General features: G+C 49.7%; 7 protein-coding genes, 2 long non-coding RNA genes and 2 pseudogenes across 15 annotated transcripts; 8 read left to right on the top strand and 3 right to left on the bottom strand.

Moving 5' to 3' along the window:
• Positions 1-5,526: 5,526 nt before the first annotated feature.
• On the top strand, positions 5,527-6,463 carry LOC100343942 (olfactory receptor 1f45-like). The gene has a single exon (XM_089320833.1). The coding sequence runs from the start codon at positions 5,528-5,530 to the stop codon at positions 6,461-6,463; it is 936 nt and encodes a 311-aa protein (XP_089176959.1). The 5' UTR covers position 5,527.
• Positions 6,464-14,501: 8,038 nt separating this feature from the next.
• On the top strand, positions 14,502-77,236 carry LOC138846929 (olfactory receptor 1f45-like). Of its 6 annotated transcripts, XM_089321386.1 has the most exons (3): positions 14,514-14,795; positions 15,309-15,419; positions 19,983-21,055. In XM_089321386.1, exons 2-3 carry the CDS (start codon positions 15,362-15,364, stop codon positions 20,597-20,599), a joined length of 675 nt encoding a protein of 224 aa, XP_089177512.1. In that variant the 5' UTR covers positions 14,514-14,795; positions 15,309-15,361; the 3' UTR covers positions 20,600-21,055. The 6 variants fall into 6 exon arrangements, 4 of the variants coding, with proteins under 4 accessions (XP_089177512.1, XP_089177514.1, XP_089177513.1 ...); XR_016225986.1 differs by lacking the exons at positions 15,309-15,419; positions 19,983-21,055 and adding an exon at positions 77,011-77,236 and having other exon boundaries at positions 14,502-14,795; XR_016225985.1 differs by lacking the exons at positions 15,309-15,419; positions 19,983-21,055 and adding an exon at positions 77,011-77,236 and having other exon boundaries at positions 14,502-14,899.
• Positions 27,653-29,733, top strand: LOC100344446 (beclin-1 pseudogene; annotated as a pseudogene). The gene has a single exon (XR_016225983.1). The product of XR_016225983.1 is annotated as a beclin-1 pseudogene (transcript).
• LOC149120651 (proliferation-associated protein 2G4 pseudogene) lies at positions 31,124-32,788 on the bottom strand (annotated as a pseudogene).
• On the top strand, positions 37,471-38,519 carry LOC100344957 (olfactory receptor 1f45-like). Its single transcript, XM_051836266.3, has one exon. It carries the CDS (start codon positions 37,471-37,473, stop codon positions 38,410-38,412), a length of 942 nt encoding a protein of 313 aa, XP_051692226.3. The 3' UTR covers positions 38,413-38,519.
• LOC100345209 (olfactory receptor 1f45) lies at positions 46,498-47,549 on the top strand. Its single transcript, XM_089321389.1, is given in 2 exon segments — positions 46,498-47,005; positions 47,007-47,549. Coding segments are annotated over 2 exon segments (969 nt in total). The 5' UTR covers positions 46,498-46,579.
• LOC100345467 (olfactory receptor 1f45-like) lies at positions 57,490-59,064 on the top strand. The gene has a single exon (XM_089321390.1). The coding sequence runs from the start codon at positions 58,126-58,128 to the stop codon at positions 59,062-59,064; it is 939 nt and encodes a 312-aa protein (XP_089177516.1). The 5' UTR covers positions 57,490-58,125.
• Positions 69,179-83,632, bottom strand: ZNF200 (zinc finger protein 200). The gene is made up of 5 exons (XM_002722789.6): positions 79,362-83,632; positions 78,359-78,662; positions 77,666-77,754; positions 77,245-77,371; positions 69,179-70,513 (listed from the first exon to the last, which is right to left on the bottom strand). Exons 2-5 carry the CDS (start codon positions 78,603-78,605, stop codon positions 69,759-69,761), a joined length of 1,218 nt encoding a protein of 405 aa, XP_002722835.2. The 5' UTR covers positions 78,606-78,662; positions 79,362-83,632; the 3' UTR covers positions 69,179-69,758.
• Positions 79,833-86,258, top strand: LOC149120650 (uncharacterized). Its single transcript, XR_016226019.1, has 2 exons — positions 79,833-79,969; positions 85,657-86,258. It is a non-coding gene; the product is annotated as an uncharacterized LOC149120650 (long non-coding RNA).
• On the bottom strand, positions 84,126-97,572 carry MEFV (MEFV innate immunity regulator, pyrin). The gene is made up of 10 exons (XM_089321409.1): positions 96,735-97,572; positions 93,441-94,181; positions 91,685-92,025; positions 91,234-91,329; positions 88,265-88,495; positions 87,488-87,510; positions 85,829-85,944; positions 85,629-85,661; positions 85,282-85,314; positions 84,126-85,119 (listed from the first exon to the last, which is right to left on the bottom strand). Exons 1-10 carry the CDS (start codon positions 97,207-97,209, stop codon positions 84,569-84,571), a joined length of 2,640 nt encoding a protein of 879 aa, XP_089177535.1. The 5' UTR covers positions 97,210-97,572; the 3' UTR covers positions 84,126-84,568.
• Positions 97,573-106,291: 8,719 nt separating this feature from the next.
• LOC127488196 (uncharacterized) lies at positions 106,292-108,977 on the top strand. Its single transcript, XR_007915710.3, has 2 exons — positions 106,292-107,723; positions 108,742-108,977. It is a non-coding gene; the product is annotated as an uncharacterized LOC127488196 (long non-coding RNA).
• The last annotated feature ends 5,380 nt before the right edge of the window (positions 108,978-114,357 follow it).

The following is a 114,357-nucleotide window of genomic DNA, read 5'->3' as shown; positions in this document are numbered from 1 at the left end:
CATCTTACTTCTCTTTAAAAATGTTATTTATTTATTTGAAAAGCAATGGCTGGGGCTAGTCCAGGCAAAATCAGGAGCCAGGAACTCCATCCGGGTCTCCCGCGTGGATGCAGGGGTCAAGGACTGGAGCCATCGCTGCTTCCCCAGGGGCATCAGCTGGGGGCTGGACGGGAAGCGCGAAGCATCAATGTTTCAGTATGGGACATGGGCCACAGGGGGTGGCTTAGCCTTCTGTGCCACAGTGCTGGCACTCTCTCTTTGTGTGCGGTATTAGCTCTTGGTTTTTGATTGGACGTTGGGTGGTGGAGGGTGTAGAGATTCATGGACGGTGCACACTTCCCAAGATCCTGCTTTCTGGGAACACAGTGATCTTGGTCCTCTTTACATCTTTTTTCCTCTTAAGAATATTTTGATTACTCTGATTTTTTAAAAAGATTGATTGATTTATTTGAAAAGCAGAGCTGAGAGAGAGATAGAGGTCTTCCATCCACTGGTTCACTCCCCAGATGGCCGCAATGGACAGAGCTATGCCAATCTGAAGCCAGGAGCTTCCTCCAGGTCTCCCATGAGCTGGATTGGAAGTGAAGTAGCTGGGACTCGAACCGGCACCCCAGGTGGCAGCTTTACCTGCTATGCCACAGCACCAGTCCCAGTATTGAGCATTTTACTAGCTCTACATTCTTGTGACCTGAGCTTGCTCATTCTCAGACTTTCCACAACAGTTCACTTGGATGAAGTCTCTTTCCCTATGTAACAGGATCTTACTTATTTGAGAAGGAGGGAGGGAGGGAGGGAGACATTACAGCACTTCCATCTGCTGGCCCACTCCCCAAATGCTTGCAAAAGGCTGGAAACTCCATCCAGGTCTCCAAGTGTGTAGCAGGGACACAACCACTTGAGCCATCGCCTGCTGCTTCCCAAGGTACGTATAAGCAGGAAGCCGAAATCAGAAGCAGAGCCAGGACTCAAACCCAGGCACTCCAATGTGGGATGCAGAATTTTTCTTTTTTTATTTGAAAGGCAGAGTGATAGGGAGAGGAAGATACACACACACACACACACACACACACAGAGAGAGAGAGAGAGAGAGAGAGTTCAGCCAGTCCAAAGCCAGTAACCATCCAGGTCTTCCATGGAGGTACAGGGGCCCAAGCACTTGTGCCATCTTCCACTGCTTTCCCGGGTGCATTAGCAGGGACCTGGTTTGGAAGTGCAGCAGCCATATGTAGGCATCTTAACTGCTATGATAAAGGCTGCCTCAGGGTCTTACTTAAAAAACTGTTAGAACATGGAAGAAAATTAGACAACCTTGTATTGCAAAAGAATAACCTATGAAGGGGCCAGCGCTGTGGTGTACCCAGTAAAGCCACCGCCTGTGGTGCCGGCATTCCGTATGGGTGCCAGTTTGCATCCCGCCTGCTCCACTTCCCATCCAGCTCTCTGCTATGGCCTGGGAAAGCAGTAGAAGATAGTCCAAGTCCTTAGGCCCCTGCACTCACATGGGAGACACGGAAGAGGCGCCTGGCTCCTGGCTCCTGGCTCCTGGCTCCTGGCTTCAGATTGGTGCAGCTCTGGCCATTGCAGCCAATTGGGGAGTGAACCAGCGGATGGAAGACCTCTCTCTCTCTCTCTCTCTCTCTCTCTCTCTCTCTCTTTCTCTCTGCCTCTCCTTCTTTCTGTAACTCTTTCAAATAAATAAATAACTTTTTTTTTAAAAGAATAGTCTATGATGGATTTCTCTATCTCCCATTCACTATTAAAGACAAGTGATCATAAAATTAAGCTGTGCTTGTTGGGAGATAATCCACCCTGGGTCTCCTGCTTCTTGGTGTTTTGTGACACACTGATTGGTTTTGTTCTAGATTATCTCTTGAAGGACTTGGTGTAGCCACCAGCCTGGAAGATATAAAGGGTGTCTTTCCTGAGCAAAGAGCAGGATTGTAACCAAGATTTGACTCCCTCTGGGTCAAAGGTCAGAAAGACATCTTTGCAGTTATGGACGATTCCATTTCCTGAGCTTGAAATCTGCCCATGCACCGCAAGCCGCTGCATGTGTGCAGCTGCCACCTGCTCTTACGTTCTGTGAGGCTCAGGTGTAGATGTGGATACTCTGGCTACCGCTAGCGCTGTGAGTAATGCACTTTGTGTGTGTGTGTGTGTGTGTGTGTGACAGGTAGAGTTATAGACAGAGAGAGAGAGAGAGAGAGAGACAGAAAGGTCTTCCTTCCATTGGTTCACCCCCCAAATGGCTGCTATGGCCGGCGCACTGTGCTGATCCAAAGCCAGGAGCCAGGTGCTTCCTCTTGGTCTCCCATGCAGGTGCAGGGCCCAAGCACTTGGGCCATCCTCCACTGCACTCCCGGGCCACAGCAGAGAGCTGGACTGGAAGAGGAGCAACTGGGACTAGAACCCGGCGCCGCAACTGGGACTAGAACCTGGCGCCCATATGGGATGCTGGCGCTGCAGGCGGAGGATTAACCAAGTGAGCCACGGCGCCGGCCCTGTGAGCAATACACTCTTCATTTCTCTGGCCCAGGAGTCTGGTCACACTGCCGGTGTAACTGGTGGGCGCACTTACTGGCTTGTAAATAGGATAAAGTCTCAGGTCTGATGCAGTTCTTGGCAATGCTTATTGAAGAAATGTTCTGGAAAATAAAGATTCTTGTTTACTTTGAGAATTATTTTTCTACTTATTTAAGGGGGGAGGGATAGATGCGAGAGGGGAGAGAGCACTCCCGCCTTTTGGTTCACTCCCCATGAGCCAAAGCTGGGAGGCAGGAGCTCATTCAGGGGCTCCCACATGGGTGGCGAACTACCTGAGCTCTCACTGCTGCCTCCCAGGGTCTGCATTAGCAGGAGACCAGAGACAGGAAGCAGAGCCGGGGATTGAACCGAGGTGCTCTGATGTGAGATGCTGGCATCCTGATTGGCATCGTAACTGCTTGGCTAAATGCCTATCCCCGCACTTCCCCCACCCCCCGCCCCCCGCCCCCCGCCCAGGGTTTGTTTGTTTAAAGGCAGAGTTAGAGACAGAGAGAGAGATCTTCCATCTGCATGTACACTTCCCAGATAGCTGCAATGGCTGGGGCTGGGTGAAGCCAAAGCCAGGAGCCAGGAGCATCTTCTGGGTCCCCCATGTGAGTGCAGGGCCCAAGCACTTGGGCCATCTTCCAGTGCTTTCCCAGGAGCATCAGCAGGGAGCTGGATTAGAAGTGGAGCAGCCCCCATTTGGGATGCTGGTACTGCAGGTAGAGGCTTAACCTGAGCCACAGCGCTGCCCCTCCCCCGTATTTTAATCCACTTTTCCTGTGATCTTTTTGAGGTAGTGGTGGCAGTGACTCCATGACTGCTGCATGGGTTCCTCGCTGGCTGGTCCTGAGCCATGGGCGGGAGCAGTGTTACCAGCCAGCGATCTTGTGAGGGTGGCTCCTTGTAATCCAGGGAGACAGAATCAGTTTCTCTCTCCCTCTTCCCCTCTCTCCACTCCGAGATTTGTAAACTCTGGGGAATCGGCTCGTGTGAGTGTGGAGGCCTGGCAGGTCAGGAGACCCTGGGGGCAGGCTTTTTCTACCAAGGCCTTTGACCGAGTGCCCGGGGCCCATCCCACGATGGGGGGCAGTGTGCTGACTCAAGTGTGCATCTCGTGTAGAAAGCACATGCACATCTAGAACTTGGTACCCTGGCCCAGCCAAGTTGTCACGTCAAATTAACCACCCACACCCGGCTGACCTGCCTCCTGCTGATTTTTGACAGGCGCTCAATATTGTTTGTTTTTTAATTTTGTTGAAGGTCTCATCCCATAAAATGAGTCATTTTGAAGGGAATGGCTCAGTGGCATTGGGCACATTTGTGGTGCTGCACAAGCACCAGCTCTGTCCGGTTCTGAGTCACTTTCATCGGCCACCTGATGGCGGTCACTGCCCATCTCCTGCCCCCAGCCCACGGCAGCCGCCAGTCTGCGTTCTCTGTCTATGGAGTTTCCTGTCCTTCCTGTTTCATATAAAAGGATTCATACAATACATGATCTTTGTGTCACCTGTTGCTTGATGCTTTAGAAATTTATCCATGTTGTGGCATGAATCACAAGTCGATTCATTTTTATGGCCAAATAAAACACCGTGTTGGTAGAGTCAGTGTTTTATTTTAAAGAAATCCTTTTCTGCTGAAATTAGCCCTACAGGTATTGCTTCTCCTTTGTAGGGAAGAAGCAGTTGTAGTTTTTTAAAGACTTATTTATTTATTAGAAAGGCAGAGGCAGGGGCAGAGAGAGAGAGAGAGAGAGAGAGAGACTTCCATCTGCTGGTTCACTCCCCAAATGACCACAATGGCCGGAGCTGCGCCGATCCAAAGCCAGGAGCCAGGAATTTCTTCCAGGTCTCCCATGCGGGTGCAGGTACCCAAGGACTTGGGCCATCTTCCGCTGCTTTCCCAGGCCATAGCAGAGAGCTGGATCAGAAGTGGAGCAGCCGGGACTGGAACCAGCACCCATAGGGAATGCCGGCACTGCAGTGGTGGCTTACCCGCTACATCACAGCGCCAGCCCCAGTAATGTGTTCTTGACATTCCCATGTGTAAAGTGGAGAACTGCACCATCACTGATCTTCTCTCCAGGTGAGCAGAAAGGAGGAAGCGAGGGTGTCCCAGAAAGCATAGGAACACCTGCGGGCACAGCCCCACATGACCAGGGCGCTGAGGCTTGAGGTTGTGCGACAGTCAGTCGGGGATTTGTCTCTGCCAAGGTGCCTTCAAGTCTGGTCTCTTTCAGTTTTGCCCCAAGAGCCACATGGGAACTTTGGGTAATGGTCTATGTCATCACCGTTGGTCCAAAGGGGACAAAGTAGAAGAGGCAGCTACTCTCCTCTTGTCTCTAATGAGGCTCTCGGGGAATGTGTCCCAGGGGCTGAGGGGCTGCTGTAAAGGCCCCTCTGTGATTGCCCCGAGCACTTTGTGGCACGCAGAGCTGAGCGAGGAAGTCCTGCTCCTCACGGGTCAGGACCTGCCTGGGTTTCCGGGACTTCCCAATCTTTACAACAAAGAGCGGCGTGGGCCGGGTGCACGCAGGTGAACGACAGGAGCGCACCAGTGCCAGCTTCCTCCAGGCAGGCGCCAGAGTGGAGACGCCGATCTCTGCTTAGACATCGAGGTCTTCTGAGAAACTCCTGTGTGCACCTTGCTGATGCAGGGACAGCAGTAGGAGTCTCGAGCTCCCTGCTTGTCACTGGAACCCGGTAATAACCGTCAGCCGTTTCTCTTGCCTCTATAGGAGCCACTAAGGCATTGGGGGGGGGGGGAGAACAGCGATGTAAGCAGAGATACTCAGCCAGGGGCTGTGTGGTGTCCCGTGTTGAACACGGGAGGAGAATTAGGGAGCCTGGCAGGAAACACGGAACGGAGTGTAGCAAACCCCAGTGCAGCAGCTCCCTGGACTGTTCTGCAGACCTGTTCCTGCCTGCAGCCTGAACACACCTTAACCATCCTCGTCCGAGGTTCTGAATTCGCCGTTCTCTGTTCACCTGGGCTCAGACCCATGGGAGGGGCCAACGAGTCGAGCGTCTCCGAGTTCCTCCTCCTGGGACTCTCGCGGCAGCCCCAGCAGCGGCAGCTGCTGTTTGTGCTCTTCCTGAGCATGTACCTGGCCACGGTCCTGGGGAACCTGCTCATCGTCCTGGCCATCGGCACAGACTCCCGCCTGCACACCCCCATGTACTTCTTCCTCAGCAACCTGTCCTTCGTGGACGTCTGCTTCTCCTCCACCACCGTCCCCAAGATGCTGGCCAATCACGCCCTCGGGAGTCAGGCCATCTCCTACTCTGGCTGTCTCACGCAGATGTACTTTCTCTTCATGTTCGTGGACATGGACAATTTCCTCCTGGCTGTGATGGCCTATGACCGCTTTGTCGCCGTGTGCCACCCCTTACATTACACAACAAAGATGACTCGTCAGCTCTGTGTCCTGCTGGTCGTCGGGTCCTGGGTCGTTGCCAACCTGAATGTCCTGTTGCACACCCTGCTGATGGCGCGACTGTCCTTCTGTGGGGACAACGCCATCCCCCACTTCTTCTGTGATGTGACTCCTCTCCTGAAGCTCTCCTGCTCAGACACACGGCTCAATGAGGCGATGATTCTGACTGAGGGGGCCCTGGTCATGATCGCCCCGTTTGTCTGCATCCTGGCTTCCTACGCCCACATCACCTGTGCTGTGCTGAGGGTGCCATCCACGCGGGGCAGGTGGAAAGCCTTCTCCACCTGCGGCTCGCACCTGGCTGTGGTTTCCCTCTTCTATGGCACCATCATCGCTGTGTATTTCAGCCCTTCGTCCTCGCACTCGGCTGAGAAGGACACCGCGGCCACCGTGCTGTACACGGTGGTGACCCCCATGCTGAACCCCTTCATCTACAGCCTGAGGAACCGGGACTTGAAGGCGGCGCTCAGAAGAGCAGTCGTCAGCAAGACAGGTTCATAGCGATGAGAACGCCACGGGCTTATCATGCCAGACATGGACACTTTTTGCCTACGTGTGAAATGCAGCCACTGCTCTGTCAAAGCGTCTTTGAGGAACTTAGAACAAATATGCTGGTAGATCGTGATCAGTGAACTCTGAGCTCCAACCCCGCTCCCTTGAACGGCAGTGGTGTCTTGCTGATCACTACATTTTTTAAATTTTTTTGATCACTACATTTTACATTCTTCTACATAGCTGGTAGGCCTTTACTTTGCTAGCAACCCTCTTGAAAGCCTACAGTTTACCCATTCTGTGATTCTTCTGAAGATTCTCTTGGAGCCCACAGCAGTGGTTTTCAGCCCCGGCTCCCAAGCAGAGCTCAGCCAGTTAAATCAGCGTGTGGATGGGACCTGGGCACTGGGACCTTTCCCCTTGTAGTCCCTGCCGGGCTCTCATGTGCTTTCTCAGTGGACAGCCCACTGCCTGGGGCAGTGCTCGTCATGAACAGTGGGCCTCAGCGGCCATCTGAGGTCTTTCGTGGGTAAAACCAACAGAGATGAGAAACGCGATCCGTGAAGTTGTCCCTGGGCCCCGTGTTGTGCCGGGAAAGGCTGTTCCTGGGGCTGCTCCTGCTCCATGTGCCCGGGCCCCACACAGACCCTCCGAGCCCTTCCAGGTGTGCACAGCCTCTGCATCCGACGGACCGCCTTCCCTGCTGGGATCGGTGGAGTGCGAGCCGCACCTTTGGTTTTGGGGACAGAGATCACCTTTGCCCGTCTGTCTCTCCAGGACGCCTCGCTGCCCTCTCCCTGGGTGGCAAGGCCGCCCCAAGCCTTCAGGTGCTGAGTCCAGGTCCCCTGCTCTGTGGGGACCTGGAGGCCACCCCTCAGCAGAGACTGACGCTCCGTCCCCCGGGTTCCCTCCGAAATCCCCTCTTGGACTTGCTGTCCACGTGAAGCCGACTGGCAGCTCTTCGTTCCCCTCCATGAGCCCACTGCTACTTCGCCCCCAAGGCCCGAGACAGAGGTGAGATACTTCGGACTCAGATGCACACTGGGCACCACAGGGCTCCCCACACAGGTTGTGTGCGAACCCCCGTTTACTGAGTAAGTGAACAAACGGAAGTTGTCTGAATTTTCAGTTAGACACATTTAACTGGGTGAGAGGCATCACTGTGTGTTGCTTTAAGAATCACAGTATGATGCTTCCACACTGTCAAAGATTTCATGTAAGGAAATTAAAATAACCTGTAAAAACAGTTAAAATATATGGAGATAGGGGTGGGCATTTGGTGCAGTGGTTAAGTGGCCACTTGAATGTCCACACCGGAGTGCCTGGGTTCAAGTCTCTCAATTCCCTGCTAATGTGCACCCTGGGAGGCAGCAGGTGATAACTCAAGCATTGGGTCCCTGCTACCTGCACTGAGTTCCTGACTCCTGGCTCTAGACGGGCCTGGGTGTGGCTGTTGCAAGCTTTTGGCGAGAGAACTAACAGATGAAAGATCTGTCTGTATTGGTTTCTCTGCCTCTCCCATAAAATAAATAAAATTTAAAAAATGTATGAAAATAATTTTTACTGAAGCTGGCCTCCAGACATCCATACAACCTTCACACTGGTTTTCCATGTACCATTTCCCATGTCGTGTGTTCACAGCTGCATGGTGTTTCATGCCATGGGTGTATTATGATTTATTTGGGTAATCCCCAACTTGAGCAGTTGTGCTGTGGCAGACAGCAGGCCCATAACATGCTGTCTGCCACCATCAACGTTTCCACAGGCGACTGGGTGAGCCGCTGCAGCGGCTGGGACAGGAATCGGGTCACCTTCCTTCACCCGGTCTCTGCCCACTGACACGGGCTTTTTCTGTCATGGGTCCTGCATCTCCTGCTTGATGACAAAGGATCGCAAAGCTCACTCCTCGGACGAGTCAGCCCCTCCCCAGGTGTAAGAAGGCCCTGTGATCCCTCAGGGATGGGGCAGGTGGTCCCTTTGCCCTTTCAGGTTCTTCTTGGCGTAAATTCTACTGTTCAATAATTAAAGTCACTGCCTGGACTGATGGGTGTGGGCTTGCCGGATATATAACAGCGTCCTCTGCCATGAATTCTGTGCCTTGAGGAAAGGGTTTTTGTCTTCGGTGTTAGATGATTTCTTTTCATAACATCTTTCTCATTGGGTCTACTTCTTCTCTTTTATTTGTTTCAGGATAAGGAGAAGTCCTAAAATTACCTATTATAGTTTATTAAATACATATCTCTATAGCATTGTATATAATACATAAAATGTGTGTTTATGGGTAATTTATTTATTTTTACTAATGATTCTGCTAGTTCACATGGATCTGCAACTTTCGGGAATGACAGAACTCGATTTCATTTCTGTTGTTGCACTCTCCAGAAGTGTCTGCTTCTCTTAGAAAACAGAGCTCAGACGCTCTCCTGGAAGGAAGAGCCTGCCTCCACTGACATTCACTCTTTTTTTTTTTTTTTCAAAGATTTATTTATTTATTTGAAAGAGTTACACAGAGAGAGGAGAGGCAGAGAGAGAGAGAGAGAGAGAGAGAGAGAGAGAGAGAGAGAGGTCTTCCATCCACTGGTTCACTCCCCAATTGGCCACAATGGCCGGAGCTGTGCCAATCTGAAGCCAGGAGCTAGGAGCTTCCTCCAGGTCTCCCATGTGGGTGCAGGGGCCCAAGGACTTGGGCCATATTGCACTGCTCTCCCAGGTCATAGCAGAGAGCTGCATCAGAAGTAGAACAGCTGGGACTCGAACTGGCGCTCATATGGGATGCTGGCACTGCAGGCGGCAGCTTTACCCGCTACGCCACAGCACTGGCCCTGACATTCATTCTTAAAACATGTTTGTGACTCTACAATTTAGCATATCATTGTTATAGAATGTTTTAGAAAATACAGGAAATTATGAAATAGGAATCTTATACTTCTAATAATCCCATCATTCAATGAATCTTTGTATTGTATCTCCTTTTGGGGGGCTGTTCTTTATTTAAATCAGCAAACTCATACCCCTCAAGCCCCAGACCATGGTGGGCAGCCCTCCCTCCTGTCTTGCCCCCACCCCTCAGCTTCAGACAGGGGAAAGGACAGAGATGCCATGAGGGCCTCCGCCGAGCAGTGAGTGCAGCCCAGTGTGTGTGTGAGCCCAGCTGCCGCACGCCCCTGTGGTGGAGAGAGGGGGAACGCATGTGCATAGCTTGTGTATTTCCTCCAGGCTCTTTCCTTTGTACATGTAGTCGTGGGCTTCTACTTACTCCCCTGTTCTGTACAAAATGCTGCATTCTGCTTTTGGGGGTCTGACCTGCATCAGGTAAGACTTTACCTCTATTACTAAAAGCCCTTCAAAAACTTTTAAAATACCGTGATGGGGCACTTAAAGACTGGGACAGTAACACATGATCATCGTAGAAACTGTGAAGGGGAAGGAAGCAGAACTGACAGTGACGTGTAGGCACACGATCTGGATATCACATTCCTCATGGCCTTCTGCCTTTTTAAAGAAAAAGTATTGAAGTCAGGGCTGGGCACACGGCCCCGGGCTCAGATGCTGGTTAAAATGGCCACATCCCACGTCAGAGTCCCTGTTCCACGGTCGAGTCTGGCTCCCGACCCCAGCTTCCTGGAAACAGGCCTGGCTCGAGTAGTTGGGTGCCTGGATGGAGTTCTCAGTGCCTAGCTTCAGCCTGGCCTGGCCCCAGCCACTGCAGGCATGTAGAGAGTGAAGCGGTACCCGAGGGCCCCGTCCGCCAGCCTGTTTTCCCATCACGGTGTGTCTGAAATGAGAAACTGAGAGGATTCAATCTGTCCTCGAGTGTTGTCTGTAACCTACGTCGGCTGTCGAGCATTTGAGACGGACGCAGGTGCGCCACCCAGACCCCCTTGGTGCCAGCAGACAGCCTCAGCCACAGAGAGGGACTCGCTCAGGACCACCCCATTCTCTGGCGGATACATTCAGTGCCTGGTCGGGGGAGGTGTAACGCCCCGACACTTCAGCGGGCCTGGGCCAATCCTGATGCACCACAGCGCCTCCACAGCTGGACACTATTGCCTTTCAGCCTCCCTCTCCCTCTCCCTCCGCCCGGTCCTGCTTCCGCTCCCTCCCACCCGGTACTCCAGACTCGGCCTCAGCACGCGCTTCCTGCCACCAGCATGACAACCAGCAGGAACAGCTGCCCGTGTTCCCTCACCAAAGGTTAAATAGTGGGGTGTAGTCCATTTGCCATATTAGAAATTACTTGTTGAAAATATCACTGTGTCTCTTATTTGTCAATAAGACTTGGTAACATTTGATTCTGCTAACCCGTGCTGTTGCTTGATTTCCTTGTGCGCTTGGCACTGCTGACATCGCTTTTCTTCTGAAGGTCGCCGACTCCATTGCTTCTGAGACACCTCTGCTTGTTTCCCGTCTCCACGCCCAGCTTTCGTCGTCCCGCCCTCGTCTGACAGCCCCTCTGTGATTCTTGTCCTTCTGGGCTGCTTCTCGGACTTCTTCCTTCTCACCCTATACTCTCTTCCTGGCCAGTTACGTCCACTGTTGTGTCTTAAACTAAATCCACACGCTCATGACCTGAGGACTCACAGTGTCCAACTTCTGGACCGCTCTACCTGGATGTCTTTTAGGGCTTCACACCCAACATTTCCTAAGTGGATGCCATCATCTCCCCCTGCCACCACCAGCACCATGACACTGCCCCCCACACACAAACACACATGCACTTCCCTCCTCCTGTGCTTTCTCAGTTAGTGGAACCCCCATGTTGCAATCCCCCTACATATACCCAGTCAGTCATACAGTGCTCTAGATGCTACCTTGGTTTCCCTCAAATAATTCCCTATTGTAGTGGCTAGAATTGTGTCCTCCCTACTCCCAAACAAATATTTGTTCAAGTCCTAACCCCCTTAGGACCCATGACTGTGACCTTAATTAGAAATAGGTCTTTTGGGCCGGCGCCGCGGTTCACTAGGCTAATCCTCCACCTAGCGGCGCCGGCACACCGGGTTCTAGTCCCGGTTGGGGCGCCGGATTCTGTCCCGGTGGCCCCTCTTCCAGGCCAGCCCTCTGCTGTGGCCAGGGAGTGCAGTGGAGGATGGCCCAGGTGCTTGGGCCCTGCACCCCATGGGAGACCAGGAGAAGCACCTGGCTCCTGGCTCCTGCCATCGGATCAGCGCGGTGCGCCAGCCGCAGCGCGCCGGCCGCGGCGGCCATTGGAGGGTGAACCAACGGCAAAGGAAGACCTTTCTCTCTGTCTTTCTCTCTCACTGTCCACTCTGTCAAAAAAAAAAAAAAAAAAAAAAAAAAAAAAAAGAAATAGGTCTTTTGGGGCCTGCACTGTGGCATAGCAAGTGAAGCTGACACCTGCAGTGCTGGCATCCCATATGGGTGCTGGTTCCAGTCCCAGCTGCTCCACTTTCAATCCAGCTCTCTGCTATCAGTTCTCTCCTATGGCCTGGAAAGCAGCAGCAGGTGACCCAAGTCCTTGGGCCCCTGCACCCGCGTGGGAGACCTGGAGGAGGCTCTTGGCTCTTGGCTTCAGATACGTGCAGCTCTGGCCATTGCAGCCATTTGGGTAGTGAACCATCAGATGGAAGACCTCTTTCTCACTCTCTCTCTGCCTTTCAAATAAAAAAATAAATATTTTTAAAAAAAATTTTGCTTTTCTGAAAGACAGAGTTACAGAGAGAGGTAGAGACAGAGAGATCTTCCATCTGCTGGTTTACTCCCCAACTGGCTGCAACAGCCGGAACTGCACCGATCCAAAGTCAGGAGCCAGGAGCTTCTTCCGGGTCTCCCACATGAGTGCAGGGGCCCAAGCACTTGGGCCATCTTCCACTGCTTTCCCAGGCCATAGTAGAGAGCTGGATTGGAAGTAGAGCCTCTGGGACTAGAACCAGCAGCCATATGGGATGCTGGCGCTTCAGGCCAGGGCTTTAACCCACTGCACCATAGTGCCGGCCCCCCAAAATAAATCTTTAATAAAAAAAGAAATAGGTCTTTGCTGATGTTATCAAGATGAGTATAGGAAGAGGCTGGGCTTATTCCAATGGCTGTTTTCCCGTTTAAAAGAGATTTGGACACATGGACACACAGAGAGGAGAATGCTATGCAGAGACTTAGGGATGCAGCAGACACTCAGGGAGCAAGCCTGTGCAGATGGCGGCCAAGGTACAGATGATGCATTGGCCAGCCCAGGAACACCAAGAGCTGCGACAGCGAGGAGAAGCTGGCGCACACTCGTCAGGTTCTCCCCCAGAGCCTCCAGGCCTCCAGGCAAATGAGTTGCTGTTTTTTCAAGTTACCCACTTTGTGGCACTATGTCAGGGTAGCCAGAGTTAACTAATTATCCCAACAGAACTTGTGCTTCTCATGTGCCCTGGACAGTCTTGTACTGCAGTTTTGCCCCGTCTTCACAAGACCCCCAGAAGGAGGAATGTGCCATCATTCACACTGGGACACGTAATCGTAAGCGCTGGGTCTGGATGATGTAAAGTGGGTGGTGTTTCCTGAATGATAAAGTGGCAGTCTATCTGGAGGGTGTTACTTTGTGTTTTTCTCCTTGTCTTCCCCTCAACCGCCAGCTAGGCTGTAGCTCTATGAGTGCATGGACAGTTTAATTAGTGGTATCCAGGATGTAGTAATTTCTACAAACAGTCATTGTTTGGGTGAATAACTGATTGTGAATCAATCAGCACACAGGGAAGATGGAACAGCTTCCTGAAGGGAAGCCACAGAGAACCAAAGCTGCTACACTGAAGCCTGAGGCAAAAGGAAAACTTGTACCCCTATGCATATTTTAAATTGTAAATTTTCCAGAACATTTGTGAACGTCGAAGGTGCTGGTGGTGTAGTGGGTAAAGCTGCCACCTGCAATGCTGGCATCCCATATGGGTGCCAGTTTGAGTCTTGGCTGCTCCACTTACAATCCAGCTCCCTGCTAACGGTCTTGGAAAGCACCGGAGTGTGGCCCAAGTGTTAGGACCCCTGCACTCACGTGAGAGACCTGGAAGAAGTTCCCGGTTCCTGGCTTTGGCCTTTCTCATCTCTGGCCCATTGTGGCCATCTGGGGAGTGAACCAATGGATGGAAGATCTCTCTCTCTCTCTCTCTCTCTCTCTCTCTCTCTCTCTCCTCCCTCTCCCTTTCCTTCTTCCTCCTCTCTACCTCTGTAGCTCTGAATTTCAAATAAAATTTTTTTTTTTTAATTTTTGACAGGCAGAGTGGACAGTGAGAGAGAGAGACAGAGAGAGAAAGGTCTTCCTTTTGCCGTTGGTTCACCCTCCAATGGCCGCCGCTGCAGCCGGCGCACCGCGCTGATCCGATGGCAGGAGCCAGGAGCCGGGTGCTTTTCCTGGTCTCCCATGGGGTGCAGGGCCCAAGCACCTGGGCCATCCTCCACTGCACTCCCTGGCCATAGCTGAGAGCTGGCCTGGAAGAGGGGCAACCGGGACAGAATCCGGCGCCCCGACCGGGACTAGAACCCGGTGTGCCGGCGCCGCAAGGTGGAGGATTAGCCTATTGAGCCACGGCACCGGCCATCAAATAAAATTTTTTAAAAAGTTAAAAGTTGAAAAAATACAAGAAAAACTAAAAGAAGGTATATTAAAATTCACATTATTTTAAGCTTCAATATTTTATTTACAACCACATGAGAATTTTAAAATATTACTTTCTCAGCTTTAGCTAAGGCAAAATTCAGTACTATTTTCAAATAGTACTTCAAATCCACTTCTTTGCCTATCTGGGTTTCCACTGAGAGAACTGCCCTATTTGACACCAGGTGAAGGTCTGAAATAATAATTAATTTGTATCTTGTTTTTAAAAATTAATTTTATTTGTAAAATATCCCTTATTATTTATTTGGACTCCCAGGTTTCTCGCGACCCCTTGCTTTCCTCAGCGGCTGGGAGACTTCGCACACGGCGAGTTCCCAGCGGACGCACCACGCGCACGTGCACGTCTCGGAAGGGCGACCACAGCGAGCACCGCGCGCTCCCGGAAAGCGACCAATCAGAGGCTGCATCGCCGCGCTGTCTCGGCCCGCCTCCCTGCTTTAGCCAATAATAGCCGGTTCTTTTTCCCGGCTGGTGTTCTCCCATCCAATGAGTAGGAGGGGCGGTGCCTGAGCTCGGCCAGTCTCCGTGAGGCGGTGGGCGCCGTCCCTCACAGAAGAGCTGCCGGCTGGGAAAACGCGTGTGGCGTCCGGGTCTGCGCTGCAGCGGGCGGCTCTGTGGTGGCGGTGGTGGAGTCGTCATCGCCAAAAAGCGGGAATGGGCACCCTGGCGTTGGCACCCACCAAACCTGGGCGCCTGGCGGAGCCCAGGAGCCACGACTACTCAACTGCCGTGAGTTCTTCAGGTGTCGCTCCGCCTGCTTCCTATCTCCGGCTTCGCAGGTGGAGGCCGAAGCCGCTGAGGGTCTGACTTCAGTCTGGGTGTCCGTTACAGGGGTGAGGTTGGCCGGGGAGCCGGCTGCGGCAGTGCGGCGGGCTCTGCGGGCAGGGAGGCCTCCTTGCGTTCCGGGAGGGTCGTGTTCTGGAAGCTTGGTTCCCGGTGTTAGCCGTCCTGGGCAGAGGCGGACCCGCAGGAGGTGGAAGTGGAGGGAGACGAACCTGTGGGGGCCCCGGGCTCGGAGGCGGGGAAAGCCGCTGTGGCAGGACTGGGGTCCCCTGAGCGGGCGTGCTGTGGAAGACAGCTTGGCCGGCCCCAGGTCTGTTGGCCTGTACCCCACCTCTCACACAAGCCCCCACCATAATGACATTTGACCTGTGTGCCACAGCTGGGGGAATTCCCAGCCACCATTCGTGAGTCTAGTCAACCTCTCCCTGTTACCGAGCGCCGCTTGTGATGTTGCAGCAGCACAGAATGGTCCAGCACCCAAGAACACAGACATTGCCTGAGTGACGTTAAACATGCATTGCTTCAGGCTCCATTCCAGACTTCCTGAATCACAGTCTTCATTTTTGAAAGGTTTGTTTTATTTATTTGAAAGTCAGAGTTAGAGAGAGGGACAGAGACACACTTTGGAGAGGTCTTCCCAGCTCACAATGAATCATCCTTTTCTGAGACTGGCACCCTAATCCACAGACCCATCGGAGACCCAAAACTTCCAAAACTTAGCAACATAAAACAGCAAGCATTTGTCTCACTTGTCATAGATCATTTGTCATAGATCTTCTGAGATGGGACTCTGGTCCCAGAGACACACTGGTTCACTCCCCACGTGGCCACAATGGCCAGGGCTGGGCCAGACTGAAGTCAGGAGCTTCTTCTCAGTTTCCCTCGTGGGTGCAGGGGCCCAAGCACTTGGGTCATCTTCTGCTGCTCTCCCAGGCACATTAACAGGAAGCTGGATCAGAATTGGAGCAGCGAGGAAATGAACAGTTGTTCATATGGGATGCCAGTATCAAAGATAGCAGTCTTTACCCACTACATTGCCATGCTGGCCCCATAGTCTTCATTTTTTTTATTAAGATTTATTTATTTATTTGAAAGAGCTACAGAGAGAGAGAGAGAGAGAGAGAGAGAGATGTCTTCCATCAGCTGGTTCATTTCCCAGTTGGCCACAATGGTCAGAGCTGTGCCAAAGCCAGGGGCCAGGACCTTCTTCGGGGTCTCCCACACAGGTTCAGGGGCCCAAGGACTTGGGCCATCTTCTACTGCTTTTCTAGGCTACTGCAGAGAGCTGGATCAGAAGTGAAACAGCTGGGACTGGATCCAGTGCCCTTATGGGATGCCAGCACTGCAGGTGGTGGCCTTACCTGCTATGCCACAGCACTGCCCCAATACACAGTCTTCATTTAAAAAATATGTATTTATTTATTTGAAAGAGTTACACAGAGAGAAGGAGAGGCAGAGAGAGAGAGAGGTCTTCCATCTGATGGTTCACTCCCCAAATGACTGCAATGGCTGGAGCTGTGCCGATCCGAAGCCAGGAGCTTCTTCCGGGTTTCCAACGTGGGTGTGGGGGCCCAAGGACTTGGCCATCTTCTGCTTTCCCAGGCCACAGCAGAGAGCTGGATGGGAAGTGGAGAGGGTCTCAAATCGGCGCCCATATGGGATGCCGGCACTTCAGGCCAGGGTGTTAACCCACTGCGCCACAGCGCCAGCCCCTACACAGTCTTCATTTTTAACAACAGCCTCCTCAGGTGATTTCTGTGCATGCTGGAATTGTAAATTACCATGGTAAACTTCTCCAAATTGGCAATCTAGGAGGCAGTGTGGGACCACCTGGATTAGGCTCTGCAGATGGTGGCCTATGCAGATACTGAGGTTTGAGCTTTGTGAATCAGACTCCAAAGTCAAGATCTTTGTGGCATCCCAAGCAGCATTTTCCACTTAAATGGGGTGATTGGTAGAAAAACCTATGGTGAACATGAATGCCTGAATGTGTGCAAGTAGTCAGGAAAGGCAAGCCAGTGGACACAGAGGGGCTCAATCAGAGGTTGAGGAGTTGACAGAATGTGTGTTGGGGATACATGGGTTTATTCATCAAGTTTTGGCATCCCGCAAACATGATCTCTAACCAAGGTTTCCACTTGATAGTAAGAGATGTGGCAGCCAGATGTGCCAGTAAGAGATGTGGCAAGATGACCCTCGGTGATCCTGGCCTTGTGGAATCCTTCCCAGGTTTATCTGGGATGAGAGTGCAAGGAATAGTATGTAAGAAGCATTGGGGACCGTGGTGTACCAGGCTAAGCCTCCGCCTGTGGCACTGGCATCCCATAAAGGTGGCCATGTGTGTCTTGCCCATTCGTATCCACTTCCAATCCAATTCCCTGCTAATGTGCCTGGGAAAGCAGTGGAGGATGGCCCAAATGTTTGGGCTCTTGCACCCATGAAGGAGACTGGAAGAAGCTCCTTGCTCCTGGCTTCAGATCAGCCCAGTTCCAGCCTTACAGCCATTTGGGGAGTTAACCAGTGGATGGAAGACCTCTCTCTCTGTCTCTCAGATAAATAAGGTAATAAATTTAAAAACAAAGAAGCAGTGGCGTGTGACTTCTGGAGCTGTATCATAAAGGCTGTTGTGGCTTCTGTAGTGCGTCTCGAAGCCCTGCTCGGGGGACACCAGCAGTTCTGTGTGAGGACACTTCACATTAGCTCTGTGTGGAGGTCCAGGGAGTAAGTGAGGTTGCTGCCAATGGCAGTGAATGAAGGAGAGCTCTCTTGGAGTTGATTCTGCAGCCTGAGTCAGCCTCCAGGACTGAGCCCCTGCCGCCAACGTACCTGCAGTCTCACACAGAAGCCTGACCCGGAACAGGACCAGAGTCCCATCTCAGAAGATCTATGACAAATGATCTATGACAAGTGAGACAAATGCTTGCTGTTTTATGTTGCTAAGTTTTGGAAGTTTTGGGTCTCCGATGGGTCTGTGGATTAGGGTGCCAGTCTCAGAAAAGGATAATTCATTGTGAGCTGGGAAGACATCTCCAAAGGAGTCTACTCTGGACAATGGGCTTCCTCAGTCCTGGCGTGCTGTGAGCTCCCTGGGATCTCTGTCTCTTTGATTACAGAAGGAGCATACTTGATATGGTGCCTTAAAGGATCAAGCACAAATCTGTAGTGCTACCCTGCCATCCTTTTCTGCAAACATATCACTAACTCTGTGTATAAGATACAAGAGAAAATGAAAGGTTCACTCAGGTAATTGTGAAATAACCCCAGTTTCTGACATTAGAAAGTAGGAAGAGGGCCAGTGTTGTGGATCAGTGGGTTAATCCACTGCTTGGGATGGCAGCATTCCATATCAAAGTGCTGGTTTGAGTCTCAGCTACTCTGCTGTCCAACTGCTTGTTAATGAACCTGGGAAGGAAGCAGAAGATGGCTCAAGTATTTGGGCTTCTGCTACCCATGTGGAAGACTTGGATAGAACAACAAAAATAATGATTGGTTTTGAAAACCTATAAATATAGCCTAGATGAATAGGATGAGGTCTTAGAGAATTTTCTCTGGGACTTGTCTCTATCCATGTCCCCAAGATGTGAATGACCCAGGAGTTAGATCACATCCTTTGCCGTCATTGCTGAGTCCACGGGGATTGGGAAATAGATGGGACAATTACCTTGAACTTGTCTGTAATGAGACTCTCAGGGAGTCTGGTCTCAGGGGTCATGGAAGCCATGTAAACACCTGCCTGTGACTCCCCACACATCCTTTCTGCACGGAGGGGGAAGGCTGTGACCATCTCCTCTTCCCTAGCTCAGAACCTGCCTGTATGTCTAAGACTTCTCACTGCTTAGAGTAAGAGTGGTATTGGCCAATTCCTGCAGGGTGGAGAACACTTGACAGCAGCATTGCTAATGTCTGTCAGGTACTAGCTTAACAGTGGGGATTCTGGATGGAAAGTGGAGCAGCTGGAACTTGAACTGACGCCCATATGGGATGCTGGCATTGAGGTGGTGGCTTAACTGTTATATCACAGTCCAGGCCCCTGATTGAAGGTTTTAAGGAACCTTGGTGCTAAATCTTCCCCATCCAGGTAGCAGTAGTAAGATTCTTGAATTCATTAACTGAAGGATGATACAGACATAGTGATAATCGCTATGTCTGATCCCATTATTAACTGTTAAGCTCATAGAGAGACCGGGCTGCGGCTCACTAGGCTAATCCTCCGCCTGTGGCGCCAGCACCCCGGGTTCGAGTCCTGGTTGGGGCTCCCGTTCTGTCCTGGTTGCTCCTCTTCCAGTCCAGCTCTCTGCAGTGGCCCGGGAAGGCAGTGGAGGATGGCCCAGGTCCTTGGGCCCTGCACAAGCATAGGAGACCAGGGGGAAGCACCTGGTTCCTGGCTTCGGATCAGCGCAGCGCGCCGGCCGTAGCGGCCATTTGTGGGGTAAACCAACCGAAAGGAAGACCTTTCTCTCTGCCTCTCTCTCACTGTCTAACACTGCCTGTCAAAAAAAAAAAAAAAAAGGTCATAGAGAAAGTTCATTGAGAGAAAGCCTGATACAAAGACAGAGAAGGGCTGTGTCTTTGCTTACCTGTTGGTTTAATGTTAATGTTTAGAAAATTAAAAGGTTGAATCCAGTGGGACCAGCATCATGTGGGACTGAGGGTTGGAAGTTGTGGGTGTCGGGACCAGGGGTAGATTCTGACTACTATCTCTAACACAGGGTTCATTAGCATGTCCATAGATGGGTCTTGATTTCTGCATCCAGTCCCTCAGCTTTCCCATTTCTGTCCTCTTTATTTTCTCTGCATCTGGGCTCAGACCCATGGGAGGGGCCAACGAGTCGAGTGTCTCCGAGTTCCTCCTCCTGGGACTCTCGCGGCAGCCCCAGCAGCGGCTGCTGTTTGTGCTCTTCCTGAGCATGTACCTGGCCACGGTCCTGGGGAACCTGCTCATCGTCCTGGCCATCGGCACAGACGCCCGCCTGCACACCCCCATGTACTTCTTCCTCAGCAACCTGTCCTTCGTGGACGTCTGCTTCTCCTCCACCACCGTCCCCAAGATGCTGGCCAATCACGCCCTCGGGAGTCAGGCCATCTCCTACTCTGGCTGTCTCACGCAGATGTACTTTGTTTTCCTGTTTGTAGATATGGACAATTTCCTCCTGGCCGTGATGGCCTATGACCGCTTTGTCGCCGTGTGCCACCCGTTACATTACACAACAAAGATGACTCGTCAGCTCTGTGTCCTGATGGTCGCTGGGTCCTGGATCATTGCCAATCTGAATGTCCTGTTGCATACCCTGCTGATGGCACGACTGTCATTCTGTGGGGACAACGCCATCCCCCACTTCTTCTGTGATGTGGCTGCTCTCCTGAAGCTATCCTGCTCAGACACACGGCTCAATGAGATGTTGGTTCTTTTTGAAGCAGGACTGATCATGATCGCCCCCTTTGTTTGCATCCTGGTGTCGTATGTCTTTATTGCTGCTGCTGTGCTGAGAGTGCCCTCCATTCGGGGCAGGTGGAAAGCCTTCTCCACCTGTGGCTCCCACTTGGCTGTGGTGTTTCTCTTCTATGGCACCATCATATCCTTGTATTTCAACCCTTCGTCCTCACACTCGGCTGAGAAAGACATAGCATCTGCAGTGATGTTCACGGTGGTCACTCCCATGCTGAACCCTTTCATCTACAGCCTGAGGAACAAAGACATAAAAGCTGCTCTTGGGAAAGTGGTGGCCATGAGATTTCTGTCTACTCGGTAATGATCCAGGCTAACTAAATCGTATAGGTAACTGTTTTCCAAGAAAATTCTGTTTGTGTTTTCTGCTGTGGGAAATGTGGTACTTGCCTTTTGTAAGAGAAGCATGTAGTATACATCTTGGGAGAACAAAACTCTTGATACAGATTATTTGGGAAAAAAGATGGAAAGAGACTGTTTCATCAGATGACTTGACTCTTGCAATTGTCAGTGCCCTCCATTGAAACCCACCCCACACTACACCTGGGTAACGTGGGTGTTGAATAATTTGTGTTTCTTACTCAATTAGACAAGACTGAGCATGCACCCTCATGGAATAGTGAGGCATCTCAGTAGGAAGTTGCCACGGAGAAATTAGGGGCCTGGGATTGTGTGAAGTGATGTTGGTGAGGAATGAGGCACTGGGCTTTTTGCTCAGGATCAGAAGCTGTTACAGAGGAGGGACCATTCTTGACCTTTCTTTCTGTCTCTCTCACTGTCCACTCTGCCTGTCAAAAAAAAAAAAAAAAAAAAAAAAAAAAGCCGGCGCTGCATCTCACTAGGCTAGGCTAATCCTCCACCTAGCGGTGCCAGCACACCAGGTTCTAGTCCCAGCCGGGGCGCCGGATTCTGTTCTGGTTGCCCCACTTCCAGGCCAGCTCTCTGCTATGGCCCGGGAGTGCACTGGAGGATGGCCCAAGTACTTGGGCCCTGCACCCCATGGGAGACCAGGAGAAGTACCGGGCTCCTGCCTTCAGATAGGCGCGGTGCGCCGGCCGCAGCTGCCGGCCGCGGCGGCCATTGGAGGGTGAACCAACGGCAAAGGAAGACCTTTCTCTCTGTCTCTCTCACTGTCCACTCTGCCTGTCAAAGAAAGAAAAAAAAAAAACAGGAGGGACCATTCTGACTGGACCATTTACTGTATTTTATCCAGAATGAAGCAAGAGTTGACTAAGGCCAAGGTGTAACTGACAAAGCTGCAGCAGTCGCTCATTTCAGTCCCCTTAGGGGGGCAGTGGATGATTCCTGTGGCTAGGACAGTATTCAGGTGTTTGTGCTCAGACAGGATTGCAGAGTGGCCGTGTTGTCCTGCTCCATGACGGGCACGGAGTGGCCTTATTTGATGGTGAAGTTCTGTGAACATCTCCGTGTGAATCTGGTTGGTTTGGGAGTTCCTGGCCAGCTCCTGAGTGTCGTGATCATTGCTGTTTTTCAGTTTGCAGAGCTTGTCCTGAGTGTGTTTGAAGTGAGATCAGACTTGTTGAGGCTGAGTGAGAGGTTTATGCAGAACTCCAGAAAGCCCTGACTTGGCAATTTTTTTGAGCCAGTGATTTTTATCTTCTTATCTGAGCTTTATGTATCACTGAGTGTTACGTGAGGAGTATGCATAAGTTAATAAGAAATATCCCTCACATGATCCTCATCTTCACTGAGGTGCTTATCCCCTGCAGACTCATTGTCACCCTCATCCCCTCCACAAGGTAGCCCCTCTCTGAGCCTAGTGGGTGCAGATACGGTGTAAAGGCCGACCCCTCCTCATTCCAGAATGAACAGCCTGACACATGCATGGGCAGCCGCCCTCAGTAGTTGACCTTGTAAGTGAACTGTGTCCTAGTGCCTTTCATCTGTTGTCCCTGCCTTGCCCCACCCTGATCTGTGGACTTCTGGGCCCACTCGCCGCTTCCAGGCCGCTGACCAGCAAGGGGCTTCTCAGCCATCCTCTGTTGAGTGCTCAGTGTTTAGGGATGAATTACAGATGTCATTTCTCTCTTCACAGGGTGTTTGTTTATGGAAGGTTTGATCTGGCCCTACACCTGTAGCATCTCTCATCTCTCAACTCTGTAGTAACCCTTGGTAAAACATTGTGTTGTGGGTTCCCTGTAGCACTAGGCTGCCCAGCCTGGATGACAGTGGGGTCGTTTTGCCCTGGCACCGGTTCTCAGATGTGGCTGAAGGAAATATTTAAATATCTACTAGAATCCCTCTGTCTGGGCATGTCATTCAACTACATCTTTTCCACCGTCTGTTCTTTGTATCTCAGCACACTCAGTTATTTCTGTTCAGATAGTAATTTTCAAATAACTGCTTATCTAAATTACTGCCTGGCTTCCGCACTTTTATTATATAGCCCTTTATATATTTCCATCAAGTCTTGCTGAATGTTCTCACTCATAATTGTTTCTGCATGAAAACAGAGTAAATTTACTATTTAACAGTCTGATTTCACATTGTTTGGAAAATGATTGCAGGAAATGTATTGACAAATATGTGAAGCTTATAATTTTCTCCTTGTGTTTGGACTTTAGCAATTTTACTGTGATGTGTCTGGTTTTGGGTCTCTTTGTGTTTGTCCTACTTGAAGTTCATTGAGCATGCTGGGTGTGTAGGTTATGTTTCAAAAAATTTGGGAAGTCTTTAGTCATTATTTCTTCAGATTTTTTCCCTCTCCCTTGTCTCCTCTCTGGCCACTACTCCCATTTTGTGTCATTTGATACACCTGATGGTGGCCACATTTCTTTGACACTAGATCTTTTTTCCTTGTTCTTTTTCTCTTCAGTTTGCATATCTCTGTCCACTAACCTCACATTTACTGATTTGTTCTTCTAAAGGTTCAAGTCTTTTGAGTCCCTGTAATGAATTTTTAAATTTCAGATACTGTATTTTCCAACTCCAGAATTTCCATTTGGCTGTTTACCCTCTCGCATTATTTAATTCTTTATTTTATGATGCAGCATTGTCATGACACTTCAATTTACTTCTTTATGCTGTGCTTTAGTCCTATGGTCATTTTTACAGTGTATACTTTATAATATCTTTTATTATTTTTTTGACAGGCAGAGTTAGACAGTGAGAAAGACAGACAGACAGACAGAAAGGTCTTCCTTTCTGTTGGTTCACCCCCCAAATGGCTGCTACAGCCGGTGCCCTGCAGCCGGTGTGCTGAGCTGATCCGAAGCCAGGAACCAGGTGCTTCTTCCTGGTCTCCCATGCGGGTGTAGGGCCCAAGGAGTTGGGCCTCCTCCACTGCCTTCCCAGGCCACTGCAGAGAGCTGGACTGGAAGAGGAGCAACCGAAACAGAATCTGGCATCCCAACTGGGACTAGAACCTGTGGTGCCCTCGCCACTGGCAGAGGATTAGCCAAGTGAGCCGCGGTGCCGGCCTACATTTTTTTTTATTACATTGAAACCTGTTCACTCTCATGTGTAGTTTCTTTTTTAAGATTTATTTTATTAGGCCGGCGCCTTGGCTCAATAGGCTAATCCTCTGCCTGTGGCGCCAGCACACAGGGTTCTAGTCCCGGTCACCCGGTTGTTTTTCTTCCAGGCCAGCTGCTCTCTGTTGTGGCCCGGGAGTGCAGTGGAGGATGGCCCAAGTGCTTGGGCCCTGCACCCCATGGAAGACCAGGAGAAGCACCTGGCTCCCGGCTTCGGATTAGCGCGGTGTGCTGGCCGCGGCGGCCGTTGGAGGGTGAACCAACGGCAAAGGAAGATCTTTCTCTCTGTCTCTCTCTCTCACTGTCCACTCTGTCTGTCAAAAAAAAAAAAAAAAAAGCTTTATTTTTTTTATTTGAAAGAGTTACAGAGAGAGATGAGAGACAGACAGAGGGACAGACAGAGAGAAAGATCTATCTGCTGGCTCCCTCCCTAAACCTCCCTAAATGCTGCAATGGCCAAGCCTGTGCCAGGCCAAATCCAAGAGCCTGGGACTTCATCTGGTTTTCCCATGTGGGTTGCTGGGGCCTAAGTACGGGAGCTGTCTTCTGCTGCTTCCCCAGGTGCATTAGCAGAGAGCTGGATCGGAAGTGGAGCAGCCAGGAGTTGGACTAGCACCCATATGGGATGCTTGGGTCACAGGCTGTAGCTCTGTCCACTATACCACAATGCAGGTCTCCATAGCATGTTGTATTTCTTGCTTTTTTGGTGTATGTGTCATAATTTCCTGTTTCTTTTATGCTTTCTAATTTTTGTTGTAAACTGGACATTTTGGATCATATTTTTTAGCACCTTGAGGTAGTGGTTTCTTCCCTGGACTTTGTTATTGTGGTGTGCCTATTTACTTATCTAGTTTGGCTGGGTTATTTTAGTGAAGTCCCCCGGCCACTTTGGGTACACTGAGAGTCACCCAGTGATGGCTGTTGATTTGGGAGGGCTCTTTTCTACTCTTTGTCTGATCATGGCAGCTGTTAAACTCCAGTAATTGCCAGATTATTGCTCTACTGATTCAGAAGAGCATACCTTCCTCTACAAAATAATCAAGTCAAATTATGAATCCTTTGAAGGAATCTTATTTAAAGGTTTATTTTTTTAATTTGAAAGGTAGAGCTACAAAAAGAGAGTGAGAGTGAGTGAGAGAGAGAGAAGGAGGGAGGGAGGGTTGAGGATTTTACATCTGTTGGTTCACTCCCCAAATGGGCATAATGGCTGTGGCTGGGTCAGCAGGAATGAGGAGGGTCTCCCACAGGGTTTGCAGGGGCCTAAGCACAGCGGCCATCTTCTGCTCTCTGAGGCACATTAGCAGGGAGCTGGATTGGAAGTGGGGCAGCTGGGTCTTGAACCAGCACTCGTGTGGGATGCTGGTGCTGCAGGTGGTGGTTTAACCCACTGCACCACAATGGCAGTCCCAGGAAGGAATGATTTCTGAGGTCACTGTTTGGTGTTTGTTTTGACCCCAAGGTAGGCTCTTCCCAGATGTCTTATCCTTTGTGTTTTTCTCCTGCAGTCCGGCCAGTCTGCAGTCTAGGCTTTATCTTCATTTGATGAAAGAAACCTCAACCGTTCTTGAGAATACCCTTAGCTTTCAACCTCATGCTTTGTTGCACACGATGCCAGTTTCTTTGGGAAGAGGTTAGGAGTGATCTTTCTAGGACCTGCTTCTCCTCTGAGCAGAATCTCTGAGTCCGGGCTCTGGAGCAGGGGTGGAGACAATGACAGAGATTCTCTCTGAGTGACACTCTCAGTGCAGACGGTGAGTGTGTGTGGGAGAGGTGAGCAGCCTGAGGTCCTCTACTCTTGCCTCTACTTGCATGGAACAACAGCTTCCCCAGTCGGAGGCAGGGCTTTCAAGACCTCAGGATTCTCAGTAGGCCATGCCCCAGTCGGAGTTGGGCTGGAGAAGGGAGACCTGACTTCTGAACTGCACTCACCTGGGGCTGAGCCTTCGCACAGGCCGCTGAGCATATGATGAGGAACGCAGAAGTGCAGCGCATTCTGAGAATGAGACCCTCTGGCTTGGAGCTGAGGGAACAGGGAGCCCTGTGTTCTTGGCTGCGCTAGTCTACAACAAAGCTCCTGTCATGATGAGCTGGGAAGCAGTGGGTTAGCAGAACTCCTCTTACTGTCACACTGGCTCAGGCTCTCTTTTACTCTGATTTTTTACTCTTTACAAAAACACATCAACAAGCACCTCTATAGGTATCCTGATCATTTCTTTAAAAACAGACATTCTGGGAGCTGGTACTGTGGTGCTGTGGGTTAAAGCCCCAGTCTACAGAGCCAGCATCCTCTATGGGTACCGGTCCAAGTCCTGACTGCTCCACTTCCCAACCTGTTCTCTGCCATGGCCTGGAAAATCAGTAGAAGATGGCCCAAATCCTTGGGCCCCTGCACCCACGTGGAAGACCTGGAAGATGCTCCTGGCTCCTGGCTTCAGATTGGCGCAGTTCTGGCCATTGCGGCCATCTGGGGAGTGAACCAGCAGATGGAAGACCTTGCTCTCTCTCTCCCTCTTTCTGCCTCTGCCTCTCTGTAACTCTGCCTCTCAAATAAAGAAATAAATATTTTTTTTTTTTTGACAGGGAGAGTTAGACAGAGAGACAGAGAGAAAGGTCTTCCTTCTGTTGGTTCACCCTCCAATGGCCGCTGCGGCCGGCGCGCTGCACTGATCTGAAGCCAGGAGCCAGGCACTTCTTCCTGGTCTCCAATGCGGGTGCAGGGCCCAAGCACTTGGGCCATCCTCCACTGCCTTCCTGGGCCACAGCAGAGAGCTGGACTGGAAGAGGAGCGACTGGGACAGAATCTGGTGCCCCAACCAGGACTAGAACCCGGGGTGCCGGTGCCGCAGGCAGAGGATTAGCCTAGTGAGCCGTGGTGCTGGCCTAAATAAATCTTTAAAACAATAAAAAGTAGACATTCTGTATGGTATTAGACACTTTGCATATTAAATATTTCCCAGTTGCCTTCCAGAAAGTTTTTATGAAATTATTTTCCCTAGGAAATGTGATTACCTTCTTACTACATCTTTGTCAAGCCTGGTTACTTAAATATTTTACTTACTTACTTGCAGGTAGATACATATAGAGACAGGGAATGCTCTTACCTGCTGGTTCACGTCAGTTGGGGATGGGCTAGGTGAAATGGGTGAGTTGGGAATGAAATCTGGAACTCCCATGTGGCAGGAACATAAGTGCTTGAGCCATCACCTGTTGCCTCCCAGGCTGCACATTAACAGGAGTCAGGAGCCAGAGCGAGAAATCGAACCCAGCTACTCCTTTTGGGGTACGGGTAAGTCTACCTCCAGGCTGAGGGCCTGCCCCAGCTGTGGTTACTTGAATTCTTTTGAACTTTTGAGCTGATCTGAAACCAGGAGCCAGGAGCTTCTTCCAGGTCTCCCACACAGTGCAGGGATCCAAGCACTGGGGCCATTTTTCACTGCTTTCCCAGGCTATCAGCAGGGAGCTTGATCAGAAGAGTGGCAGCTGGGACACGAACTGGCCCATATATGGGATGATGGCACCGTAGGCAGAGGCCCAACACACTATGCCACAGCACCTGCTCCTCATAAACTATTTTTGTGATTATACAATTTTATATATCCTTGTTATAGAATGTTTTAGAAAATGCAGGAAGTTATGAAGAAAGAAGCTTAAACATGCAATAATTTCATCATTGAATGAACCCTCAATAAATAGCTTGTGTATTTCTATCCAGTCCTTTGCCTTTGCAAAATAGTCAATGTACTTACATCTATGGACTAGTGAATTATGAATACATTCTATATCAAATGCTGCAGTATGCTTTGGGGGGCTTACCATCCATTATGTGAGACTTCTGTTATTAAAAGCCCTTAAAAACTTTTTTTAAAAGATTTATTTTATTGGACCGGGAAGTAGCTAAAGTTTGGGCGATGGCGATTCTGGAGGCCTTGTTCCGGGGCCGACTGGAGGCTACGGTCCCCCCGCGATAGACCGAACCTGAGTGGCCGGCTCTAGGGCCCCGAGGGATGGAGGGGTCCAAGACGCCCAGCAGCACCATGCAGGTGAGCTTGGTGTGCCAGCGCTGCAGCCAGCCCCTCAAGCTGGACACGAGCTTCAAGATCCTGGACCGGGTCACCATCCAGGAGCTCACAGCTCCATTACTTGCCACAGCCCAGGTCAAACTAGGAGACCCCCAGGAGGAAGAGGCTAACTCAGGAGAGGAAGCATTTATTGAAACTCGCCAGGATGGTGTCTCTTGCCCCCAGCCAGGATGATGTCTACAGAAAGTGCCAACAGCTTCACTCTGATCGGGGAGGCGTCCGACTGCGGCACCATGGAGAACCTCAGCCGAAGACTGAAGGTCACTGGGGACCTTTTTGACATCATGTCGGGCCAGACAGACGTGGATCACCCACTGTGTGAGGAATGCACGGATACTCTCAGACCAGCTGGACACTCAGCTCCATGTCACCGAAAATGAGTGTCAGAACTACAAGTGCTGTTTGGAGATCTTGGAGCAGATGAACGAGGTTGACAGTGAGCAACTGCAGAAGGAGCTGAGGGAGCTGGCCCTGGAGGAGGAAAGGCTGGTCCAGGAACTGGAAGATGTGGAAAAGAACCGCAGAACAGTGGCAGAAAACCTGGAGAAGGTCCAGGCTGAGGCTGAGTGGCTGGATCAGGAGGAAGCTCAGTATCAGAGAATACAGTGAATTTAAACGACAACAGCTGGAGCTGGATGACGAACTGAAAAGTGTGGAAAACCAGATGCATTATGCCCAGATGCAGCTGGACAAGCTGAAGAAGACCAACATCTTCAACACGACCTTCCATATCTGGCACAGTGGGCAGTTTGGCACAATCAGTAACTTCAGGCTGGGCCGCCTGCCCAGTGTTCCTGTGGAATGGAATGAGATTAATGCTGCTTGGGGCCAGACAGTGTTGCTGCTTCATGCCCTGGCCAATAAGATGGGTCTGAAATTTCAGAGGTATCGACTGGTGCCCTATGGAAATCACTTGTATCTGGAGTCTCTGACAGACAAATCTAAGGAGCTGCCATTATACTGTTCTGGGGGGTTGCGGTTTTTCTGGGACAACAAGTTTGACCATGCAATGGTGGCTTTCATGGACTGCGTGCAGCAGTTTAAAGAAGAGGTTGAAAGGGCGAGACACGTTTTTGTCTTCCATACAGGATGGATGTGGAGAAAGGCAAGATTGAAGACACAGGAGGCAGTGGCGGCTCCTATTCCATCAAAACCCAGTTCAATTCTGAGGAACAGTGGACAAAAGCTCTCAAGTTCATGCTGACAAACCTCAAGTGGGGTCTTGCTTGGGTATCCTCACAATTTTATAACAAATGACTTTTTCCTTAGGGGATGTTTGCCTTAAAGGCTTTAAAATTTGTTTTGTTTGCAGAAAGTTTAAATTTGGGTAACATTAAACAACATATGTTTACAGTACCAAAAAAGAAAATCCACAAAAGCCACTTTATTTTCAAGTATCAGATGACAGTCTCCAGAGCTACCACATGCCATGTACAGCACCGACCCTTGTCACAGTTTTGACTCTTATCCCATGCCTGCCTTTCCCTCTCTCCCCTGAAAACAACTAATTTAATTTTGTGTTTTTTTTTTTTTTTAAACTGAGTTGAACTAAGATTGACGTGTTCTCACTGGACTTTAGCTCTCTCAACTTCCTGCACTTAAAATACGAAATAGAAACTTCTGTCTCCACTGAGAGACACGTTGGAGGCACACAGTTGGATAATGTGGGAAATGACATCTAAGCTTTGTCTGGTCACCGTGTGATGTGCTCAGATGCTGAAACTGAACACTTCTCCCTCAGTTCTAGTCCTGAATGTCTACTCTGCTCCGTGTTAGCGATATGAAGTGGTGTTTGATACTGTTTGAGACATTATTGAGAGATTTAATTATTTGTAATAAAAGATTTGCTACAGGCTGAAAAAAAAGGATTTATTTTATTTATTTGAAAGAGTTACAGAGAGAGGTATAGACAGAGAGAGAAGTCTTCATCTGCTGGTTCACTCCCCAGTTGGCTGCAATGGCCAGAGCTGTGCCAGCCCAAAGCCAGGAGCCAGGAGCTTCTTCAGGGTCTCCCACACGGGTGCAGGGGCCCAAGGACTTGGGCCATCTTCTGCTTTCCTAGGCTGTAGCAGAGAGCTGGATGGGAAGTGGAGCAGCTGGGTCTCGAACCAGCGCCCATATGTGATGCCGGCGCTTCAGGACAGGGCTTTAATCCAACTGAACCACAGCACTGGCCCCCAAAATCTTTTTTTTTCTAATGAGCAAATCCAAATTTATTTTAACTCCATGTCATTTTCAAGGTGTTTTAAAACCTCTTAAGTTAGTGGGAGCCCTAGTTCCTTGGGACAGCATGCCGGAAGTACAGAAGTTTGTCACCTTTCTCTACAATCCCCCAGCAGTTCATCCAATCCAAGTCCAAAGCTTCAGAAAGCCGGGAGTTGTCTCTTCAGTCTACTCTGCTGGTTCCTGATTTTTCTTCCAAGGGAAGGAGGTCAACATTTCATACAGGGAACAAAACCACAGTTGAGCTTCCAGCTTAGGTGTGTGTAAGATGGAATGGGGAAAGACCCCACTGACTCCACAGAAAAGGACACAGTGGAGATGGATTACTTCTTTACAGCCTTGTGAAAATGAGGAAAAAAGGGGGAAAAAAAAAGATCCTGAGATGCTGCAGAACATAAATGACTAAAAAAATTTACAAATGAGGATCCATTTGATAGATAAGAATCTCATAAATGGAGGCTCCGCCCCTACAAATGGGGGGCCTTAGGAGACAGCCAGGATCTGATGAGCAATCTGCCACCATGTAAATAAAAATCTGAAGAACAGCTCCTGTTAATGTTGAGGCCAGACAAAATGGTAGGAGAGTGGGAAAAGAGAAAAAAGCCCCGAACAGATGGGGAAATGCTGCCATTGGAGTGGTGTAAAAAAATCCCAGCTGAATTTATAATGGTGGTGGGTGATTTAGCCTCCTCCCTGTTCTGTTGTAGGGCCACAGACCTTGACCAAGCAGAGAATTGTAGACAAAGCTAGAAGGAGGGGCTTGAAGATGGTGGATTTTGACTCCTGATGTTATTGTCCAATTGCTTTTTCCTACTTAAAGTAGTCTTCGGTGGCTGGGAAGCCTAGCCTTCCAAGACCAGAATCGGTGCGAGTCGGTGGTTGTGGGAAGGGGCTGGGGTGGGGCTGCAGTGGGGCAGGGAGACCCTGCTCTGCTGGCGGTCCTGGGTGGAGAAGACGAGCCGTGCTTTGGAGCCCGGGGTGCAGTGGGAAGGGGATGAGGCAGGAGCAGCAAGTGGGGGTACAGGACCCACCTCAGCCCCCAGCTTCACTTTCTTCTAAAGGTTCCCCCTGGTGGCATTCTCTGCAATCTTGGAGGCCTTCTTTTTCTTCTTCTGGGTTTTATGACTTGCACAGCTCTGAAGGGGGGCGGTTAGCTCCGTGACCTCCAGCTCTGGCTTACAGAGGTCGGGCTCAAAGGGACCACTGGTTATCCCCATGGGGCCGCTGGGCACGAGCAGAACTGTAAATTTAAACTGGGCAACAGATTCATCCTGCTCCTCATAGAGAACATTAAACGGCTGTAGCAGTTCGTGTTTGGCACATTCCACCACACCCATCCGAGCCTTCTCATCTTCACATGCTCTTAAGGTAAAGGGCATCAAAACGCCTTTCCACCTCCCTGAGGAAGGCACGCGAGGTTTTCATTTTCAGGCCATATTGTTTAGATGGGTCTCGTTTCTCAATGGTGGTTCCCTGTCCTGCATTCTTGGCCTTGTCCTCTCCTGAGCTGACGAGGACATCCATGGCATACACTTCATGCACCTCGAATTCAGCTTTTCCTGGTCCTTCTGCTGGTCTGTGGGATTCTGGATAATGGTTTTCTCTTCATCGTTGACATGTTGCTTCAGTTGGAGTGACAGCATGCCTTCCATTGGCATGCAGTTAAATGAGTGGGCAACCTTGTTCCAGGCTTCTGTCACCTGTGTGTTCTGATTTCCAGGTTTGACCAGGCGCAGGGCAGCTTCAGCACAAAGGTGAGCTGCCTTAATGACACCTGCTTTCCGCCCTGTTAGTTGGGTCCCCTGAGCTATACCGACCACAAAAGTGTGAGCCACATTAGCAATAAAGCCATCCACAGGGACCCCAAGGTCAATTGTTACCAAGTCACCTTCCTTGAGAATGTAGTCCTGATCACTCTTCCAAGGGGAGCAGTGACAGACAGTTATTTACTGAAATAGTGGCAGGAAATGCAGTACCTTTTTTCATCTATTTTCCTTCTTGAAGATTTTCCCTGTTTCTTCTATAATCATGGCATCACCCTTCTCACACAGGCTCAGCACGGACACACCTGAGCTGGATGCCTCCACCAAAGACCGAAGTACCCGGTTGGCGATGTCGCCCCCCATCTTATACTTGGTCACAACCAGGTCCTCTGCGATAGTTTGCTCCTCGTCCTCACCTGGCATCTTCCCACCACCACCACTGCAGCCGCATTTTCCCTGAGCCGCCGTCTCTGTCACCCTTCCCAGCCACAGGCTGTGGTCAGAGTCCCTACGATCCATGAGGAGAATGCGAGCAAAAGCGAGAGCAAGCAAGGCAGCGGTTGGGCAGGCGGGTGAGAGTGAGAGCAAAATCTGTCTTTTAAAATACTACAATGGTGCACTTAAAGATCTGAACAGTAACGTGGTCAGTGTGGAAAACTAAAAGGGGGAACAAAACTTACTGAAAATTGCAAACCATGTGTAGGCGCACAATCAAGAGACCTTCACAACTTTTCGCCTTTTTAAACTTGTAAAAATGAAGTCTAGGCGGGCATTTGGCACATCTCTTAAGATTCTGGTTTACTCTCAGAGCAAAGGCTCCTCTTCCTCAAAGGCTAAGCCCTTGTGCTATGATTTCAGTCAGTTTCTCCCCCACAGCTTCCTGTGCTCGAAGCCTGGTTCTCTGTAAGTGTGCTGTGAAGTGGTGGACCTGAGTAGGGCAGGGTCCAGTGAACGCCACTGTCAGGATCTTCACTTCGCACTGAACAGGATGATCTCAATAGAAAAACCTGCGGTAAACAAGGATTCCTAAATGTGTGGAAGTAGTCAGGAGAGGCAAACCAATGGACACAGAGATGCTCAACCTCAAAACCCAGGGTTGAGGGACTGACAGGAAGTGTGTAGGGAAAGATGGATTCATCCATCAAGTTGGTATCCAAAAAACCTGGTTTTTAAGCAGGGAACCCACTTGATAATAAACGATGTGGCAGCCAGTTACCAAGATGACCCCCAGTGATCCCAGCCTCCTGTAATCCCTCCCACGTTGATCTGGGATGAGTGTGCAGGAAGCAGTGGCGTGTGACTTCTGGAACTGTGACTTAAAGGATGTTGTGGCTTCTGTCATGTGTCTTGAAGCCCTGCTTGGGGGACACCAGCAGTTCTGTGTGAGGACACATCACATTAGCTCTGTGTGGAGGTCCAGTGAGTAAGTGAGGTTGCTGCCAATGGCAGTGAATGAAGGAGAGCTCTCTTCGAGTTGATTCTGCCTCTACCCCACAGCTCTGGCCCCTGTTGTACTTCTGATCCAGCTCTCTGCTGACATGCCTGGGAAACCAGCGGAGAAAAGTCCAAGTACTTGGGCCCCTGCACCTATAAGGGAGACCTGGAAGAAGCTCCTGCCTCACAGCTTCAGCCTGGCCCTGCCTAGGCTGTGCAGCCTTTTGGGGGAGTGAACCAGTGGATGAAAGATCTCTCTCTTTCCTTCTCTTTCTGTATCTCTGCCTTTCAAATAAATAAATAAATCTTTTTTTAAAAAGATAAATTTATGGTGAATGGAATTCAAATGTAAGTTAAATAAACTTTGTACCCAAATAGTGAACAAAGAATTTTGAAATCCATAGATTGTTGTTCATAATACGCATTTCTGTCAACTTTTGAAATTCCCTAGTATTTGTGTTTATATATTTCAGTTATCTTTTTCCTTTTCCCTGTGTTGTACATACATACAGCATGTGTACTTACTGGTTAGCTTTCTGGTTGGACTCAGAAGTTCCAGTCTGTCGTGACAGGATCATGACCAGAGCAGAGACCTGGTTGTGGACCTGCATGCGGTAACTGGTGGGACTATGAGTTGTGTCCCCATTGCGTGAAGGATGGCTGCATCATGGTAGGCCAGAGAATCTCTTCTACCGAAGAGCAATTTGGGTAGAGGGGTGTGTGTGGCTATTGTGCAGTGGGGTGGTGAATACGGTGGTCATTTCTCAGGGTTCCCGACTTATGCATCCCCCTTCCAAAGCTTAGAGAATCACCTACCTCATAATTCTTGGGGGAATAGTGTCCCTATAGAACCAGAAACCCTGAGTAGCTGATTTCCCAGCCCCTCTTGCAGCTGAGATGTGGGCGGGTGACTGCCCTTGATACCCCTGAACTCAGTCTTGGACACAACAGGAGATCAGGTAGAACTTTATCTAGCAGTGACAGCCGTTGTCACCAGATGAATTCCCATGGAAGTAGTGCTTCTAGTGGCATCCCTTGTCCAGGGAGAGCAGCATCCAAGCCATGAACTGCAACACTGAGAGGCAGCAGCAGCATGTGAATGCTGATCAGACCAGGGTGGTGGCTCAGTGTGGGCCACTGGAGCTGCTGTGTGGTCCTCCGAGCCTTGTTCTCCAGCCGTCCAGTGTTTCAGAGGTGTCCTCTGTGGTTTGAGTATGTCCCTCAAAATGTGTATGCTGGAAACCTAACGCCCAATGCAACACTGCTGATAGGTGAGCCCGATCAGGTTGTTAGGTTCTGAGGGCTCTGCTGTAAAGAATGGATTGAGGCCAGCATTTGGGGTTGGGTTAGTTCTCACAGGAGCGAGTTCCTGTTAGCAAGGATGAGATCCTGCTGGTCTGCTCTCTGTCCTGCCCTGAGATTCCCTGCACCATTCTGCGATGCAGCACGCACATCCTCACCAGACGCATCCCTTGATCTTGGGACTTTGGGTCTTCAGAACAGTGAGTGAGTCAGTGAACCTCTTTTCTCTATGAAGCTAGTCTGTAGTATTCTGGCATAGCAGAAGAAAATGGACGAGACGCTGTCTATTATGACCTTCATGAAACCCTTTTCTGCTTCCCTGAGGAAGACTTGATGCTAGTGTTTTCAGCTCAGAACCATGAGTGAGCCACAATGGAGCAGCTCATCAGAAAATGATAGGACCCTGAGGTGCACAGCTGTCAGTCCTTACCCTAGTTCTCCACTTGTTTCTGTTTATGGTTTTTTGTTTTTGTCTGCAGGTGTTTGCTTTTTCCTCCCCAAGTTAACCAGGAGAAATCTGTAAGCTACTGGATTTACATGTTACAGTTTAAGTCATGACTGTTGAAGAACAAGACAGTGGGGCTGGCGCCACGGCTCAATAGGCTAATCCTCCGCCTGCGGCGCCGGCACACCGGGTTCTAGTTCCGGTCAGGGCGCCGGATTGTGTCCTGGTTGCCCCTCTTCCAGGCCAGCTCTCTGCTATGGCCCGGGAGTGCAGTGCAGGATAGCCTAAGCCCAGTCCTTGGGCCCTGCACAAGCATGGGAGACCAGGAGAAGCACCTGGCTCCTGGCTTCGGATCAGTGTGGTGCGCCGGCTGCAGCAGCCATTGGAGGGTGAACCAATGGAAAAGGAAGATCTTTGTCTCTCTCTCTCTCACTGTCCACTCTGCCTGTCAAAAACAAACAAACAACAAACAAAAAACAAGACAGTGTAAGAATGACAGTTTCTCAGGACAGGTTCAAGGTTCCCTAACCATTCATGATGCCTCTTTGAGCAGGCATGATGGAGTTTAAATTGTGGTTCTGAAGGGTCTGTGGATTAGGGGGCCATTCTAAGAAGAGGATGATCCCATAGTGAGCTGGAAAGACATACCCAAAGAATTCAATTCTGGGAGCATGGGTTTCCTCAATCATGTAGGCTCTGTACTCCCTGGTACATCTCTCCTGATTACTAAAATGCTGTGCTCTGTAGCCTTAATGCTACCCTGGCATCCCTGTCAGCACATACTTCCCTTATTCTGTGCAGTAACTGACCGGATCTAAGATAACCATGAAATAGCGCCAACTACTGTGAAAATAATGTGAAGATTGACTTTGAAAGCCTATAAACGTAGGATGAGATGAACAGGATGAGGTTTTAGGGAGTTTTCCGTGGGACTTGCCACTGTCCATATTGCTTTGTCTCCAAGTTCCTAGCCAAGGGTTAGATCACATCCTTTGCCGTCATTGCTGAGTCCACGGGGATTGGGAAATAGATGGGACAATTACCTTGAACTTGTCTGTAATGAGACTCTCAGGGAGTCTGGTCTCAGGGGTCATGGAAGCCATGTAAACACCTGCCTGTGACTCCCCACACATCCTTTCTGCACGGAGGGGGAAGGCTGTGACCATCTCCTCTTCCCTAGCTCAGAACCTGCCTGTATGTCTAAGACTTCTCACTGCTTAGAGTAAGAGTGGTATTGGCCAATTCCTGCAGGGTGGAGAACACTTGACAGCAGCATTGCTAATGTCTGTCAGGTACTAGCATAACAGTGGGGATTCATATTTAAGATTGATATTATTTGATTCATATTTAAGATTGATATTATTTGAAATGCAGAATTAGAGAGGGATAGAGTGACGGAAAGAGAGAGATAGGTGTTTTTTGTTTTTTTTTTTGACACAGTGGACAGTGAGAGAGAAAGGTCTTCCTTTTGCTGTTGGTTCACCCTCCAATGGCCGCTGTGGCCGGCGAATCACGCTGATCCAAAGCCAGGAGCCAGGTGCTTCTCCTGTTCTCCAATGCTTGTGCAGGGCCAAAGGACTTGGGCCATCCTCCACTGCACTCCCGGGCCACAGCAGAGAGCTGGACTGGAAGAGGGGCAACCGGGACAGAATCTGGCACCCCGACCGGGACTAGAACCCAGTGTGCTGGCGCCGCAGGCGGAGGATTAGCCTAGTGAGCCACGGCGCTGGCTGAGAGGTGTTTTATCTGCTTGTTCACTTCAAAAATGTCCACAACAGCCATGTCTTGGTGAGGCTGAAACCAGTAGCCACTTGATCACAGTGTTCCATGTGGGTGCAGAGACCCAAGCAGTTGGGCCATCCTCTGCTGCTTTCCCAGGGAGAAAGCATTAGCAGGGATCTAGATGGGACTTGAACCCACACCTATATGGGATGCTGGTGTTGGAGGTGAAGCCTTAAAGTTTTACGTGTGATGCAGGCCCCTGGTTGAAGGTTTTTAGGAACCTTGATGCTAAATCTTCCCCATCCAGGCAGCAGTAGTAAGATTCCTGAAATCATTTTCTGAAGGGTGATACAAACATAGTGATAATCAGCTGTTTCTGTTCCCTCTATGAACTGTTAAGGTCTTAGAGAAAGTTCATTGAGAGAAAGCCTGAGAAAGCCTGAAACAAAGACAGAGAAGGGCTGTGTATGAGCCTACCTGTGAGTTTTATGTTAATGTTTAGAAAATCAAAAGGTTGAATCCAGTGGGACCAGCATCATGTGGGACTGAGGGTTAGATGTTGTGGGTGTGGGCACCAGGGGTGGATTCTGCTTATCAGCTCTAACACAGGAGTTTCTTTAGCATGTCCATAGCTGGGTCTTGACTTCTGCATCCAGTCCCTCAGCTTTCCCATTTCTGTCCTCTTTATTTTCTCTGCATCTGGGCTCAGACCCATGGGAGGGGCCAATGAGTCGAGCGTCTCCGAGTTCCTCCTCCTGGGACTCTCACGGCAGCCCCAGCAGCAGCGGCTGCTGTTTGCGCTCTTCCTGAGCATGTACCTGGCCACGGTCCTGGGGAACCTGCTCATCGTCCTGGCCATCGGCACAGACGCCCGCCTGCACACCCCCATGTACTTCTTCCTCAGCAACCTGTCCTTCGTGGACGTCTGCTTCTCCTCCACCACCGTCCCCAAGATGCTGGCCAATCACGCCCTCGGGAGTCAGGCCATCTCCTACTCTGGCTGTCTCACGCAGATGTACTTTGTTTTCCTGTTTGTAGATATGGACAATTTCCTCCTGGCCGTGATGGCCTATGACCGCTTTGTCACCGTGTGCCACCCCTTACATTACACAACAAAGATGACTCGTCAGCTCTGTGTCCTGATGGTCACTGGGTCCTGGGTCTTTGCCAACGTGAGTGTCCTGTTGCACACCCTGCTGATGGCGCGACTGTCATTCTGTGGGGACAACGCCATCCCCCACTTCTTCTGTGATGTGGCTGCTCTCCTGAAGCTATCCTGCTCAGACACACGGCTCAATGAGATGTTGGTTCTTTTTGAAGCAGGACTGATCATGATCGCCCCCTTTGTTTGCATCCTGGTGTCGTATGTCTTTATTGCTGCTGCTGTGCTGAGAGTGCCCTCCATTCGGGGCAGGTGGAAAGCCTTCTCCACCTGTGGCTCCCACTTGGCTGTGGTGTTTCTCTTCTATGGCACCATCATATCCTTGTATTTCAACCCTTCGTCCTCACACTCGGCTGAGAAAGACATAGCATCTGCAGTGATGTTCACGGTGGTCACTCCCATGCTGAACCCTTTCATCTACAGCCTGAGGAACAAAGACATAAAAGCTGCTCTTGGGAAAGTGGTGGCCATGAGATTTCTGTCTACTCGGTAATGATCCAGGCTAACTAAATCGTATAGGTAACTGTTTTCCAAGAAAATTCTGTTTGTGTTTTCTGCTGTGGGAAATGTGGTACTTGCCTTTTGTAAGAGAAGCATGTAGTATACATCTTGGGAGAACAAAACTCTTGATATAGATTATTTTGGAAAAAAGATGGAAAGAGACTGTTTCATCAGATGACTTGACTCTTCCAATTGTCAGTGCCCTCCATTGAAACCCACCCCACACTACACCTGGGTAACATGGGTGTTGAATAATTTGTGTTTCAGAGGCCAGTGCCGTGGGTCAATAGGCTAATCCTCCGCCTTGTGGCGCTGGCACACCGGGTTCTAGTCCCAGTCGGGGCGCCGGATTCTGTCCCGGTTGCCCATCTTCCAGGCCAGCTCTCTGCTATGGCCTGGGAGTGCAGTGGAGGGTGGCCCAAGTGCTTGGGCCCTGCACAAGCATGGGAGACCAGGAGAAGCACCTGGCTCCTGCCGTCGGATCAGCACGGTGCGCCGGCTGCAGCGCACTGGCTGTGGCTGCCATTGGAGGGTGAACCAACGGCAAAAGGAAGAGCTTTCTGTCTCTCTCTCTCACTGTCCACTCTGTCAAAAAAATAAATAAATAAAAAATAAAAATAATTTGCGTTTCTTACTCAATTAGACAAGACAGAACATGTACCATCATGGAATAGTGAGGCATCTCAATAGGAAGTTGCCACGGAGAAATTAGGGGCCTGGGATTGTGTGAAGTGATGTTGGTGAGGAATGAGGCACTGGGCTTTTTGTTCAGGATCAGAAGCTGTTACAGAGGAGGGAGCATTCTGACTGCACCATTTACTGTATTTTATCCAGAATGAAGCAAGAGTTGACTAAGGCCAAGGTGTAACTGACAAAGTTGCAGCAGTTGCTCATCTCAGTCCCCTTAGGGGGGCAGTGGATGATTCCTGTGGCTAGGACAGTATTCAGGTGTTTGTGCTCAGACAGGATTGCAGAGTGGCCGTGTTGTCCTGCTCCATGACGGGCACGGAGTGGCCTTATTTGATGGTGAAGTTCTGTGAACATCTCCGTGTGAATCTGGTTGGTTTGGGAGTTCCTGGCCAGCTCCTGAGTGTCGTGATCATCGCTATTTTTCAGTTTGCAGAGCTTGTCCTGAGTGTGTTTGAAGTGAGATCAGACTTGTTGGGCTATGAGAGGGGTTGATGCAGAACTCCAGGAAGCCCTGCCTTGGCCGCTTTTTTGAGCCAGTCACTTTTATCTTTTTTTTTTTTTTTGGACAGGCAGAGTGGACAGTGAGAGAGACAGATAGAGAGAAAGGTCTTCCTTTACCATTGGTTTACTCTCCAATGGCTGCTGTGGCCAGCGCACCGCGCTGATCTGAAGCCAGGATCCAGGTGCTTCTTCCTGGTCTCCCATGCAGGTGCAAGGCTCAAGCACTTGGGCCATCCTCCACTGCACTCCCTGGCCACAGCACAGAGCTGGACTGGAAGAGGGGTAACCGGGACAGAATCTGCGCCCCGACCGGGACTAGAACCCAGTGTGCCGGTGCCGCAGACAGAGGATTAGCCTCTTGAGCCATGGCGCTTTTATCTTCTTTGAGCTTTTGTATCACTGAGTGTTACGTGAGGAGTATGCATAAGTTAATAAGAAATATCCCTCACATGATCCTCATCTTCATGAGGTGCTTATCCCCTGCAGACTCATTGTCACCCTCATCCCCTCCACAAGGTAGCCCCTCTCTGAGCCTAGTGGGTGCAGATACAGTGTAAAGGCCGACCCCTCCTCATTCCAGAATGAACAGCCTGACACATGCATGGGCAGCCGCCCTCAGTAGTTGACCTTGTAAGTGAACTGTGTCCTAGTGCTTTTCATCTGTTGTCCCTGCCTTGCCCCACCCTGATCTGTGGACTTCTGGGCCCACTCGCCGCTTCCAGGCCTCTGACCAGCAAGGGGCTTCTCAGCCATCCTCCGTTGAGTGCTCAGTGTTTAGGGATGAATTACGGATGTCATTTCTCTCTTCACAGGGTGTTTGTTTATGGAAGGTTTGATCTGGCCCTACACCTGTAGCATCTCTCATCTCTCAACTCTGTAGTAACCCTTGGTAAAACATTGTGTTGTGGGTTCCCTGTAGCACTAGGCTGCCCAGCCTGGATGGCAGTGGGGCCGTTTTGCCCTGGCACCGGTTCTCAGATGTGGCTGAAGGAAATATTTAAATATCTACTAGAATCCCTCTGTCTGGGCATGTCATTCAACTACATCTTTTCCACTGTTTGTTCTTTGTATCTCAGCACAATCAGTTATTTCTGTTCAGATAGTAATTTTCAAATAACTGCTTATCTAAATTACTGCTTGGCTTCCGCACTTTTATTATATAGCCCTTTATTTATTTCCATCAAGTCTTGTTGAATGTTCTCACTCATAATTGTTTCTGCATGAAAACAGAGTAAATTTATTATTTAACAGTCTGATTTCAAATTTATTTTGATTTGAAAATGATTGCAGGAAATGTATTGACAAATATGTGAAGCTTATAATTTTCTCCTTGTGTTTGGATTTTAGCATTTTTACTGTGATGTGTCTGGTTTTGGGTCTCTTTGTGTTTGTTCTACTTGAAGTTCATTGAGCATGCTGGGTGTGTAGGTTATGTTTCAAAAAATTTGGGAAGTCTTTAGTCATTATTTCTTCAGATTTTTTTCCCTCTCCCTGTCTCTTCTCCGGCCACTACTCCCATTTTGTGTCATTTGATACACCTGATGGTGGCCACATTTCTTTGACACTAGATCTTTTTTCCTTGTTCTTTTTTTCTTCAGTTTGCATATCTCTGTCCACTAACCTCACATTTACTGATTTGTTCTTCTAAAGGTTCAAGTCTTTTGAGTCCCTGTAATGAATTTTTAAATTTCAGATACTGTATTTTCCAACTCCAGAATTTCCATTTGGCTGTTTACCCTCTCGCATTATTTAATTCTTTATTTTATGATGCAGCATTGTCATGACACTTTACTTCTTTATGCTGTTCCTTATATCTGTGGACATTTTTACAATGTATACTTTAAAATATTTTTTATTAAAATTGAAATCTATTCACTCATGTAGTTTTTTTTAAGATTTATTTTATTTACATGAAAGAGTTACAGAGAGAGAGAGAGACAGACAGACAGACACACACACACACACACACACACAGAGACAGATCTTCTATCTGCTGGCTCCCTCCCTAAACCTCCCTAAATACTGCAATGGCCAAGCCTGTGCCAGGCCAAATCCAAGAGCCTGGGACTTCATCTGGTTTTCCCATGTGGGTTGCAGGGGCCTAAGTATAGGAGCTGTCTTCTGCTGCTTCCCCAGGTGCATTAGCAGAGAGCTGGATCGGAAGTGGAGCAGCCAGGAGTTGGACTAGCACCCATATGGGATGCTTGGGTCACAGGCTGTAGCTCTATCTACTACACCACAATGCAAGTCACCAGGGAGTGGGTTAGCAGAACTCCTCATAATGTCACACTGGAAAAGGCTCTCTTTTACTCTGATTTTTATTCTTACAAGAACATATCAAAAAGCAGCCTTTAAAATACACCGCTGTAGGTATCCTGATCATTTCCTTAAATATAGGCATTCTAGGAGCTGTCCCTGTTTTGCTCTGTGTTAAAGCCCAGGTCTACTGCGCCAGCAGTAATGTGGGCGCTGGTTTGAGCCTTGGCTGCTCCACTTCCTATCCAGCTTTGCTATGGCCTTTCTGCCTCTTCCTCTCAAATAAATAAATAAATCTTTAAACAATAAAAAGTAGACATTCTGGATTATATTAGACACTTTGCATATTAAATATTTTTCAGTTGCCTAACTGAAAGTTTTTATGAAATTATGTTCTCCAAGAAACGTGATTCCCTTCTCACTAAATCCTTATCAAGCCTGGTTACTTAATATTTATTTACTTACAGGGTAGGTACACATAGAGAGACAGGGGATGCTCTTACCTGCTGGTTCACGTCGGTTGGGGATGGGCTAGGTGAAATGTGTGAGCAGGGAACAAAACCTGGAACTGCCATGTGGTGGCAGTAACCTAAGTTCTTGAGCCATCACCTGTGTCTCCCAGGCTGCCTATTAATAGGAGTTGGGAGCCAGAGTGAGAAATTGAACCCAGTTACTCTAGTGTGGGTTGAGGGTAAGTCTACCTCCAGGCTGAGGGCCTGCCCCAGCTGTGGTTATTTGAATTCTTTTGAACTTGTGAATTTATTAAATAAAACAATAGTGAGTTTGTAACTAAAATATTTTTACTGGGGAAATTTCAGAATACACAAGGACAGTTTATATTAGTAACCCTAAATGTGCCCATCACCTAGTTGTAGTAATTATCAATTAATTGCCAATATTGTTCCACCTGTACCCCTAGTCGCTCTTCCCACTGCTGGTTTATTTTAAATACCTGGAATCATTTCCTCCATACAGAGTTCTCTGTGTATCTTTAAAAGATAAGGACTCTTTGTAAATTGTTAAATCAACAACAGGAGTCACTGTGCACTTGCTCCCCATGAAGGACCTCTGTCCTTAATGTGTTGTACTATGAGAATTAACTAGTAAAACTAGTCTTCAGACAGTACTTTATACTTCGGGTGTTTTCATGGGTACAAACTGTTGAAATCTTTACTTAATATAGAGTTGATCTTCTGTATATAAAGATAATTAAAAATGAATCTTAATGAAGAATGGATGGGAGAGGGAGTAGGAGGTGGGATGATTTGGGGGTGGGAGGGCAGGTATGGGGGAAGAACTGCTACAATCCAAAAAGTTGTATTTAGGAAATTTTTATTCATTAAATAAAAGCTTTCTAAAGAGATAAGGACTCTTGGGGTGGCTGTTTGGCACAGCATTTAAGCTGCCACTTGGGACGCCTGCATTGCATATCTGAGTGCGTGGTTCAGGTCCCAGCAGCTGTGCTTGCAGTCCCGCCTCCTGACATTGCACATCCTGAGGCAGCAGTGATGGCTCAAGTAGTTGGGTCCCTGCCATCCATGTGGGAGACCCAGACTGCGTTCCTGGCTCCTGAATGTGGCTCAGACCACGCTGTTAAAGGCATTTGGGGGAGTGAACTACCAGGTGGAGATCTCTCTCTGATTGTTTTTCTCAATCTCTCAGTCTAATAATAAAATAAACGTGTTAAAAATACATATATGGGGGGCTGGCGCTGTGGTGTAGCGGGTAAAGCCGCCATCTGCAGTGCCAGCATCCCATATGGGTGCCAGTTCAAGTCCCGGCAGCTTCATTTCTGATCCAGCTCTCTTTGCTATGGCCTGGGAAAGTAGTAGAAGATGGTCCAAATCCTTGTCCCCATGCACCCGCATGGGAGACCCGGGAGAAGCTGCTGGCTTTGGATCAGCACAGCTCTGGTTGTTTTCGCCAATTGGGGAGTGAACCATTGAATGGAAGACCTCTCTCTCTTTCCCTTTCTCTGCCTCTCTGTCTCTCTCTGTGTAACTCTGACTCTCACATAGATAAATAAATCCTAAAATAAAAAATACATATATCAGGGCCGGCACTGTGGCATAGCCAGTAAGGCCGCTGCCTTCAGTGCCGGCATCCTGTATGGGCCATTTCAACTCTTGGCTGCTCCACTTCTTGTCCAGTTCTCTGCTATAGCCTGGGAAAGCAGTAGAAGATAGTCAATGTCCTTGGGTTTCTGAATCCACGTGGGAGACCTGGAAGAAGCTCTTGGCTCCTGACTTCTGATTGACACAGCTCTGGCTGTTGGAGCCAGCTGGGGAGTGAGTCAGTGGAAGGAAGACCTCTCTCTCTCTGTCTCTCTTTTTTTCTCTGCCTCTCCTTCTCTCTCTGTGTAACTCTGACTTTCAAATAAATAAATAAATCTTTAAAAAAATAAATCTTTAAAAAATACATATATAGGGGCTGGCACTGTGGTATAGCAGGTTAAAGCCTTGGCCTGAGGCGCTGGCATCCCATATAGGCGCTGGTAATAGTCTCGGCTGCTCCTCTTCTGATCCAGCTCTCTGTTATGGCCTGGGATAGTGGTAGAAGATGGCCCAGGTCCTTGGGCCCCTGCACCCACGTGGGAGACCACAAAGAAGCTCCTGGCTCCTGGCTTCGGATCGGTGCAGCTCGGCCCTTGCGACCATCTGTGGAGTGAACTAGCGGATGGGAGAACTCTCTCTCTGTCTCTACCTCTCTCTGTAACTCTTTCAAATAAATAAAATAAATATTTAAAAAATACATATATGAAAATTTAACCAAAGTTGGCCTGAATCATCTACATGATTTTGTTTTCTAATTCTCTAGTTACCATTTCCCAAGTCACCCAACACATACAGATGTGATATTTACAGTTGTATATTTCATGGTATGGATGTGTTATATGTGACTGACTTGGATAACTCCAGCCTGAGCAGATTCAGTTCCCTATGAGTGTAAATGGTGCTGCAGCAGACAGCAGGCTCCCACCGCTTTGTCCGCCGCCATCAACATTTCCACAGGCGACCGGGTGAGCCGCTGCAGCAGCAGGGACAGGAATCTTCATCCACTGGTTCTGCCCGATAATCCTAGCCCTTTCAGTCATGGGTCCTGTAACTGGCTTGTTGACAGAAGATCCCAAAACACTTCTCCCACAGAGTCAGCCACTCCCCAGAGTTAAGAAGGTCCTGTGTTCACTCGATTCCTGTGTTTACCTGTGTTTGTCCTTTCAATCCCTTCTTGGCTTAAATTCAAATTGTTCAGTAATAAAAGTCAGCGTCTAGGCTTACTCGTGTTGTATGTATCCCTGATAGATACCTGGCATTGTCGCCAGTGACTTGTATGGCTTGAGAAAAGGATGCTCAGAAGATGGTCCTTGGGCCTCTGCACTCTCATGGGAAACCTGGAAAAGCTCCTGGTTTCGGATAGGCTCAGTTCCAGCCGATGTGGTCATTGATAGTGAACCATTGGATGGAAGCCTCTCTCAGTCTCTCACCCTCTCTGTAACTCTGCCTTTAAAATAAATTAAATCTTTTAGAAAATTGTGGTTCTGAAGGGTCTGTGGATTAGGGGGCCATTCTAAGAAGAGGATGATCCCATAGTGAGCTGGAAAGACATACCCAAAGAATTCAATTCTGGGAGCATGGGTTTCCTCAATCATGTAGGCTCTGTACTCCCTGGTACATCTCTCCTGATTACTAAAATGCTGTGCTCTGTAGCCTTAATGCTACCCTGGCATCCCTGTCAGCACATACTTCCCTTATTCTGTGCAGTAACTGACTGGATCTAAGATAACCATGAAATAGCGCCAACTACTGTGAAAATAATGTAAAGATTGACTTTGAAAGCCTATAAACGTAGGATGAGATGAACAGGATGAGGTTTTAGGGAGTTTTCCGTGGGACTTGCCACTGTCCATATTGCTTTGTCTCCAAGTTCCTAGCCAAGGGTTAGATCACATCCTTTGCCGTCATTGCTGAGTCCACGGGGATTGGGAAATAGATGGGACAATTACCTTGAACTTGTCTGTAATGAGACTCTCAGGGAGTCTGGTCTCAGGGGTCATGGAAGCCATGTAAACACCTGCCTGTGACTCCCCACACATCCTTTCTGCACGGAGGGGGAAGGCTGTGACCATCTCCTCTTCCCTAGCTCAGAACCTGCCTGTATGTCTAAGACTTCTCACTGCTTAGAGTAAGAGTGGTATTGGCCAATTCCTGCAGGGTGGAGAACACTTGACAGCAGCATTGCTAATGTCTGTCAGGTACTAGCATAACAGTGGGGATGTCATTACTAATGACTGAAGGTATTTGAGGAACCCCTTTTGTTAAATCATTCCCATCCAGGAAACATTAGTCTTAGTTCTGAATCTTTTAGCTGAAGCTTATTATAAACACAGTGATAATCAGCTGTTTCTGTTTCTTCTATGAACTGCTAAGGTCATAGAGAAAGTTCATGAAGAGAAAGCCTGAAACAAAGACAGAGAAGGGCTGTGTATTTGCTTACCTGTTGGTTTAATGTTAATGTTTAGAAAATCAAAAGGTTGAATCCAGTGGGACTGAGGGTTGGAAGTTGTGGGTGTCGGGACCAGGGGTAGATTCTGACTACTATCTCTAACACAGGGTTCATTAGCATGTCCATAGCTGGGTCTTGACTTCTGCATCCAGTCCCTCAGCTTTCCCATCTCTGTCCTCTTTATTTTCTCTGCATCTGGGCTCAGACCCATGGGAGGGGCCAATGAGTCGAGCGTCTCCGAGTTCCTCCTCCTGGGACTCTCGCGGCAGCCCCAGCAGCAGCGGCTGCTGTTTGCGCTCTTCCTGAGCATGTACCTGGCCACGGTCCTGGGGAACCTGCTCATCGTCCTGGCCATCAGCACAGACTCCCGCCTGCACACCCCCATGTACTTCTTCCTCAGCAACCTGTCCTTCGTGGACGTCTGCTTCTCCTCCACCACCGTCCCCAAGATGCTGGCCAATCACGCCCTCGGGAGTCAGGCCATCTCCTACTCTGGCTGTCTCACACAGATGTACTTTGTCTGTGTTTTTGCTGACATGGACAATTTCCTTCTGGCCGTGATGGCCTATGACCGCTTTGTCGCCGTGTGCCACCCGTTACATTACACAACAAAGATGACTCGTCAGCTCTGTGTCCACAAAGATGACTCGTCAGCTCTGTGTCCTGATGGTCACTGGGTCCTGGGTCATTGCCAACCTGAATTCTCTGTTGCACACCCTGCTGATGGCACAACTGTCATTCTGTGGGGACAACGCCATCCCCCACTTCTTCTGTGATGTGACTCCTCTCCTGAAGCTCTCCTGCTCAGACACACGGCTCAATGAGATGTTGGTTCTTTTTGAAGCAGGACTGATCATGATCGCCCCCTTTGTTTGCATCCTGGTGTCGTATGTCTTTATTGCTGCTGCTGTGCTGAGAGTGCCCTCCATTCGGGGCAGGTGGAAAGCCTTCTCCACCTGTGGCTCCCACTTGGCTGTGGTGTTTCTCTTCTATGGCACCATCATATCCTTGTATTTCAACCCTTCGTCCTCACACTCGGCTGAGAAAGACATAGCATCTGCAGTGATGTTCACGGTGGTCACTCCCATGCTGAACCCTTTCATCTACAGCCTGAGGAACAAAGACATAAAAGCTGCTCTTGGGAAAGTGATGGCCATGGGATTCATTTCTCCTCAGTGACATAGGATAAGGAAATCCTGGTGGTAACTACTGTGAAACTACACATTTGGCTGTTGTAAGGTAGATTGCTGTGTTGGGAGAACAAGAATCTGGAAACAGATTCCTCAGTACTCTTCAGTCCCTCTTTGACTTCAATATTCTTTAGTGTCCTGTGGTCAAAATGTACTAAAAACACAGCTGCATGAAGTGGACATGAATAGATTGGGTTAGTGCTCATAACAACAAGAGATAACACTTATCCTCATGGAAACCTGAGGTGTCTCAATAGGAGGGTGCTGCAGAGACTTGTAAGACCTGGATTGTGTGAGGTGATGTTGGTGAGGAATGAGGCACTGGTCTTTTTGTTCAGGATCAGAAGCTGTTACAGAGGAGGGAGCATTCTGACAGCACCATTTACTGTATTTTATCCAGAATGAAGCAAGAGTTGACTAAGGCCAAGGTGTAACTGACAAAGCAGCAGCAGTCGCTCATCTCAGTCCCCTTAGGGGGGCAGTGGATGATTCCTGTGGCTAGGACAGTATTCAGGTGTTTGTGCTCAGACAGGATTGCAGAGTGGCCGTGTTGTCCTGCTCCATGACGGGCACGGAGTGGCCTTATTTGATGGTGAAGTTCTGTGAACATCTCCGTGTGAATCTGGTTGGTTTGGGAGTTCCTGGCCAGCTCCTGAGTGTTGTGATCATCGCTGTTTTTTAGTTTGCAGAGCTTGTCCTGAGTGTCTTTGAAGTGAGATTAGACTGTTGTTGGGGCTAAGGAAGGGGTGTACACAGAACTCCAGGAAGCCCTGACTTGGCTACTTTTTTGAACTAATAATTTTTGATTTATTTTTAAAAGATTTATTTAGGTATTTGAAAGTTAGAGTGACAGAAGGAGAGAGAGAGGTCTTCCATCCACTGGTTCACTCCCCACATGGCCTCAGCTGCTCCAGGGACCAGGAGCTCCATTCTGCTCTCCCACTTGGTGGCAGGGGCCTTCTTTCACTGTTTTCTCAGTGGCATCAACTGGAAACTGATCAGAAGAGGAGCAGCCAAAAATCCAAAAGTGATGACATTGCATACTTGGCTCAACCAACTGTGCAACAGTGCTGGCTCAGAGGGTTGACACTAGCTTATATTTTTAAAATTTTTCTTTATTTGAAAGGTACAGTTAGAGACACACAGAGAGAAAGAGATCTTCCATCTGCTGCTTTACTCCCCAAAGGCTGCAACAGATAGGGCTCGGCCAGCCTAAAGCCAGGAGCCAGGAGCTTCTTCTGGTTCTCCAACATGGGTGCAGGGGCCCAAGGACTTGGGCCATCTTCCACTGCCTTCCAAGGAACATTCGCAGGGAGCTGGATCAGAAGTGGAGCAGCTGGCACTTGAACCAGTGCCTATATGGGATATCTGCGTCACAGGTGTCAGCTTTACCCACTGTCCCACAATGCAGACCCAGACGCTAGCATATTAATATTTTTCAGTTGCTTTCCAGAAAGTTTTTATAATTTTTTTTGGTCAAGGAATGTGATCTCTTTCTTATCACATCACTGGCAGCCCTGATTACTTAAAAATTCTCTTTCTTTAAGGGGCAGAGAGACACACAGAGCTCCTATCAGCTCGTTCACTCACCAAATGACCACTGTGGGGAAATTAGACACACAAGGCAATTCAAAGATGGCACCCAAAGGAAGTAAGGTGGGTGGAACACAAAGTTGTTTACCACCAAAGCTAATTGGCCACACAACATCAGGGGAAGTGACAACAACCGATAATGAATGTATAGACATATGGCTAGTCCTATAAAAATCTCCCCGTAAAATGTTCTTTTAAGTGATTGGTTGGTCCTGATGCCCTGCCCCAATGACTCTGTAGTTTTGTGCTTTAAAAGGCTCTGTTATGCGCGAAATAAATGAGTTCTTGCTAGACTTGGCTCCCCACTGTGTCTGATTGTCTCCGGGATCATGAGGCTGGGAAACCAGCGAGCAGTGTGCTTACCTTTCCTCGGGCCCAGTCCATCCTAGTACGGGTGGACTAAGACCCTGCAGACCACTCAGTCAGGGTGGACTAGGTCAAAGCTGTGAGCTGTGAACAAACTTAGATCTGTCTTGTGGATGGCAGGGACCCCAGCACTTGAGCCGTCACCTGCTGCCTCTCAGGGTGCATATTAACAGGAAGATGGAGCCAGGATCTAGAGCCAGAAATCAAACCCAGGTCCTCTAATGTGGAACAAGGGTCACTTAATTTCTGTGCTAAGTGCCTGGTCCAGCTGGGGTTATTGTAATTTCTGAGAAGTGTGCCAGCTTATTAAGTAAACAGAATGTTGCTTCCACTAAAATTACAAAAGTGATTTTTTAAAATACTCTTTTCTTAAAAAAAAAAAAGATTATTTATTTGAAAGGCAGAGTTACAGAGAGGCAGAGAGCAGGAGGACTTCCATCCACTGGTTCACTCTCCAGATGGCCACAATGGCTAGAGTTGTGCTGATCCGAAGCCAGGAGCCAGATGTTTCTTCTGGATCTCCCACATGGGTGCAGGGGCCCCAAGGACTTTAACCATCTTCTACTGCTTTCCCAGGCCATAGCAGAACAGCCAGAACTTGAACCAGTGCCCATATGGGATGCTGGCACTGCAGGCAGCAGCTTTACCTGCTATGCCATAGCACCGGCCCCCAAAAGTGATATTTTCAAAAATTCTCATTGGGAGGCAGGCGTTGTGATTTGGCAAGAAAGACTGTGACTTGAGATGCGTGCATCCAGTATTGGAATGGGAAATTTCAGACCCACATAAGAACAGACAGCAAATATTAGTGAACCCACATGAGCATCACCTAGATGCGGTAATTATCTGTTCATTATCCATTGATCATCCTGTTCCACCTGTACCCCTAGTCTCTTTCCCCTTCCTGGTTTCTTTTAAATGCCAGATATCATTTCATGCCTATATGGTTCTTTGTGTGTCTTTAAAAGGTAAGGACTCTTGGGAGTGAGAATTTGGCACAATGGTTAAATCGCCACTTGTGATGCCTGTAGCCCATATTAGAGTGCCTAGTTCAAGCCAGTTCCTGACACTGAGCACCCTAAGAGGCAGAGGGAGATGGCTCAAGTAGATGACTTCTACCACTCATTTGGGAGACCTGAATTGAGCTCCTGGATCTGGCTTTACCTGGCTCTGACTGATTCAGGCATTTGGGGAGAGACATAGGAGATGGAGATTTCTGACTATCTTTCTATATATCTCTGCTTTTTAAATTATAAATTAATTTAAAAATTGAGAGTAGATATATGAAAGTTATTTTAACCAAGTTGACCTCAAGGAATTTGTATAATTTTGCATCCTGATTTTTGACTTTCCATTTTCCATGTAACCAGTACATTCAATGTGATATTTACAGTTGTATGACATTTCATGGTATGGATGTGTTATATGTGACTAACTTGGATAATTCCATCCTGAGCAGATTCAGTTCCCTATGAGTGTAAATGGTGCTGCAGCAGACAAAAGGCTCATACCACTTTGTCTACTGGCATCAACATTTGTTGAGGTGGATTTCTTCCTGAGAGGAGGAGCGTGGTGGGGGCAAGAGGTGTGGAGTCACCACACAGACCCCGGGAGTCGGGTGAAAGCAGGCCTGAGGCAAGCAGCCTGCAGACTCGTTTATTTCAGTTGCTACAGCTGCTTATATAGCCAAGGCAGCCAATCCGATCAAGGGGCAGTCTATGCTCTAACCAATCACAGCCTGTTACCAGGCAGTTTCCAAAGCCATCCAATCACAGCCTGTTGTCAGTCAGGCTCTGTTGTCATGTGGTTTCCAAAGCCATCCAATCACGGCCTGTTGCCAGGCAATTTTTGTTGTCAATGGCCATCTTGGCATGACGTTCTCACCTTCTCATTCCCCCACAAACATTCTCATAAGCTACTGGGTGAGCCGCTGCAACAGCAGGGACTTCCTTTGTCCACTCTCCCTGCCCAATGACACTGGCCTTTTCTATATTGAGTCCTGCATCCCCTGCTTATTGACAAAAGATCTCAAAGCTCATTCGTCCCACGGAGTCAGGCATGCCCCAGGGTTAAGAAGGTCCTGTGTTCACTCGAGGATGGTGCATGTCCTTTCAGTCCCTTCTTGACTTAAGTTGTAATGGGTCAGCAATAAAAGTCATCACCTGGGCTTACTTGTAGCATGGCCTTGCCAGATGTATACCTGGCGTTGTCTCCAGTGAGTTGTGTGACTTCAGAAAAGGATTCATGTCTTCGGTGTTAGATGGTCTTTCTTTTTAAGCATCTGTTTATTTAGTGTGAAAGTGAGAGATGGTGAGAGAGAGAGAGAGAAAAAGAGAAAGAGAAAGAGAGGGAGAAAGAGAAAGATCCTCCATCCTTCATTCACTCCCTGGATGGCCTCTAGGGCCAGCACTGAGCTGGCTGAAGCCAGGAGCCAGGAACTTCTTCTGATTCTCCCACATGGGTAGCAGAGGCCCAAACACCTGGGCCATGTTGTGCTGCTTTACCCAGCCATTAGCAGGGACATAAATCAGAATGCCACAACATTGGCCCCAGTACTTGGGTTTATACTTGTCTCCAATATTTGACTATCTTCCTGATAATGTGTACCTTAGAAGGCAGTGGTTATGGCTCAAGTAATTGGATTCCTGCCATCCAAGCAGGAGACCAGCACTCAAATACGGGACACCAGCATCCTATGTTGTGATTTAACATTCTGAATCACAACACCTTTCCCTAAATGAGAATATTTTATTTATTTTTAAAGAGATTTATTTATGTATTTGAAGGCAGAATTACAGAGAGAGAGAGAGAGAGAGAGAGAGAGAGAGGTCTTCCATCTGCTGGTTCACTCCCCAAATGGCCACAACAACTGGATCTGTGCCGATCGAAGCCAGGAGCCTCCTCTGGGTCTCCCATGTGGGTGCAAGGGCCCAAGAAATTGGACCATTTTCTACTGCTTTCCCAGGCCATAGAAGAGAGCTGAATCAGAAGTGGAGCAGCCAGGTCTCGAACAGCGCCCATATGGGATGCAGGCGCTGCAGGTAGCAGCTTTACCCACTATGCCACAGCACTGACCCAAAAAATATTTTAAAACATTACTTTCCTAGCTTTAGTGGGAGCAAAAGTCAATATTTTTTTTTGACAGGCAGAGTGGACAGTTAGAGAGAGAGAGAGAGACAGAGAGAAAGGTCTTCCTTTGCCGTTGGTTCACCCTCCAATGGCTGCCGCGGCCGGCATGCTGTGGCCAGCACACCGCGCTGATCCGATGGCAGGAGCCAGGTGCTTCTCCTGGTCTTCCATGGGGTGCAGGGCCCAAGCACTTGGGCCATCCTCCACTGCACTCCCTGGCCACAGCAGAGAGCTGGCCTGGAAGAGGGGCAACCGGGACAGAATCCGGTGCCCCAACCAGGACTAGAACCCGGTGTGCCGGCGCCGTAAGGCGGAGGAGCCTAGTGAGCCGCGGCGCCGGCCCAAAAATCAATATTTTCAAATTCATTCTTGCTTATCTGCATTTTGTCTGAGAGAATTTCCACCTACAGTGATTTCTCTTCACCAGGTGAAGGTCTAAAGTAATATTATGTTATCTTGAATCTTACTGGATTTGTCCTTAAAATGTTGTTATTTTGTGAATACTGTTGATTGAATTTTGTTTTTGAAATATGAATTAAATGCTATTTATCTGGGTTACTGAGGCCTTAGGTTTTACACTTTGCCTCAGTGTTATTCAGAGCCCTGCACTGCTGCTATGAGACTTGGAGAAGGGGGCATCATACTGATCCACCAATGGCATGTGCTGGGGAGGGGGGCTGACTCTGTGAGCATGCCCCATATGCCCAGGAACAGGACCAATCAGAGATGGCACCACTGGGCCCTCCCTGTCTCCACCCTTGCTAATCTTTTTCCTGATTGGTGCCTTTCCATCCAGTTAGGAGAGGGTGGAGGCCTCAGTTCACAGTTGTCTTGGTGAGGCTGTATGGTGCCTTCTGTTGCTACAGGAGCCAAAAACTGGGAACATGGACATAGAGCTGAAATTCTTACTGTGGCAGGTGCCTCAGGCTCTTTGGCCCCTGAGAGACAGGAATTGGTGCCCCAGGGTTCATGGCCACCAAAAATGGGCCACTGACACTTCCCAGAATCCCTGTCTACTCAGTTTCTGCCCCCCCATCTCATTACTGAGGGTCACAGGTGTTCAGGGTTCCCATCCTATCTCTTCAGGTGGAGACTGAAAGCTAAAGGTGTCGTGTGCAATCTGGAGGTCCTGTAACGTGGGGAGGGTGGCTGGGGAGATGGGCGTGTTTAACCAGTCAGTGTCGGTGGGTCCGGGCCCTCTCAGAGTGAAGGCTCCTCTTCAAAGGCTAAGCCCTGCTGCTGTGGTCTCACTCAGGTTTGCCCCCGACAGGTTCATGTGCTGGAAGCTCGGTTCTCATGTAACTGTGTTGCGAGATGGTGGATTCCACTGTCGGGATCTTTATGACATCCCAGGCAGCACCTAGCACTGAACGGGATGATATCCGTAGAAAAACCTGTGGTGAACATGGCTTCCTGAGTGTGTGAAAGTAGTCAAGAGAGGGCACCGTGGACGCAGCAGCTCAGTCACCCTGAGGTTGGAGGACTGACAGAATGCGTGTTAGGAGGGTGGATTCATCTGTCAAGTTGGCATCCCATAGACCTGGTCTGTAACCAGTGAACCCACTTGATCATAACCGATGTGGCAGCCGGTTGCCACGATGACCCTCAGTGATCCCGGCCTCCTGTAATCCCTCCCACGTTGATCTGGGATGAGTGTGCAGGCAGTAGTGTGCAGGAAGCAGTGGCGTGTGACTTCTGGAACTGTGACTTAAAGGATGTTGTGGCTTCTGTCATGTGTCTTGAAGCCCTGCTCGGGGGACACCAGCAGTTCTGTGTGAGGACACTTCACATTAGCTCTGTGTGGAGGTCCAGGGAGTACGTGAGGTTGCTGCCAATGGCAGTGAATGAAGGAGAGCTCTCTTGGAGTTGATCCTGCAGCCTGAGTCAGCCTCCGGGACTGAGCCCCTGCCGCCAACGTACCTGCAGTCTCACGCAGAAGCCTGACCCAGAACCATTCCGCTAAACCACAACCACAGTCTCAGCCCGCGGGATCTCTGTGAGACAAACGTTTGCTGTTCTTTGCTGCTGTGTGTTGGAGTGACTTGTTGCCTACTATGAGGGTAAGTGTAGATAATGGATCCAAGGGTAAGTCCGGTGTCTGTGAGGCTGACTGGCATTTATGTGTACGCATTCACTGGGGTAACTGACCTCACTGACATAGTGAAGACCCGAGAAGGGCAGTCTGAGGCTGTTGTACGTTTGGGGTGCTGTGTTATTGGACACAGTGTACTGTTCCTACCATGGACAGTTCAGGGTGGCTTCAGAAGTTTATGGCTAATGGAATTCAAGGATAAGTTTATTTGGGTACAATGAATCTAGAATCCCATACATTGTTTTTCATAATATGCATTTCCGGCAACTTTTGACATCCCTTTTACTTACATATTTCAGCTATCCTTCTTTTTCTTGATTGATTTTCTTCATGTTGTACGCACAAGCAGGATGTGTCCTGACTGGTCAGCTTTCAGGTTGGACTCAGAAGTTCCAGTCTGTCGTCATGGGATCATGACCAGAGCAGGAGAGACCTGGTTGTGGACCTGCACGTGGTAATTGGCGGGACTATGAGTCGTGTCCCCATTGCGTGTAGGATGGCTGCATCATGGTAGGCCAGAGAATCTCTTTTCTACCGAAGAGCAAACTGGAGAGAGGGGCGTGTGGCAGGGTGAATACTGTGGTCATTTCTCAGGCTTCTTCGCTTCTCGATTTCTGCACCCCCTTCCAAAGCTTAAGTAATCACCCCCCTCACAGTTCTTGGGGTGAGAGCCTGTGTCTCCTATGGAACCGAAACCCTGAGTAGCTGATTTCCCAGCCCCTCTTTCTGCTGAGATGTGGGCGTGTGCCTCTGCCTTTTACTGAGGGAAGGGGGGGACCCAGGTGGCGGCCATAGGAGAAGGATGGATCCCCGAGGCAGCGGTGCTTCTAGTGGCATCCTCTGTACAGTGCGCGCTGTCCTCTAGCAGCATCCTCTGGACAGTGAGTCTGTGTCCAAGCCACGGACTGCAGCCTTTATGCTGGGAGGAAGCAGCAGTGTCTGTGTGCTGATCAGAACAGTGTGGTGGCTCAGTGTGGGCCGCTGGGGCTGCTGTGTGGTCCTCCAAGCCTTGTTCTCCAGCCGTCCAGTGTTTCAAAGGTGTCTTCTGTGGTTTGAGTATGTCTCTCAAAATTCATATGTTTGGAAGCCTAATGCCCAAAGCAACAGTGTTGAGAGTGGAGCCACTTACAGGTGTTCAGGTTCTGAGGGCTCTGCTGTCAGTAATGTATTGACGCCGTTAAATCGGGAGTGGGTTTCTCCTAAACAGAATTAGTTCAGCCCATAGTTTGCTCTGTCTTGCCTCGCCCATCTTCTTTGGTAATGCAGTTTATCGTGTTATGATGCAGCAGAAAGACCCTTGCATGGGCAGCCCTGACCTTAGTTACCAGCCTCCAGAACTAGGAACAAAGCAAATCTCTATCCTTTACCCACTACCCAGTCTACAGAATTCTGTTACAACAGCAGAAAACAGACTTTCACAAAATCTGTTTCAGAAAACAGATTTTCACAAAATTGTTTTCTGTGTAGCTCAGTAAGACTTGTTTCGTTATTTGCAACTTAGAGTAGTGAGGGACACTACAGTGTAGTCATTCATCAGAAAATGACTTGAGGCTGGCGCTGCGGCTCAGTAGGCTAATCCTCCATCTAGCGGTGCCGGCACACCAGGTTCTAGTCCCGGTCAGGGCGCCAGATTCTGTCCCGGTTGCCCCTTTTCCAGGCCAGCTCTCTGCTGTGGCCTGGGAGTGCAGTGGAGGATGGCCCAAGTGCTTGGGCCCTGCACCCCATGGGAGACCAGGAGAAGCACCTGGCTCCTGGCTTTGGATCAGTGCGGTGCGCTGGCTGCAGCACACTGGCCATGATGGCCATTGGAGGGTGAGCCAATGGCAAAGGAAGACCTTTCTCTCTGTCTCTCTCTCTCTCTCACTGTCCACTCTGCCTGTTAAAAAAAAAATGACTTGGGCCCTGAACTAGACAGCTGTCAGTTTTCTCCAGCTCACTTCTACTTCTGTCTTTTCATTTTTAAATCTTATTAGAGGCTTTCGCCTCTCCATCTGTGAAATAGCCGGTAGACAGTTGCAAGCATCTAGGTTTGTAGCCTACTTAGAATGACCTGTTGGCATTCAGTTCCAGCGCCAGATCCGTCACGCAGTCGTCACTTGTTCCTGGGAAGTGGGTAATGGACATCCCAGATGGTCGATGGGTCAGGGACCTGTTCTCAGGAAAGTGTGCTCTCCTGTGACGTGGGATGACATATGCAAGCAGTTCTGCTGTGGGTGAGGGGTTTCCTCAATGATATTGTGTTGTGTCACGCCCTCCTCAATGTCGCTCTCCCTCCACCATCACACAGTGGTTTTTCTGAACAGCCAGTGCTTTAAGGGATTAAGCGCCACTCTGTGATGCCCCCTGACATCTGGGCCTGCAAACACATCCCTGCTATCTATAGGACATGACCAGGCATGAGAAAAAAAGATGTTCATTCCAGGAATCTTGCAGGGACCCCAGTTTCTGAGCTATGAAGGTAAGAAGAAAAATCTTTGAGTAGCTGATGAGACCTGTGAACAAAGTCCAGGTCAGGATAGAGATGTAGTTTGAGATCCCAGGGAGTTTCGTCTGGGGCCTGTTTCCCTCCAGATTGCTTCATCCGTTAGTTCTGACCCAAGGGTTAGATAAGAAAGTTGGCCCTCAGGGACCAGGACCTGGCACAATTACTTTCTCTTCCTCTCTAACAAGACTCTCAGGGAGTCTGGTCCCCGTGGCCGTGGAGGCTGCAGTAAACGCCTGTGTGTGACGCCCCCTGGAGGCTGCTATAAACTCCTGACTGTGACGCCCCAGACGTCTTCCTGTGCAGAGGGAACAGCTGCTCTGTGCTTGCTCAGAGCCTGCCGTGCTCTCCCGACTGCTGTCCCGGGAAGGAAGAGGAAAAGAGACCAGTTCTTTGGAGGGAAGAATACTTGACAACCATCTCCCCACATCTCCCAGGTGCAATGTGACTGTGGAAATGTCAGTCTTTCTGTACTAATGATTGAGGTCCTTGGAGGAAGCCCCAAATCTTCCCCATTCATAGGAAGCAGTAGTAAGAATCCCGACTCCATCAGCCTGAGCTTGGGATAAAGACAGTAATGAGCAGCTTTTCTCTTGTCTGGACTAGAGTGTGGGTGAGAGCCTGAGAATGTTGAGGGAGACCCACATACTTGCAGAGCAGGGCTCTGGGTGTGCCTGCATGTTGTTACGGTGTAGAAAACTACAAGAACCAGTCAGCGGGACCAGCAGCATCTCGGATCAGGTGTTGACAGTTAGGGGTGCATGGGTTAGGAGAAGATCCTGACGGAACAACTCCACTACAGGTTCTGTTCACATGGCTGTGACTGGGGCTTGATTGGTGGCAGTCACATCCTCATAGTCTGCCTCTCTGAACTCACTCTACTCTGCACCTGGTTTCAGACCCATGGGAGGGGCCAACGAGTCGAGCGTCTCCGAGTTCCTCCTCCTGGGACTCTCGCGGCAGCCCCAGCAGCAGCGGCTGCTGTTTGTGCTCTTCCTGAGCATGTACCTGGCCACGGTCCTGGGGAACCTGCTCATCGTCCTGGCCATCGGCACAGACTCCCGCCTGCACACCCCCATGTACTTCTTCCTCAGCAACCTGTCCTTCGTGGACGTCTGCTTCTCCTCCACCACCGTCCCCAAGATGCTGGCCAATCACGCCCTCGGGAGTCAGGCCATCTCCTACTCTGGCTGTCTCACGCAGATGTACTTTCTCTTCATATTCATGGACATGGACAATTTCCTCCTGGCTGTGATGGCCTATGACCGCTTTGTCGCTGTGTGCCACCCCTTACATTACATGGCGAGGATGACCCGCCAGCTCTGTGTCCTGCTGGTCACTGGGTCCTGGATTGTTGCCAATGCAGACATGCTGTTGCACACCCTGCTGATGGCGCGACTGTCCTTCTGTGGGGACAACGCCATCCCCCACTTCTTCTGTGATGTGACTGCTCTCCTGAAACTCTCCTGCTCGGACACACGGCTCAATGAGGCGATGATTCTTTTTGAAGCTGGGCCAATAATGATCATCCCATTTCTTTGTATCCTGGTGTCGTATATCCTTATTGCCTGGGCTGTATGGAAAATGCCATCCACGCAGGGCAGGTGGAAAGCCTTCTCCACCTGCGGCTCGCACCTGGCTGTGGTTTCCCTCTTCTATGGCACCATCATCGCTGTGTATTTCAGCCCTTCGTCCTCGCACTCGGCTGAGAACGATATCACATCCGTGGTGATGTTCGCAGTGGTCACTCCCATGCTGAACCCTTTCATCTACAGCCTGAGGAACAAAGACATGAGACGTGCCCTTGGGAAAGTGATGGCCATGGGATTTCTTTCTCAGTGATCCAGGGTAAGGAAATCCTAGAGGGAACTAGTTAGTCTGAAAGCCATCTATGTACTGTGTGAAACTGCACATTTGTCTGTTGTGAGAGAGACTGCTGAGTTGGGGGAACGAAACTCTGGATACGATTCCTCAGGTTACAGGTGGGAAGAGGGACCCTTCCGTCTAATGACTGTTACTACTGTGTCTTCCAGCACCACCCACCCACCAAAAGCACACCTGGATGAAGTGGGGTGAATACATTGGGTTATTGCTCGTTATAGCAAGGGAGCCCACACAGCATCATGAGCCCCGAGGCATCTCCACAAGAGCGTGCTATGGAAGTCTTATAAGACCTGAGACTGTGTGAAGTGATGTTAGCGGGAATTAGGAATTGCATCTTTGCTCTGGATTAGAAGCTGTTATACAGTAGGGACGACTTCGACCGTTTGACTCTCTCTGTAACTGCCTTTGAAAAATACATATTTTTAAAAAGACATGGAATCTTTTCCAGGATATAACCACATAGCATTATTGCATCTTAGAAAATTAACTCCTTGCCGGCATCCCATATGGGCACTGGTTCGTATCCCTGCTGCTCCACTTCCAGTCCAGCTCTCTGCTGTGGCCTGGGAAGGCAGTGGAAGATGGCCCAAGTCCTTGGGCTCCTGAACCCAAAAAAGTGGGAGACCTGGAAGAAGCTCCTGGTTCCTGGCTTTGCAGTCCTGGCTCTGGCCGTTGCAGTCATCTGGGGAGTGAGCTGGTGGATGGAAGATCTCTCTCTTTCTCTCTCTTTCTCTGCCTCTCCTTCTCTTTCTGTGTAACTCTTTCAAGTAAATAAATAAATCTTTTTTTTAAAAGAAAAGAAAATTAACTCCTTAATGTTATTAAATATGCCCAATTGTCTAATGGCAATAGTTTTTTGCATATTTTAATACAAAGACTCAAAGTTTGCATATAACAATTGACTGCTATATCTGTTTTTTAAAAAAGATTTATTTTATTTATTTGATAGAGTTACAGAGAGGTAGAGACAGAGAGAAAGAGGTCCTCCATCTGCTGGTTCACTCCCCAAATGACTGCAATGGCCGGAGCTGAGCCAATCCGAAGCCAGGAGCCAAGAGAGCTTCTTCTATGTCTCTCACGTGGGTGCTGGGGCCCAAGGACTCGGGCCATCTTCTACTGCTTTCCCAGGAGATTAGCAGGGAACTGATCAGAAGTGGAGCAGCAGAGACTCGAACTGGTGCCCATATGGGATGTCAGTGCTGCAGGCCAGGGCTTTAAGCACTAGCCTCTACATCTTTCAACTTTAAAATTTAAACTTTAGGTTCCCTTTACATATATTTTATTCTTGCTGTATATTTGTTGCATAAATCAATCCATTTGTCTTATAGAGTCTTCCACAGTCTGGATTTTGATAAGTACACCTCCATCGTGTCATTTAAAATGTTCTTCTGTTCCCTATATTTCCTTTCAGTGGAATTTAGATCAGAATCTTGATCAGACTGAAATTCTGATTTTTTTGACACTACCACATCAAAAAGTACAAGATGTCTGGTTGTCTCTTTTCTTCTAGTGTTAGCATGTAGTGGTGCTTAATGCCCTGCCCCAAACTCATTAGAAGTTTATTTCCTTTTCTTGTCCAGGTGCTTTACCTAGGATGTCCAGTGCGATGTTGAATAGGATTGATGAGAAGCAACATTTGTGTTCCTGATTCTTGTTCCTTACTCTGGGTCTTAAGGAGGAAACATCTAATTTCTGACTACTAAGTATTGTTAGCTATATGTTATTGTCCATGTTACTTATCAAGTTGAAGAACTTCTCCTCAATTTATAGTTTCTTGAGGGCTTTTTTAAAAATCATAAATGAATGTTGAATTTTTGTCAAATGCTTTTTTTACATCTGTTGATAGGATCATATAATGGCTGTCATTGTTAATTACTTATGTGATGGGTTATATTAATTGATTTTTAAGTGTTGAATCAGCCTTGCCTATCTGGAATAAATCCACTTGGTCTTAGTATATAATTCTTTTTTTTTTTTAATTTTTTGACAGGCAGAGTGGACAGTGAGAGAGAGACAGAGAGAAAAGTCTTCCTTTGCTGTTGGTTCACCCTCCAATGGCCACCACAGCCGGCGCACCGCACTGATCCGATGGCAAAAGCCAGGTACTTATCCTGGTCTCCCATGGGGTGCAGGGCCCAAGTACTTGGGCCATCCTCCACTGCACTCCCTGGCCACAGCAGAGAGCTGGCCTGGAAGAGGGGCAACTGGGACAGAATCCGGCGCCCCGACCGGGACTAGAACCCAGTGTGCCAGCGCCGCAAGGCGGAGGATTAGCCTAGTGAGCCGCAGTGCCGGCCGGTATATAATTCTTATTATCCATTGTTGGATTTGATATGCTAATATTTCACTGAGGATTCTTGCATCAGTGTACATGAGAGACAGTCTTCTTGTACTCATCTGACTTTGGTATTTGGGTAATGCTGACCTCATAGAATCAGGTAATAGTTGTTGCCTCTGCTTCCACCTTCTGGAAGAGATTGTAGAGCAAAGCATCATGTCTGCCTTAAATGCTTTATAGAATTCACCAGTGAATCCATATGGGCCTGATACTTTTTGTTTTGGAAACTTTCTGTATTAAATTTTTTTTTTGACAGGCAGAGTGGACAGTGAGAGAGAGACAGAGAGAAAAGTCTTCCTTTGCTGTTGGTTCACCCTCCAATGGCCATTGCTGCAGGCGTGCTGCAGCCGGCACATCGAGGTGATCCGATGGCAGGAGCCAGGTGCTTCTCCTGGTCTCCCATGGGGTGCAGGGCCCAAGCACTTGGGCCATCCTCCACTGCACACCCGGGCCACAGCAGAGAGCTGGCCTGGACGAGGGGCAACAGGGACAGAATCCGGCACCCCAACCGGGACTAGAACCCAATGTGCTGGCGCCGCAAGGCGGAGGATTAGCCTATTGAGCCTCGGCGCTGGCCTCTGTATTAATTATTGATTCAGTTTATTTGATAGATACAGGCCTTTTCAGATGATAGGAGTTTTGGTAGATTGCATCTTTCAAGAAGTTGGTATATTTCATCTAGGTTAGCAAATTTGTGAGTCATTAATAATATTTTTTATTATTGTGCATGGGATTGGTAGTAATGGACCCTATTTCATTTCTGATAATAATGATGTGTATCTTTCCCTTTTTTGTTGATTAGATGGGATAAAAGTTTATTGTTTTTAAAATTTTTTTAATTGATTTTCTCTACTGATTTCATGTTTTCAATTCACTGATTTCCTCTATAATTTTTATTATTTCGGTTTCCGCTTACTTTGGGTTTAATTTGCTTTTCTAATTTCCTATTGTAGCATATTAGATTGTTGATTTAAGATCTTTTTTTTTTTTTTTTTTTTTTTTTATTTGACAGGCAGAGTTAGACAGTGAGAGAGAGAGACAGAGAGAAAGGTCTTCCTTCTGATGGTTCACCCCCCACTGGCGTGCTGTGTGGATCCGAAGCCAGGAGCCAAGTGCTTCCTCCTGGTCTCCAATGTGGGTGCAGGGGCCCGAGCACTTGGGCCATCCTCCACTGCCTTCCCGGGCCACAGCAGAGAGCTGGACTGGAAGAGGAGCAACCGGGACTAGAACCTGGTGCCCATATGGGATGCTGGCGCTGCAGGTGGAGGATTAACCAAGTGAGCCATGGCGCCAGCCCCTTTTTCTTTTCTAATATATGCATTCAAATTTCCTTGTTAGCACTACTGTTAGCATATTTTGATGTCATATTTTCATTTAGTTCAAAATATTTTAAAATTCTTTCAACACTTTTTTTAAAAGATTTTTTATTTATTTATTTGACAGGTAGAGTTACAGACAGTGAGAGAGAGAGACAGAGACAGAGACAAAGGTCTTCCTTCCATTAGTTCACTCCTCAAATGGCTGCTACAGCCAAAGCTACGCCAATCTGAAGCCAGGAGCCAGGTGCCTCTTCCTGGTCTCCCATGTGGGTGCAAGGGCCCAAGCACTTGGGCCATCCTCCCCTGCCCTCCCAGGCCACATCAGAGAGCTGGACTGGGAGAGAAGCAACCAGGACTTTAACCCGGCACCCATATGGGATGCTGGCGCCGCAAACAGAGGATTAACCTAGTGTGCCACGGTGCTGGCTTGACACTTCTTTTATCCATTTTAAAGTATATTATGTAATCTCCAAACACTTTTGAATTTTCCATCAGCTTTTCCCTTATTGATACCCAATTTAATTCCATTGTGATCTGAGGGCATGCTTTGTATGATTTCTGTTCTAAATTTGCTGTGGTGCACGTTATGTCCCATAATGTGGTCTACTTTTGGTGAATAGCCCATGTAAGCTGCAGACGAATGTGCATTTTGCTCTTACTGGGAAAAGTACTCCTTAAATGTCAAGTCTGTAGGAAGTACATGGTACCATGAAGTTGGTGTGAGATCAGTGAGAACAGGTTGTCCACACCCCATCCCAGACCAATGGAATCCTGTTATCTGGGGCGGGCCACAGGCAGTGGTGATTCTGGAAGCTCCCTTGGCAGTTCTACTGGGCTTCTCAGGATACAGACCTCTAATATGGAAAGCTCGCACTCACAGGAGAGGCAGGAAGTGGGCTCAGCGCTGAGCCCTGGGACACTTAAGCATTTCCAACACTGGTGCTTGTATTGGTTCACCGTTGGGATCACCTGGGAGCTGTTTCTTTGCTTGGTTAAACTTCAGTCAGGCTTCAGAACCTTCTAGGCTGACTGGGCACTTGTTTGTAATATTCAGTTTTAGTGAAGTTCTACTAAGTTAGGGGAGGAAGAACCTCTCTTTTCTTTTTAAGATTTATTTATTTATTTGAGGCAGAGTTACAGATATAGAGAGAGAAGAGAGAGAGAGAGAGAGAAAGGTCTTCCTTCTGCTGGTTTACTCCCCAAATGTCCACAGTGGCCAGAATTGAGCTGATCTGAAGCCAGGAACCATGAGCTTCCTCTGGGTCCTCCACGAGGCTGCAGGGACCCAAGCACCTGGGCCATCTTCCACTGCTTTCCCAAACCATAAGCAGAGAGCTGGACTAGAAGCAGAGCAGCTGGGACATGAACGAGCACTCACATGGGATGCTGGTGCCACAGAGGCTTAGCCTACTACACCACAGTGATTAGACCATGCTTTATCATTGCGTATTACTTTATTTTTCTCTTTTTTTTATTTTTTCTTTGCATATTACTTTAACAGTCTTTAAAAAATACTGGTGGTTGGGTCTCATCATATTCTGATTTAATTGCTCTCGGTTGTGCCTGGGCCTCTGGATTTATTTTACAGCTTTCCAGCTGATTGCATTGAGCAGCCATGGCTGATTACTGCTGATTTAGAGATTCAGGAAAAGGAAGGCAGCCTACCACAGAAGACCAAGTAGGAGCAGCTCATGCAGTAGTAAGCTGGGAGAGGACAGTATCCTGCAAGCCAAGTGAGGCATTTGGGAGGGAGTGACCAAGGACATCAAAAGCCACAGAAACCAAAATGACATTGGAATGTTGGACTTGGTGAAATTGTAGGCCATTGCAGACCCTGAATAAAAGTTTAGAAAAGTGTTGGGGTTGCAGGTGAAACTGGTGCAGGCTCAGGAGGGAGTGGAAAGAGACCCGCCCAGCTGAGATGAGAAAATACCGTTATTTATTCAGCTCTCTTAAGTTGTTTGTAAGTTTTCAGTATTAAAATGTTATTTTACATTTTTGAAAGATTTATTTTATTTGAAAGAGTTACACAGAGAGAAGGAAAGGCAGAGAGGGAGAGAGGTCTTCCATCCACTGGTTCACTCTCCAATTGGCCGCAATGGCCAGAGCTGCACCTATCCGAAGCTAGAAGCCAGGAGCTTCCTCCAGGTCTCCTATGCGGGTGCAGGGGACCAAGGGCTTAGGCCATCTTCCATTGCTTTCCCAGGCTGTAGCAGAGAGCTGGGTCAGAAGTGGAGCAGCCAGGACTCGAACCAGCATCCATATGGGATGCTGGTGCAGCAGGCAGTGGCTTTACCCACAGCACTGACCCCATTGTAGCCATTTGGGGAGTGAACCAACAATGGATGGAATATCTGTCTTTCCCTCTCTCTCTGTAACTTTTTTAAATAAATAAAATATTTTAAAATTTAAAAAATTACATGTGTCCTTGTGCATAGGAGCCAAATGGCTGGGTCAAGGGGTATAACATCTTTTTGGAAACACCTTTGTCACAGTGTGAGTAGATGGTACCATCATCCCACTTTTGCCAAGCTGGAACACTTAACACACCAAGAGAATCATCTTGTTGAGTTTATAATTCTTAGATTACTAGTAAACCTGGATACTTTTGTTTCTTTTAGCCATTCAAAGTTCTTCATCTCAAAGTTTCTGTTTCTGTCTTGTTACTGGAGCCCCACTGCCACTCCATGTTTCTGGTCTGAGTGGTTTAACGCCAGTTCCCCAGAGCCCTTTCAGCAAAATCTGCTTGTACCTTTTAGAATTGCCCTGGCTATCCCTTGTCACACTGCCTGTAGTGTGTATTTATGAGATTTTCTGAATTTCTCTTCTCCCTGTCCTCACCCCAAGACACTCCATGGGCTGTGGACCTACAGCTGCTTTTTTTTTTTTTTAAGATATATTTATTTGATAGAGTTATAGAAAGGCAGAGAGAGAAAGGTCTTACATCTGCTAGTTCACTTCCCAGATGGCTGCAACAGACAGAGCTGGACCAATCTGAAGCCAGGAGCCTCTTCCAGGTCTCCCACACACGTGCAGGGGCCCAAGGACTTGGGCCATTTCCTGCTGCTTTCCCATACCACAGCAGAGAGCTGGATCAGAAGTGAAGCTGGGACTCGAACCAGCGCCCATATGGGTTGGCGGCTCTGCAGACCAGGCTTTAACCTGCTGCACTACAGCACTGGATTTTTTTTTTTTTAATTTATTCATTTATTTGAAAGGGAGGGAGAGGGAGAGAGGGAGAGAGGAAGAGAGGGAGAGAGACGGAGGGGGGGAGGAGGGAGGGAGGGATCTTCCATCTGCTGATTCCCTCCCCAGATGAGTGCAAGGGTGGGAGCTGGGCAGCTCTGAGCCAGCTTTTTCCGAATCTCCCACATGGGTGGCAGAGAGAAGCACGTGAGCCATCTTCCACTGCTTTCCCAGGTGCATTGGCAAGGAGCTGGATTGGAAATGGAGCAGGCAGGACTCATATACAGGTGGGGGCTTCACCCGCTATGCCACAGCACAGCCCAGGGGATGAACATTTTTGATCAGCACTGCTGTTGGAATTGGACCACTGTCTTCCATATGTCCCAACTCTTGCTTCTTATTCTCGAGAACTTTGTGGTTGTGTGTTTATTAATTTTTGCCCATTTAACTGGTGACTGGGTTCCTAATTGGGCACTTACTCGGCCTGTAATGTCCCAAGGGCTCTGGGCTTTGTGAGGCCCCTGGTCACACTGCTCATCCCTGTCGTGTTCAGCTGCTCAGAGACTTGGGTGTGCTATGTACTGCGTCAGAGGCAGGTGGCGGAAGCACAACCCCAGCCTCACCTTCGGCAGATGGTGGTGAGGAACCTGAACTTTAGGTTTATGGACATACCTCCTCAGCGTGAGGGTGTGTGGGTTGTGCATTACTGCACATCTTAAAACGCGCTAGGGCCAGCACTGTGGTATAGTGGGTAAAGCCGCTGCCTACAGTGCCAGCATCCCATATAGGTGCCCATTCAAGTCCCAGCTGCTCCACTTCCAATCCACCTCTCTACTATGGCCTGGGAAAGCAGCAGATGGCCCAACTCCTTGGGCCCCTGCACCCGTGTGGGAGACCCAGAGAAGCTCCTGGCTTCAGATCAGCTGAACTCTGGCTGTTGTGGACATTTGGGCATGAACCAGCAGATAGAAAAGCTCTCTGCCTCTCCTTCTCTGTAAGTCTTTCAAATAAATAAATCTTTAAAAAACAAAAACAAAACCCACGCACTTGGGCAAGGTCACCAGACCACGTGAGGCTGGCATACACCTGAACCGTGGGTGGGGGACAGGAGAGTCTCAGCTGGAGGCCTTCCCCCTGGCTGCCCTGACCGCCCCCTACCATTACCTGGCAGCCACCTATCCCATTTCCCAGGGGCTAGGCAGGTCCTCTGTGTCCTCATGGTGTGCTGGCCCTGGCAACCCCTGCCCTCGCTGGCTAGACTTGCAAAGAGTAAGTAAGTAACCCAATTTTAAAAGGTTGTTGGTCTGAAACAGAATGTCATAACAGTTTTTCTAGGACTTGTGGTTCTTTTTAACTTATTTACTTTTTCTTTTGAAAGCAGAGACAGATCTTCCATCTGCTGTGTCACTTCCCAAGTGGCCACAATGGCAACAGCTGGGCCAGGCCAAGCCAGAACTCTATCCAGTCTCCCACATGGGTGGCAGACCCAAGCACTTGCGCCATCACTTGTTGCTTTCCAAGGTGCACCTTAGTAGGAAGCTGGACTGGAAGCAGAGGTGGGGCTGCAGTATGGGATGCAGGTGTCCCACGTGGCGACTTAATCACTCGGGCTCATGCCCACCATGTTTCTGGTTATGGTTCTCCAATTCTGATTCACAACTGAATTGTATAACATTTCCTTTCAGAATACTCTATCCAAACAGCACATCTTAGAATTACAGTGTTTAAAAACAAAACTAAATAAAAACAAACAAAAAATAAAAACAATAGGCAGAAAGGGAAAACAAAAAACTAAAAATGTAGTATTTGCAGATGGTTCAATTTTACCAGAAACAACTAAATTGAGAAATTGCTAAAACTTAAGAACATTCAGTGAGGTGGCTCATTACACAAATTAAAAAGTAACTTTCTTATATACAAAAACCCCAGAAGGAAAAATATGATGAAAAATCTACAGTAACAAAAGGGCAGAAAACAGAGAATTAGAAAATTTACTCAGAAATAAGGTAGAAGGCATGTTTCTGGTTGGAAAACAAGATCTATAAAATTTCACAAATTTTCCCAAATAGTTTATAGGACAAACCTATTTCAATGAAAATACCAACATAAAATTTTGTTGCAACAATCTCTAATCACTCCACAGAACTGGACCGGTGGAGACACCACTGGCTTTGCTTCTTTTTTTTTTTTTTTAAGGGTTTAATTATTTATTTGAAAGTTAGAGCTACATGGGGGAGGGAAGGTCCTCCATCCACTGGTTCACTCTCCAGTCAGCTGCAATGGCCAGAGCTGTGCCAATCTGAAGCCAGGAGCCAGGAGACTCCCCTGGGCCCTCGACGCAGGCACAGGAGCCCAAGGACTTGTGGCCTTGCTTCTACAGAGAACAGGAAAGTCTGGATGTCACAGGGCTAAAGATAGGGACTCTCCATTAAATGGAGACATTCAGAATTCTGAACCCTGAGGGGGAATGTGAGCTAACCACTAGAGACTTAGGTCTTAAAAACTTTGCTTTGTGGTCAGCGCCGTGGCTCACTAGGCTAATCCTCCGCCTTGTGGCACCGGCACACCGGGTTCTAGTCCCGGTAGGGGCACTGGATTCTGTCCCGGTTGCCCCTCTTCCAGGCCAGCTCTCTGCTGTGGCCAGGGAGTGCAGTGGAGGATGGCCCAAGTAATTGGGCCCTGCACCCCATGGGAGACCAGGAGAAGCACCTGGCTCCTGCCATCGGATCAGCGCGGTGCGCCGGCCGCAGCGCGCCGGCCGCGGCGGCCATTGGAGGGTGAACCAACGGCAAAAGGACCTTTCTCTCTCTCTCTTTCACTGTCCACTCTGCCTGTCAAAACAAAAAAAAACAAAACAAAACAAAAAAAACTTTGCTTTGTGAGGTAGCGACCACCCATTGTCAAGGGTCTGATGACTGTGTAGAGGGAAATAAATTAAGCATGGTCAGGTTATTGACCAGCCATGGATCCAAGCTATTTCCTGCCTCCAGGTTGGCCCCTCTTCAGGCTCTTGGGGTTTCCTTCTTAGCAGACCAGACACTGGCTCAGCAGAACAAGATTTGGAAAGGCTTTTTCAGTAGTGGGGCTGGACACCAGACCTAACAAACCCAACCTCTTCTGGCAAGGGAGGGCATGAGACAGCTGTGTGAGAGAATACCAAACTAGAGTAAGAACAAACAGTAGATACTTTAAATTATGTTGTGAAAAGGATTTCTGTAAAATCATCAAGTTTCATCACAAATTGCAAATGTTATTTAGATCACATACAAGTGAGATTAAGTCTTCTGACATTCAACTGCTGTAGTTTCCCTATATTCTAAGTAAACAATTCCTTTCGATACTCCAGCCTTAACAGGGCTTCTGAGGTTATATGCACTGTTATTAGAAGCTGCTAGCTTAACAAATCAGTAGTTTGGTTTTCTAGGAACACAGTTCAGATAAGGACCTCTGCATTCTCTTTTCTCAAGTATGAATGACCACATGGGGCAAAGAATGGAAACACCTTCAACAGACACGAGTCACTCTGTTCACCATGCAGGCTAGCAGCCTCCAAAATCATATTTAAAGTCTTTCTTGGGAGGGGGCTCTGTGATCTATACATGTGTACAACTTCATAAAACAAAACTTAGTCCAAAAAGCCTAGATGCTAACTGAGGTATAGCCCTTGAGGACATTTCCTTCCCTGTGAATTTTCTAACAATTTGAGGTTTAGCCAAGATGGGTATTTATCCAGTTTTGGCTGCAATGAGGTTTTCCGGTATCTGTTATCTGTCAGGCGGCCTGGGAATTCAGAAATGCTTGTGTACTTTTCAAGCTGAGGCAGAACCGTCAGCTCTCGCCCGCTCTCCTTTCTGCTTCCTGGCCTTACATGTGGAGTGGGTTCTCTCATGTCGGGTACAGTTTGACAGCCGACCAAATCTTCTCCCACATTTCTTGCAGCCATACGGCTTCTCAGCCTCATGACTCTGTAGATGAAGCAACAACTCTTCATTCTTTGGGAAGGTTTTCCCACATTCTGGACACTTAAATATCTTTTCCCTCACGTGGATTCCTTCATGGCGACTCCGATGAGAATTTTGGCGAAAGTTTTTCCCACACTGAGAACAGGAATAAGGTTTCTCTCCTGTGTGGATTCGCTCATGTTTATTGAGGTTTGTTTTATGGTTGAAGCTTTTCCCACAGTGGCTACAGTCATAGGGCTTTTCTCCAGTGTGAGTCCTCCGATGGGAAATAAGGTAGGAGCTTTCGTTGAACTGTTTCCCACACAGTGGACAGGTGTACCACCTCCTTGTCCTCCGGCTTCGAGTAAGAGCAATAACACTGACATCCACATATTTTGAGAGTTCCTCTAGTGGAGTATCATTTTCAATGGTAACTAAAAGATTTCTCATTTTCCTTTTCTGTGGAATGGATGTATTTAGTCTTTGTTCTTCACAGCAATCTGGAGGTTGTTTAGAGACCAAAGAACAATCCATTCCATCAGAGTCTGAAGACTTTTCTCTACAATCTTCATTCCCTGCATGTTCCTTCTGAAGATCTTCACCCTCAGGGTTACCATCACTGACTTTGGAAAGGAAGAGAGAATTCAGTTAACTTTTGAGGGATGTTAACGTGAGACAAGAGAAAACCAGTCAGATTTCTCACATAACAATGATCCTCAGAATCCGGAATCTGACAACTGGCAGATAGTGTCAACCATTGTCCATTTTCCTTTCTTATTATTTGGCCATAAAATGAGATTACTACCTGGGGGACAACATTGTGGCACAGCGGGTAAGCCACTGCTGCAAGGCCAGCAATTTATATTGGAGTGCCAGCTGAAGTCTTAGCTGCTCTACTTCCAATCCAGCTCCCTACTAATGTGCCTGAGAAGGCAGCAGAGGATGGCTCAAGTGCTTGGGCACCTGCTACCTATGCGGACCTAGAAGGAGCTCCTGGCTCCAGCTTGACCCAGCCCCAGCTGTTGCAGCCACTGGGATTGTGAACCGTGGATGGAAGATTTCTCATCTTTCCCCTCTCTTTGTAACTGTCTTTCAAATGAATAAATTTTTTAAAAAAGATTTATTGGGGCCAGCACTGTGGCACAGCGGGTAAAGCTGCTGCCTGCAGTGCTGGCATCCCATATGGGCGCCAGTTTGAGTCCCAGCTGCTCTACTTCCAATCCAGCTCTCTGCGGTGGCCTGGGAAGGCAGCAGAAAATGGCTCAAGTCCTTGGGCCTCTGCACCCATGTGGGAGATCGGGAAGAAGCTCCTGGCTCCTGCCTTCAGATCAGCACAGCTCTGGCCATTGCGGCCAATTAGGGAGTAAATGAGCGGATGGAAGACCTCTCTCTGCCTCTCCTTCTCTCTCTGTATAACTCTTTCAAATAAATAAACTGTAGGTGGCTGCTATGCCACAGCACCAGCCCCATGAATAAATCTTAAAAAAAAAAGCTTACTGCAACTGGCAAAATGAAAATAATGGGTTCAGATATGCCTTAGTGGGAATGTGAATCTCTATTGGATTTAGCATTTTAAAGATGTTTAATGTATTATTAACATTTTTTCTTTCCCAAGCAGCAGCAGCTTAACCTGCTATACCACACGCCAGCCCCCTACTGAAATTTTTTTGATTAAGAAAATTAGTACATCTGGGGCTAGCACTGTGGCATGGAGGTAGAGCTGACACCTGCAACACCAGCATCCTATATGGGCACTGGTTTGAGTGCCGGCTGTTCCACTTCCAATCCAGCTCCCTGTTAATGGCCTGGAAAAGGCAGCAGAGGATGGCCCGAGTGTTTGGGCCCTTGATACCCACAAGGAAGACCTGGAAAAAGCTCCTGACTCATGGTTTTGGCCTGCCAGGCCTGGCTGTTGTGGCCTTTTGGGAAGTGAACCAGCAGATGGAAGCTCTCTGTCTCTCCCCTCTAACTCTGCCTTTCAAATAAATAAATAAATCTTCAAAAAAAGAAACTTGCTATCAATATTAACATCATTAATTAAATTTTTCTAAAGCAGAAAAAGGGATTAAAATGAATAAATATTGGAAAGGGAGGGAACCAAAATGTGATTTGTAGTTTAAACATACAAAAGGATCCATCCATTAAAGATTATTTATTAGTTTCAAAGTAGGGCTGAAAGACTTGGACTGTACTCTATCCACTGCTTTCCCAGGCACATTACCAGGGAGCAGGATGGGAAATGAACAGCTGGGACACGAACCTGCACGCATATGCGATACTGGCACTACAGGCAGAGGATTGGCTTACTATGCCACGGTACTGGCCCTGATATTTGTTTTTTGAGCACTGGCTTATTTCACTAAGCATAATGGTCTCCATTTGGTTATGAAAGATAGGATTTCTGTGGCACAGTGGGTTAAGCCACTGTCTGCAGTGCCAACATCCCATATGGGTGCTAGTTCAAGTCCTGACTGCTCCACTTTTTTTTTTTTTTTTTTTTTGACAGGCAGAGTGGATAGTGAGAGAGAGAGACAGAGAGAAAGGTCTTCCTTTGCCGTTGGTTCACCCTCCAATGGCTGCCGCGGCCGGCGCGCTGCAGCCAGCGCACTGCGCTGATCCGATGGCAGGAGCCAGGAGCCAGGTGCTTTTCCTGGTCTCCCATGTGGGTACAGGGCCCAAGCACTTGGGCCATCCTCCACTGTACTTCCGGGTCACAGCAGAGAGCTGGACTGGAAGAGGAGCAACCGGGACAGAACCAGCGCCTCGACCTGGACTAGAACGTGGTGTGCCAGCACCGCAGGTGGAGGATTAGCCTAGTGAGCCGTGGCGCCGGCCTCTTTTGCTCAAATTCTTAGATATCTATTTACTTATTTAAAGATACTGGCCAATCATGAATCACTTAACAAAGGGGATCTACTCTGACAAATGCATTGTTAGGGAATTTTGTTACATGGGCAATATTCAGGGTACCTATACAAAATAAGATGGCTATGACATCTCTAGGCGATAGATGAGACCACCGTCATATATGCAGTCCACTGTGACTGACATGCTGGTTTTCACTATGATGGGCTTCTTTGAAGTACTCCTAATTTTAGTGAGAATGCCACCCCGTTTCTATTAAAGGAACACTTTATTATTGGCTGAAAGGATAAACATCAGATTAAAGCAGCATCCAATAATTAGTATTCTGTTAAATGTTCTTATGAAAAAGGGGTTTGAAAATTTTGTTGAATTGGCAGCTATGAAAATGATTTTAGAACTTTTCTAAGATATAGATTTTCTGTGATTTTTTTCTATGCTTAATAGTTTAATGACAAGTTACTTTTGTATTCCTAGAATAAATCTTATTTGGTCATGGCAAACTTTATCCAGTTTTGGTATTCTTATAACTAATTTCAAAAAAAGAATCTGGAAGATTTCCTTCTAAGATTCATTTGTTTGAAAGGTAGAGTTCCAGAATCAGGGGGAGACGTACCTTTCATCTGCTGGTTCACTCTCCAAATGGCCATACCGGCCAGGACTGGGCAAGGTGGAAGCCAAGAGCCTGGAACCCCACCTGGGTCTCCCATGTGGGGATAGGGACCCAAGCATTTGGGCCATTTTCTGCTTTCTCAGGCCCATTAGCAGGGAGCTGGATCAGAAGTGGAGCAGCCATGACTCGGACTGGTGCTTGTATGGGATACTGGTGTCATAGGCAGTGGCTTAACCCACTGTACCCCAAAGTCCCTTGCCTTCTGTTTCTACATTTTTGAAGTCTCTATAGCATTTGAATTATCTGATTTTTAAAGGTTTAGAAGAATTTTCTTTGAAATTGTCTGAGGCTGGTGCTTTGTCTTGGTTGAGATGTAATTTTTTGACAATTTCAATTGACTATGGAAATTGCCTTATTTAAACCTTTCTACTTATTAGTTTTCTTTTTTCTATCTTTAGCTTATTAATTTATAATTTTATTAGTACCTTTCTTCATTTTCACTTCTATTGTTTCCTAACTTTAGGGTCCTAATGTTTCAAGTAGGAGACAGAGACAAGAATAACAGTAACGACATGCCACAATGACAGAAAACAAATTAGATCTAGGAAAGGCCTTTCTTTAACCAGACCAGAATCTTACTTCCTAACGCCATCGTGCTCAATCGGAAGGGGACTTGTGTTGGTATCTCATCAGAAATCCAAGCACTCAGTAGTCACCACCAGAAGATAGGAGTTGACTTTGACTTACAAGAGGACCTGAGTCAGTGGAGAGGTAAAGCCGAGCCTCCCAGGTTGGTGGATCAGAACACCCATAGGGGTGCCTCCTCTACAGCCAGAGCACCAACCTGGAAGGATGGGAGTGAGACCTTCCCAGGGCAGTCAACAGATCTCACTGGGGCCTCCGAAATGCTGTATATGAGCGAGTGCAGAGGAGTACCACACATTGATAAAGTCTGACAGTCCTTTATTGCCAGCAGTGGAGAGTGGGCTCATCCCCTAAAGAACTCTCTCAACCCCGAACTCAAAAAGGCAAAAATCACAGGGAGGGAAGGGGGAATACACACTTGCTAGGATCAGGGTTGGGGGAAATACACAGTTCCTAGGGGCAAGCTGACCTAGGCCTAGGCAAAACCAAAATCAATCACAATCTTGACATTAATCCAGGTGCAGCCTACCTGTTTTAAGTTTCAGCAATCATAATAGGGAGTTTCTATGCTCTGCCAAGTGGAATGCAGTGTGCTGTCATTGTCTAAGTTTTAGACCATAGTTAGTTTCAGACCATAGTCTCACGGTGGGGGTGCTTTCTCAAGATGGAATCTCGGGTGCTCTAAAATGGAGTCCCTACTGTCAAGGTGTTACTTTAGCTTAATTATTCTCACCTTTCTAACTTAATACATGTTTATAGCTATGAATTTTCTTTTGAGCATCACTTTTAGGTTATACCATTTAGGTTATAGTATTTTCTAGGAAAATTAGGCCATTTTGATTTATATTTTTCTCTCTTTGATCCAAAGTGAACAGTTTTAAAAATTCCAGTTGGAAGGATTTTTATTTTCAAATGCATTAATTTTTAGATGTATTGCATTGTGATAGATCCTAATATATTACTCTTTCATTTTAGAATCTACTGAGTATTTGTTGCATAGTTTAAGTAGTTAGTCATTTTTCCTCATTCTTGAAATGGTAGTATCAATCATTAGAGAACAAATAAAACCCTAAGAACCACCTTACTGAGAATCTAAGTTCTCTATATTTTTCCATATTTTTATGTGGCTCACTTGGGCTGCGACACATTTTTTCTGCTCCCCTGTGTTAATGATTAACTTTTGACTCCTGTCACCATGAGGTTTTGTCCCTTCTACTTTTCCCTTTGCAAACCGACTGTTACTCTTTTAACTATATGCTGATGACTCCCAGATCTCTACATCTTTACACCTGTGCTCCAATCTCCACTTTCAAAGACCCAGAGGAAAATCTCATTTTATTTTCTGTCATAGATTTAATGTCATCTAAAACCAAATCCTGTCTCAACCTGGTGATCACTTTTATCTCTATACCAATTTTACATTGTTTATCTTTTTTATGTGAATGACTTATCTTACAGGCCAGATTAGAGTCATGGAAGGCAGGAACACAGTATTCCCTGTCTTTATAACCTGAATATCAATTCTAGAATCCAACCCTAACTAAAGGAAAAGAACCAAGTAGCATTTACGAAATGTTGGTGAATGCCAAATCATGGGCCTCAGAGTGTGGGCAGAAGAAGGGTGAGGATCTTGTCTCCTGGCCCCAAAGTGCAGGGCCAAAGTGTTCCTGGAATTGGCAATACACTCACCAACCAGACACCCAAAATAAATGCTAGCTTTATCCAAGATACAGGAAAACAAGTGGAATAAATCTGATCCTTTTATACTCTTCTCTAAAATAAATACCACATAAAGCAACCTAGGGGAAATGAACGAGGCTCATTATGTTCCACTAACCTTGACCATACAGTATAATTGAGCTAAGAGTTCCATAGTCATATTGATATGATTCCTGTTGCCTCAGGCCAACTCCCCAAACCTAATCTCTGCTCAACTTCAGCCTCAGAAACAAACAGCCCTGTAGGCAAAGTAAAAAGTCGTAGGCATTAAGGAAAGACATTTGTGAGCACATCTGCCTCTACTGTAGTGGTGCATTACTAAAGAAAAGTTGAATCACCTCTAGGCAGGTTATACAGAGCCTGCTGTCATGACAGCTCCTATGTAGCACTGGACATGCTTGCCAACCATTACTGAGAAATGAAGCCAAATAAACATGTTCTTGAACATCAACCGCGTATGGGATTCGCTGACAAAATCATGAGAAATGCAACCAGGAGGCAGAACAGCTCTGGACCACGACTGCAGGCTCTTTTGTTAGATTCCCCAGGTCCAAATCCCTGCTCTACTGCTAGAGCTGTGTGAACTTTAACAGAGTTCTTAACCTCTCTCTGCCCCAGTCCATCACCTGTAAAGTAGTAGTAATTTTTTTTTCATCTTCTTAAAAATTGATATGAGAACAAATTTCATATATATAATTTTAAGCACACAATGATACATCCCACCCTTTCTCCCTCTTCCTTTTTTTCTTTTAATTTTTGCAATGGTAGCAATACTTTCTACACCTCACAGTACTATTTAGAGAAATGCATGAGATAACAAATGCATGCAAAGTACTTGGACTACTGCCCAGCACGTAAGTGTTCAATAAGTGTCAGATACCATTTTCATGAAAGGTAGGCAATACTGACACCTATAGAAAAGTACTTCTAAAAGTCTGTGGAAAATGGAATTAAAAAGTAAGTTTATTTTGGTGGGGAAAAAAAATCCAGGCATGGTTGTATTTGCCATGAGATTTTTGAAGACCTGTATATACAATTTCAAAGTATTCTGCAACAAAGTCAAGTTACCTGTTAATTCCATTTTTCCACGAACTCTTTTAACACTACCCCCGTACTAGCTGGATTCACAAGTATTGAACACAAAACAAATGGCCAGGGAGAAGGGGGGAGGGTACACTTAGTTCTGTCACCACTGAAAATACTACTTCAAGATATACCTGTGAGAATAAGGTCCAAAACATGGTACAGAAACAGTCTGCTCACATTTCTGTTTGTTTGCAGGTCCTGCCTGACTAAAAGTTCCTTCTGCCTCTACTCCTCTACTGCTTCCAAGATACAAGGAAAACTGCCGCTTACAGCTGCAACTCTGTGCCTAGGTTCTGCCACGCAGGGTAAGATAAACCGCAAGCATGCACACGCGCTCAACAGCTGTGAACAGTCCCTCAAAAGCCCAAGAGATGAGGGCTGTGCTTTCCCAGTAACATCTAACTAGAACACACAGGACTTATTTCTTACCTAGTAACACCATCTCTCCAACATCACTGCTCTCTTCCTTCTCCGAGGTGGACTCCTGACTAGGATCCAGGCTCACACATTCTTCTTGGGAGTGAAATATATTTAAATCTTCAAAGACCACCAGCTCCTGAAAGAACAAAAGGTCCCTTCCCTCTTAATAAGTGAAGTTATTTGACAGATCTGCTGGTAAGAAAGACTGAGACACGAAGATAAAAAAGGACAGTGAAAGGGACCCGGAGTCCCACCCAGGTAGAGCACAGACCGGACAGCAGGGTGAGAAGAGCCAGTGGAAAAGCAGAAAAAAAATAACCAAGGAGGCGACTCCTAAGGATGTGTTTGTACCCACGGGCTGGCCGCGCAGGGAAGGCTGCCAGAGCAGAGAAGGTGATGCACTCAGGGAGAATGGGAAAACTGAACCCACCTTCGGGTCAGCTTTCAAACACAGAGACACTGTCTCCTGTTTCTGTGGGACTCCTCTGGGCAGAAGGTTCACTAAGGGGTGAAGATGCACTAGGAAAGAGGAAGCTGTAGTTAGTGAAAAGCTCGGTGACGTAACGCGGACTCTGCCTACACCAGAGACCAGGCTGTCCTCACTTCTGCAGCAGGAGCTCACGGCCTTTGCTCGTCCTGTGAGCCCTGACAGAGTCCACACCACAAACCTGAGGGCCTGGACCTATATGAGGTTTCTCTTCATTATGGAAAAAAGGATTATTTTAAGTCACTTGCAAAATTTCCCATAGTGCTACCAAAGCAGAGCTTGAGGACAGGCTAAGTGCGAAGACATTTAGAGCAAACGCAAAATTTCTAAACCACCACATAAACTGAAGGCAACTTGGTAATTTGGCTTCCTTTTTCTAAAAAGGCTTATCACCCAGAATGCTTGGGTAACAGCGACACTACAGAAGCACGCACAGTGCTTCTCCTGCGACCTTGCACACCCAGCAGATCACTCAAGCTCTCGCTCAGGAAGAAGTTCCTCTTCCCAACAGCGCGACAGAATAAACTCCTTTTTCAATACCCACCAAGCTAACTTGGATTATCTACAACCACAAAAGCCGATCTCAGCCCCTAGCACAATCCCCTTCTCCCAGTCAGACAAGCATGTGCTTCTCACCTCTGTTCTGAAGGCTTGCGCTCAGATCCTTCAAAATAACCAAGGTCTCCTTGGCTTTCTGACTGGGCTGGGCCGTGCTTGGCTTGGGCAAGAAGGTGAGGAAGTGCTCCAGCACCAGCTGGTGGATGGTCTTGGGCCCACTAGTGGTATCGCGAAGTAGGTCTTGGCCCAGCTTGGAGTCCGGAGGAACTCTCAGGATAAAGGACTGGTTTGACTTTGGGGGCATAGGAGCCACTTTGGCAGCCATCACGCCTTGCAACCACAGAGCACACTCTTACCGAAGGAAATCTGTCAGAGAGCCAGGCTGCAGACAGAGAAACCACGCATTACCCACGAGACCGGCACAGCGCCACTGCACTCCAACGTGTGGCCTGGTAGCGAGGCCACGGAAGACCTAAATCCGGAGGCGGCTGGAGCAGGGAAGTCAACTGAGGTGGAAGGCCCTCGGCAGGACACTCCCAGAACCGCCCGAAAGGAGACGCTCGGAACAGAACCACGGCTCCAGAGCCAACCGGAAGGGGGCGACGGGCCACCCTCCTGGGAAACACTAAGTGCCGAACCAGCGGGAAGAGCGGCTTCATTCACGCCTTCAGAAAGAGCAACGGGTTAGAAGACGAGAACTAGGGCGCTAATGCCGCCGCCAGTCTGCTTAGACGCAGTCGGGTCGTGGGGTCTGGCCATTATCACGCAGCTTTCTCGGGGGCGCTTCGGGGCGGGTGGGGGCGCTGACGACCCTCCCGGCGAGCCAACGCTAGGCTGCGAGAGTTGTGCACACGTGCGCGGCTGACCAGAGCCCCGCTGAGAGCACTCCCCTCTGGCCCGCCCAGGCGCGCCCTGAGGTCTCTCCTCCGGCCGAGGGGCACCTTGACCACAAAGCCTAGGCGACGGCACTGCCTGGGGCGCGCACCCGGGTCCCCCATCCGGCCCGGCTCCCCTAGCGACAGATCACGACCCGGTCCCACAGGGCGCCTCAGCGGGTTCCCGCTCTCGCGGAACCCCTCACCTCTCCGGGCTCTGCTGCCCCCGGGCGCCCGCTGGGAACGGCTCAGAGACGCAGCCTCGGGAGGAGACCGGAGACCTGGAGCGAGAGCCCGAGCCCAGCCTCGCCCTTCGGGAGTGTCCTCACAGGCCGCCGAGGACTACTGACGCGCCCCCTTCAGTTGGGAGGACGGCGGCGACGCGGTGCCTTCTGGGAGGCGGGGAGCCTCCGCGACTGTGACGTCACGCCCGCTGCCCGCTTCCGGTGGAAAAGCTTGGTCTCCCCTCTCGGAGCGGGCAGTCCGCGCCGGAAAGAGCGAGTCTCGGGGCTGGGCAGCGGGGCTCTCAGGGACCGGGGCAGTCAGGTTGGCAGCCCCCGCGCGCTCTGCCGCTGCTCCTGAGAGACAGAAGGCAGGAGGCTGGCTCCAGTCCTCAACGTCGGGCTGGCACCGCTCCAGGCTCCGCCGGAGCGTGCACGGCCTTCTGGGAAATGTAGTTCGACTCCAAACTACCAACGGGAGGCCGCCAGGCACAGCGGGTGGGGCGGGGCAGGCACGAAACAACCGGAAACAGCGCCGTCGTGGACCGGAAGGCGGTGCTCGGCGCCCAGGTTTCCCCGCAGCGCCCTGGGAGGTAAAGGGGCCGCGCGGGCGGCCGGTGGGCGGTGGGCGCCCTCGCCGATTTCTCAGGCGCTCTTGCAGCCGTCCCTCCGTGCGGGGCGGTGGGTGGTTCGGAGCTGCGCTATCTTCCCCGTGGTCATCGCGCCAGATTCTGCGGTCTGGACCTGACATCTTATTTTCCGATTAAGTCCCCGTGCGTCCTTCACGTTCGGCCTCTCACGGAAGCGGAGCAGCGTCTTTGGGCGTTGTTTCCGTGTTGGTTCATTTCCCGTGAAGACACTGATCAGATTTCGGACAACCTCTTATGTGTAGCACCAGCCTTCAGCAGGATGACAGAAGTAAAAATAAAAACGAATTTTTAAAAGATTTACTTATTTGAAAGAGTTACAGAGGGAGAGAAGTCTTAAATCCTCTGGTTCATTCCCCAAATGGCTTCAATGGCAGGAGCTGGGCCAGTGGGAAGCCAGGAGCTTCTTCCGGGTCGTCCACGTGGGTGCAGGGGCCCAAAGGCTTGGGCCATCTTCCATTGCGTTTCCAGTTGCATTAGCAGGGAGCTGGATCGGAAGTGGAGCATCCAGGACTGAAACTCGCACCCCGGGCTTTACCTACTACGCCATGGCGCCCGGCCCCAATTTTTTTCTTAGTGGTAAATTAAAATAGGTTGGGGTGGCGCTGTGGCAGAGAAAGTTAACCCTTCAGGGGCATCCCATGTGGTCACGTGTCCCAGGTCCATCTGCTCCACTTCGGATCCAGCTCCCTGCTAATGCACCTGGAACAGCAGCGGCAGATGGCTTAAGTGCTTGGGCCCCTTGTCACCCATTTAGGAGTTCCAGATGGCAGGCGCCGCGGCTCACTAGGCTAATCCTCCGCCTTGCGGCGCCAGCACACCGGGGTTCTAGTCCCGGTCGGGGCGCTGGATTCTGTCCCAGTTGCCCCTCTTCCAGGCCAGCTCTCTGCTGTGGCCCGGGAGTGCAGTGGAGGATGGCCCAAGTGCTTGGGCCCTGCACCCGCATGGGAGATCAGGAGAAGCACCTGGCTCCTGCCATCGGATCAGCGTGGCCAGCCACAGCGACCATTGTGGGGGTGAACCAATGGGAAAGGAAGACCTTTCTCTCTCTCTCTCACTGTCCATTCTGCCTGTCAAAAAAAAAAAAAAAAAAAAAAAAAAAAAGGAGTTCAAGTCTCCGGGCTTCCACCTGACCCAGCTCTAGCTGTTTCATGAATTTGGGAAGTGAACTTTCAGATGGAAGATTGTTTGAGCTCCCTCTGCTCCAGTCATTATACCTTTCAAATAAATTTTTTTAAAGGAATAAGTGCCAGCATTGTGGTGCTGCTGGTTAAGCAGTAGCCTGCAACAGCAGCATCCCATGTGAGTGCCACTTCTAGTGCCAGATGCTCTACTTGGAATCCAGCTCCCTGCTAATGTGCTTTGAAAGCAGCAAAAGATGGTGGGAGTTCCTGGGGTCTTGCTGCCCACATGAGAAATCCAGTTGGAGTTCCAGGCTCCCGCCTTTGGCCTGGCCCAGCCCTGGCTGTTGTAGCCATTTCCCCAGTCTCTGTGGTTCTGCCTTTCAAATGAAAAAAGTGCTTTTTAAAAGAAATAAAGCATTGATAACACGTTACAGTATGGCTATATAGACAAGAAGTGGGCAGTTAGGCTACTTGTTAAGACACCCATGTTCCATATCAGAGTGCCTTTTATATGAGACACCAAGACCCCACATCAACACATTTACCAGCCTCTCTTCTGGGCACTTTCAAGCAGTCTTCATCTCTGATTTCCAGCTTTGGCTCCTAACTCCAGTTTCCCACTGTGTGGACCCTGAGAGGCAGTGGTTGGTGATTCAAGTAACTGGGCTTTTGCCATCCACAGTGGAGTCCTGGATTGTGTTCCTGGATCGTGACTCTGACCTTTACCCCCCCAAGCTGTTGCAGATATTTGGAGAGTGAACCAGTGGATGGGAACTCGCTCACTCTCAAATAAACCTTAAAACATTATAGTTGCCAGCACCATAGCTCCCTAGGCTAATCGTCTGCCTGCGGCACCGGCACACCGGGTTCTAGTCCCGGTCGGGGCGCTGGATTCTGTCCCGGTTGTCCCTCTTCCAGGCCAGCTCTCTGCTGTGGCCAGGGAGTGCAGTGGAGGATGGCCCAAGTACTTGGGCCCTGTACCCCATGGGAGATCAGAAGCACCTGGTTCCTGGCTTTGGATCAGCATGGTGCGCTGGCCACAGTGCGGCGGCCATTGGAGGATGAACCAATGGCAAAGGAAGACCTTTCTCTCTATCTCTCTCACTGTCCACTCTGTCAAAAAAAAAAAAAAATTGGCAACTCCATAGACACAGAAAGTGTCTGTGGGACTTAGTACCTGGGACTTATTGTTAATGCATTTGGGGTTTCTTTTGGGAGAAATAAAATGTTCTGGAATTAGACAGTGGTGATCTTCATAAACATACTGAATACTAAAAACCACTGAATCTTGCTGGCATTATGGTATGTGGCTTTTTATTTTTTAAAACATTTTATTCCTTTGAAAGGCACAGTTGGAAGGAGAGACAGAGATCTTTCATCTGGTAGTTCACTCCCCATATAGTCGCAGTAGTCAGGGCTGGGCCAGGCAAAAGCCAGGAGAAAGGAGCTTCATCCTGGTCTCCCACATGGATTTAGGAGCCTATATGGGATGCCGACATTGTAGGTAGCATCTTAACCCCATGCTACAGTGCTGTACAGTTTTCATGTAACGAAACAAAAAAGCAGAAATTCACATGCAAAAATTCACAGCCTTACCAGTAGGTAATGATAGAAAAACAAGGGCCAGATTCTATTAATCCCTATTTATCAGTGAAAACTTTTAATGATACACACTGCTTTGGGCATGATTTTTTTAAAAAGATTTATTCGAAATTCAGTTATACAGAAAAAGGTGGAGACAAAGAGCTTCCATTTGCTGGTTCACTCCCCAAATATCTGCAGTGGCTGAGGCTTAGCCATGCCAAAGCAGGAGCCAGGTGTTTCTTTCGGATCTCCCATGTGGATGTGAGGGACCCAAGTACTTGGGCCATCTTCAGCTGCTTTATCAAGCACATTAGCAGGGAGCTGGATTCGAAGTGGAGCAGCTGGGACTCAAACTGGTGCCCACAATGCTGGCCCCAGGCAAGAATTTTTAAAAGATCTTTCTGAAAGATGCTATGGCCAGCTGTAGCAAGCACTATTAGATATTTCACATGCAGAAACCACTGCAGGAATAATACAGGAGAAAAAAATATCTGGGGAGATTGTAGAAGATACACACAAAGCTGTTCTTGGAAACCTTATGACAAAAGAGGATTGGGGCCAGCGCCACAGCTCACTAGGCTAATCCTCCGCCTTGCAGCACCAGCACACCGGGTTCTAGTCCCGGTCAGGGCACCAGATTCTGTCCTGGTTGCTCCTCTTCCAGGCCAGCTCTCTGCTGTGGCCAGGGAGTGCAGTGGAGGATGGCCCAAGTGCTTGGGCCCTGCACCCCATGGGAGACCAGGATAAGTACCTGGCTCCTGCCATTGGATCAGTGTGGTGCGCCGGCCGCAGTGCGCCGGCCGCGGCGGCCATTGGAGGGTGAACCAACGGCAAAAGGAAGACCTTTCTCTCTGTCTCTCTCACTGTTCACTCTGCCTGTCAAAAAAAAAAAAAAAAAAAAAAAGAGGATTGGGAGTAACAACTAACCAAAAGGAACAGTGAAGCAATGGGGCACATGCGTTTTGTCAGCCTGTGGGTTCCACATGCAGAATAAAGTGCCATGAAGAAAGCAGAGCGTGTGTGCATGCTGTAGTCAAGTCCATGGAGAGCCCATGAGGCTGAGACTCCAGTGGTGAGAGTAGGAAGAGGAGTTGGGACAGGATCTATTTGATTCTCTTTTTCCTGTTTATTATCCCTTCTCTTTCCATCTCTCAGTAGAGCATGATGGAGGGGATATGTGTGAACCAGAGCACCTGAGATCCCGCAGATTTTCTGAGTCAAACCGTGCCAGGTTACTCTGTCTCTTGGAATTTTGTTGAGTGCTCTTCCTGCAGCCCCATCTCTTTGATGGTATTTATTCAGCAGGAAAATAGGATGCATCCCACAGTGATCAACCGAGTGACAAATTATGACCAAATTCTATAATCGATGTATTCACGAGGTCCAGCCAGTTCTCTTTAAGAATTTGTTTATTAATCCAAGCACACAGATATTCTTATTACAGTACAGTCTGTTTGTATTTTATCTTGGCATCCCATGTCTTCACAGTGGGCAGATTCAGTATGAGCACACGTCCTTGCCTGAGGTTCTGAGGGAAGATAAGGGCAGGATGTTTTTTTGCCTCAGGAGCATCTGGGAGTGCTAAATCACACAAGGGTTATTACACAACAGTCGACACTTCCTTCTCTGAAATCCACTTCATGTTGCCAGCACGTGTGTTCTCTTCACCCTTGTTGACCAACATTTCCGTCCCTCACCAGCCTCTGCTATAATTTGGTGAGCTCTTTGGTTTCATTACATTCCATGTGGCACCCAGCACCCAGGAGGTGTTCACTAAGGACTGTTGGCTGTGTAAATGCAAGACACAGGCCAGGAACCAGATGATACAGTGAGGCATTCAGCGAAGTCTCTGGTCACCCACCGGACAGATGGTCAGAGGACCCATGTTCTTCCCCCTATCATGTGCCCCGGGGCTAAAGATAGGTTGAAGGGGCCCAGAAGAAGAGAAGCTGGTGAATGTGTACATGTGGGATCTGGCTGTCACGTTGTAAAAGGAAATGTTTCTAGTCTTGTAGTCTAGGAAGATGCCCACACGCCTGGGCAGCTCCCTCATCCACAGGCGGGTTGGAGGGAAGGTGGAGACCCGGTACTCATTTTGCTTCATCATTACAACCCAGTAGCCATTCTCTGGTGACAGAATCATGCTCCCCTTCCTGCTCATGGATGCCTTGCAGACGCCCAGGATCCACGCTGTCTTGTCTCCAACCTCCACTTCCCAGTAATGGCGGCCAGAAAGGAAGCTGGGAGAGCCCAGGGCAATAATGCAGCTGTCGAATCTCTCTGGTTCCTCGGGTAGTCGTTCCCACTTGTTTCCGAGTCTCATGCTCTTCAGATCATCAGAGAAGATGAGGTTGGGGTGGGAGGTTTCTGCGTCCAGGGTCACATTCACTGCAGACAGAATTGGGAAACTAGCTCGGGGTCCACAGGCCACATTCCCCCAGGGCTCTCCCTACCTCCAGCACACAAAGACAGGACTGCTCTTCTAGAATGTACTGGGGACACACAAGGATGCGGCAAGCCAAGCCTGCTTGTCTTGATCTGTGTACTTACCGGCATGTGCCTGAGCACTGATCAGTTCTGGAACTACAGAGAAAAAAGAATGGGGGAAAAGTCCTGATCAGTCCTGTCCGGGGGGACTAAGTGACCCTTCCCCCATGGCAAGGAGAGACAAGGAGGCCGCTGCTGAGGGCCTTGCATCTTTGCTTGAGTACAGCACCCAGGCCGGCCTTGGAGACTCTGGTATAAGAAGGTAACAGCCATCAAGGCAGGCACAGAGAACTGCACGGGATCCTGTTTGGCTTGCCATGCCCTTTATCCCCTGTTCCAAAGAGTGCCCTGACACCAGCAGTGTAAGGGAATATCACAGTAACCCCTGGCCAGGACAGGACCGCACTCACCGTTGAATGTTTCCATTTCTGAATGCAGTGTTTCTAAAAAGGGGAAAAGAGAAGCTCAAGTTAAACCACACAGATCTGCACAGACTGGGAAGAAGCTGAAATGCACGGGAGATGAGGAAGGGAAGTGAGAGGCTCTGGGCTACGTGGATCCCAGGGAGGAACTGGGCAGGTGCTGCGCATCTTGCCCTGTGCCCACCTACCTGAGAAGCTCTCCATGCTCTTCTCTATAAACTCGGATTTCTGGTAGAGCAGGTGGATCTTTTCTTTCACCTCGGGAGGAGTGGCCCACAGCTCAGGAACAGTCACGGCCTTGGCCCTAAAGATGAGACTGTTGGCCAGAGAGAATTGGAGCAAGAAGGTGGCCCAATTCCCTGTGAGCTGGAAGGGAGGAACAGTGTCCACAGAGCACACCAGCCCAGCCTGGGATCTGCAAAGCAGAGTCCTCCCTGGACTCAGAAGTCTAAAGAGTGCTCCTCAACTTGGGTCACAGATTAACATCTACTGAGGAATGAGTTTTAATAATGTCCTTAAAGTGTTATTGATATTATCTGTTAGAATTATCTATGTTGAATTATTTATACTTTGTCTTTTTTTGTTCTATTAAAATAAAAATGACAATGAGAAAACAAACCATAATGAAATACTACTTTACACCCATTAGGTTGGTTATCATAGAAATAACAACTGATAATAACAAGTGCTGGCAAAGATGTAGAGAGATTGGAACCCTGTGCATTGCTGGTGAGAATGTGAAACGAGGCAGCCGCTGTGGGAAACAACATGTAGTTCCTCAAAAGATCAAACAGAACTACTGTATGATGCAGCAGTTCCACTTCTGGGCATATACCGAAATAACTGGAAGCAGCATGCCAAACATGTATTTGTACCCATGTGTATAGCACATTATCCATAATAGCAAAAGGTCCAAGCAATCCAAATGCCCATCAACTGATGAATGGATAAGCAAAATGTGGTATAGACACATTAGAATATTATTCAGCTACAAAAGGAAAAGAAATTCTGACACAAGCGACAACACGGATGGAACGTGAGGACCCTGAAGGACAATGATTGTGTGAAGTCCCTGGAGCAGTCATATTCACAGAGACGGAAAGTAGACTGGTGGCTGGTGGGATGGGGGAGAGGAGAGTGGGGTGGTGTTTACTGGGGCCAGAGTGCGGGAAGGTGGGAAAGTTCTGGAGATGGAGGGATGTCGCGACTGCACCACAGTACTGAGTACACTCCACACACACGCTGAACTATCTAAAAATGATCAGTGGCAGTTTCCTACTAGGCATGTTTTACCACCCTCTCTCCTCTACCTCCTAGCAAAATGCTTTAAAAGCCCACTAACCCCGGGGTCCCACCCCTAGAGCTCTGTGCCATGATTGCTGAGGGCAAGTGAATACCACCCTACCCATCACCATCTAGCAGTTGCTTTGGAAGTCCCCTGTACATTATAATGGTGTGGCGGCTTGGCAGCACTGTCCCCTGGCATGGTGTGGTGGCCCAGGCATCAGGACTTTGTAAAGTTCCCCAGGTACCCTAATGTGCAGCCTCGTTCCTTCCCTCCTACCCCCACCTGCTGGGCTTGGCCCAGCCCAGCCCACACCAAAGACTCCTGGGAAGTGCTGCCTTCAGTGAGGCCAAAGGCAACTCTACAGAGGCAGCTGTCAGGAGAGCCACATGGAAGCCCCGTCTTCCACCCCAGACCTCCCCTTCCCCTGCACAAATCCAGATAGGCTCCAGGAAGCTGAAAGGAAAGGGAGGAGTCTGGAGCCACAGACCCAGGGCTTGGGAATAGCTCCCCCAAATGCTTGCTGCAGAGACACCCAAGGGGACACAAGACCTCTCTGTACCTGTGCAAGGTGACTCCGATGTCCTAGGAGAGAAAAGAGGGCAGCTGTCAGTTACCAGTCTCCTGGAGGCCGTGCTGACCCCTGGGCTCCTGGACTTCTAGGTTGCTCCTGCCCTTACAGGAATCCCAACCCTGGGCTGGCAGTGAAACTGGAGTGCCTCTCCTTGAGTCTTCGTGGTCTCCTGAGACTTCAGCCCTGCCAGTCTGAAGCTGCAGCTGCACCCCAGCCCTCTAACCTCTTCTGGACAACGCCAGAGACCCCCGGGTCCACCTCATGCTCAGGAGAGACCTCTTCTTTTTTTAATTAAAAAAAAATTTTTTTTGACAGGCAGAGTGGACAATAAGAGAAAGAGAGACAGAGAGAAAGGTCTTCCTTTTGCCGTTGATTCACCCTCCAATGGCCGCTGTGGCTGGCGCGCTGCGGCCGGCGCACCGCGCTGATCCGATGGCAGGAGCCAGGTACTTATCCTGGTCTCTCATGGGGTGCAGGGCCCAAGCACTTGGGCCATCCTCCACTGCACTCCCTGGCCACAGCAGAGAGCTGGCCTGGAAGAGGGGCAACCAGGACAGAATCCGGTGCCCCGACCGGGACTAGAACCCGGTGTGCTGGCGCTGCAAGGCGGAGGATTAGCCTATTGAGCCGCGGCAAAGGCATCATGGGTCACCAAGACCAACTCCCGCTCCAGGCCCCACGGCTTTGGCAGGGCTTGACTCTGTTGGGAGCCTATGTCAGACTAATAGGCACAGTGGGCAGGGGAAGGCCCAGCCGACCACTCACCTGCATAAGCTCCCATTCTGATTTGCACTGCTTGGCCTCCAGCTCCCCAATCAGCTCATCGAGAAGGGCAATGTTCCAGGACACTCGGGTGCCGTATTTCTCCCTGACCTGGCCGATGGTCTGGCCCAGCTCCTCCAGCCAGGCCACAAACAGCTGCTCTTGCTCCTCCAGAAACTGGAACAGCTGCTCCAGCTGGCAGCGGACTCTCTGCCTCTGGGTTTCAGTTTGTTTCTGGGGAACAGGGGACAGGGAGATACAGGAGTCAGTGCTGGGGGTGGACCGTGTGTTCCCCAGCATCCCACTCCTGCTGCAGATGCCCTGGGGTTACGCACAGACAAGGCCATGACCTCCAAATTGTGCTCCCGGCTGGAGACTTGTTTCTGCCCCCGAAGAGCTGGCACACAGGTGCCCTTGACAGTGGCTCTATGGGGTTGCCTGTGTGAACTTGGCTTCCAATGCTGTTGCACAGAGGCCAATCCTCAGGTAGTCTGTTGCCTCCTGTGTGTGGTCCCTGGGAAGCTGCTTCAGAGAGGCCATGCAGCCCCAGACCACCCTTTGCTTTCCCTAAGGGAGCATCCCCAGACCCACACACGGTCTTGTTTTTATCTCAAGAGGATAGGATTAATCTTTTTTTTACATTAAAAACATATCATTTGGTGCTGTCATTGTTTGTGATTATGTAGATTCTTTGAGGGGAAAGAGGAAAAGCCCACTTCTTTGTTCATTGGCCTATAATCTAAAATTGTCTGGCCAGTTTGCCCATGATTCAATTCAGGCTGCGCATTGAGCAAGGGAGCTACACAGTTGATGTCATGTGCTCTTCCAAGTGCATGCTATCGAGGCAGAGCGTCCAGCTGGCCCACTGCTGTTCAGATCCTCAGAGTGGCCTCCCAGAGCTCTATTCTAAACACAGATGATTCCCTCCAAATGGTCATTGGAAAGCATGCAAATACCTTGTTTTCTAACAACTTTCCTTTACCAGTGTCGGCTTCTGGATGATCCCTGCCGGTGTAAACTGTTACCCTAGAATCTGTCTTATTCAGTCATTCTCCTACAGCCTTCCCCTTCCTGCCATTCTCCTTATAATGACACACTTCTGTCTGAGAAAAAATGGAATCCGAGGAGGAAGGCCCTGTGTTACTGCGAGTGACCCCTTGTTTCCCTAAACAGCCCAAGTCCTGCCTCACTCTTCTTGGGGACATCCCTCACCTCTGCTTCAACCCACTGGTTCCTAGCCATCTGGGATTATGGAATGGGCCTTCATTTCACTACAGTAAATCTTATTTATTTGAAAGGCAAATGGCAGAGAAGGGGAGAGGTACGCGCACACGCACACACAAACACATCTTCTGTTTACTGGTTCACTCCCCGACTGCAGCAATGACTGGGGCTGGGCCAGGCTGGAGCCAGGAGCCAGGAACTCCATCTTTGTCTCATGTGTGTGTCAGGGGCCAAAACACTTGGGTCCTTGTCTGACGCCTTCCCAGCTGCATTAGCAGGGAGCTGGTTCAGAAGTGGAGCAGCTGGGAGTTGATCCATTACGCTGATACAGGATGCCGGTGTCCAAGGTGGTGGCTTAACCCACTGTGCCACAGCACCAGCACTGCCTTTACCCATGCCTGCGTGAGGTGTGTTCATGGTACCACTGGAACGCAGTTTGGCTCCTGAACTCAAGCAGGAATTTAAACCCCAGTCATAAGTTAATAGTTTAGGAGGGTGGGAAACTTAATTGTGGTGTTTAGGAGGTGGGGCCTGGTGGGAAGCCTTAGACCCTCAGATGCCTTTGGAATGTAGTTCTCTTGAGAAGGTTGTTTTTTTATTTATTTTTTATTTTTTTTTTTTGACAGGCAGAGTGGACAGTGAGAGAGAGACAGGGAGAAAGGTCTTCCTTTACCATTGGTTCACCCTCCAATGGCTGCTGCGGCTGGCGCACCACACTGATCCAAAGCCAGGAGTCAGGTGCTTCTCCTGGTCTCCCATGCGGGTGCAGGGCCCAAGCACTTGGGCCATCCTCCACTGTACTCCCAGGCCACAGCAGAGAGCTGGACTAGAAGAGGGGCAACCAGGACAGAACTGGCACCCTGACCAGGACTAGAACCCAGTGTGCCAGCACCGCAGGCGGAGGACTAGCCTAGTGAGCCGCGGAAGGTTGTTTTAAGAAGCTGATTTGGGGGGAGAGGGGACGTTCTGGCGTAGTGGGTAAAGCTGCCACCTGCAAGGCTAGCATCCCATATTGGTGCTGGTTTGAGTCCCAGCTGTTCCTCCGATCCAGCTCCCTGCTAATGGCTTGGGAAAAGCAGTGCAAGAAGGCTCAAGTCCTTTCGTCCCTGTACCCACATGGGAGACCCAGAAGAAGCTTCTGGCTTTGGTCTGGCCCAGCCCTGGCTGTTGTGGCCATGTGGGGCATGAACCAGTGGGTGGAAGATTCTCTCCCTCTCTCTCTAACTATGGCTTTCAAGTGTGTGTATTTTTTTTGAAAGAGGCTGAGTTGGGCCCAATCTCCCTCTGCTTCCAGGCTCTCTCTGATCCTTCCTCTGCACACTCTGCCATCGCCATGCAAGGCTCTCATCAGGGGCTAAACCAAGTGGGTCACTGATTTTGGAATTGAACCTCTGCAACTGTGAGCTAAATAAATCTTTCATCTCCATAAAGTTGGTTGCCTCGGGTATTTTAGTTGTAGGAAAGCTGACGAGCACAGTTGGGTACAGAAGGGAACCAGAGGAGGAGGCAGGTGCATCCAGTGGACTGCATCTGCAAACCCAGGCCTAGCGGGCCGGGCATCTCCATCTCCAGGAAGAAAGGGAAGCGACACTCCTGTCTGCAGCTCAACAGTGAAGGCCAACAAATTGTATTTATGGGAATCTGGCGTGGCCGTGACTCTGAGAAAGTGATGAACTCACCCCGGAGGCCGGTTCTGCCTTGACCTTGTGACACCACCCTCCCCGAGTGTGAAGGGGCGAGGACTTTACCAGAAATTTCTCCATCTTCTCATCGCCCTGGGACCTCCGCTCCTCGCCACATCTTCGTAGCTGCTTCAGATGTTCCAGCTGCTTCTGAATCTGCTCCTGGCAAGGGCACTTGTTTAGACACTCGGCTCCCATCACCAGCTGGTGCCAGCTCTGGCCAGGAAAATCTGCCTCGGAGCAGAGCTCAGGGTGCTGAAGTGTGGAGCACAGGGAGGAGGCAGAGGAGAGAGGAGGGCCGACGCCATGGCTGGGGAAGCAGCGAGGAAAGGGAGCCCCAGGGACCTCCCACCACCTCCCCTGGATCTCTGAGCTACAAAACCAGTCAGTTCTGGTCTGTGTTCTTTCCATTTACAGCCTAACGCACCAGCATCCCAGAGCTGCTGGGGAACCGAGACAAATATCCCATGTGTCCCAGTGTGTGGCCAAGAAGAGCCCTTGGGCAGTGAGCACCTACCCGGTACTCCAGGGCGACCTCTTCGATGGGGCGCACGCGGTGGCCTCGGTGCTCCTGGCTCAGACTGCAGATGAGGCAGGTGGGCTCGCCGTGGTCCTCGCAGAAGAGCAGCTGCTTCATGTGGCGTTGACAGTGCGGCAGGGGCGGGGGGCTCAGCCCTCGGGAGCTCTTCCATGCCAGCGAGACCTGGCAGTGTGGGCAGCCGGGCAGGCGGCCACCTGAGGCCCTAGGGTGCGCAGGAGCCACAGGGCAGCTGCAGGAATCACGCCTGCAGGTAGTACCAACTGGGTCTCCTTCCTGGGTGTGGCACAGGGGACATGCAGCCTTGTCCTGTGGCCTTCCTGGGGACAGTGGCAGTGGAAAAATTTCTTGAGTGGTAAATCCAAGAGGGACTGCCCAGCACGACAGCACACGAGCCCTCGGCTACGGCGCATGCGGCCACCCCCGACTTCCACGCAGTGCCGGGGAGCTGAGAGCCCAGGGCTAGGCCGCCTGATACTCCAAGACTTGGTTTTTGGGCATTTAAGAAAGAACCGTGGTCCCTGCCTTGAATCCTAGGCCTTTCTCCTTCCTAGACATGGGTCTAGCAGGCGGCGTAACAAAGAGCAAGTCATTCTGGGAAAGCTGCCCCAGACTGCCCACGACTCCCAAGGGGAGCTCCTGCGAGTCGTGACCTGGTGCCTCAGGCGCAGCATGAGCTGAAAGCGCTGCCTGACCCAATGGGCCCTGGCCGCGCCCGCTCGGGAGGCATCCAGGACAAGCAAAGGAGGCGGCTTTATCAGGCTCCGCGTGCAGCTCGCCCGGAAGACCTCAGTGGGAGGCTAGCTCTACCTCACGACTGTCACAGTGACCTCCTAAAGCAGAAATGACAGGAGACACAAGCAACAGACACGCACACCCTTTCTCTCCCACCCCTCAGAGCCCCAAGAATCCACAGCATAGCACATCCAAAACCGACATTGCTGGTGCCCCGTAACCCTTCTCCTCCCTCTTGTGACAGTTAATTGCTGTCCCTGTGGCTGCCTTCCCGGCTGCACTGCCAAACCCACGATTTTCAGCCTCCTTTGGGAATGGGTGTGGCCTCAGGGATGTAAAGGGAGGGGGGATGAGTGGCTTCTAGAAACTTCCCTAACACTACCATCCGCCTTGGTGCCTCCATCCTGCTGAGACCGTGAGCTCAAGAACCAAGCTGGAGGAGCAGAAAAGCAGCCGCGGCACAGCCAGGGTGCCTGGGCCAGCCGCGTGTCATTCATGTGGAAGGGCAGCGCACCTCCAGGTTGTTTCTGCTGCTGTCATTTTGGGGTTTCTGTCATCCCCAAACATAATCCTGATGCCTGTGTCATCAGCAGGAAGGACCCAGGATTTCAGCCACGAAGCCCCCTCCCTGCCCAGGGAAAGTGAATACTGTGCCGTCCCAGCCTCCTGGCACACCCCCGGGGGCTCCTGCGGGAAGGGGAGACTTTCACCCACTCATTTTCCACCTCTCACCCTGGGGCACGTGCAGCCCTGGGATTCCCAAGAACACCAGAGGATCCTAGGAGTAACTGGAACTCATCTCCGCGTTTGGAGAAGGGGTGCACGTCTGCATTTTTCAGGGCCCATAACCTGCCTCCGATTCACAAAGGGACTCCCAGGAAGCACCCGGAAATCCCATGATAAAAATGCAGTGGGGACGAAAGGAAATTGGAGGTAACAGCCTTACAGGCCACCGTAGCTACGGAAGCCGGGTCTTCTGGGTTCTGGGGTTCCTCCTCACCTGCAGAGGGGAGGAGGCCTGGATCTGCGGCTTCCTGGGGTGCACCCTCTGCCGCCTCCCCCGCGGCCGCGGGGGTCTCTGGGTCCCCAGTTCCCTTTTTCCCGCAGGGCGCTGTAGGTTTTTCTCCTCCAGTCGGCGCTGCATTGGCAAGTGTGTTCCTGACTGTTCTCCCTCCCGGGGCCAGGGAATGGTCTGGATTCCTGGAGCTCTTCTCGAGGGCCTGGGCAGCCTCCGCATCGTGAGTGGCCGCTCCCCGGGGAGTGGCTGCTGAGGCTGGCTTCCGGGTCCCGGCCTCCTCCTGAGGGAGCAGAGTTCCTGGATTCGGGGGTTCTCGGTCTCTCGAAGAAATGAGCTCGAGGCTTTTGGGTCGCTTCTTTCCGGAAGGTAAATACACTTCCGATTTCTTCTGCTCCGTCTTTCCCGGGTAGGCCCCGCACTGGCCTTGGAGCCGCCCGGCCGAGCTGGCGTTCCTGCGGAGCCGGGCACTCGTCGGGCCCGGCCTGTCCCCGGGCGGCCGGCCCAGCACGGGGCTTCTCCTGGCCCCCGGCCTGCCCTGGGCGTCCACGCCGAGGCACTTCGGCTCCCTCCGTTTGACCTGCGGCTTCTTCTGGGGCCCCCGCCCAGCCTCAGGCTGGCCGGACGGCGAGCTGGCCGCCCCGTCCCCGCTCTGCCGCTGCCCCTCGCCTTCGGGGCCCTCGGCCGCCTTCGGGTTCCCGGGCGCCCTCCCTGCGGCCGGACACTCTGCAACGACAACGGGGCGGGGCCGTGAGGCTGCGCGCGCACCGCGGCGAGGGCGGGAGAGAGGCGCGACGGCCCGAAGCCGGGCGGGTGACGTTCAGAACGTTCCGGACGGCCGGCAGTTACCTCAGCGGCCGCCACCCGGCGAGAGCACCCTGGTTTCCGCGCCCTTTCCCAAACAGTACTTTTCAGACTTTTTAAGGAGAGCTTGCTTCCGAGAAGATCTTGTACGGAACTCGGAAATCTACAGCTATCCTTAGAGATGCACAAAATTCACCTAAAAATCCGTAAGGAAGAATGAAGGTGTTTGATCAGCACCCAACCTCGGAAGACTACAAAACTCAGAAAACAGTCCTGTACTTTCCTTTGGTTGCATGAGTTGAAGCGAATCCTGACTCCCCCAGGTAAGCGCACGTAATGGGGATTTTTAAAAAAACAGCTCCCCTGGGCCAGCGGGTGGCATCACAGGGTAAGCTGCCCCACTGCTGACCCAGCCCTCTGCTAATGGCCTGGGAAAACAGTGGGGGTGGCCCGGTGTTTGGGCCTCTGCACCCGTGTGGACGACCCAGGTGAAGCCCCTGGCTTGGGTCTGGCCAAGTGCTGGCCATTGCAGCCATCTGGGGAGTGAACTCTCCCTTTCTTTCTAACTCTGATTTTCCCAAAATACTTTTTCAAAGAAAAACAGCTTGCCTTGAAATTTCAGGCTGCTGTTTTCACAGAAAGGTCAGGAAAGGTTACATAAAAAATAGTTCAAGGAGAGCCTGACCCATCACTCAGGGGTACCTGAGGCTGCCAGTGCTTGAAGGTTTATATATCATCCACTGGAAAGGCAGAGCCACAGGGTCAGGTGGAGGGAGGGAGAGATGTTTCCTGTCCTTTAGTTACCTTCCCAAATGCCAGCAGCAGCCAGGGCTGGGCCAGGCTGAGCCGGGAACCTGGATCTCCATCCAGGCCATGCATGGACTCTGCCACGGCCTCCAGAACGCGCTAGCAGGAAGCTGCATGAGCAGTGGAGTAGCTGGGATTTGAACCAGCGCTCTAAGTGGCAGCCTGCCGTGCCACACCTTCCCACTCCAATATTTTACACTTGGGTTGTTGATACATTCTACCATGAGCGTGTTCATTTATTTTGTAAGTACAAAAAGTAATAAAGTTGGAATCAAGGACTTGCTCAATTCTAAAAAAAATCTCTGGAATATCTTCCTGGGACACAGTTTGAAGAAAAATTACTCTCTAATAAGGAAATGAAGAGAACCTGTAACTAGCTCTCCTTAATACTTGATTTGAAGAAGATATTTTTTAAAAAATATTTATTTAAAAGTTAGAGTTAGAAACAGAGAAGGATAGACGGAGAAATCTTCCATTCACTGGTTCATTCCCCAACTCATCACAGTGGCCTCAAACTGCGACCATATGAGATGCTGGCACTGCAGACCGGGCTTAACCCACTGTGCCACGCACTGGCCCCTTAAAGAAGCTTTTATCAGAATTACTCTAAGGGTATTTAAAACAAGTTGCTGCTTGCTTTCTTTGAAAATATAAGTTATTCAAGCTGTTTCAGTCTCAAAGATGCTAATAATCATGTTTTAGGACATGAAAGGGTAACCAAAGGTTACCTAAGGTTAAGCTGCTGCGTCGCTTCTTGGAGCGTTTAGGATCACCTCCTGTCTCTGCTTCCAACTCCGCTTTCTCGCTAATGCGCGCCTCGGGAGGTAGCAGACGCAGCTCCGGGATTTGGATCCGCGCCACCTGGGGGCCTTGTGCTGCGTTTCTGGCGCTGTGCTTCCCCTGGCCCGGCCCTAGTTATTGCAGGCACTGGGAAGCGAACTGGGGCGGGCGGGGGGAGGTTTCTATCTGCCTGTCTGCTTCTCTGCTTTTCAAATAAAATGCATAAATAAAAAATTTTAAACTGATGTACAATTCTACCTAGCAAATTCTACCAGACTCAGATTATGGGTTGAGTTCTATTACTCTTTCAAAGAGTTGAAAATTTAGGCAACTTACCTAGTTCTACCTCATAGACATACACGGAACGTATTTCTGATATGTCTCTTAAAATCTTAGAGATAGAAGGAAAGTTCAGACATCAAAGAGCCTGTGTCTTAGGCCCACTCAGACTCTCACAAAGGTCTTTAAAAGCAACAATCAAATGGCCACACTGGTCACAGCAGAAGGGCAGCAGTAGAAGAGGCCTGGGAGGGAGGAAGGAAGGGAGAGTGCCCTCTCGGGAATGCCTGAGCGCCCGGCAACATGACCAAAGAGGGATTCACAACCGGAATGAGATGGGGCACGATGAGATTATGCGTCCGCCCTGGTAGCGCGTCTGGTCCGCAGGCTCACTTTGCTCCCCGAAAGATTCTTGTCTGCACTGCACAAAGCGAAGAACCCTCCAGGATCAGACACCTGCCTGTCCCGATCCTGACCTGCACTCAGCGTAAGAGTTGTCCTCACTCCGCTGCGGAGGCCAGAGAGAAGCAAGGGCTTCCTCGGCCACAGCTGCCCTGGCCGTGGTCAGCCTGGGACTCCTAAGCCCGCGTGAGAGCGCGTGGTCAGAGCGTGGTCTCCCCTCCCAGGAGCAGCCAGCAGCCAGCGCTGGGCCAGGAGTCAGCCTGGCTCCCTTACCCTGTTCTGTCGCTCGGTGGAGCTCCTCTGCCAGGAGGCGCTGGTTGATGGCCCGCAGGACCTGCAGGGTCAGCCGCACAGCATGCTCCTCCCCATAGTGGGTGACCAGCAGGGTGGCCAGCCTCACCGGCCTGGCCATCTGCAGCTGGCCCCGGGGAATCCGGGAGTGCTCTTTTTCCAGGCTAGTGTTTTGCAGCTTGAACTTGAACTTCTCAAAGTCATAGGGCACCAGCTCCTCCAGGGTGTTCAGCAGGTGGTCACTAGGCGTCTTGGCCATGGCGCTGACCAGCAGAGTCTGAGCCGGCGCCTGCCTTCTGCAGGAGAATAAGCCATCTGCCCAGGCAGCCCCGAGGGTGGGTGAGGAGAGGCTGCTTGTGAAATAATGGAAAAGGCACAGGAAGTGCTCCATGCCTCAGTCGGAACCGAGACGTGGGTGAGGGTGTGGCACTGCCAGCTCCTGTTCCCTCCTCCCAGACTCTCAGGGTTTCCCAGCTGATGGGGCCCCCACAGCCCAGCTGTGAGCCCACCCTGAACCCCACAGAGAGAGGGGCAAGTCTGTAGGGGAGGCTCTGGGATTGGATTCCTGACTTGACAGCCATGCCCGCTGCCTCCCAGGAGCTGGGCTGGCACAGGGGTGCCTTGGTCTCATACTGGAGAGGACTGTGGCCTCTTCCAGACTCAGATTTTTGTGGGCCCTCCAGAGCCAGTGGTATGGGCAGGAGCAGTGGGTACAGCCCTGTGAGCTTTGCCCTTCCCTGCCCAGGGAAGGCAGGTGGAGCTGGAAGGGCAGTGCCAGGGGATAGGCCATGGTGTCACCCCTGTGGCTACAGTTCCAGTCAGTGTCTGGTCCCTCAGCAACAGAAAGGCCTTGACTCCTGGGCCCAGCACCCTGACCGGGCTCTCGAATGCTCATCCTGGGCACAGACACCGGGGTGGAACGGCACAGGCGTCCTTTGGAGCTCATGACCCAGAGCGGGGACTCAGAGCTGGCCTAGACGCTAACGGAAGTGACCTGTGTCTCACGCCCTGACTTTGATCCCCAGTCTGGTCTGAGGGGTTTCAGCCTACACAGCAGTGGAGCACACGCCCATGTCCCTTACCCAGACTTGACAGCAGCGGGCCAGTCTCCAGAGCCCTTTGGTCTGCAGCATTTTCAGCCATTTTTTCCCCCAAGACTTCTCTCTTAAAGACACGAATGTGTTTAAAATCTTTCATGGCAGAACATCCCTCCCTTTGGAGTTGTACAATGGTTGCGCTGAGGTCTCGAGGTCTCTGTGTCTTGAAAGGACGTTTTCTCCTGTCATTGATGAACAATGCGAGTGCATGGACGTGGCCTGACCTCTCAAAAGCTTGCACTCCGTGGTTTTAGGATGCGTTGGCGGGCCTGTCCTCCGTCAGTCGCTAGCACAGTGGTTGCAGAACGGTGATGTCTTGCCTCTTAGTCGGCATGATTTGCATGTCTTTGTTGAAACTTTCTGTCCTTCCAATGACATTTTGACTCGGATGTTTTGTGGGTTCAGGGTTCCCCCCTTCAACAGAGCTTAGCCTGTGCCAGCCACTGCCTGTGCCACAGATCTTGTCTTCGCTGCGCTCAGCGGTTAAGTGACTGCTGTGAGGGCCTGGCTTCCAGGCCTGGTGCCGCTGCTGACTCCCATTTCCTGCTAACGTGCTCCCTGGGAGGCAGTGGTCACAGCTCAAGGAGTCGGGTGTGGGAGACCTGGATTGAGTTCCCAGCTCCTCCTGGCTTCTTCCTGGCCAGCCCTGACTTCTGCAGGCCTGTGGGGAGTGAGGAAGCCGATGGGCGGTCTCTGTCAGATGCCAGGCAGTGCACAAGCCATGCAGCCCCAGGCGCCTTTCTTACCAGGTCGCTCACCCTGCACAGGGCTGTTGAGAAATCCTAGGCAATGCATCTGTTCTCTGTCTGGAGTCACTTCAGTGGTTTGCCCCTAACGTCTTGGATGTCTTTCTTAAATTGGGGGCAGATTGAGGGGGAGTTTGTGTCACAGTAGAACCCGTTATTCTCAACTCCAGACCAACACGGGAAATCTCCCATGACTTTTCCCATAGTTCCTTCCATTCTGTCAACAGCAGTGTTTATTCAAACACTGTAAACCTCCTTTATCAGGATGGTTTTGGGGAATAGGACTGATAACCCTCGGAGGCTAAGCTAATTATAGAACGTGTTTCAAAGCTTATCTTTTTTCCTTATTATAAAGTAATCCATTTTTTAAGTGCCCAAATGATGCAAAAATGAATGCCGTAGAAGGCGGATCTCCCTCTCCCTCTGCCTCTCTCTTTTTCCATCAAATGCAACAACTAAGTAAAAACGTAGAAAACAGGTGCATGGGAAACAGTGAGCACATCTCCTAGCACCTCTGCAGCCCCCGCAGGCCTGGGTTTGCCATCCCTGCTCCCAGCCAGGATCTGTGACTTTGTGACTTGCAGAGTCAGGATCCAAACCCACTCTTTAAGCCTGGCATTATCTGCTGGCACAAGGCCAACTTCTTATTTTGCTGTTTTTCTCTGTCCATGGATGCCACCTCTTCAGCCAACCACTGAGGCTCAGAACGGGCCACTGCCCCAGCCAGCCACTCCGACCTCTCGCTGCACAGACAGCCCTGGGCGTGAGCACCTTTGTGTGACTAGCAGGGGAGGCTTTGGTGAGTTCCAGTGGTTGGAATTGACCTGCTTGTTCCACATGCTTTCCGTGTCAGGGTGTCCGGTGCTTTGGGTTGGTTTTAATAGCTGACCACATCCCATTCCCTAGCCCCTGCTGAGAAGATGATGTCCAGACACAGTAGCTTTTCCAGAAAATGATGCACCCCCAGGGCACAGTGAACCTCTCAGGTTAACCCAGAAGGCTGCTGGCTGGGATCTCGCTGGGCCAAGCACAGGTTACCAGGCTCCAGAAGGTCGCAACCCAGCCCCTCCCAGCAGCCTCACGTTACTGGAGAGAGAAATGATGAGGTGGAGTGATGACACGTGGGGTGCAGGGAGTTCTTAGAGCCCGGGCCCGTCTTCCCCAGGCAGGAAAGCACCGACGACAGAGAGGGCGGGGAGCGGGGCTTTCCTTCCTGAGCAGGACGTTCCGCAACCGCAGCGGCGCCTTTCTCAACAGGGGCGGAGCTGTGCCCGGGCTTTCTGGAAGGTGGCGATTTCGAACCACCGAGGCCCTTGTGAGTCAGCGGAGGGTCACAGTGAGTGCTGCAGTGATTCTTTGAAGACAAAATGTGAAAAACAAGGGGCTGAGCTGGGGCTGGGGCGTCGTGGGTTAAGCCGCTGTCTGCAGTGCCAGAATCCCATATGGACCCCTGTTCAAGACCCGAGGCTCCATTTCTGATCCATCACCCTGCTAATGCACCTGGGACAGCAGTGGAAGATGGCCCAGGGGCTTGGGCCCCTGCACGCATGTGGGAGACCCAGAAGAGGCTCCTGGCTTCAGTCTGGCTCAGTTCCGGCTGTTGTGGCCATTTGGGGAGTCTGATGGAAGAGCGCTCTCTCTCTCTCTCTCTAACTCTGGTAAATAAATAAATTTTAAAAAAAGAAATGTGAAAATAAGATTAGAACCTTTGTGATTTTTTAAAAAAATATTTTAAATTTATATGAAAGCAGAAAGAAAGGTGGGTAGTTGGGCGGGTAGGATCCTCCATCCATTGGTTCACTCCCCCCAAATGGCCATAACAGTTAAGGCTACCTCCCAGACATTCCAATATAGGGTTTGGATACACCAAGTGGCATCTTAAGCACTGTGCAAAATTCCAGTCTCTCTTTCGATGTATCTCAAGTGTGGTATCTAGGTGAGAGTGTACGTGTCAGATTCTGAATTTCACCCTGGGGTGTGGTTGAAGCAGCAGCCCGTGTGTGTGGACCGTCTGGAGGTGCCTGGCCTTCCTGCAGAGGGAGCGCGCTGCCCTGCCCGTGCAGGCAGCGTCCACGCTGTGGCTCCCTCATGCCGAGCGTTGGACCCTGCCATAGACTCTGACCCGCTGGTCCATCGCTGCAGTTTGTACGGAATGTCCTGACATGCAGCATTTTCCTTGTCTGGACAAATAAAAATAAATACTTCCATCTTAAACTACACAGGAACAGTGAGTAGACTAGTGATGAGCTGCTCTTCCCCTCTGTCACCAAATGTGTGACCTTGTTTGGGGACAACACGATCAACCTAAATCCAGCACAGCGCCTGCACACGTTCCACCCTCTCGTTCCAGTCCCAAATAACGCACAGCTCACACAGCTCCATGTGGGCTCCCTTCCTGCTCACTGGATGTTTCACTACCTCTGGCATTCATTTCTGTGTCCTTTTGGGATTTAAAAAAAAAAGAATATTGGGGCCGGCATTGTAGCATAGTGGGTAAAGCTGCTGTCTGCAATGTCAGCATCCCATAGGGGCAACAGATGGCTTCCCGGCTACTCCACTTCCCATCCTGCTCCCTATCAATGGCCTGGGGAAATCAGTGAAGATGGCCCAACGGACGGACTGGGCTGCCGCCACCCTCATGGGAGTCATGGGAGACCCAGATGAAGCTTGTGGCTCCTGGCGTCAGCTTGGCCCATTGCTGGCTGTTGTGGCCATATGGGGAGTGAACCAGCCGATGGAAGATTCTCTTTCTCGCTCTCGTTCTTGCTCTCTGTCTCTGTAACTCTTTCAATAAATAAGTCTTTAAAAATGAGTAATATATTAGTTTTAGCTCAGCCTCTGAGGGAACATCCATCCTATTTCCCAAAACCATCGTGAGGGAGGAGGTGTATGGGGCATGAATACAACACCGATGTAGAGAGAACGGAAAGAACTGTCCAAAAGGTCCCGGGAGATCTCTGAGTTGCCCTGGAGTTGTTCCACTGTGACCCCCAGTCCCTGTCAACCAGCCCCTACTCTTTTTAGCTTTAAGAAAGAAATCTGAGACTTTGAGAGGCTAACATCCGAATGTAAAGTGAATTTCTAGGCAGTAATAAATGCTTAGGTTACTCAGCAGCCCCCTGCAGGGTGAGCAATGCCCGGAGGAGGTTATGCATAGTTTGTCCACCAGCTGTGACGTGACCACAGCAGAAGCCTTCACTTCAGCCTTCAAATTAAAGTCTGCTAAGTATCGGCCAAGTCAGCATCATAGATCCAAGAACGTTAATGATTTTTTTTAATGGCCAAAGTCTCAATGTCTCTGTGCCAGAGGGGCTGTGTCCAAAGTCAAAGCGGGCAGCCATCTGGCCTAGAGGTCAAGCTGCAGGGGGGCTGCCTGTGCCCCATACTGGAGTGCCTGGGTTCAGCACTGGCTGTGCTCCCAGTTCTAGAAGGCAGCAGGCCATGGCTCCAGCATGAGAGTCCCTCCCCCATGTGGGAGGCCTGAGTGGAGGTTTAGGTTCCAGCTCCCTCCCCCATGTGGGAGGCCTGAGTGGAGGTTTTGGCTCCTGCCTCAGTCCCTGGCTGAGGTTACTGCAGTCATCTCGAGAGTGAGACAGTGAATAAGAGCTCACTCTCTGTTGCTCTGTCTCTGTTTCTGTCTCCCTGATTCTCTTTCACTGTCCTCTTTGTCTCTCTCTGCCTCTGAAGAAATTGTCAAAGTATACTTTGAGACATCAAAGCAGTTGTATCCGAATTGCTGAGTAAAATGGTGGCCTTGAATTGTTTCCCACAGCTCTAAGTGGGCAGTGGATGTGGGTGCAGCAGTAATTAACATGGGTCCTTTTTTCCATCTCCCACTGTAGACATAGTTGCTGTGGTTGCTGACTGCAACTAATCAGGTTTGTTTAACTTAACAGATATTTAAGGCTTGCACCAGAACTCCAGAAATTAGTCTTGACAAAGGCTGCAATTACAAAGTATCTGGCCCAGCCAACATGACTGAAGACTGGCATTACGACTGCAAACAAGCATGGGGGCTCTGGCCAGCCTCTGTCGAGTACCCAGAGCCCAACAGGCAGCTGGCCCTGGCCTTTGTCCCCCTTGTCCCTGACCCCCCTGCCTCCCTCTCTGTCCCCTTTGGAGGTCTCCTGCTGACTTGAAAATGTGAGGTGGTTTTGGGAGGATGAGGACCGCCACGTCCTTAGGAGTGCTGGCCTCTCGAGAAACCCCGATTCCTTGCGTCAGCTCCTGCGTTGTCTCTGGAGTATCGACTCTTGCGTGGAGAGCAGCTCTGCCCTTGGTTTTTGTTCTGTTTTTTTTTTTTTTTTTAAAGATTTGTTTATTTATTTGAAAGTCAGCATTACACAGAGAAAGAAGGAGAGAGAAAGAGAGAGAGAGAAGTCTTGCATCTGCTGGTTCACTCCCCAACTGGCTGGAGCTGGGTGGATCCGAAGCCAGGAGCCAGGAGCTTTTTCCAGGCCTCTCACGAGGGTGCAGGGGCCCAAAGACTTGGGCCAGCCTCCACTGCTTTCCCAAGCCATAGCAGAGAGGTGAGCTGGATAGGAAGTAGAGCAGCCGGGTCTCGAACTGGCCCCCATATGGAATGCCGGCACTGCAGGCTAACAGGGGCAAGGATCCAGGGCCAGAGGCACACAGGCCTCTTGTCACAGCTGAGTCCCAACAGGCAGGCTGCTGAAAGACAGCAGCTAAGTTCACAGGGCCTTGGTGAACCAGACACTGGGCTGGGAGTTTCACACACGGCCCTGGTTTCATTCCCATTCAGTCTCTGACAAAGGTCCTGGTTTTTCTACATATATGAGGAGATTCAGGCTTAGAGGTGGGGCAAGGAGTGGGTTTGGTTTGATGGCACAAAAGCCTTGTTTGCCTGGTTTAGCACTGCAAGTCCCTACTTCCGGAAGTCAGGGACGGTTGGCTGCCTTCTCAGGTTCATTGACCTTGGCAAGCATAGCTGGGAGGCTGCAGCCCACTCATTGCCAAGAGTGACTCTAGGTACTGTGGATACAGAGGTGAATAAAGCAAGTTCTTCACAGAACTAAGGTTCTCATTAAAAAAAAAAAAGATTTCTTTCTTTATTTAAAAGGCAGAGTTGGAGAGAGGCCTTCCATCCACTGGTTCACTCCCAAAATGGCCATGATGGCCAGAGCTGGGCCAGGCTGAGACTAGGAGCTCAGAACTCCATCTGGGTCTCCCATGTGGGTGCAGAGTCTCAAGCACTTGGGCCATCCTCTGCTGCTTTCCCAGGTGCTTAAGCAGGGAGCTGGATCTGAAGGGAAGCAGCCAGGACACGCACTGGCACTCATGTGGCAGCTTAACCCCCTGTGCCACAATGCCAGCCCTAGAGTTAAGATTCTTGTAGAAAAGTGTGGGCAGATAATGAACATATGCCACGTGTCAGGTAGTGATAAAGAAACTGCGGAAGGCAGCAGCAGCAGAGGACTCGTGAGGATAGGGGGCTGGTTTGGTATTTTAAACAGGGCACTTGAGGAGGATCTTTGTGCTTGAACAGAAACCTGAAGGAAGTGGGAGAGGGGCCGCTGACTTGCTTTGGGGACGAGCAGACTTCATCTATTTTTGAGTGAGTGCAGGGGCAGGCACTGTGTGTAGCGGGTAAAGCTGCCACCTGCAGTGCCAGCACCCCTTATGGGCACTGGTTCATGTCCTGGCTGCTCCACTTCCTATCCAGCTCCCTGCTATGGCCTGGGAAGGCAGTAGATGACCCAAGTCCTTGGGCTCCTGCACCCACGTGGGAAGACCTGGAGGAAGCTCCTGGCTCCTGGCTTTGGATCAGCGCAGCTCCAGCTGTTGTGGCCAATTGGCGGGGCTGGGGGCGGGGGGTGAACCAGAGGATGGATAATCTCTCTCTCTCTCTCTCTCTCTCTCTCTCTCTGCCTCTCTGCCTCTTCTGTCTCTGTGTAACTCTTTCAAATAAATAAATAAATCTTTTAAAAAATAAGTGAGTGCAGAGGCCCTGGGGAAATGATGTTTGATGTCTGATGAACATCAAACCAGTAGCCAGAGCGAGGTTGGGGGGCAGTGGCAGCAGGAGTGGTCTGGAGGGTTAGAGGGGGTATTGGGGGCCAGGTCAAGAGGGCTTCCGCGTCTTACTCTGAGATGAGTGGACATTGGAGACTTAGGGCAAAGCAGTCATCTGACTCATGCGGTGAAAGAAAAACTCTGGTTTCTGCAGAAAGCAGCAGCGGGGAAAGGAGGGGCAGAGCACGAGGAGAAAGCAGTCAACCGCCAGAGCGCAGGGCCTGAGCCAGCCTGGAAGCAGAGGAGCCAGAGTCTGGCTGCTTTTTTTTTTTTTTTTTTTCCCAAAGATTTGTTTATTTGAAAGAATTATAGAGAGGCAGCGGCAGAGAGAGAGCGGGCGAGAGAGGTCTTGCATCCACTGGTTCACTCCCCAGTTGGCCACAAGAGCCAGAGCTGCACCGCTCCAAAGCCAGGAGCTAGGAGCTTCATCTGGGTCTCCCACATGGGTGCAGGAACCCAAGGACTTAGGCCATCTTCTAGTGCTTTGCCAGGCACATTAGCAGGGAGCTGGATCAGAAGTGGAGCAGCTGGGACTCGAACCAGCACCACATGGGATGCCAGCACTACAGATGGCGGCTTTACCTGCCATGCCACAGCACTGGCCCCCTGGGTGCTTTTGAAAGCAGAGCTGACATGACATGGATTGGATATTAGGGGTGGGTTGTGTAGAGGCATAGGGGCAAGATTCTTTTTGTCCAGGTCATATGAAAGGCCCTCGATGCTACCTTAAGGAGTTAGTGTTGATCCCTGCAGATAACAGGGAGCTCCTGTAGGATCTAATTCTCAACCCATCTGCCCATCCCAGCCCAGATCATCATCTGAGCAAAGGCCCTTTCTCACAGGACATACAGATATATTTAATATTTGACAGAATGACACACACAGAATCTTCCATCCACTGGTTCACTCCCCAAATGGCCACAACAGCCTGAGCTGTGCCAGATCAGAGTCAGGAGCCAGGAAGTCCATCCTGGTGTCCTGCATGGGTGGCAGGGGCCCAAGCACTTGGGCTATGTTCTGCTACCTTCCCAGGTGCATTAGCAGGAACCCGGATGGGAAGTAGAGGAGCCCGCACTCTGATATGAAATGTTACCTGCTATGCCACGATGCCCAACTCTGAGAATATGTTTGTATATGTGCTTTGAGGGGAGACCAAATTCTGGGATGACCTACCCCCTCCTGAGCAGGATGGAAAGAGAGGTGAGGCCAGCTTCATCAAGTGGGGTGCAGCAGGTGGCCCTGACCCTGCCTACGAGCTGCAGTGACAGGGTTCTGTCTAGGTGGCCACACTGCCCACGGATCAGAGCTTCCTTCTCAGTGCTGTAACGTTAAGCAGACTACAACTTATCAAGCGCTATACACAGGATTTATTCTAAATACACACGCAGGAAACGTGGGTGTTCATTTTACTCTCAACTTTTAAAATTTTTATAACATTAACATTTTTCCTGGTTAACTGATATTTTTTAATTTTTTTTCTCAAAGAAACCTTTTATTTAATGAGTGCAAATTTCCTAAGTACAACTTTAGGAATATAGTAATTCTTCTCCCCATACCCACCCTCCCACCCCACTTCCCTCCTTCTCTCCCATTCCCTATCCCATTCTCTATTAAGATTCATTTTCAATTAACTTGATACACAGAGAGCAACTCTATACTAAGTAAAGATTTCAACAACTTGTGTGGGCGCGCGCACACACACAGAACTGAGAACAAGTTTTACAGTTAATTCTCGTAATGCAACTCATGGAGGGCAGAGGGTCCTACATGAGAAGTTAGTGCACAGTGACTCCTGTTGGTAATGTAACAATTAACACGCTAATGTATGACGTCAGCGGTCACCAGAGCCTCTTGACATGAGCTGTCAGGGCTATGGACGCCTTTTGAATGCACAGTCTCCATCGGTATTTAGACATGGTCCTAAGCGAAGTGGAAGCTCTCTCTTCCTTTTAGAGAAAAGTACCTCCTTCTTTGATGGCCCCTTCTTTCTCTGGGCTGTCACTCAGAGATCATGTCGGCCATTGTTTTGCCTCAGTGTCTTGGGTTTCCATGCCTGAAATGCTCTATGGGTTTCTAGTCAGACCAGGAAGCCTTAAGGGCTGACTCCGGGGTCAGAGTGCTTTACCTGATATTTACAAGCTTGGGGCACACGAGCAAGCAGGCCGCTGGGAAAGGCAGGAAAACAACAAAAGCGCCTCTTCGCGGTTTCCCTCACGTACCCCTTGCCCGGCCTGGGCCTTCCCCCTCCTCGCCCCGCGCTCCGGGATTCCCACGCTTTGAAACTGCTTGTTTACGAGTCCGGGAGCGACGGGGGGCGGGTTTCCCGCCCGCCCGTTTCCGGTCCGTCCAGGGGGTCGTTTCCGGGCTCGAGAAACCCCGGGCAGGAGCGGCCCGCGGCCGGGCACGCCTGTGCGAGGCCGCCGCCCAGCGCCGCGCCCGCACCCGGGGAGCCCACGCCCGCGGCAGCGCCCGGGGGCAGCGGCGTGAGAGGGGCGTGACGGAAGAGCGGCCTGAGGGAAAAAGGGGGCGTTCCGAGGCGAGAGGCGCACGCTCCTCGCCGCACCCGGAGGGAGGGCGCGACCGGGCCCGCCCACCGCGTCACAGAGACGCGTGCGCGGACGAATCCCGGGACTCCGGCTCCCAGAGGCCCCCGGGGGAGCACGGGAACCAATCGGAGGACGGGCAGTCTCACCGGGGTATCCCAGCGGGCGCCGGGCCGCGTGGCGCTGGACTGATTGGCAGCCCCTCCAGCCTATGGCTGCTGTTGGAGCAGCCGTGCGTCGAAAGCGGGCCTAGGGCGGCTGCGGTCTGCGCTGGTATCCCGGGCGCCGCGCCGGGAAGTGGGACGAGTGCGCCCGTGGGTGGCCCGAGGCGCTCCGGCGTTGGGCAGCCGGGTTGTGCTGAGCGCGTTGACCTCGGGAGCTCTTTGTCCTGATTGGCTGGTGGTCTTCCTCCCCTGGCGTATGCCGCAGACAGTGACCGGTTGCCGACCAGGCCCCGCGCTGGGCGGTGCGGGGATGGCACCTCGGGTGAGGACTCTGCCGCAGGGAGCTTGTCCCGCGGGGTGGAGCGGGCAGGGTGATTACAGGTCAGCTGGAGTTGCCGGTTAGCATGAAAGCCGAGAGGGAAGTCGATGGCTCAGCCCCTCAGGAGCGCTGGCGTTTGCTCATTTACGAAAGGGGCAGCGATGGAAGCTACAGCAAGCGGCTCAGACTCTGGCCCTGGTACCCTAGAGTGCAGAGTCCAGATTCCTCGGTTTCAAGGTCGCATTTGAGAAATTCAGTAAGATGGGGCCGGCGCCGTGGCTCACCTGGTACTCCGCATGCTGCACAGGCATCCCATATGGGCGCCGGATTCTGTCCCAGTTGCCCCTCTTCCAGTCCAGCTCCCTGCTGTGGCCTGGGAAGGCAGTGGAGGATGGCCCAAGTGCTTGGGCACCTGCACCCGCATGGGAGACCAGGAGGAGGCACCTGGCTCCTGGCTTCTAATCGGCGCAGCGCCAGCTGTAGCGGCCATTTGGGGGGTGAACCAGCGGAAGGAGGATCTTTCTCCCTGTCTCTCACTGTCTGTAACTCTACCTGTCAAATTAAAGAGAAAAAAAAAAAAAGAAAAGAAAAATCAGTAAGATACAGTGAGCCATGGAGGTAGTGATTTTCCCAGAAAGTGGGATATGCATCTAGAGTAAGTCACAGCGTTTTGAGGGTTCCTGGAGTTCCTGAAGCCCCCTTGGGGATTTCTAGTAGGAGACTGTAGGTGTAGACCCTTCGCTAAAGCCAGGGCAGCCATTCATTTTGTTTTACATATTGGACCTTTGAGAAAGATTTTTGCTTCAAGTGTATTGGAACCCAGAAATATTGGGACAGCGATTTAGAGGGTCTGTTTTTCTGATTCCAACATTTTAAGTGCTACCCATCAACACCTGCTTTCCTCGGATAAAAAGAATCATGGTGCTGGTGCTGTGACGCATGGGGTTAACGCCCTGGCCTGCAGTGCCGACATCCCATATGGGCGCCAGTTCTAGTCCCGGCTGCTTCTCTTCCCATCCAGCTCTCTGCTATGGCCTGGGAACGCAGTAGAAAATGGCCCAAGTCCTTGGGCCCCTGCACACACATGGGAGACCCGGAAGAAGCTGCTGGCTCCTGGCTTCTGGCTTTGGATTGTCGCAGCTCCAGCTGTTGCGGCCAATTGGGGAGTGAACCATCAAATGGAAGACCTCTCTCTCTCTCTGCCTCCACTCTGTGTAACTCTGACTTTCAAATAAATAAATAAATCTTTAAGAATCAGATTGTATTTACCTGCATGGTGGGCTGAGGGGCACATTCTTACTCATAGCCTCTTTATATCTTCTGGAACATTCCCCTGCCACATGTGCCAGATTAGAAACTTTCAACAATTTAGGTGTTTATCCCTGGGGACAAACTCAATAAATGTTAGTGAATCCATTCTGTGGTCTACACTGCGTCCACTGAGAACAATGTGGAATTCTGTGTGCTAACGTGCAAAGCCAGCCAAAATACGAATAAATTATTAAATTAGAGCCAGCGCGGGTAAAGCCGCTGCCTGTGGTGCCAGCATCTCATATGGGCACCAGTTTGAGTCCCAGCTGCTCCACTTCTGATCCAGCTCCCTGCTATGGCCTGGAAAAGCAGTGGAGGATGGCCCAGATCCTTGGGCCCTGTACCCATGTGGGAAGACCCAGAGGGTGTACAGCATGTGACATGGGTACCTCTAAAACGCTGAATTGAGTGTAAGGTTGGTATTTTCACTCACATCATCTACATGTTTTTATTTTTTCCAATGACCATTTAAGAGTTTTGTGATTTTTTTTTTAGTTTTATTTTATTTATTTGAAAGAGTTACAGAGAGAGGTAGAGCCAGAGAGAGAGAGATCCTCCATCCACTGGTTCACTCCCCAAATGACTGCTACCGCCAGAGCTAAGCTGGTCAGAAGCCAGGAACTTCTTCCAGATCTCCTACATGGGTACAGGGGCCCAAGGACTTGGACCATCTTCTACTGCTTTCCCAGGCCACAGCAGAGAGCTGGATCAGAAGTGGAGCAACTGGGACTCCAACAGCGTCCTTAAGCAATGCTGGCACTGTAGGCCAGGGCTTTAACCTGCTGCATGACAGCACCAGCCCCAGTCTTATATTTGATACTGCTCCATGAACATAGTTCCAGTGTAAAATAGTAAGACAAAACAAAACACAGCAAGCCAAATGTTAGCACAATAATTTCATGTTTTCCTCCATTACTGCTATAACAGCACCAAGAAAAACCACCTCAACTGAGAGGCTGATGTTGAGGGGCAGCAGCATGAAGACATCATCAAAACACCATCTGCAGTGCTCGCATCCCATATGGGCGCCGGTTCGAGTCCCGGCTGCTCCTCTTCCCATCCAGCTCTCTGCTGTGGCCTGGGAAAGCAGTAGAGGATGGCCCAAGTCCTTGGGCCCCTGCACCCACATGGAAGACCCGGAAGAAGCTCCTGTGTGCTGGCTCTGTGTGCAAGTGTCCTGACTTATGTTCCCCTTGGAGTCCTCTTCTAAGTGTAGGGTTAGAAGACCCTTAAACAGTTGTGGGGCCCCCATTGCTCCCCGTTTGTTATATGTAGCTGGCTCCCGGAATGGCACATCCTTGTGAACAGCTTTTGTCTGTTCTAGGTTTGACTTTACCCTGAACTCAAAGACCTTGTTAAACCAAAACTTTGAGACAAAGGTTTTGTGAAGCAAAGGGTCACTGAGCCTTGCAGACGCCAGCCAGTCAGATCTCAGGAAGAGTTCCCGCAGCTAGACAGCAGGTGGGAGTGTGCACTGGGCCCAACATCCAAAAACACTTTCCTCTAAATGAAAATCTGGTGAAGGGGAGCATACATTGTTCACCTAGAACATTCACTGGCTGCAGATAAGAGGGGCTGGGTGACTCAAATCAGGGAGTTTTGGGGTGGGGGCAGTCTGTAAAGAGAATTACTTCTTGTTTCTGAGTTGGTTTCAGTGAATAGTCGGAAAGTGTACACTAAAGAAGGAGGGGCTGGCTCCTAGGCTGGGAGAGGGGTCAGCTGCCAAGGGTTTTAAATCAATATTTAAACAATTAGGGGCCAGCGCCATGGCTCACTTGGTTAATCCTCAACCTGCGGTGCCGGCACCCCATATGGGTGTTGGGTTCTAGTTCCGGTTGCTCCTCTTCCAGTCCAGCTCTCTGCTGTGGCCCAGGAAGGCAGTGGAGGATGGCCCAAGTGCTTGGGCTCCTGCATCTGCATGGGAGACCAGGAGGAAGCACCTGGCTCCTGGCTTCTGAATGGCGCAGCGCGCCGGCCATAGTGGCCATTTTGGGGGTGAACCAATGGAGGGAAGACCTCTCTCTCACTGTCTAACTCTGCCTGTCCAAAAAAAAAAAAAAAAAACTGCTAGGCCAAATGCCTGCCTCATAAGTCGAGGGTTTTTTGTTTGTTTTAAAGATTTATTTATTTATTTGAAAGTCAGTTACACAGAGAGAGGAGAGGGGGAGAGAGAGAGAGGTCTTCCATCCGATGGTTCATTCTCCAATTGGCCACAACAGCCGGAGCTGTGCCGATCTGAAGCCAGGATCCAGGAGCTTCTTCGGGGTCTCCCATGCAGGTGCAGGGGCCCAAAGACTTGGGCCATCCTCTACTGCTTTCCCAGGCCATAGCAGAGAGCTGGACAGGAAGTGGAGCAGCCGGGTCTCGAACTGGCACCCTTATGGGATGCTGGCTCTTCAGGCCACAGTGCTGGCCCCTGTTTGTTAATTTTTTTACATAACTAAAGAACATTTATTTTCCACTAGGAGTTTGCCTTGAGGATGTAACTGAACTGAGCCACCCACCCACCCCATCTCCAAGGGTTAGTGCAGTGACTTATAAAGCAAATCTTGACGGTCGGAAGCTCTGGAACCAACATGAACTGACAAAGAATTTCCATCTAAATCCTCATAAAAATGTTTAAGTAAAATAAAAAGAAAAGAAAAAAGGGGCCATGGGGGTTTCGATTGAACAGGGTTCTCAACGCTTCATCTAACGCATTCATGCTGGCTAGAGTGTGGCAAGTGGAAGCAAGATCACTACAATATGGAACTCCCACTACAGTGCGCCGTACAACACCTGTGTTCCCAGCCCCACCCCCACTCCCAGGGCTTCCACTCCATTATTTTCCTGCCTGTTGGGGCTGCGGGCGGAGGGGCAAAGAACTTCTCTTTGGTCCAGTCTGTGTTGCAAGGCTGGTGTGAAGAGAAAGGTAACAAGCACAGTTACAGTGGTCACTCAGTCACATGTTAAAGCCCCAGACAGGACATGGGCGTGCACATTTCCACACATGAACTTAATGAGAAAGTGTGCAATGGAACACAAACTTGAGATCACCTGCTACGGTCATACAGTGGAAAAGCAGCTGAGACCTGGAGCTGCGGCATCCCACGCGCAGTATGTACCGCTCCACTTCCTGACACGGTGTGGCCAGAAGCCATGTACTCTCTCTCCCATGTAGCTTTTTTTTCTTTTTACAGGCAGAGTTAGACAGTGAGAGAGAGAGAGACAGAGAGAAAGGTCTTCCTTCCGTTGGTTCACCCCCGACATGGCCACTACTGCCAGCGTGCTGAGCTGATCTGAAGCCAGGAGCCAGGTGCTTCTCCTGGTCTCCCATGCGGGTGCAGGGCCCAAGTGCCATCCTCCACTGCCTTCCCGGGCCACAGCAGAGAGCTGGCCTGGAAGAGGAGCAACTGGGACAGAATCCGGTGCCCCAACTGGGACTAGAACCCAGGGTACCGGTGCTCCAGGTGGAGGATTAGCCCAGTGAGCCGCGGCGCCGGCCTCCCACGTAGCTTCTATTTTATAGTTCCTTTAGTTTTTAAAAGACGTAAACCAAATACTGGTACAAACTTTAGATTTGCTAAGTTTACTCTGAATTAACTAAGAAGCCTTTCAAAGCATGTTACTGCAACAAAGATTTCTTGTTTTTCCCCCCTGTAAAGTACTAAGAAAAAGAAATTTCATAACCTGTATCTTATAACTTGCCTTTTTTAAAATATAAATTTAAATTTGCTAGAGGCATTTGCAGGGACATTACCAGAAGACCAAGGAAGTGCTACAGTGTCTCTTCTCGGGAGAGAAGGGCAAGGAACGTGACTAGCATTAGCAGTAAACTCCCACAGGACTCCGCGGCTTCAGGACACCAAGAAATCGCTCCACGACTCAAAAACAAAAACAGGAAAACATCCCAGTTGACCTACAGCTGAAATCTTGCGTATTAAGTAAAAAACCTACTTTTGGAGCCAAACTAAAGCCGTAGTATGAAAAAGGAAATGGCACGCAAGCAGACAGCGGTCTTCTGAGCTGTGGCACCACCTGTGGGGACACTGCACACAGCAGCCAGGAGCGGGCGCAGATGCGGTCTGCCTTCAAGGGCCCGCTTAGCTTGCCTAGAAAGACATCTTAGGGACACCCTAAAAAACAGAGTAACTGGTTTATCCATTATTGTCTTGTTTTAGCCAGACCGTTGTAAGTCAAGGTTTTTTTATTTGTTTAAAATTTATTTATTTGAAAGGCAGAGTTAGAGAGAGAGGGAGAGAAGAGAGAGAGAGAGAGTTTCCATCCACTGCTTCACTCCCCAGATGGCTACAACAGCCAAGGCTGGGCCAGGCCAAAGCCAGGAGCCAGGAGCTTGGAGCTTCTTCTGGGTCTCCCATGTGGGTACAGAGGCCCAAGGACTTAAGCCGCCTTCTACTGCTTTTCCCAGACCATTAGCAGGGAGCTGGATGGGAAGTGGGGCAGCTGGAACATGAACCGGCACTCTTGTGGGAGCAGCTTTACCTGCTATGCCATGACACTGGCCCCATAAGTCAAGGTTTTAACATAGCGTTCAGAATATGGCATGGTTTGTTGGTTTTGGCCCTAGGCTTTTAATTGATTAACTTTCCTTATCTCTTAGGTTCTCTATCCTCTGACTCCTGTAATGAAATTTAGCACATCTCAGAATCTTTTCTCTAACAACCTTGTTGAGCAAACAGTTCTAAGGACAGAAACGTGGCACTTGTGGGAATATCACAAATCCTACAAACCATCTGCTGACTTCCCAAGGGAAGTTCAGAGTTCCATCAATAGTCCCTATCCCACTGAACTGTTTGCTTAAGAAGGTGGAGGTCTAACGTGAGTTTAGGGCCTCAGCGAACTTGGCGAATTGGGAGCAAACAGGGTCCTTTTGGAAGGAAAAGGCTCAGGCTTGACAAGCAATAGAAGGATCTGTTTTCTCCCAGCACCTCGGAACAAGCAGGGCAGATGGGAGACCCTGAGGGGACCAACACCCTACACCCTGGTGCCGTGTGCACTCCATTTGCCTCCCTGCAGCACGGAAGAGATTTCTTCTCCCCCTTCTTGGAAGCGATTTGTTCTTGAGGCGGGTGTCAGAGCCCCGTTCAGACCATCAGAGAGAACTAGCTAACAACACCTCTTTCCTTGGAAATGTCTTAAATAAAAAAAAAAAAAAAAAACACTGAGGGCATACCAAATACCTATGTGACCATCACCTGCAATTAATGTTGCAAGGACACCTTGCTTGATTTTGGTTTTATTTTATAAGAAACAAAGTCCACTCTGGATTGTCCCCCACAGTCATACAGATAGCCCTCCAGCCAGATGCTGTCAGGGTAGCCAAAAT

This window comes from Oryctolagus cuniculus, chromosome 19 (genome assembly GCF_051225735.1).
Source record: "Oryctolagus cuniculus isolate XC-2025 breed Fujian yellow rabbit chromosome 19, ASM5122573v1, whole genome shotgun sequence".
NCBI lineage: Eukaryota > Metazoa > Chordata > Mammalia > Lagomorpha > Leporidae > Oryctolagus > Oryctolagus cuniculus.
The sequence above is the reverse complement of the archived record's forward strand: the minus strand, read 5'-3'. Positions and strand labels throughout refer to the sequence as shown.

Excerpts from the sequence above, each read along its gene's own strand:
- LOC100344957 (XM_051836266.3), top strand. The coding sequence starts at position 37,471 with ATGGGAGGGGCCAATGAGTCGAGCGTCTCCGAGTTCCTCCTCCTGGGA.
- LOC100345467 (XM_089321390.1), top strand. The coding sequence starts at position 58,126 with ATGGGAGGGGCCAACGAGTCGAGCGTCTCCGAGTTCCTCCTCCTGGGA.
- LOC100343942 (XM_089320833.1), top strand. The coding sequence starts at position 5,528 with ATGGGAGGGGCCAACGAGTCGAGCGTCTCCGAGTTCCTCCTCCTGGGA.
- ZNF200 (XM_002722789.6), bottom strand. The coding sequence starts at position 78,605 with ATGGCTGCCAAAGTGGCTCCTATGCCCCCAAAGTCAAACCAGTCCTTT. Across the intron at positions 77,372-77,665 it reads GTTTGAAAGCTGACCCGAAG|GAGCTGGTGGTCTTTGAAGA; the intron begins GTGGGTTCAGTT and ends TTGTTCTTTCAG. Across the intron at positions 70,514-77,244 it reads TGGAGAGATGGTGTTACTAG|TCAGTGATGGTAACCCTGAG; the intron begins GTAAGAAATAAG and ends TCCTTTCCAAAG.
- LOC138846929 (XM_089321385.1), top strand. The coding sequence starts at position 19,580 with ATGGGTCTTGATTTCTGCATCCAGTCCCTCAGCTTTCCCATTTCTGTC.
- MEFV (XM_089321409.1), bottom strand. The coding sequence starts at position 97,209 with ATGGAGCACTTCCTGTGCCTTTTCCATTATTTCACAAGCAGCCTCTCC. Across the intron at positions 88,496-91,233 it reads AGAAGATGGAGAAATTTCTG|AAACAAACTGAAACCCAGAG; the intron begins GTAAAGTCCTCG and ends CCTGTTCCCCAG. Across the intron at positions 87,511-88,264 it reads CAGAATGGGAGCTTATGCAG|GACATCGGAGTCACCTTGCA; the intron begins GTGAGTGGTCGG and ends TTTCTCTCCTAG.